This window comes from Rattus rattus, chromosome 14, assembly GCF_011064425.1.
Source record: "Rattus rattus isolate New Zealand chromosome 14, Rrattus_CSIRO_v1, whole genome shotgun sequence".
Taxonomy (NCBI): Eukaryota; Metazoa; Chordata; class Mammalia; order Rodentia; family Muridae; genus Rattus; species Rattus rattus.
Window position 1 is genome coordinate 60,289,909 of NC_046167.1, and position 144,179 is coordinate 60,434,087.

General features: G+C 44.6%; 1 protein-coding gene and 1 long non-coding RNA gene across 3 annotated transcripts; one reads left to right on the forward strand and one right to left on the reverse strand.

The window, feature by feature from the left end:
* Positions 1–3,112: 3,112 nt before the first annotated feature.
* Positions 3,113–118,975, reverse strand: Nedd9 (neural precursor cell expressed, developmentally down-regulated 9). Of its 2 annotated transcripts, none has more exons than XM_032884280.1 (7): positions 118,904–118,975; positions 32,874–33,317; positions 11,773–11,874; positions 11,193–11,294; positions 9,039–10,280; positions 7,626–7,715; positions 3,113–5,385 (listed from the first exon to the last, which is right to left on the reverse strand). In XM_032884280.1, the coding sequence occupies exons 1-7, from the start codon at positions 118,913–118,915 to the stop codon at positions 4,876–4,878; spliced, it is 2,502 nt and encodes an 833-aa protein (XP_032740171.1). In that variant the 5' UTR covers positions 118,916–118,975; the 3' UTR covers positions 3,113–4,875. The 2 variants fall into 2 exon arrangements, with proteins under 2 accessions (XP_032740171.1, XP_032740170.1); XM_032884279.1 differs by lacking the exon at positions 118,904–118,975 and adding an exon at positions 53,072–53,200.
* Positions 93,499–97,136, forward strand: LOC116883286. The gene is made up of 2 exons (XR_004385741.1): positions 93,499–93,575; positions 96,959–97,136. It is a non-coding gene; the product is annotated as an uncharacterized LOC116883286 (long non-coding RNA).
* Positions 118,976–144,179: the final 25,204 nt, after the last annotated feature.

The following is a 144,179-nucleotide window of genomic DNA, read 5'->3' on the forward strand; positions in this document are numbered from 1 at the left end:
TATTTAGGAAGGCTTTGTCTGTTTTAGACATTGACTCTTGCATAGCAACATGTGCCTTTCGGCTCTGTGCTGAATTCTACTTGTTAGAACACAGCTGTCCTGGTCTTTCTTATCTACAACTAGAACGTGCATTGCACACTTCTTCCCATCCCTTAGCTGTTACCTGTGTATTTTCACGTAAATGGGGTGTCTTTTAAAATAACCTTGCTTTAAAAAAAATCTAGTCTAAGATTCTCTCTCTTTTTTTTTTCTTCCAAAGTAAAGGATTGGGAAGAAATACTCACATGCCCAGAAATACCAGAAATATCCAGAACCACCTGCCCAGGGGCGGTATTACCTACCATGTTCTAGACCTTCCTATATCAATCACTAAGTAAGAAAATGGCCCACGGTAATGGCTGCAGGTCAGTCTTAGAGAGGATTTTCTCAATTGCGATTTTTCTCTTCTCAGATAACTCTAGCTTGGGTCATGGTCAGTAAACCCAACAAAAGACAGGCCTGCCTCCCTGCGAGGGTAGATAGGAATAGCTTTGTGCCTTCCCAGAGACGGACCTTTGGGTCGCTGCTCTTATTGCTATACAGGACTGCAAGGGATTATTACACAAGTCTTTGTGTATATGCATTTACTTTCTCTCCGTTAGGCACTTAGAGATTTAGTGGATATTGCAGTAGGCCAGGCTTTGGTTTGGATCACCAGTCTATTTTCCAATGCCTTTCTGCCAGTTCATGTTCTCCCCTGGGGTTATGAGGATGATATGTTCTTCCTTTCCTCACAAGTATTTGCAAAAGTCACTGCATTCGGTGTGGTTTTTTATTTAGTTTATTTATTACCCATTCTTATGTCTTATCTTGCGAAGTTTCTTCTTGGAATTCGTAACTCATGAAAATACTTGTCCTCCCACGCCTGAGCAATCTCCCGAGCTGCTGTCCGTGGCACAAGCCCTTTGACTGCAATGAGGCTTGAATTTTGTTTTTTTTTTTTTTAAATTTCACTTATTATCCTTGTGGGTATGTGATGTGAGTGTGCGTGTGTATATGTGGATGTGAGAAAGTGTAGATTCACGTGTGGAGGTCAGCTTTCTGGATTCAGTCCTCTCTTTTTACTGTGGGTTCTGGGAACAGAACTCCAATCAGGAGGCTTATGGGGCAAGAGCTTTTACCTACTGAACCATGTTGCTGGCCCCAACCAACCAATCAACTAACCAACCAACCAACCAACCAACCAATCAACAACCAATCAACCAAACAACCAACCAAACAACTAGTCAACCTACTAATCAACCGATCAACCAATCAATCAACTGATCAATCTTTCTTTGAAGTGGAATATCATTTATTATTTGATAACAATGTATTTGGATCATACCCAACTCCCCAGTCATATTCCTAACAAGCCTCACCATGCACTTCAATATCCTCTCCTATTTTGCTTGGTTCATCAGGTCCAATTACCATTGCTTCATATGATACCACCTAATCTTCTTGGCTTGATCTTGTATAGACCACCATAGCAGCAGCGAGCTCATAAGAACAAGGTCATGTCATTACAAAATTAATTTTGTCTTCTTAACAGTCTCTTTGGAAAAGTAGACATTAAAAATATGTATTTACTTCTATTTTATGTGTGTGAGTGTTTTTTTTTCCTGCATGGGTGTCTGTGTACCATGAGAGTGCAGTACATAGTACACACAGAGGACAAAGAGGGTGTTGGATCCTCTGGAACTGGAGTTATAGACAGTTGTAAGCCACCATGTGGGTGCTGGGAACTGAACCCCTGTCCTCTGGAATAGCAGTCAGCTCTTAACTGCTGAATTCTTGCTCCAGCCTCAAGAATAAATGTTTTTAAGTTTGATGATGCTTATAATTTATTTTTAACTGTTCATAAAACCAACCTACTTAAGATCTTAAGCTTTTTCCTCCTACATTTTTTCCCTAGAAGTTTCAGTTTTACATCTCTGTTCCATGTAAGTTAAGTTTGGTTCAGGATATAAGGTAAATATTTATTTTTTTCCATAGAGATTTTGTTGACTTAAGACATCCCCGCCCACCCCATTGCCCCAAAGACATTCTATTCTACCCACAGGCATATCTTATTTTTGTCAAAGGTCATTCACCACCTTTATGTCTAGACAAAATGATAAAGATGTTGTGATTTGATTTTGAAATTTCACCCACGGGTGCACTTATTTGAACACTGGATTCTTAGCTATCGGCATTATTTTGGTAGGTTGTGGATACTCTGTAGACACAGATCCTAGAGTGGATGTGGGCCTCAAGAGTATTAGCCCCATTTGCAGCCTGGCTGAGCCCTCTATCTGCTTCTTGATTTAACAAGATGCTCACAAGCCATGTTGCAAGTTCCCACTGCCAGGAACAAAGCCAATATCCAGACCTTCCAGGATAGACAGACTGTCCCCTCTAAAGTGCAACTCAAAAGAAATCTCTCCTCCCTTGCTTCTGTAAGACACATGGTGGCAATCACAAGAAGAGTAATTAATATCTGGATGTATTTAAGTGCTTTCTACATCTCAGAGGGTTCTCTGAGTAAAAGGGAGGGACGCTAAAAGTAGTAATTCTCATGGTTAGGGATCTTTCTTCTAATATAATTTGCTTCGAATCATTTCTTTATGCCTATTCCAGAATGAGTGAAGAAAGTCTACTCTACCTGAGTAGTCATATCCACAGAGTAGAAACAGAAATTATCATGCCCACATTAAATGTGAGGGTGCTGTAGCCAGACGTAGTGGGTCACACCTTTAATACAATCCCCCTAGAGGCAGATGCAGGCCGATCTCTGTGACCTCAAAGGCAGCCTGGTTTACATAGAGAGTTCCAGGCCAGCTATGACTATGCAGTTAACTCCTGTCTGTGGGCATTTGATACTGAAAAAAAAAAGTTTCGGATATATTTAATTTGATGCTATCCTTATGCTCTAGAATTTTCTTTAATACAAAGGTACTGGGGTAACATACACACACTTTTCCTTAAAACAGTCAGATCTATAGCATACGTTAAAAAAAATCATAATTTGACTTTCTATACTCAGATGGGGCAATATTTAATTCTTCCATAAGACAGATACAAGGAAAAGAAACCCAGTAGCTACAAAGAGAAAGATTTAAACATTTAATGACTTGAATATACAAAATGTCAATCATCATTACAAATGGAATAGTTTGGTTTTTTACAATGTGGAATGTCATTACTCAGGTTAGGACAAGGTAGCCATCACTCAACAGATACACGTTGTGTATAGTAAGATCTACAAGGATACCATTCCTGACTTTTTGCAATGGTACTAATGCTGCAGGACCCTCTTCCTCCACATGCCAGACACAGTGAATTGCTGTCCAATAGTCCAGCTGCTCATCTTCTGGCAGTGCAGAACTTTGAGAATTACAGCTATAGTTTGTTTTGAAAAGCACCCTTCCTTTGATATCGTCCACTTACTTAAAACAACAAACAAACAAACAAACAAAACAACTGAGATCACATGTTCTTCTTAAGTCCCTCCTTGTCTTTGTCATTTGGTTGCTTAAAACAAATAACATTAACTCAGTCAAGACATATCCATAACAAATAAAAACACGTTTCTGAATAGGCTGGAATGAAATAGAACAGAGGCTACAAGAAACATATTTCTTGAGTTGGTCATAATGGAAGAGGGAAGTACTTTATCTGTCGGTGATGAATCTGTTCTGAGCTGTATCTACACAGCAGGTGTGAAGGGAAAGACCACAGGATCAATGCTGTGAGTAGCTTACAGGTAATGTGACTTATCCACAAGGTCCATGGCCACAATGGGTTGTGAAGGTCAGATCTCTGCAGCTTTTTTGAGTGTTGGTCTGCTTATGTAAGTTTTTAGAATGGTGTAGAACATTGCTTCATCAAGCAACGAGAGAGGACAGCGCCTGGTGGTTCCATAGTTCAATGACTAAGAAACTGTCCATTTTCATTAGATAATGAGGGTAGAGAGGTCTTTATTTAACTACTGGCTGTTGGAAACATCCCTTTTTTTTGCCCACAATCACAGTTCTGATGTATCTTCATGAATTCTTGTTGCAAATTTTTTTTTAAAATTCAACTCTAAAAACATCCATTAGAAAACCTCATGACTGAATCACTCACAAATGTAGCCCCAGGGAAACAAATGTTCTCTCTTTATTATAGTTTCTCTCAGAACTGAAATAACTCAATAACCACTGTAGACATGGCCTCTTAGTATAGCACACATGTCTTGCCTTTCTCTAGCACCTGAAACACTGGATCTTAGGTTAATGGTTTTTTTTTTAATCTCTCTCTCTCTCTCTCTCTCTCTCTCTCTCTCTCTCTCTCTCTCTCTCTCTCCTCACCCCCTTTCAACTAGAAGTTGGTCAGATTTACCACTGTGTTAAAGACAAGTCAAGTTTAAAAGAGATTTCAGACAAGAAAGTTGGGTGTGCTGGGCTCAGACTACTACTACTACATGTAGAGTAATATTACAACTAAGTAGTATAATTTTTCTACAAAACCCAAACAATGCAGCATTAGAAGGTGCTTACTAAGGTGCTTCTCAATTCATGGTTTTAATGGACTGTATCAGACACACATCTATAAACAAATACGGATACATAGGCATACACAAATGTGGACACATTTTTGTACAACTTATGTCTTAGATACTTATATGTTTATATAAGAACCACACAGGGGAAACAAAATGAATTCCCACTTCAGCTCCCTGAATTGATGAAAATCGACTAACTCACAAAACATTAAAACATTTCAATTTCATATAAAATATCTACAAAAATAGATAACATTTACAAAAACTAGATAGTATTTCCAGTTTTCCTTAGTAATTATTCAACCAGTCCTTTCTACTTCCGTGTCTTCTCAGAAGGTGGCCATCTCCAGCAAGGAACGCTTGAACAGTTGAGCATTTCTGGACAGGTCTGTTACCTGGTGCACCATTTCCTGTAAAGCCGTAGTGCTTGGGTAGTGGAGGGCGGCCATCTTGGTCGCCATCACTATCGTCTTGAGCTGTTCGCAGAGCTGGTTGCTGGAGTTCCTGACTTTGTTGCGAATGTCCTGGGCGGCCACCTGCCTTGTCAGAGTGTCTCCAATGAACACCAGTTTGTGTGCACTGAGAATGACAAACTTGCTGTGCGCCACAAAGATCCGCGGGGGCTGGGCTGAGCTGACGCAGCTGAAGAGGGCGTCAATGGCGTTGAGGAGGGAGATGAAATGGGTCTCGCATTGGTCATAGTAGAAGCAAAGCAATTGCCTATCCTGAGCACCCACACTGTTGTTTGTGGTTGGGAGGCTCTGAGAGGGTTTCCATTTGGAAATGTCATTCTCCACGGGCTTGGTGATTTCTTGTTCTAACAGCTGGAACTGACTCAGCTAGAAGGAAGAGAACAGATCTCATTAAGGGCAAGGCATACATTGTAAAGGGAAAGAAATGTGGGTGTGAGATCAAAAGAAACCAGCTTCATCTTTAGTAGGTGCTAGGTACTTAGTAGCTGTGAGACCTTGTCCAGATTGCCTTGCTTCCTAAATTGTACAATGTAGACTCTGAGAAGAGGATCTCTAGGGGATCGTCCAACATAGATCTTTTGTTATAACACCATTTGTCTTTTCTTGCATTCCAACTGGAAGGCATTGACTTCTATACCATTATGACAAATACTATTATTCACAAAGCAAATATTACTATTAGTCACACAGTGTTTGAAACAGTGTTTGGTGAATTATAGGCTCTATTTAAATGTTTTTTAAATGTTGAGAGGCATCAAGGGAAAACCAGACACAGTGACCTTTCTGTCAAATCAACAATTTGCTACTTCCTGGGCAAGGCCCTTCCTCTCTTCAAGATGGAAAGGTCATGAAGACACTCCTATTTGTCAAGGATTTGTCTCCTGTATTGTCAAGATGTATGATAACATTATGGTCCATTACTGCTGAGAAGTCTTAGAAATGCACACTTACTTAGGGAAAATGACACAAAAAAGACCTCTTGACATTTATTCTTTGCCATTTTGTATAGAATGCATGTGTAGGTCAGAGGACTCTTCATGGGTGCTGGTTCTCTCCTTCTACTGTGTGGTTTCTAAGGCTCAAACTGAGGTCATCAGGGTGACAGAAAGTGCCCTTACACTGTCTCAATGGCCTTAGTGCCAGCTTGCTTGATGCCATCATTAGTACCCCTAACTAGACTGTTATTTAAAATTGAAATGATCATTTCCAGCTCTGTTACTAAGAATCCTGAGTTTGGGGTTTAGTTCATCTCTCATCCTGATTCAGAGCTAACTCAGTTCAGGGACACCCTCATCCTGTTTCCCTGATAAAAAGTGCATAGTCAATTTTCTATTCCTTGGAAACTACTTGCTTCTTAGGAATGACTTTAGTGTCTGCTAGTTTCCCCAAACTCTGCTGTCCTATTGGGCCAACTACCAATGTAAACACAGTAGTTATAGGGTGCTGTTCTGATATTATTTGATACTAATGAATTTGATTTCAAATCATGTGTCCAGAGAGAGGGGGTAGTACTTTTCCACTGTATAGAGAAGGAACTGGCCCATTGCATGATGCTCAAGTCCACACAGCTGTTGGCTAGAAAGCAAGGGTCTGAACTCAGGTTTTCTAGAATCATCTTGTCACTTCATGCTGTGATGGGCTATTTCATTTCATCTTATAGGGTGTATACATCTTCAATCCATCTCTCCTTGTTCTCATGTCCTGGCTTTAACAATATCCTTACTTGCTATACTCACTAAACCTTTGAGTGAACATCCCCTGCTCAGAACTCTTGGTAAATGGACTTGGATATGTCTCACAAACATTGGCTCCTTCCTGTTGACCCTTAGAGTGGACCATGCAAAAGACACAGAGAGAGGGATGGGGTGGAGGAGAGAGTTAGAATCAAACTCTCTTTGGAATTGGTAAGCACAGAAGGGAGTTGACCATTATCTAAGAAATCCCAGATCAAGTGTCATCCACAGAGAAGGTTTTGAAGCTGGACACAATGAACCCAACTGCAAGGGCCAGAACTCAAGAGGTTGAGGCAGGAGAATATCAAGATTGAAAACAGACTGGACTGCATTGTGAGAATTTATTTCATAGCATTACAGAATACCACAAAGCCTTAGAGAAAGGGCTTTAATTGACCATTTATGAGTTTTTTTAAAATTAGATGCGAATCAAGTGAGGTCATTGGAGAAACTGTTAGATGTAGAGAATGAGGCAGATACTAGAAGAGAATATCTATCTAGGAGAATAGACAGCCCTGCTCCCTTTGGTCTTGGCTATGTCTCATTCTTCTGAAATCCCTTACTTCGGTCTCAATGGAAAACCAATTAGCTTGGGCCAGCCTGACTGGGTCTTGTGTCTTGAGACCAAAAGCTTTAATCCAAATAGTTCTAATGGGTGATAGATGAATGGGCACAGTCTGAACGAACCCTGACATTTGGATGCAATCCAGGTATACTCAAGCTGTAGTCAGAGGCCACACACCTTCCCTTTGTTCTCATGTCCTGTTACATGCCCGGGACTTCCTTTCCATGCCAGTGTGCTGGCAGGATCCCAATCTTAGGAAGTTATCCATTCCCTACTAGGCGGAGCCCTTCCTGCTGTGTTGAACCTACCTGATGATGCTCCAGCTGCGCCTTGCTCTGCTTCATGATGTTCTCTTTTTCCAAGAGTTCCTTCTGTTGTCTCTCAAACTCCTCTTTGCCCTGTTGTTTTCAACACAAAAGACCGTGTTACCTCCTTGCTGTGAGTCACTTATGAGAACAGCTTCACTGACAAGTGTACTCAGACCCTCGTTATCCACTGGCTACTTCCCTCATGTCCAGAGAGACATTGGAAACCACAGATTAGGGACTTCTGGAATTACTGTGGAGACTGGCTGAAAAGTGAAGCCTGTTTCTATGTGGGCCACCAGGCTCACTGCTCATTCTGGTTGGAGAGCTTCCCAAGATCGTCTTCACACTCTCTTAGGAAGCATTATTTTTTTCATGGTTTCTTTTGTAATGGATTTTATGTGAACCATGTGCTTCCAAACAAAGGTTACAAAAGAAATGGGTGCACATTTCACTTCTGATGTCTTCGACAGTCCTGTATCTCTCTACTCATGCTTAGTATTCTTCAGTCTACAGCATCAGAAGACCAGCGAGATGACTGTTAAATGCTTTTCTCTAACCTCGGTCATTCCTTGGCCTGAGATGTGGTTCAGTTGATCCTTCCTACTCTCTTATATCTGGAGGCTGCTGGTATTTTAGCCATATTCAGTATAATTTGTGGCTCTCAGTCCAATGGAAAAGAATGACAACATAAAGCACTAGGCCAAATACTAAGTAATGGATTATGGTAGTGTGTTGGAATTCTTCAAAGCAGACAAGGAAACCCTTCATGATTCCAGGTCAATTTGGGAACTAGCAGAGTTTATACTTATAAGAAGCACTTTGTGGATTTTAACATATGTAGGTCAAGCTGTTGGCCAATTGGCAAAGGATCACAGGGTCCTCTGGATCTGATGGAGCTATGTGTCTCTTTGTAAGCAGCTAAACACACAGGTGCACATAGACACACATACACCTATGTACACACTGAAGGCTGAAAGAGTACCTCAGAATCTTTCTATGTGCAGATATTTTCAATAGACTTTTATTAACAGTGATATATTATATATATATATATATATATATATATATATATAAACTTATTTCTATATGATGGGCTTTTCCATGAACCTGTGCCATAAAACACAAGTAGAGGAAGAACTAATATGATGGCTTGTGGACTCACCAGTCAACAACATTGATGAGTCTTTCTTGAGGTGTATCAATGAAACATCATACAATCATTTGAGTTAATTAACTCTCAAAATAAAATATAACTCCATGGAAGTTAAATAAAGTAGCTGTACATTTTTTTTGGTACAACCTCACCCTCAGTTTTCACAACAGTTGGATTACATGTTTTGTTGTTTGTCCAGCCTTACAGCGTCATGGATATCAGCCCCATGGGTGGGTGGTTTATACATCTGGTTTCCTTACCTGCAGGTGGACATAGTCATAATCGTCCATCCAACTCCTCTCGGAACCGTCACTGCTGCTGCAGTCTGGTGGCTGCTCCTTGCTTAGAGTAGGAGGCAATGGCTTATTGTGAACCTGGCCTTTGTAGTCACCGGGGCGCAGTGGCTGCATCTGGGAGCCCGTATGTGTGTACTCGATTGAGTTCATGATACTGTCAGGCCCATTCTTCAGATGGGAATTGCCAGGATCTACTCTAAAGAGGGTCTCTGCGTAGGTGCTGATGGTGGTGGTCAGTTGCTTGGCATCATCGGGCACTGTCTTGGCCACCATCACAAACCGGTCTAGGTCATCACACTTATTTTGGGGCTTATTGATAGCTAAAACATTCAGGGACCAGCTGCATTCATTCAGATCATGGCTGGTTTGGCTTAGAATCTGGTGGGAATCGTCTACTCTTTGGAGTTCCCGCTTCATTTTGTTGTGGAGGACTGGTTCTGGGAGGCAGGAGGCATTGGCTAAAGCGCCCTTGGCAAAATGGAGGTATTCTCGTAAGAACAGCTCCACTTTGTCCACTGCGGTACGGATCTCGTTGATGTGCCTTTCCATGTATCCATAAGACCTCCAGTCTATGGTGACCAGTGACATGAGGCTGCAGATGCCCATCTCCAGGGTCTGCTGGAGCCAATAGAGCTTCCCAATGGCTGTGTCTGGGTCCAGTAGGAGCCTTTTGTCCTGAGACGGAGAAGCTGACAACGAGGACTCCTTTGAGGAGGTGGAAGATGTGGACATGTTACTCCTGGTACTGCCAGTGCTGGAGAAAGACAGTCTGTTGATCCCGTCTATCACGTCCCGAGAGCCTTTAGCATCCGCTGGGTTGTGCAGAGGGACATCATAAACACCGTCTCTCTCCTCCAGGTTTGCCTTTTCACTGGATTCTGTCGGTACCTCCAGAAACTGAACTCCCCGGGGGACATCATATGCATCACTCTGAGTGTCCCCGGACTGTCCCATCTGAGAGGGTGCGTGGTGCAGGGAAAGGCTCTGGTGTCTTCGTGCCATTGGTTCTGCCCCTCCTGGAGCATCACAGGGGAATTTGGTGTGAAGGTCCTTCCCCACTGTCTTGGTGCTGGTTGGAGGGATGTCATAAACCCCCTCAGGTCTGGTGTCCAGTTTTCCGTCTTGTTTCATTGGAGGAGGGAAATCATATTCCTTTTCCCTCAGCCCCGCCTCATCCCGGCAAGCTGATGGTGGAATGGCATAGACCTAAAAAAGAAAGTAAAAAGCCAATTTATTTGTTCAGTTCAGACTTGGATGGAGGCAGAAAATGAATGGTCCACAAAGGCGTGGTCCAGAGTTCATAGCCCTGTTCACTCGATCCTATTCCTCTCCTCTCACCTTACGAGCACATAGCATGCTCCTTAGAGGACGTGAGCCCTCATCCTTACAACCAAGCATCCTTTACCATTCTCAGTGCTAGCTTGGGTGTAGAGCCCTCCTAGTTAAATTGCTCACCACTGGGTTTCAGTCTCGTGTTTCCAACCATTCACTGACTGTCCTATGGAGGCTGATCCATGCCGAGAGACAGGAGACGTTGAGGTGGAGGGACCTGTGTTCCCTTCTTGGTCATCAGACTGTGTGTGTGTGTGTGTGTGTGTGTGTGTGTGTGTGTGTGTGTGTGTGTGTGTGTCTGTGTGTGTCTGTGTCTGTGTCTGTGTCTGTGTGAATCTGCCAGAGGCTTCTCTGTATTCAAAGGCACCATTCCTTATCTGTTCAGCAAAGCTAGCTGCACTTGAAGTGCAAGCATGCCCAGAAGAAGACAGAAAATCAAATGAGCTGCCTCCTAGGTAGAGACCAAGGAAACTGTAGAACCTTCTAGAAATATGTGCTATGTTAGATATTGCCAGACTGAATTCATTGTCTCTCTTTCCAATGGACACTTATTATTGACATTGTGTTTTGGGGGGACTCTCTAAATTTGTAATTATAATGGCTTTCTCCTCTCTCTTGATTTCTTCCCTCTTTCTCTTTCTTCTTTTTCTCCTTCCCTCCAGAAGATGATTTTTTTCCCTTTTAGAATTGCCATTCTTGTTTTATCCCAATAAACTTTGATACACGTTCCAACCCCCTCCACACAGAGGTACCCATCCATATACCGTGGCTTACCAGTTCACTTACCCCTTGGGTGGGGGGAATGTCGTATACCCCTTGAGGTTTTAACTCTCCCACTGGAACGGAAAACACAGGGCCTTTTACTGATGAAGGAGGGATGTCATATACCTGAAGAGAAACACTTGAGTTACCCAGACTGCAATGAAATCTACTGCTCAAGTCCCCTGCTATTGTCTCCTAAAGGATTTATTCAACAGGACATACACAGACTTGGTCATTAGTAGCATTCCATGCCATCAGGGGCTTACAGATGTTTTCTTTTTTGAATCTTGCATTCTTTGATTTAGGCTAAATATGGGAACAGTCTTACGTGAACTCTATGATTTAGATAATCTAAATTACACATTTCCAGAAATAAAATGACAAATTGATAAAGAAATTTAAAGGTAAGAAATTTCTCAGGTAAAAGATGAGACTTTCTGATAAAGCAAACCTAAGAAACACAGTTTAAGTAACACCAACTAAAAGGGCCTCTGGCCAGGCAACCTCCACATGGTAAGGTTGTGGCTGGTGCCCCTCTTCTGTACGTTCCTGAAGAGATGCTTCCCCCCAAAGCCGCTCCCCTGGTGATGTTCCCACTGCCTACCCCTTGAGTGGCGTGGGAAGGAGGGACATCGTAGACATCCTTTTGGTATCTGGATGGGTGCTCGTACACATAGCCATGGCCAACCCTCACTGGCGTGATCACCTGTGGGTGAGAATACACAATGATGTCAGATGATAGCTCAAGTTCTCAGCATACTCATCCGCCTGTGTTGAGGAACACATCCCTAATCAATCCCCCACAGAAAGGAGAGAGAAGGAAGGAAGGGAGGAGGGGGGAAAGGATGAGAGGGCGAGAGAAAAGGAAGGTACAAGGTCAGAATATGAAGGAAGTGGCTGAAATATGTTTCTTTTCTTTCTTAAGAATTTTCCAAAACTCTGATCAAAGTTCTTCAGTAGAGTCTCAATTCCCTATGTTCAAGGAGATATGTTTAATTATGAAAGTCAGGCTGGAGAGAGGGATCAGCACTTAAGGGCATTTGCTACTCTTACAGAGGACCTGGGGTGATTGGGTCCCGGTACCCACATGGCAGCTTACAACCATCTGCATCTCTGGTCCCAGGGCAATGATGGTGTTTTCTGGCCTCCAACAACAGCACCAAGCACATGTGTGGTACACACACACACACACACACACACACACACACACACACACACACACACACACACACACACGAGGCAAAACACTCATCACAAACATATAAATAAAAGTAAATTATGAAAGTCTTAGCTGATCCTTTTGGTGGAGTGGCCAAAATATAACACTGCATTTCTTTTTAAAAACAAGTCTCCAAGGCTTTTGTAAAGAGCATAAAACAAAGTTTTCCCACTTAAAATTCCTCTCATACCTGCCCCAGTAGGCCTCTTTATCTGAAATTATTATTGTGATTATAACTGAAAAATTCCAATGGTCACCCGAATTCTGTTCACAGATTCAGTTCTTATAATTGCCTGGGAATGTTCACTTTGACTTGTGGAGACCCCGTTCCAACATCTTTGGATGCTCAAGACCACGGGGTGCTGTGTTTTGCATGTAACCTCCATATATGAGACACACTTCAAACCCTTTTCCAGTGATTTTTATGGTCTACAATGCTATATTAACACCAAGTCAAAAGAGAGTATGCAGAATTGTTTAGGGAACAATCTCACACATTTACAGGTAGGTATTCATTGAGATGAAATTATTTTCTAAATCATTTTTGTTTGCTGCTGGTTGTCTCCTCTGATGTGGAACCCATGCTGCGAGGATGAACGGTGCTGGTGAGGAAGTCGTCAGACTCTCAGCTGTGACGTGTCCTGACCTCTAGTCTCTCATCATTTTCCCATTTCCACCAGAGAAGCAAATATCGCCACTGTACCTACATCCAGCCACTGTCAGATGTCAAATATCAAATACACTCATCATAGATTCTGGCATCCGGTGCCAAAGTTAGCCAATGGAATCCTACCTAGTAGGCTGGCCTGTTCACTCTTCCTTCCTTCCTCTCTTCCTCCCTCTCCTTCTCCCCTTCTCTCCTTCCCTCCCTCCCTCTTCCTCCCTCTCTCCCCTCTTCTCTCTGTGAGTGTCTATGTGGATGCACTCTCTGGTTTAGGCACACATGGAGAGCACAGTCAACCAACTTCATGTATCTTTTTCTACTTCTCTCCATTTTATTTTATTGAGGCAGGGTCTCCTCACCGACCTAGAGCTCACCACTTGGTTAGGTTAGATTGGATGACCCGGGAAGCCCAGAGAGCTCTGCCTGTCCCCACTGGCCATATCAGCACTGAGGTTACAGGCACATGCTTTTCCATGTGTGTTGGGGATCTGAACTCAGGGCCTTGCGTTTGCACAGCAGGCACTTGACCCACCGTACAATCTTACGTCCATAGCTAGGTACTGACTGGCAGTTTTAAGCAGGGTAGAGACACTCTTCCAACTCAATTCATTTGCTCTTCCCAGGGCTTGAAAATTGGTCCAGTCTTACTTTTGTTTTTTGCTGGAGCACCCCAGTCCCAAACTATTAACAGCTAAACACTGCCCACCATATCGTTGAGTTTAAAAAAAAAATCAAAAATTAGGAGGAGCTGTCTGTTCCCAGGAGGCCTTCATCTTTCACCCTTTAACGTGAAAACTCTGGCATCAGGCTGCCTGTAAAACTGTGAAAAATACTCCACGTCCATCACAAGCTGAACCTAGTGGAACACAGCCAAGCCCACCAGTGTCCGTACCCCAGGGGCTCTCAAACCTCCCTGTCCAATTTTGTTTAGAATGCCTGATGCTTACAACTGATTATTTCTTACATTGGAGGTAAAGGAGATTAGTATGCGGCAAACATTTCCATCCAGTCTCCCCATTGTCTCCTGTTTAGAAAAGGAACTCAGCGCTTTAAGTTCGTTGGCAGGGAGCGACGGAACCATTTTATGAGGCGGCCATTGTATTGTGCACAGTAAATATTCCTTCATAAAGCAGGGGGCCGCTTGCTAAAATCCTTTAATGCTGTTTCTGTTATTTTTTATTTTTTGCACGTACCATTGTGCAGAAGGGATGTGAAGGTCTTGTAGACTTTCCGTTTATCGTTGTGTATTTAGCTTTGTGGTAGAACCTGCTCATGACCCGGCTTTTGTTGGATGTGGAAGCTTCGCGAGAATGGGTGTTGTGCAAACCCGCCAATTTAGGGAGGCTAGTGAACTAATCCTGATTAAGCTGAAGTCCTGCATCCCTCTTCAGCTTGGAGGGCAGGGAGGAAGAGGGGGCCAGTGCTGGAGCCTGAGTGTGGTATCGGGGAATACAACAGGGCATGACCCTTAGAGATGGACGGGGACCGACCTATCCCTTGTTTTTGTGGCACTCACAGGCTTTTTGGTATTTACCATTCCACTTCCTGACAAATGTCACAGAACCCCGACTTGCTCTCTCTTTGTCATTTGGAGGATGCCTGTGGTCATCTGGTGTTTAAAACTTTGCATTCCAAACCAGTCATTTTTCCTTGTTTGTGCAGTTAAAAACACAGATGGTGAAAACCACGGGAGGAAAAAGCCAATAAAATACAGCCTTCCCATCCCAGCATTCCCGAGGCTACGATCCAGCTCACATGGACGCAGCAATGCCATTGAAATGGGGCCAGAGCTTTGCCTCTGGTGGGACATGTCCAGGGCATTTAGTGAGACATGTGACAACTTAGGTAAGATCGGTAGAGCTTTCTTCAGAGCTAGCTCTGCCTCTACCCTTCCTGGGATGCTCTCCCTCCTCAAGGAAAAGTGCATGGCCAGCCTGACCTTCAGGCTCACTCTTCCTGCTTGACAGGAGAGCACAGAAAGCACTCCGTCCCACACTCAATCTCCTAGAAACAGTGACCTTCAGCCCAGGAGGCACTCCAACAGCTGACTAACACCGTGAGTTTGGAAGAATTCTCCTGGGTAGGAATGGAATCACTGTACAAGGGTATTTTCTAATTTCCTAATTTCTCAACAAAAATCAAGTCCCGTTTTTGTCACGTCCCCTTTCTCTCTGTTCTTCTTTTCTGCATTCCTTTTATCCTATGTATTTAGTTACAGTTGCAAAGGCTTAGCCCTAGGAATTACCAAGCTGACCTCTTAGTTCATTACTGCTTCCCAGGGAGCTAAGCTGTGAGGTGGGCTGGGGCCCTGAAGGTCCAGAACCACAGCTGCTTCCCTGATTATGATCTCCCCACAAAGGGTCTGTGTGGTCACATGTGACTTGTCACTGTCCTGATGACGAATCCTATTCTTGTCAACTAACCAGAGAGCCCCCAGAAGAGCTATGAAGCAGAGAACAGACTGTAACCATTTAGGGTTTGTTCCTCTTTTACAGTTTTAAAAAAAAAATCAATTCTGATTAGTTGGTGTGTGAGTGTGTTATGTGTGTGTGAGAGAGTATGTGCATGTGTGTATACTGGGTGGGGTGGTCAGGGGTATGTGTACACAAACATGGATGAGTATGTATGTGTATGTATATGTGCATGTGTGTGTGTGTGTGTGTGTGTGTGTGTGTGTGTGTGTGTGCATGTGTTTGTGAGTATGTGAATGTGTGTGAGGGCCAAAGATTGACGTCAGGTGACTTCTCAACCTCTTTCCACTTTTTTAAAAAATCAATTCAAGAATAGATGCCCATAATATGTTTACATTATATGTTCAGCTACTACTATTACTGGGTGTGGTGGTACACACCTGTAACCCCAGCACTCAAGAGGCTGAGGCAGGAGGATTGTGAGTTTGAAGCTAACCTAACTTCCTAGCTAGTACATAGCAAGACTGCCTCAGAAACAGAACAAAACCCAGAAGAAACCTTTTTCTTCCGATAAATAAAACCCTTCCCTCCTTAAGCATGTGACGGTTTTAAGAGACTGAAGAGCAGGTTAAACTCTTAGCTACAAAGATCGAATCTCTGCTGTTAATTGTTTCACACTCAAATCCCCTATAAAAGATTTTAAAACACTTAGCATTTTTATGTATGCATACCATAGGCATTCAGTAGCCTCAGAGCCTCAGAGCCTTCAGTAGCACGCATACTGAAGAGAATGTCCAATCCCCTGGCTTAGAGTGGTGGACAGTTGTGAGCCACCATGTAGCTGCTAGGAACTGATCCTGGCTCCTCGGCCAGGATAGCCAGTAATCTTAACCGCTGGGTCATCTTTGCAATCCTAATCTTATTCTTTGAGATAGGGTTTCCCACTGAACCCACAGCCCATCAATATGGGGATGCTGGATGGCCAATGAGCTTGAGATCTACCTGTTTCCACCTTCCCAATGCTGGGATTATAGACATACACATACATACACTCATATACTCATACATACATACATACATACATACATACATACATACATACACACATACATACACACATACATATACACACATACACACATACATACATATACACACACACATACATACATATACACACATACATACATACATATACACACATACATACATACATATACACACATACACATATACATACACACACATACACACATACATATAGACACATACACACGTACATACATACATACACACATACATATAGACACATACACACACATACATACATATACACACATACACACATACATACATACACACATACATACATACATACACACATACATACACACATACATACACACATACATATAGACACATACACACATACATACATACACACATACATACATATACACACATGCATACACACATACATACATATACACGCACGCATACACACATGCACATGTACATACACACGTACATACACATATACACACATACATATGTACCTACACACATACATATCTACACACATACATATGTACCTACACACATACACACATACACATACATACATACATACATACATACATACATACATACATACATACCCATACATAGGTGCCAGAGTTCCCAATTTAAGTCCTCATGCTTGCACTGCATGATTTTACATAGAGTCGTCTCAGTAGCTATTCCTTGTGTGCATTAATGGGGTTCAGTTCTTTAGTCTCACACAAGCACATACTATGCATTGCCAATGGTAAGCACTTCCAAGTGAAGAGTCCATTGAATCAATCTCTAGGGCTGGGCCCTGCCAGGAAGAATGAAAGACCAGAGACCTAGGGGATGCTGGCCCTCTAATTAATGTGTTTACAGAAGAACGAGGGAGCAACCTCAGCTGTTCTGTCCTGCACTTGAGTGGCATTTGATTCTCCCAGCATTGAGCCTTAGATCCTGATGCTTTTGAAGATGTTCTGACCCAGCCTGTCCTTTGTAGCTGAAGGTTCCAAACCCACAGATTCAATCAAACTCAGGCGGGGGGGGGGGGTTTGCAGGAAAAAAATTCCCACCCATATCACACATAGGCCGATTTCCGTGTCTTTGGCGTTCTTTCTTAAATAATACTGTCTAACAAGTACATGCACGGTGTTTAATTGGATCAGGTCCTGTAAGTTACCTAGAGATGACTCAACGTCTCCTTGCAGATGTGTGTAGGTTCTACAGGCATTGTGACATTTTCTGTAAGGTCTTTGGAGTTCCTGGAGTGGATTCCCAGAGGAGTAATCTACTTTTGTGATTCCTAATTTAGAGAGCCGGTCACACTGGCGTTAAAAGAAAAGTCCATTTGGATAGCAGAGGGCTAGACACTGTGGACTGGAGGAGAGACTCTTGGGGTTCTTTGTTGATGTTTCCCCAACCAGTTTGCCTGGGTGTGTTCCGTAGCAGAGCAAAGACCCTGCATCGAGTTGCTCGAAAGCCCAGCAACAGGTGCAGAGGAGAAACAGCCATGCGTCTGTGCTTGGGAGCATGCACACATCCCACTGAAAGGGAGGTGGCCATGACTTTGTTCCGCCAACTACTGGTAATTCGTTGTCAGATCTTGTATGTTCTCAGAAGCCAGAAGTATTAAAATTTGGCTTTTAAAATTGGCTCAGAAATTTAAAGCAGTGTGTTGGCCAAATAAAGCCCACCTCTGGCCCTTAGGCTGCCCGGTTTGCTTTCACCTGGATGGTTTTTGTGTCTCTACTCTTGCCCCTTCCTTGTTTGAGACATTGAAACTCTCAAGTTCTGATGAATACCATCTCCTCCAATGCCCTGAACACCCACACATCTGCACCCACTTTGTCTGTTCAATTCTTCTCTCTCCCCTTATCTCCAGGTTTTATTGTGTTGTCAGGGCCACATCGAATGCCTGTCCCGCAGGAAGGAAGCCTTCTCTAGACAGACAAACGACCTCTGTCATTGTGACACTCCAAAGTACCTTATCTTCACGTCCGACAGTGCATGCGACTTATCGTTTGACTCTCTCGGTGAACCTCGGGACTTTTCTTACTATGTCGGAGCTATTTTTCATCCGTCTGTATAGAAGCAGCAAGGCTGTAACTGTGCCTTGGATAAAGCAGGTTTTAAGAAAGATGATGCTAGAAGGAAACCATGTGTGCCTCCATAGAATAAGCTGGGTTTCCAGGTCGGGCAGCTCTGGAGTGAGTGGCATACCCCAGGCTAAAAGGCAGGATTCACACCAGCCATCGTGATAGTGAGCAGATAAGAGATGAGTATTCTGTACGGACGAGGGGTCAGCAACCACTGACAAATGTATCAGCATCTGTCCCCAGAGAAAGAAGAAGGCATCCCCTGCGATCTCCCTTCACCTCAGATAGAAACGTAATGTACAGGCATAAGCATTGGGCGTCAGTTCCTAGGGCATGCAAGAGCCTCTTTTACTTATTACAGCTGTACCAAAGGTAGGAAAGCTCAGTGGCTCTGAGAGGGAAACGGTTGATGGCATCATCTGGGGGTGGGTAGAGCTGGACCCGTGTCTCTGTGTCTACCGCCACTTAGAAGTCATGAAATCACGAGCAAGGCTGTGGCCAGGCTGTAAACCATCAGGTTCGGGACATAGAAAAGCATGACTTTAGATTTACTGGTGCCTATAGGGCTGGCAGATGGGAACAAAATCCTCTCTGGAGGGAGAGAGCATGTTATGGACCCCAAAAAGTATTTTTTTAATTATCTAAATGATAGTGTCCGAGACACCTAGAGAACAAGTACCAGGAGGAGGAAAGCCAGTCCTTATTGGCTTGCTGGTCAGGATGCAGTTAGTCCATGTCTTAGTATAGTGATTTCAAGGCTGTTTGCCTTCAAAGTGTTTCATGATTAAACATGAAGATAAAACAAAAACAATCCCTAACTTGTATGTTTAAGTTAGAAGAAAAGAGAGTCATCTTTACACGTGTGCAAAGCCTTGAAAGGGAGGCCCAGGAGGCACTGGGGACTTCAAAGCAAAGCCACAAATGACAGGGGACTTGGCTTCTTCACAGCCACGAGCAGACTCACTTAGGTTATTACTTTATTGGTGTTGCCAATATTGCGATTATTCCTCAACACAGGTCAAGATACACCAGTGGAAAGCCCCGGGCGGTGGGGGAGGGGAAGAGTGCTTTCACGGGGTTTAGAGATGAAGGCCTTTTCTGAAGAGTGATGAGGTCCTGGGCTCAGGACTCGGGACTAAATTCTCCTCAGTGGAAGACCACAAGCTCATGCTTGTCAGGAGGATCTGATCAAGAAGTAGGGCAAAGGGCCTGCTCTCTGCAATGTGTGTGATAAGCAAAGCATTGCCATAGAGATAACTTCTCTTGGGATGTCACTAGGGCCAAGACCTCAACAAGTCTATTTGGCCCATGTCTTCTTGGGTATCTGCCTAGCCTTCCTAATGTAGAGCCGGAGTTAGGAAGACTTCACCCCGTCAGCTGTCTGCTCGCTGGAGCCCCATGTGAAGAAGGAAGGAAGTAGCCATCTACCATTTTACCATCCACCATAAGACAAGTTCCCCTTACCCCCCAAATCCTCAGGTTCTCCCGTGTTCGTGTCTCTCTCTCCCCTTCCTTCAGTGCAACATCTCACCCCTCCCCTACTTCCTCACACTGCCGGCAGCTATAGGGAACAAAATAGTGTAAGTTGAAAAGTTGCTCTCGCAGAGGCTGACAAGGAATGAAATGACAATTATCTGGGGAACGGGTGGGGATGGGGCGGTGCAGAGAGCATGCAGGATGGATACAGGCATCCAGTTGGATCGAAGAAAAGAAATTCTAAAGTTCTATAGCACAGAAATATAGCTGCAGTTGACAGGTGTTAATTGTGTATTTCTACAGAGAGAAAATGCTAAATGTTGGAGGCGATGAACAGGCCAACTTACCCTTAATCTGATCAAGTACAGAAATATCCTGTGAATAGGTACAATCACTATGTACTATTTTAAAAATAATATAAATTTGATATATAAACATAATAATATATTATATACACATAAACAATAATATAAATTATATATACAATATATAAATTACACACATACACATATACACACACACACACACACACACAGAGGGAGAGAGAGAGAGAGAGAGAGAGAGAGAGAGAGAGAGAGAGAGAGAGAGAGAGAGAGATTAGATATTGCCTAAACTACTACCAAGGGTAGGACAGGGCAGGAAGGTGAGTAACCTTTGCTTTGCTGTTCTAGGCCTTCGTCAGAACTAGGCACATCAGGAAATAGGCTGCCCAGGAAGGACAACAGGCTAATGAGAGGTTAGAACGTGCCACCACGGCAACAGACCCACACACAGCCTTGCCATTAACAAGCCCCGAGATGGTCTAATGAGCAAGTGTGTCACATGACGAGCGTCTATTGCTTTGTCTTGGCTGTGGTGAGAAATATAATTAGACTGCTCCCTGCCCCTCTAATCTCCCCTTGATTTATTTATACTACCTCTCTTTGGGTTTCCTACATTAACAAGACTGTTTTGACTTCTAAAACTGCTTATTAGGAGAAACTATTTCATTCAAATGAAATAAAAAAAAAGCTCTAATAGAGACACCACTGCCTTTATTGGGTTTTATAACAACCCTTTGTCTTAAATGAGCAATTCGCCTTCTTCCGTTTTTCCAAGAAAACCCCAGGAAAAGAAACATCACCACCACCAATGCCTGCCCTCTAGGACTGGGGCTCAGTTTCCAGCAACTGAGAACTACAGCGGGCTGCCTGTTTGAATGCAAGATCGAGGAGAGGAAAAGCCCTATGTTGTCCACCCTGGACTTATTAATTCTCTATAAATTCTCTCCGCCCGACCTGGGTGCAGCAGTGAGCTCATGTGTTTACTTGCATAGCAACAATATAATGAAAACTCAGTCTGGCTTTAAAAACCCTCCCTCCCAAGACATAACCAAGCTTAACCCATCCTGACACTTCTTTTGCGTTCAGTGGAGACATTTTTCACTCTCTTTGGGGGACACAACTGACTTTCCTTCAAGGACATTTGATAGTTGATTTTTTAGGCTGGAACTAAACGTTTTGTAAGCTTTCCAGATCACAGCCCATCTCTCCCTCCACTTGAGGAAAAGGCTCAGAAGTGGAACCGCTCGCTCTCTCGGGTCGCATTCATTTGACACAGCTCTGTATGGCAAACCACTCAATGGAAACAGTACCCCAATTGTTAAGCCCCTAACATGTCTCCCCTGCTGCTTTCAGGAAGCTCTTTGTATGGGGAGCACTAAAGCAATATTTAGCTATGGACTGACCAAGCACCAAAGAGCAGCAAGAAACACAGAAATCAAACCACTATGGGAAATGACATCTGGGTTCCCCAAGTGACCAAGGTCTTTCATGGGACAAAGCTGAATACAGTCTGGGACAATTAGGTATTGAAAGCCAATTTTTATATCCCTCTCAGTTGACTGAAATGTCCCTTTGAATGAAACCATAAAGGATCAGGCCTTTGGACTCTCGATAAGTTCAACAGGCCCATATGCACGCATTCCATGTAATCTAGATTTAGAAAGATGCCCAAGACTGCCCTGCTGAACTGTGGATGGGAGGTGATAGGGAAGTAGTTTGGGACCCGAACGCCTGTGAGTATTGCTTCTCCGTGAATAGGTGATCTCTCACAGCCAGTGGGAGGATGGATATAATGGCTGATGGGACAAATGGCACACTTTGGTGCCAGTTCTGAAGGTGGCTGCCATGCTGAGAGGTAGCATATCAGATCCATCCTCTCTGCCCAGACCATGATGCTTTTGCAGGGAAAGGTGGTAGAAAATAGCAAGGCAGAAGGGCTTTCCCTGTCTTGGTAATGAAGCACAGAGGGGGATTCTCCAATGAGAAACTTCTTGGAAATTTTCTTAGGATCGATATCTGTGTCTTCATCTGCCTTGCCAGCTTCCAGAATTTCTTCTAATGTACAGTAGCTGTGGATGGGAAGGCAAGATGGAGCTCTAAAGAGAGGTAGGGGACAAACTGCCAACGTTTAGGGGTCAAGTTGAGGTTTTTAAGACGATGTTTGAAGGTAGGTCATTTAATGAAATCCTTCAAGTGATTCTGGGAAAGAATCTGATAAGGATATCTGGACCATAAAATTTTGGCAAAGACCATTAGAGAGAATCCAGTTTCAGTGGCCATTTCACAGTTGAGGGAGCTCGAGTGCGGGGAGGTAAGCCAGCCGAGGAGCGAGCGAGAACTCTAGTTGGCACCTACGACTCTTCTCTCAGAGGCCTACTGCCTCTATCAGTGACACGCGTTTTCTAGAAATTGAGAAGGAAATAGTCTCAAAAATTAAGTATCTTATGTTTCTACAAGTAGTCCAGTCTTGGAGAGTACATGAACTTTTGGAGAAGCAATGTCATTTGGGAAGAAGTCCGCGTGGCCATGCGGTCTGTGGTACTGCAGATCTGACATCTCCCGGATGAGTGCTTTGGAAGTATATCTGGGTGGCTGACCCATCTGTGCCTAGGCTCTCTCAGCTCTTTGGGTACAATGTGGATGTGAGGTGAGAACTTTCTGCAGCAGCCTGAATTCTTCCTGGCTAGCACAGGGAACCCTAGCGTCCAGGGTTCTGGTGAATTGGAATCGCTAGCAAAGTAAATGTGCCCTGGTATTTTAGGCCTGGCAATGCCACCTACGAGCTGGGATGTAGAACCCATTAGCCCTGGAGTCAGACAGACACGAGCTGAACAGCAGGCCCGCCTCTTGTGCGAGGCGGTGAGTTAACTCTGGTAGATTAATCTGAGACCTCAACCCTTTCCTTTGTGAGGGGAAGAAAAGCTATGTATGCATGTCTCACGCTGCCGGGAGGGTCAGGTGACACCGATGATATAACATCGTTTTAAGGTCGTTTCTATACTTCAGACTGGAAGCCTCACTGCAGAAGAAGGTGGAGTAACACCATACCATGTTTCAGACTCAGACGTTCTTTTGAAAGAGTGGGCCCCCCTAGATCTTTCCAGAAATTAACAGAGATTGCTGAGGAGTCTACTGTCCCGTGTGTGAACCACCTGGACTTCTCAACAGGTGGGTGAACCCCTAGTACCAGCCATATGCAAACTGCCATCTGCGAGCTGCATGTATCCAAGGATAGTCACAAGTGTCACCCAAGACACTTATCGATGGCACTGACATTTTGCAATGTCAAAGGTCTGGCATGCCTGCTGGCTGTTACCCCGACCCAATCAATGGTTAAGCTATGATGACTGCTTAGACCAGAGTGCTTTTGACCTCTGACGTTTTCTAGTGCTGCGTTTTGTAGAATGCACTCTGGCGGAGTTGGTCTTCTCCTTCAAGATGTACTCAAACAAGACCATCCAAGTTTTATCATTAAATAAAATGAGCAGTTTTCCTTCCTCCTTCAGAAAGCAGTGTCCATCCAGGGAGGCACCCTGTGGCGGGGCTGCCTCTCACTGACTCTGATAAGCAGTCACTTACCATGCAGTCAGTGGGAAGGGAAGGCACTTGGTGTGGATACGTGAGAAGTTACAAATGCCCCCTCAGAAATATGTATTATCTGTGAGCTTTATGACAGAGTGTTGCTGAATCTGAAGACTTTGACATTGACCAAACAAAAAGGACCTTTGTTCGGTTAAGGAGGTGTTAGGGTTTGCTCATTCCTTTGGCGTGGGTGACTGTCTGGGAACAGTGCCTTTCAGGTCAGGGTGAGCTCAACATGTTCCTCCCTTCCCCGCCTGAGGACCTCTGAGGCTGTGAAAGGTATAAAACGCACCTTGATTTTTTTCAGGGTGGGGGGACATTTTAGGTGACATTTCAGTTCCTTGGACATTTTCACAAACTAGACACTTAGGTATATTTATTAGGTTTATTTTCATTTGAAAATCTACAATTCTGGGACACAATTGTACTTTACTGAGTTTACATAAGAAAAAAACTGAGGGGGGGTAGCTACTGCCCTGGAATTAACTTTTTAAGCTGTGTGTATGAGAGAAGGAGGGGGGGGAGAGCGTAGGGAACAGAGAGGCAGAGAAAGACAGACGCACAGACATCAGGGAACAAACAGAAGGAAGGTGAAAAGTCAGAGTTTGTCTGGAAACTGTAGTTTCCTGAAAAATCTATTTTTTTTACTGGTTAGCAGACAAAAATAATTATTGCTTAATATCTATAGCAGTTAGTTTGGCTGGCATCTCAGGTTGCTATGGTCAACTGATTTCAAAATGCTTCGCATGCCAACAAGGGAAGTCCCTGGTTCCCATGGCGGCAGCCATGGGTGTCTGTGTGTATGTGCATGTACATGTGTGCTGGGATGAGTCAGTGTCTGAGAAGGCACAGACACCATAAGTAATGCACTTCAGAATCTTATATTCCCTTTCAGGAACCAGCCTGGAAGACCTGCCAACAGCCTTCGAGTCACTTCCTGTAGCATTAGTCTGTGCCCTATTTTGGAATTGCCCATCTTAGAGATGATGCCATGGGGCTTGGCAGTTTTCTAAGTAGCCAGCACTAAATGTGCTTATCCCAGCCAAGACAACGATGGCAGTCCATCCCATTTCCCATGGACCCATGGGCTCCATGGAATTAGTGGGCAATACACATATTATGGGACGAGAAAACAGGAAGGAAATACTGGGTTTCCAAGTCTTCAGATTGGAGATGAGTTTTAACAGATGGACAGTTTGAAAACACAGTATAAAAGCTTTTCAATTATGAGGTCCCATTTATCGATTGTTGATCTTAAAGGAAATTTCGCCCTGTACCCATGTGTTTGAGGCTCTTCCCCACTTTCTCTTCTATTAGATTCACTATATCTGGTTTTATGTGGCAGTCCTTGACCCACTTGGACTTGAGCTTTGTACAAGGAGATAAGAATGGATTCGTTTGCTTTCTTCTACATGATGACTGACAGTTGAACCAGCACCATTTGTTGAAAATGCTGTCTTTTTTCCACTGGATGATTTTAGCTCCTTTGTCAAAGATCAAGTGACCATAGGTGTGTGGGTTCATTTCTGGGTCTTGAATTCTATTCCATTGATCTACCTGCCTGTCTCTGTACTAATACCATATAGTTGTTTGTTCTTTTTTTTTTTTTTAAATGACGATTGTCTGTAATGTTAGCTGGAGGTCAGGGATGGTGATTCCCCCAGAAGTTCTTTTATTATTGAGAATAGTTTTCACTATCCTGGGTTTTTTGTTATTCCGAATGAATTTGCAAATTTCTCTTTTTAACTGTGAAGAATTGAGTTGGAATTTTGATGGGGATTGCATTGAATCTGTAGATTGCTTTTGGTAAGATGGCCATTTTTACTATATTAATCTTGCCAATCCATGAGCATGGGAGATCTTTCCATCTTCTGAGATCTTCGATCTCTTTCTTCAGAGACTTGAAGTTCTTGTCATACAGGTCTTTGACTGCTTGGTTAGAGTCACATCAAGGTATTTTATATTATTTGTGACTATTGTGAAGGGTATCGTTTTCCTAATTTCTTTCTCAGCCTGTTTATTCTTTGAGTAGAGGCAGGCTACTGATTTGTTTGAGTTAATTTTTTATGTAGCCACTTTGCTGAAGGTGTTTACCAGTAGTTCTCTGGTGGAATTTTGGGGGTCACTTAAGTATCATATCATCTGCAAGTAATGATATTTTGACTTCTTTCTTTCCAATTTGTATCCCTTTGACTTCTTTTTGTTGTCTAATTGCTCTGGCTAGGACTTCAAGTACTATACTGAATAGATAGGGAGAGAAGCCCAGTATAGAAGGGGAGGCACTGTAGGCCTCATAGAGCCCAGAGAGGCTGCTCTGAGAACCACTATACCAAGTATATGTTTTCCCTCTAGGAGACTATGAAAGCGTTTACCAATTTTGCCGTCTATACTAGGCAAAAGAGTCAGGCCTCAGACAAGCCCAACACAACGTTTTCCTGTTTTATTTACTTTTTTTGAGACAGGGTCTCAAGGACTCCAGGCTAAGGACTGCCTTGAACTCCTGATATATACCTCTGCTTCCTGAGTGCTGGGATTCCAAGCATAAGCCACCATGCCTGGCTTAAATGAAATGTAGGGTCTCATGCATGCTAGACAAGTGCTCTTTCACAGAGCTATATTGCCATCCCGGAAGCCTAAATTCCTGTCAATCATTATTTCCTTTGGTATCACATTTAGTATTAAGGATAATTAATAAGTGGTGCCCATGCAGGGCCCTTTTGGCGGGAAACTCTGTTCTCCTCACTGCCGTACCACGTGGCCATGAGCTGTTGGGGAAGGTGTGAGCGGTAGGAGACTGGGTGAGTGAGAGGCTCAGAATCAGCTTTGGTAGTTGGCTCTGAGGTGAACTGAAATTGAACCACTCTTTCCTTGCTCTCACTTCGTTCCTTTGTTCACCATGCTGCTCTGTGTGTGGATACTTAGCTGCATGACTAATCTACAGCAGAAGATGGCTACCGTGTCTCCTGGCCTCCTAGAGTCAGGAGGTAGCTAGCGCCAAATTAATCTTCAGACGGAGCAGGACACATAAAACTCTGTTGGTGAGGGTCAGAGCAGTAAGGCTAAAGAGCAACCATCAAGTGCCGACGGGATGGCTCCGTGGTTGAGGGTGCTTGCTGTCAAGCCTAGTGACCTTAGTTCAATCCCAGGGACCCACATGGCAGGAGAGAACTGACTCCCTTTGAGCTGTTCACGGACATCCACACGTGCCATTGCTATTCCACGCACTCACAGAAAAGAAATATATAGATGTTTTTAAAAACCCAAATTAAGGAAATAGTTGTTTTTAGAAAAGAACAATCAACTGGAAGGAGTGGAAGGGCTGATATTGGGTTGTAAAGTGAATGAATAAATAAATTTTTAAAAGGTAAAAAAATAATCAAAATTATTCCCCGTGCGGCTTGAGTGTGAAACGGGTGTGTCCCTTGGCAGTCTGAGGATCACTGAGGCAGAGAAGTAGTCTGTTTTCAGGCCTTTGTAGGCCTTTGACTTTAGGGCTTTTGGCCTCTCCAACTCAAATCCAACTCTCATATTTTAAGTAGAATTTTCCCTTTTCGAAGACTGAAAACTTTTAAAAAGAAATTCGGCTTTTCAAATTATTTGACTATGAGTAACACGCTTAATTTAGAATTGTCTGTGAGTTCTTGGCGATCCCAACACATATTTACAAGCCTTTGCAGAGTGAGAGAGCTCTAACTCACCAAGTGTTTTCCAAATGGAATGGAATGGTCTTGAGTCCCACATATAATTGATGAGCCCTGCATGGGGCTCTTTCCTAAGCACTTGTCTATCTGTTGATTAATTTCTATCCTGCACTAATGCTTCATATTCTGCAGCTCAAAGTTTTCTCTTCTTTTCTTTTTTTTTTTTTTTTTCAAATTCAGCTTTCAAACTTTTGCACAGGCCCTGGGCACTCTGCCCACAATGCCTGATGCCTGAAACAGCCCTACACATAAAACCCAGTGTGAAGACCAATGAAAGTGAGCAAAGGTGTCCGTGTGTGAGGCTTCCAGATAGCTCTGATTCTTTACCACTCTTTCCAGAATTCTTAAAGAGCCAGGGAGGCTCAAAGGCCTCGGCAGGGCACGTTTGCTGAGAATGAGGTATGGACGTATTCAGCCCATACTGAGAAACACGCAAGGTCCGTGGATCCCACGTGAATTTTGAAAACAGTGCGTGGGCTGAGATGCATGGGGGAGGATCAAGGTCATTATCAGCTACTTAGGGAGTTTGAGGCTCGCTGGGGTCACTTGGGGCCTTGTCTAAAACAAACAAACCCCAAACCCAAACAAGGGAAGAGAGAGGACCATCCCACAATGGAAGGCACGATGCAGGAGCTTCCTGCCTCGGACTCCGTTTAATTTTCCCGGCAGCCCTTTTGGTGAACAGGCTTAGTCCCACTTCCCAAGCGAAGGGGCAGGGTCTGAGAGGACACCTGTACTTCGCTGAGCACACGAAGGCACAAAGCTGTGGTTGGAGCCAGGTTAACTGAAGCCTTGCTCTGTTCACAGGGCTCCTGGTCTCCCTGGTTCTCAGAGGGTGTGTGTGAGCCCCATCTGCATAGCGCAGGCAGCTACTTCTGACTGGTGGTTAATATGGCTGGGGTGCAGGAGGGTGGGTGGGTGGAGGCTGGAGTTTCCCGAAGGCAGAATTCATGCTGTAATTTTTTTCTTTTTAAAGTGATTCATTAGGGCACAGTGGCGGATGAAATGTCTGAAGTCCGTGCTGTAACAACACAGGAGCGTTCGGAACTATGGAAAGTCCCGATCGCAGTCAGACTGGAACACATCCAGGCTGGCCATTGTCCCTCTTTAGTGTCTCTCTAAGTGTAGTCCTGGGCCAACTCCTGCTGGACTGTAAAGAATTTGAGAAAACGTAGGCTTCTGGGCCTCCTCTCTTAGACCCACTGAAGGAAGGGCTGTGGGGTGGGCCTGGGAATCCACAGCTGACATAATGTCCCTCCCTCTCTGGGTGACTCTCATTAGATTCTCCAAGCTCAGAACAAGTTTCCACTTCCTGCTCGTTTTCTTTAGCCACTTTAAAGACCACAGCTAGAACCCCTGGGTATGGTCGCTCAGGCCTTAGTTTGTCACTCTTTACAGACAGGAAGTTAGAAGAGAAAATGGGTTAGTTATTTAGCAAGCTGGAAAAACTACTGACGAGAAACAGTAACTACTGACAAAGCCCACATCTGCTCTCTTGGCCACTGAGATTGAGGTCTGACCTAAGTCATCAGGATCCCTGTCCACTGGGAGTTACTACAGCAGGGGAGGGAGTGGCCGAATTCTTAAAGCAGTCACTGCCGCCTGGGAGGCTGCTATCCCGTAAGAGGTGACCACTGTCGCCACCTCCATCAGGAAAGAAAATTTAACAAGGAAGAAAGGAGGGATTAAAAAAAGGAGGGAGAGAGAGGAGAGGGGAAGAGAGTGAGAAGGAAACGGAGGAAATCGGGAAGGGAAGTGGGAACAGAAGGGAAGACAGTGGGTGAGCAGGAGGGAGAGGAGGGTGAGGGGTGAAGGGAAGGAGAGATGAGGAGAGGAAGGGAGAAGAGGAGAGGACAAAGGAGAAGGAAGAAAAGCAGGGACTGAAGGAGGGAAAGAAAAGGGAGAGGGGACTGGAAGCAGGAAACTTGAAATCTCAAAGGAGCCAAGACTCACTCACTGGGTTTGTTATAGAGGACTCTGGCAGGGAAGGGCTAGGGTCACCTTTCCTGTCATTTCCGTCTTTAGTCTATACCATCCAGACCCGCTAACTGTGCAAGCCTCTCGTGATGTGTGATGTGAGTGTCTTACTTGCTCTGTACTGCATAAGGGCTGGCAGGGGTTGTTAGAGGCCAGCTCACTGCTGCAGGGCTCGCCTGCCCTTCTGCTAAACACAGAGGGCTCTAAGGTGCGGAAGTCACCAAGTGTGGAGGGACCTGAGCCACCTGGGGCCTCAGCCCCTGACATCAATGGAGACCAGGAGAGAGCCAAGGGGAAGGCGGCCATCAGCTACAACACAAGCAAGGGAGACGGGGAGGTCTGAAGCATCGGGCTTCCCAGACATGAAACTGAAAAGGTTGAGCCTGAAAAGGAAAACATGTCACCTTCCTGCCAAAATAAACTATGATGAGAGTTGGGTCCCTCTACCTTTCAGCCAAGCATTTCCTGTTCGGGTCTCCTCTGTCTGCCTCGAACCAGCTCAGACGAAGCAGCGCTATTTTTAAGTTGCTCAAGCAACCGAGACTAAGAATGAGGCTTACTTATTTATAGTTATGCCTTTCAACTGTTCTTTTCCTCTCTGGGGATGGACGCCAGGCTTGGCACTCCCTCTGGAGCTGAAATCACTGGGGCGAGAAGGGCTTTGCAAGGTCATATGCTCTGTTGATGGCCTGCAGCCAGGATCCCTGTCCTGGGGGATGAATTTACGTAGGAAAGCCCTTTACCACTTCTTAGAGAATTTCTCCTATCATACAGAACTTGGATCATGTGCCCTTGAGATGTGTTATGTTAAGACACACATATGTATAAAAGATGATTAGAAAATGAATTCATTCTTGGGGAATCCAAAAGTAAATCTTTCTTCCCTTGGCCCCTTTTAAAAAGAATAGAGGTCCCGGGGGCTGGAGAGATGGCTCATTGGTTAAGAAGTTTTTTTTTTTTTTTTTCTTGTAGGAGACTGGAGGTTTAGTGGTCTGCACCCACATGGGTGGCTTACAACTGTTCTTAACTCCAGTTCCAGGGGACCCGACTCCCTCTTCTGGCTTCCTTGGGTACCAGGCACACATGTGGTATGTGTGTGTGTGTATATATATGTGTGTGTGTGTATATATATATATATACACACACACACACATTTCCTGCATATATATATGCAGGAAATATACTCGTAAACATAAAATAAAAATGATAAATCTTTTAAAAAAGACTTACTTAGAAAAAAGTATCACGTAAGCAAATATTATTTAACTCAACATAGATTTGTAAATCCATCTATATTATGTCTATAGAGTCTCAAGCTCTTTCTGGTACCTACCTTTATCCTACCCTTGTAATCTGGAGATACTTTCCCACTGTATGAAATTAGTCTCTTCTTACTAGCAAGCCTTGAAGGAGCCACTAGAACTTTCCAACAAATGAATTAGGAAAGGGAGGCCTTTTAATGGGCACAAAAATCTATCATTGTAGGCTTGGCCACTGCCCTGTAAGTCAGTGTCACCCACCTGACCTGGTATCGTACTGTTCCCCTCACTGCATTGTAAGTGCTCTGAGAGCTCTGCTTAGTCTTTATTCTACCACTGTATCACAACTATCAAAACCACAAAAGACACTCAGCATTCACCGTTTAATGAATGTGTTTCTATTCATCTCAAACTGTTCTAGGTTGAGACTCTAACATGTGGTGCTCCCTAGTCATTTGGTGCTCCCTAGTCATTTGGTGCTCCCTAGTCATTTGGTGCTCCCTAGTCATTTGGTGCTCCTTAGCCATTTGGTGCTCCTTAGCCATGTGGTGCTCCCTAGCCATGTGGTGCTCCGTAGCCATGTGGTACTCCCTAGCCATGTAGTGCTCCCTAGCCATGTGGTGCTCCCTAGCCATGTAGTGCTCCATGTCATGTAGTGTTCCCTAGCCATGTGGTGCTCCCTAGTCATGTGGTGCTCCCTAGCCATGTGGTGCTCCCTAGCCATGTGGTGCTCCCTAGCCATGTGGTGCTCCCTAGCCATGTGGTGCTCCCTAGCCATGTAGTGCTCCCTAGTCATGTAGTGTTCCCCAGCCATGTGGTGCTCCCTAGTCATGTGGTGCTCCCTAGCCATGTGGTACTCCCTAGCCACGTGCCCTAACCATGTGGTTTGGGGATGGTCTAAGTATTCTCTCCAAGAGTCTTTGCTTTTAAAGACATGGTCTCCAGGGTGGGAGACAGTAGCACCTCTGAGAGATGGGTGCTGATGGCAGGTCTGAGGTGATCAGGAGAGTGCCCCCAGAAGAGATGTTATGAGAGTTGGCCTTTGCTACAACTGAACTAATGCCAGAGGGGCTCTAGAACTACTGGAACTGAGAGATCAACCAATAAATGTTCTCTTTTTATGAAGGTAGCTGTCTCAAGGATTCAGGGATAGTGATGGAATCTGATGAAGACCTCATATGTTTCTTGTATTTTTTTTTTAATACTTGAGATTTTCCTAAATATCGAAGCTCTGCTGTATTTGCTTTCCACTTGGACATTATTACAAGAAATGGATCGATTCTAAACCCACTAGTATCTGTGTATTTTGAATAAATCAATCTTTAAGCCCCAAACTCTAAAGAGTGAGTTGGTAGATAGGATATGTTTTCAACCTTTTGACTTCCTCTGCTTTCCTTTGATTCTTTGTCCAGCCAGACTACTGACTCATGGCTTAGCTCTTGGCCCAGGGAGCCAAATCCATGCTTGAGTAACAACTGGGGCTACACTACTCAAGAAAGAGGTAGATAAGACTGCAAACCATTACACATAGGACCCAGGTCTAGCAGACTCATCACCAACTGAAGAGATTCGGTTGTATGCTCAAGTCTGATCCAGAATACCATTTACACTGGCTGACAGTCAATAGTGTGTTGGCACATGATAATTCAAGAAAGTTTTGTTGCTGGTATGAGAGCACATGCCTGTAATCCTAGCACTCCGGTGACTCTGAGGCAAGAGGGCCTCAAGTTCAAAAACAGCCTGGGATGTACACAGTGAGACTCTGTCTCAAAATAAAAATTGCTGTTGACTGATTAATTGAAATTTGATGCAACAATAATGTCTGGGGTAGGCCATTTAGTATGTTTGCTTTTGGGCAATGTCTAATTATTTGGGGGGGGGTTGATTGCCTCTATTATTCTAAATACAATGAGTTGCATAAAAGAAGGAACAAGATCCTAGTTAATCACTTACCTTTTTGCCTAGATGGGGTCCATTAGTGCTGCCAATGTTCCTCTGAACTGATGGCGGTACTTGATATACATCTTGTTCTGGAGTGCCATGGCCAGTGGGTACTTGGTAAATTCCCTGATTCTGGTAGGAGGGCGGCACTTGGTAGATGGTATCACGAGGTGCTGCCTGGGAATTTGGCACTTGATAGAGTTTCTGTTGGCCAAAGTTCTGATGCATAGGTCCAGGAGTAGGCTGCTCATGACTGGAGGGCTCTTGCACTGGACCAATCAGAAGTTTCACCCGGTTACCTGGGACGATGCCTTGGCGACCATGTAGGGAACACAGCCACCATCCCTCTAGTCCTCCTGTGTTCTGCTCTATGACGGTCAAGATGTCTCCCTTGCGGAAGGCCAGTTCCTCAGCACACTCAGGGACATTGTCGTACAAGGCCCTCGCCATAAGATTCTAGGAAAGGAAGAAGAGAAGAGACAGCATTAGAACGTTAGGTCTGTCTCTTTAGCATTTATACAGCCCGCGCTTTTGGGGACAGGCACAGTTCCTGGAAAAGGAGAAGAAATATGAACAATAGCCCGTAAGAGGGAACACAGATGGTTCAGACAAAAGGCAGACACAGCCACACTGTGTCTTCCACCAGTGACATCAGATGGACTCCTCAGGAAAGCTCAAAAGCCCAGGAGAGATTTCCCTCCAGTGGTGGGTGCTTTGCCAAGGAGCTGGGCTAGCATTGCTAACGAGTTAGGAAGGGGTCACCAGGCAAAGCATTTTTCAAACTTTTCAAAGTCAGCTGGATGGGAAGACTGTTCCAAGCTGATCAGGCACCATAGTGAACTGCCCTCAATGCTAAAAAAGAAAAGAAAAGAAAAGAAAAGAAAAGAAGCTGTTTATACACCACAATGGTTTCATATATTCTAGCCAAAAAAAAAGTCAAAGAAAATTCTAAACGACACACACTACAAACAGAAATTTTATTCAGCATCGCAATGTAAATAGAAGTGCACATGATTGCGTCTTGGCAAAGCTTACCGTATCTTTTATGATTAAGGAAGCCTTGGCTCCAGGAAGAATCTACACACGAAAGCATAGGGATAGGCTATGGTAATCAAGCAGGGATACAGTGCGATAGAAGTCTGTCTCAGCAGATCCGACAGTGGAGAGGAACCAGGCATGCATTCGCCCATAGGCTGGGTCTCTCTCACAGCTCTCTGAGGGCCCTTCTTTTCCCAGCCATGTAGTCACCTACTTCTTAAAAGCCATTCACATCTGAAAGGCTGTGCCTTCCTTTCACGGGCTCAGAACACTCTCTGTCTTTGTATGAAGGCCTGTCTGGCACATCCAGTCCTCAGCAGACAGCTAAAGTAGGCACTGAGCAGAGAGCGGGCAGGCAGTCTGTGCCGACGCTCCTGGAAGGTATTCAAAGGCCCTGAAGATTCCCAGCACACTGGCAGCCAGTCCGCATGCCTGCCCCTTCCCAGAGTGCAGACAAGCGGGGGGAACATAGGGAACCCATCCCAAGCATCGGAAAAACTAAATGTGACCCCTCTCGTATGTCTCTTAAGCGTCTGGATGCACTTAGTGTCATTGTGGTGAGGAATCATTTATGGAGCAAAGGCCTGCCGCTTGGCCAGAGCGCGCTTTTAACTTTATTTCACACCATCACATAGCTGTGGACTTTGGGGCTGCTTTTCTTTGGACTCTGGCCCCCGTTTTCCTCTCCAGAAATGTGGACTTCATCTCCCAGTCTCATGATTTTCATCTCTCTAAGACGGACATGTATTAATCACCCCCCCCATCCCAACCCCCGGACTCTGCCTGAAACCACAGGACTCGAATTGTGTGTCTCCCTCTTCTGTGCAGTGGCTGTGTTTAGGAGGGATCTGCCTCTGGTCAGGAGGTTGGAGGAAGTCCAGTTCCACTGCTTTTCGTTTTTGAAGTGATATAAAATTTATTTTATTTTCATTACGGTTTAAACTATTCTTATTTTTTTCATACAAAATATTTTGGTCATTTTTTTCCCTCCCCCCCTGTTTTTTTATATCTTTCCCATATCACTACTGAATTAACCTCTCTCTCTCTCTCTCTCTCTCTCTCTCTCTCTCTCTCTCTCTCTCTCTCTCTCACTAAAAACCAAACAAAACAAAAACAAAAGGACAAAACCCACTAAACCATAACTGGTACAACAATAATAAAACCTTTCATTTTTGTCTTGGTCAATTACTCCTAAGTCTTCTTTTTCTTTAAACATATGTACTTTAAAGACAGGTACTTTACACACACACACACACACACACACACACACACACACACACACACACACACACACTTGCTCTCCTCCCCAGGCAGGCTGCACATAAGAAATCCTCCTGCCTCAGCCTAAGTGCCAGGACTACATGCGCATACCTCTGCAGAGAGCCAATTTTCTTTTTATCATGAATACATAATTTAAGGAAGAGAGATAGAGCCCCAAGTATCGGTCCCCCAGAGATCGTAGGGTAGAGCTGAAATCACTGGGAGATGCGATGCATTTCAGATCAGCTAGAAGGGAACTCAGAGCTTTTCTCTCAGGTGAAGGTTTTACTTAGCAGCCATCTTCTAGGAAGCATTGGGTTTCTTCTAACGATGAAAAACTCACATAAACAGTGATAAAGTCGGGCCACATGCTTGCTTAGTCTTTAGAGCCATTGAAAAAAGTGCCAGGATGCTAAGATCTTTGTTTCTCCCCATCCTTTGGGGGTGCTAACAGGGTAAAGGGGGGTCATAGGTTTAAAGGAGACGAGACTCTGGTCCTTTGTACCAAATGATCTCAGGGAAGGGACGCCACAGGATTCCGATTTTGGAGCTTGAAGGGAGCTGCTGACTCTGGTCTGGGCCCATTCAAAAACCGGGAGTGGTTGCAAAAGAAGCCCCTCGATGGAATCAGAGGCGATCGAGTCGGGGCAGCCCTGTGGGGGCAGAAGACTGAAAGCCCTGCAATCAAGTTGGCTTGAAAGAAATAAAAAGAGATCTAGAGAAGACAGCAGACAGGCAAAGGGCTGCAGCTCAATCAACTGCAATCAGCTGGAGGCATTCGCCGTTGGGCCTTTTCCAAGTCCTGGAACACCATGGGGTACTGAGTGGAGCGTTGCGCCACGCTTGATTAGCCGCAGATACAAGTCCCTGAGAGAGTCTGCTAGATACGCATTGTCCTCTGTCCCAGTCACCTTCCTGCTGCCTCATAAGCAGCAGGCTCATGCCTGCACATGAGCCTAAGGGAAGTTTCTATGATAACCCCAGTCCTCTCAACCATGCAAAAGTGGGCATGTCTAGTGAATTCTCCTGCCCACTCCCCTTACCCACAACCTCTCTCCAGTCTTCTCACAGCAGACAGAGAATGGGATTTAGAAAGAACTTGACCCAGCTGTTGGTGGGCAAGGACCCCTTGCTGCCCCACCCACACCACCGGGCCAAGCTGACATCCATTCCTACTCTGGTAGATATCAGCCTGGACCAAATAAGACTGAGTTCTTGAACCTCTATGTGAACTAAAGACATCTGATGTATGTAGTCACTTTCCCAAACAGCCTATTGTAGCTACACATCCCTGTGAGCTTGAGAACCTATAACTCCGTTTTGAAGATGAGGACACAGATGTGCTGAGGTCAAGTCATTGTGTCCCCAGGGGCCACATCTAGGTATCAGAGCCGGATGCAGAACTCAGTTTACTGGATTGACTCCCTTCGCCGGGATGCTGCCTTAGCTTGTCCATCAGTGCCCTGGCTGGGCTCCATTCCAGCAAACCAGAAGGTTCTGAGGTAACCTTATCTTCACCCCATTTTATGGAATAAATGCACTCTTTGGGGTTTGAAGTCCCAAATGTGTTCCTACGGCTCTCCCCTTAGACATCCTACTCTCCTCATCCCTAGGGTAAGAACAAGGTTGAGCTTTGGTACAATGGACAGTTTGAACACTAGCAAGCCATTATGGGCTTTTATTTGCTGGGTGGCCCTTGACTTCAGGCTTCCTACTCACCTCCCTTTTCTCGATTTTCAATTAAGAAATGATCCTAGGGCTGGAGAAATGGCTTAGTGGTTAAGAGCCCTTGCTCCTCTTACAGAAGACCTGGGTTCGATTCCCAGCTCCCACATGGCAGCTCACAACCATCTGTAACCCCAGTTTAAGGGGATCCAGTGCCCTCTTTTTGGCTTCTGATGACACTAGGCATGAAGGCAGTGCACAGATATACATGCAGACAAAGCTCCCATTACACATGGAAAATAAAAGTAAATTTCAAAAGTCTTGGATAAGAGGCATGGCTTCTGTGTGTTTACTTGGCGAGAGGTCAATGGTCCAGTAGAAAAGATAAAAGTCAGAACATAGGCCTTATTTTCAAAGGACACTAATTCAGGAGAAGGCCAATCAAGAGTTAATTCCTGCTGCAAAAGTGTGTGTGAGCGTTGGGGGGTGGTCTCTCCTTTATAGGAATGTTGTGATTTTCTGAGGCCCCAAAGTCAGAAGCTCTTATCTGAACATCTAAGAAAACACAGGAGAGGCTAGAAGTTGTCTATTCAAGATCTTCTCTTTCTCAACCCCCAGTCCCCTGGCTATTTATCTCTAGGGGAGGGAAAGCCAACACAGAAACAAATCAAGGGGCGATAAGAGTACTGGGTAATTCTACACCCAGCTGGATACCAAGCTGCCACAGATTGGCAGTTAAAAAGGCAAAGAGTAATGGCTAGGGTAGGGCGCAGAGCTTGAAAAGCCAGAAGGATCTTCAAGAAGTTAAGAGTCAAACTCTGCCACTTGACAAGTCAGAAAGGGGAGGTTCAAAAAGTTAATGATTTGCAAAGTCACCTGGCAAGAAGACCTTAGGACTGGGGCTTGGGGGGGAGCTAGGCCTCCTGTTTCCAGGCTCCTGGGAGGAGGAAAGATATTCCAAGGATACACTTGTGCCCTTCTTTTTGGCTAACAGACTACTGAGATAGTGGACCCTAAGAAATTGGGTTTTCCCCAGGAATCTCATGCTGGGAGAAAGGAAAGGATAACGATTGGTGCCAGTCAGAGGAGGAATTTGTAGAGATTTCACAGTAACCAAGTTGACAGATCGTCTTGCAGGTGAGACTGGGGACAGACCATGGAGCAGCCGATAGACAGGACCCCAACAGAGCAGGCTCTGGTGGCACTTCAGTCCCATGCCAGCACCTTAGAAGAGGGGCTGGGGGCTCACTGGACCCTTTTATTTTTCTTTTCTCCAATGTGGCCATGTTGAATAAATCTCTCTCCACGTTTCACTACTCTGCCTGACTCCTTTTCCATTTCCAAAAATGTGAGCCCAGGGTCTGAAACAAAAACCATACTCATTCTCTATTAGGTTGAAGGGACTTTTGACCTCTGTCTCTGGAGTTCTCTGCAGGGAGAGTGGAATTGTTTTTCTTGTGAATTGAGCAGTTACTTAGTCCTTGAATTGGTGGAGGAAAGACAGGAAGCCAACCCTAGCTTGTTCAGGCTGCCCGGGGTCGGATTATGCACTAAAACTCTAGTAATAATGACTCCAATGGAGACTATATATCAGTGCTTATAGGGCCCTGTTTGTCATTCTCACCTCAAGTTTTCCAGAAATCCACTTCATTTGGCTTCCATGCTTCCTGGTTCTTCTTCTCTCGACCATTCAAACTCTTTCTCCATCAATAGGCCATTTTCCCCCTCGCCTCTTCAGTAGTCATGGTCACAGGGGACCTCTCTTTTTCAACTTGTCCTCTCCCCTATCCCATTGTCCTCTAAGTGAAATGCCACCCAGCTGATGACATGAATGCAGGCACTACCAGGATCTGCAGTACAGAACAGACATTTCTGCACTCTAATTCTTAGCTATGTCTCCGACTAATGAATGGGACATCTTGACCTCAAGCCCACCAGCGAGAGACCCTTTCCTGTTCTTTTAGCTCTTTTGGTCAGCACGGTATGCAGTTGTCTGCCCCAGGGGGGCCAGAAGTTTGTACTCTCTTCACAACCTGGTCAGAATTGTCAAGACTCCATATCCTGCCCCCCAGCCTCTCCAGGTGTAGAGCTTAGCAATAACTGGTTCTTTATTTCGTAGTCCTGGAAAGACATTTCCCAATAAATAAGCCTCTTTGCACCTTAGGACCCACCTTCCATATAAACAGAAAAACTGTCTTTACAAAATCCATTTGATCGCTCCCCCTGGTTGTCTGTCAGGCTGTATCTTTGTGACTGCGATGTGCAGTACTTGTGTGCACATGTATATGGAGGTCAGAGGGTAATTTTCAGGACCATGTGGGTCTCAGGGATCCAACCTGGGTTGGTAGGCTTGGGGACAAACACCTTTAGTTGCTGAGCTGTCTCCCCAGTTAGTTGTTTCTTGATAACAGGGTTTGCATCACCCCATCGAAGGCCGTGAACTTAAGTTCAGAGATGCTGCCTGACTCCTTTCCCATTTCCATGTTAGCCCAGCGTTGGAAACAAAATGCATACTTATCGTCTGGTAAATCAAGGTGGCTTCTGGCTTCTGGATCGCGGGTTCTCCGCAGGGAGAGTGGAATTATTTTTCTTGAGAATTTAGCAAGGTGTTTAGTTAAAACGTAAGTAATTCAGATGAAGACGTGGGCAGAAAGATCATCCAAGGAGAAGGCTAATCACGCGTCCCTGTCACTTAGTCCTGACAGCCTGAGAATAAGGGAGACAGCCTGCAGGAAAGTGCCAGCCCCTCCCTATTTAAACAGGACAATGACGCAGATGGTGGAGTCACCCTCACCCCCAGACTGGTGTGTTCACAACTACTGAGCAAACAGGAAGGCCAAGAGGAACTGACCATCCCTGCAGCGTGGAATACAATGGTCTCTTTAAAGAGCCTCCCTCCCTCCCAGTCTGCTAGGTGACAGGGTGCCATTCACACACTTCACCAGAAAGTTTACTTCTGCTGTTTTGGGTTCTCAAACTGTGACTGTGGCCCGGGACTGGGGAATTAAGAAAGCAAAACAAACCTGGCTGTATAGGAGAGCCACGGTCACATGACAACTTTCACCCATCCTCCCACCCTTCCACCCTATTTCCCCCCCACTGCTATCAAAATGTCAAGAAAGCTTATTACTTGTTCTGCCAGGGAAATTATCTGCTTCTCCCAATATAGAGAGAGGGGTGTGACGTTGAATTTCCATGACCATTCATGCTGTCCTTTGAAATGAGACACAATGGCTGGTGTGTCACTCACTGTGACCGATAGCATCATCACTGGTTTGGCTTCCTCTTATTATTTTTACTTCATTCTATATTTATGCAGGAGAACCTGCCAAAGCCCCAGGGCTGCCTCATTCTTGATGACAAGACCTTCCTGTGCCCAACCCCCACCACGTGTTAGCCCAGGTCTCTGGTGGACTCCAGCACATGCACGCACGCACGCACGCATGCATGCACGCACGGACAGGCACTGAGAGACCAGATCCTGGTGAGAAACAGACACAGTGGAGGAAATGGCAATCATCAAAGAAATTGGTGCTTAAAGGAAGCTGCTGAGAGATGACCGTGGCCAAGGTCAGACTTGGGGCACACTTGGCGAAGAGAAAGAAAGGCTCTTGTGCCTTTGTTTCTGCTGACAAAAGTCAGCTCTGGCGAGCGAGCAGTCCTACCATTTTGGTTACATTTCCCCTCCTGCCTCTCAGAGGCCCCTCTGATGTGGTATGTGTGTATGTGTTGCAAAGGTACTCAGTCTTCTCTAAAACAAGCAGCCATGGTCGGAGAGCACAGATACTTACAATTATCAATAATTTGATTCTTGAAAGCATGGCTCACGCTAACGTTCTTCCGTGTGAAGATATGGAATACTAATTTTTTTCCATTTGAAGCCTCTAGATATTATTAAGTAGCACACACGCTATCTTTGGGTGCAGGAGTTAGAAGACACAGTATCTTATGACACGGACGATTTCTGAGTAATCGTTGTTCACTGCTTTCTGCTCAGCTCCACTAGGTGACTGGGAACAGCTCACCCAAAGGCAGTACCAGGCTCCCATGGCTTGGACTGCTCATCAGGCTTCTGACCACCAGGGAAGCTTGTCCAACAGTCCCCTCTGAAGAATACTATTAGCCAGGGGACCTCGTGTCCACTAACGGTTTTTATTTTCGGGGAAGTGCTTCTATAAACTTGAAAGCCTCTGCAAATAACTTTGACCCTTCGTGAATCTTCACACCGTTCACTTCGCTGCCAGGGTTGTGTAATAATCAGATTCTGTTTTATGCATTGCCTACTGAGAAATGCTTTAACACACATGCTATTAAGTACTAGGTTCCAACAGGTGTTCTTTGACAAGGCCCAGGACAACATTAATATTCCTTGTATGTAGCACCGTGTGAGTGTGCCTGTGTGTGTATGTACGCATGTGCCCACAAAGCTCCCAGGCCTATGAATCTATACATTGCCTGTTCCTGTTTGATGAGTGTCTGTAACCGAGTGTTCTTTTGGTAATTTATATAACAAATCGATGGTTCTCCTTGAAGGTGGTGAGGACATCTAAGACTTTAATGTTCAATATATGGAGCCTAGAAAGAAATTTCAGTCTCGTTAGGTTTATACCACATGATCTATACAGTGTATCTAGGATACTGGAATGTTTCTTACAATGTTGGCTCCACTCCTTTCCCGTACCACAATGGCCATCATAAATTCTCATTTGATATGAGAGTGATGAAGTGCCAGGCAAGATAGCTCAGGGGTCAAAGCATTTGCCAAGCAAGACTGATAACCTCAGTTCAATCCTTAGAAGCTGTAGTGGAAACAAAGAGTCAACTCCCGAAAGTTCTCCTCTGACCTCCACAGACATGCTCCTCACAGGCACGCACACTAAAGAAAACTAGAATAAAGAAGATTAATAAATGACATCGAGGACAGAACCATGTTATGATGAGACCTGTTTTTAAAGCAAGCCTAGAACAGAGCAGATATCTTTTCTCTGCATAAGAAACATTGGAGATGGGTAAGTAGGTAGTGGGGGTAGTGTATATGTAGGACTTCAGAATGTTCCAATTCGTGACAGAAGATAAATTCGGCTGCTGACAACATTCAAGCCAAAGGACTTAGTTAGTTCTTTTCTAAGGGTGATAATATTGTTACCTGTTTATCATCTTACATCATATCATAGCTATCTACCAATCTTAAGAGTTTAATTTTCAACTTGCCCACAGCCTTTGAGCTATACTTAAGTGACACTGAGGACTTGCAGAAGATAAACACACACAGGCTCCTCTACACATTTTCAACCTTGTCATCCATAGCTTGACCAGAACTGACTACAGTAGGTGCCTTTGTTTTACAGCCAGAAGGTCATAGATTAGCTTAACAGCAGAGCCAGGGACCACAGGCTATCACCCGCCCCAACCCTCTAAAGCTCTCCCCCACAGCCAGATACCCCTCTTGAGATTGCTCCATCTAAGAATTTAGAAGTGCTACTGTTAAGCCTTGGGATTCATAAGCATTTGTCCCAAGTTGCCTGGTTTTGATGATTTTCAATATACTGTATTGGCAAAGGATCAAAAAACATGGGGGTAGGCATGAACTCTCTTTAGGGTTCTGTCCCTAGATAAATCTGACAGGGACAGGCGCCATATAATGATGAAGTCTTGACACCCACTCACCGAAAAGATACATTTTATTAACAATAAAACAACCTTTTGGATTTCAGCCAGCATTACAGTGCCGGCACTGGATCATATCTGAGGGCCTGTCTAGACAAATCTGCTAACATGCAGGTACTAAGAGAAGAGAAATAAGAATTTAGTTAAACAGAAGCAGGAGATTCCAAATTCACCCGGTTATAGTGTCTTTCCAAAAATGACATCACATCTCAAAAACCAAAATGCACAAGTTGTCACCTCTAAAAAGTGCTTGAAAGCATGAAAAGATCCTCCTAGTTTTACATTCTCATGTCTTGACCTTCCTATACCAAAGTATGAAGCTAAGGTTAAAAACATTAATTCAAACACCACCACCGCCATCATCGCCACCATCCTCGTCAGAGGCCATTTGGTGAAACTGGGATTTCACCCTTTGCAGGAACTCTTTCAGAAGTTACTTGAAATATGGGTGTAGAGAGATAGCTCAGTTTGTATACTGTTCATCTTGCAAGCATGAGGACTTGAGTTCAAACCCCAGCATGTGTGTGAAGAAGTGCTGGGCATGGTATACTTACTTGTAACTCTGATAGTGAAGAACTAAAGACAGGTAGACCCTTGGAGCTTGCTGACCAATCCGTCTAGCCTGACTGGTGAGCTCTAGGCTAGGAGACTCCTACTTCAAATAAAGTGAGGTTGATGATGCTGAAAGGAACAGGACTCTGATGTCGGACTCTAACCTCCAAACACATCCACGCCCACATGAACATGGAACCCTTCCCGAAGTCACTTGATCTGGGTTTATTGCTTCGCTGTTATTATCTACTTATCCTGTGAGCTCTTCACAAAGTTTGAAAACAGATCCACACCCTTGGCTAAGAGGCATATACACTTGTACACCGTCGGCATTGCCGCTGGGCATCGGTCAGAAAGATTTTCAAAACGATAGCACCTCGGTTTGTTGTTACTGATGACCAACAGCTTGCTTTAACGCAGAAGTCTAGACACATACTCCAACACTCCATACTCAGGGATGGATCGGGACTTGGGGGAAGTGGTTGCCATGGAGATGGCTTGGAGGCGTCACACTTGGCCTGAGGGAGATCTTACGCTTCTATGATTTTGTGGCATTCCCATGAACAATCGAGGTCTAATCTCATAGGAGGAAGTTAGTTTGGGGTTAAGATCTGTTACGTTAAGCTCAACCCCAGTCATGATTAAATTATGGCAAACACTTCCGGGAGGGGAATTCCGTACTTCAAGCAGGAGAGATAGAATGGTAGCTTAGAGTAGAAGATATCTTGCCCAGCCAATGGACTTTCAATGTTCAAGGATATATTTTGGTTGTATTAGTATGTACATAGATGTCTGTTACTGGAATCTACATCTGGGATACTGCTAGGTGCACAGACCAGCTTTCTCCTGGCTAGGTAAATGGTCATTAAACTCCACTGGGAAAGTCTAGGTTCCATCCTTCTACTTAAGACTAACGACAACGGCCTCTGTTTCCCCATCTACACAAGCTCTTCTTGGAAGAATCATGGGAGCTCGTGAAATTGCATACGTGAAGAGCTCTGATTCCTCCAGGAGAAAGGCTCTATGAGGTTCGAGCAGCCACCTGCGCTCTGGGCTGAGCTCAGAGAATCGTGTCTTAACCACATTCCTCCTCCCTGCAACAGAAAAACTCCTCCACTTAATGACTACAAACCAGAAATGATCTCATCCTGATTATACCTGCCACACCAAACGCAGGCACAGTTCAGAGAAGGAAATTCTTTCCCTTCAGCCATGAACTAAGTTGCATCTGTAATTAAGACCTTACTTAATAAGAAGGGTGGGAGGAAGGCTAGAGACGCCGCAGGCTATGAGGCAAGGAGCTACCTGACCAGGTTTAAAGCAAGAACAATTGAAACTCAATCCTCCGCTCAGGTGTGCCAAACAAGCCCGCGTTTCAAAATGAGCTTGCCTTCATTTCCCAAGATGCCTATGCCTGCACGAAGATATTAAGGAGTACCTTATTATTTATGACTAGATGGTACTTAGGACTCTCTGTGAAGAACCCAGTCAAATCCCCCTTTTAAACATGCTCTTATATATGTTCCTGCAGAATGCTGCCATAAGGGGAATGGGACAGGACCTCGATCAGTTAATTGATCTCATGCTGACCATCTGTAGAGTGGCCATGTGCTTCTGAACTTTCCACGACAGTTCTAGTTTCAAATATCCTTCCCACTGTCAGACCATATGTCCCACTCTTTGGTTTGTGAAATGTGGATTTGTATATATATTGCAAGATAGCCTTGAAAATATATTTTTTGCTAAAGGATCTCTATCTTGATTAAACTAAGAATTCAAGAGAAAAATGGGTGGTGGCAAGAGTCTGTGACTGGGCAAACAAATGTTCTCCGGGTAACAATATGGCCTTTAACAAGGGAGTAGGATATGATTCTGGGGCCTCTGTGCCTCTGGGATATTGTCTAGAAATCTGCCTCATAGTGGATGGGACCAGGAGGAAGAAGTTCTTCTTGGTCTTCTCACTGTTTCTATCTTCATGTCCCATTCACAGATCGCGTTGAGCTTGATGTGGAGTGAGCCAGAGAATCTATCCCCAAACTGAAGTTCTAGCCCAAGGAGCTGGGGCCTCTGATTATGTTGTTCATGTTAGTCCCTGGGGCACTTTCCTGTCAGGCTCTATGCAGTGTTAAGGTGACCGGGCACAGAAACAGTATTATTGATCAGCAGGTGACCGACATAAAAGACAATGATCTTCAAGTTGGCCAAGTGTGCACACATCTGCCCATTCCAGTGGGATGGCTTTGCATGTTACTGCTAATTCTAGGAGGTGGTGACCCTTAGCATGTAAAGAAGCCCAGATTCATCTTCACTGGTAAGGAGCAGAGCCATGAGGGCTAAGAAAGCCTAAATGAGTTTCAGCCAAAGGGCCTATGAGATACTAAGCTAAATTAAGCACAACAGACCAATGGCTACTACCAGTGAGCTCACTGTTAAAATACAGGAGTCACCAGAGGACTCCTGTCTGAGGAAAAGAGAGGAGGACAGGTATGCAGGACAGGCCACACTGTTGAAAGGCACAGCACCCGTACAGAAGGGGAGGATACATGGCCCCAACCCGAGCCGTTCATGGGTTTTGATTACTGCAACTTTCCACTGAGCTTCACAGACGAACCCTGTCCCTTCACTGCTCCCCATAAGAGTAAATAAAGAATTAACATTGATTTCAAAAGGAGCCACCAAGCATTTTGTGGTTGGCAGAGCTTGCACTTTTACACATCCCTGGTTGTTCCAGCCTTACGTTTGGTGAGCAGAAGCGTCAGTCAGCACTTCACACAAGAAGCTTCTTTTTTGTAACGTGACATACCAATTACCTTGACACGTTAGAAATATCGGGAGAAATTCAAATTCGCAACACCAAGATCTACCGAGAAACATGACCTCTTCCAACTTACTGGCCCCTGCCTTGAGCATTTACAGAACTGGGTAGGTAAGGTAACACCCAGGCGTATAAGGAAAACACCCCAGCGGCAGTTTTGTGCGTATGCGTGTAGTTGTTCACATGTGCTTGCGTAAATGTGCGGCAGTTAGGTTTTGAGGCGGGGTCTGTCACTGACCCTGGAGCTCAGCTATGCATCTACCTTGCCTCAACAACAAAGCTACAGGGAGTCTCTCTGCCTGTCTCTGTGGCATAGGCTTTGTGGGCGGTGTACGTGGCTGCTAGGGATTGAACTCAGATCTCCATGCTTGCCCAATGAGCACGTTACTGACCATGCCATCTCCCCAGCCCTTCTGACAATTTCAACATCTTCATGATCAGCTGCCCCAAGGGCCCATCCCAGCCATGACAAACCACTGTCACACACTCTCGGTAACCGTACTTTTTGGAGTACTAATTACATTGCCACTACATGATACGCCAACCCTCAAGTTACCCAGATCTCATGGTCTATTAAAAGCACCGTCTGAAAACTTCGGCCTTTCCAGCTCGGAGTGGAAAAAGTCTCCATTAAGACCACTCATCGCACAATGGAAATCCTTCAGGAAGAGTCCTGGCAGCAGACTGCTGCCTCCCTGGCACGCAGAGCCCTCATTAGCCAGTAAGAACTACCGCAGGGAGATGACTGGAATGTTCAAAGTAAACAAGATGGAGGGGGTGTTGTTGACGAAGTCTAAACAGGACTTTGGGGATTTTTGTCTTCTTTCCATGCCCATGCTCTTAGTAATCTGCTGTCGCCTAGGAAACCAGCAGCTCTGGCATTTTAAGTTGGAAATATTGTATTTATTCCCAAAGGCCCTATTGCCTTTGTCTTGGCAGAGAGGCTTGGTAATTAAGTCTATACGTTTCTGAGGATAGGGCCACGGTCCTAGGGGTTAGCATTCCAAATCAATTCGTCCACTGCTTTCTAACCCTAAAATGATCTAGAAATAGGTACTTCTTATATCGACGTCACAGGGTCTGCAGCAAAGCAAGAAAAAGCTGAGCATAAACTTCCCACATAACTCCCACGTTCCATGGCTGTGTGTGTGCATATGTGGTCTATGTGTGTGCATATGTGGTCTGTGTGTGTGCATATGTGATTTGATGCTGGAAGAAGGCACTGGGTGTCCTGCTCTGTCGTTCTCTGACTCATTCCCTGAGAAAGGGTCTCTCTTTGAACTGAGAGCTCACCATTTTTAAAGTTGGTCTACTTGGCAGCAAGAACAAGCAATCTTTGGTAGCCATGCTTCCTCCCCCAATAGCACTGGGGTTATATACATGTGAGTAGCATCAGGGCCTTTTCTATAGTGCTGGAAATCTGAACTCATGTCCTCAGGCGTGCAAAGAGAAAGCTTCTATCCACTGAAACATCTCCCCTATCAAGAGGAAACTATCAAAAGGGATGTTTCCATTTAAAACTTCTACTGTGTAATGTTAACATATCTATGTATCTGCATATCTGTTTAGGTATACAGATTTCTCCATGGCCAGTGGCCCTGATCACACCTTAGTTGTGACAAGCTACTATGTTATTCCATCAGTATTCATGGAGTTGTGTTTGTCTGTCTGTCTGACCATCCATCATCTCCATCATCCATCCATCCATTCATCCATCCATCCATCTATCTACTATCTGTCTATCTAAAATTACATATCATGTAATACATAGCTATTAGTTATCAAATGCCTATCTATGCTAGGAACCAAAAATTATATTGTCAGAAAGAAGCAAACGTAGGGTTTGAAACAAACATACATTTTCTAATGTTCTGTGGACCAGTGGAACCCTTGTAAAAAGCTGTTGGCACAGATATTTTTTATAATTCAGCATTGATTATATCTGCTGAGTACCCTGTAGGGGAAAGGCCCTGTAATCTCAGGAATTTTGAGGTTTGTCAATAACAATGAAGAAACCAAGCGTAGATGACCCTGGCAAGTGGGGGCTGTGTGCTGTAGGCACATTACTGGCTCCTTTAACCTGCGATCCCCACGCCTGCCACGTGCACCATTACCTGTGGTAAACTCCATAATACTCAACTAGCTTAACTTAGTGACTGGGATTTGGACCTAGTCTTGTCATGAGGTCCACTCCAACCTTTCAGTATCCACTGAGTACAGAGTACACATTCCACGAGGAGAGCTGGGGCCAGCGAGGTTTCATTGTGTGCTCCCTCTGTGCTAGGATCCCGGATAAGAACTTTACACATTAGCCCAGACTTTAGAATAATAGTATAAAGCAGTTAATGTTGTCTCAAATTTGCAGGTAAACCCAAGGCTCTGGGAGTTTAATTTGCTCAAGATCACAGGGCCTTAAATCCCAAGAAATGGAAAGGCCTTCCTCCACACTCCATCTTGTCTCTATTACAAGGATATAGAAAGCCAAGTTCCTGCCTGTTCAAGGCTGACAGAGCCTACATTACACTTTCAACAAGGGCTTGACTGCTGATCTGTCTGTACACATCAATGGGCCTCTTGCATTCAATGTGGCTTCCTAAACTGGCTCCACTGCCTGCATCGTTTAGATAGTGGTCTGACTGAAGGGGTTAATAAGTAAGGCAGTGCTAACAGATAAGGCAGGGGTGAAAAATGCAAGGTCTTTTCCAGGGATTGGAGGAGACAAAGCTTTAGGCTTCGATTGCTTTATGGCGTGGATAGACACAGAGACTTTACCAGTGGGATGGGGTAGTCACTCAAGGCACACAGGCTTGAAATCACATGCCCATGAAAGGAGTGGGAACCCCGACAGAAGAGCCCAAGGAGCTGCCAAGGCGAGGGGTAGAGAGAGGATGTGCGTGCTATGGTGTCATGTCCGTGTGGGTAGCAGGGTGCGAGTGAGTCGCACAAGCATCTGGTATTAGAGACACATAGGAGTGCGAATTCGGAAAGGTAAGATGTGGTACTGGTATAACGACACAAAGAAGAGAAAGACTCTGCCAAGGCTCTGAAAGGTGTGGAGACAGGATTGTGTCTGGCTTTGTTTTATTTTGTCTGAGACTGGGGGGTGAGAAGGAGGGAACCGGAAAGCACTTGTAAGGTTCTGGGCACAGAGACAACGTGTGGTCCCACAAGAAGGGGCTGCTGAAGGCTTCGGCGTGTGTCGTACGGAGTGCTAAACTTGCTATTATCAAGACACCTGCATTTTGACAAAGCCTCACCTCTGGACCCGTAAGTCCTTTAGCTCTGAACTGGGTCTCCTAAGTAAATAGAAAACCATAAATAATGAAGCTATGTTTTTCAAAACACCTTCTGGTGCTTTTAAATTCACAGACAATACGAGGCATTTCGGAAGCAGCTGGGGACGTAAGGGGTCCTAAGTTTCCATTGAACACAACAAACAATTTAGTGTGTGTGTGGGGAATTGAAAGCTGAAATATCAAAGCAGAAAGGAGTATAAATGACCTTATTAGCTAAACCAAAGGCCTGCCATAACTTCTCCTTTAAGACAGCTTGGAAAATAAAAATATTTTCTAAGTCCCTTCCCAGAAGATTTTTATTGTAGGTTTCTCTTTTCCTTAAATTTCTTTGCTCCCATTCAAGTGGACTACAAAAATCTGAATTTCAGACTGTAGTGTTCTTTTTCCTTAAAAAAAAAAAACTGTCTTGCCATACACTACCATACTTTGTTTTTAAAGTCAGAACATTGAAGAGTGATCTTTCTTTCTTTATATTGACTAGAAAATAGATTAGACCTTGACTGCAGACATGTAAGGGCTCTGAAACCTGGCAAGGCCACAAAAGTGCCTCAGCTGCAAGAAGTCAGTCATAGGCTGAACACCTTCCAGAAGAAGAAGTAGATTGGGCTTCATTCCAGGCCCACACTATGTGGGCAGGGCCTCAGAGCTTCTGTTAAAGATGAGGGACTGGAACTGGTCCCTCACCTTCATAAGAAAGGGCAACACCCGCCAGTGACCTTCACACCCTCGGATCTTCTATTGGACAAGCAAGCCAAGGCCACAGAGGCATAAGGAGAACAGGCTATACATTCAAGGGATTTTATATAGAACATTTTGTTGTTGTCGTCTCTGAGACAAGGTCTTACGATGTAGCCCTTGGCTGGGCTGGAACTCACTGGGATCCACCTGCCTCTGCCTCCTGAAGAACTATGATTAAAGGCGTGCTCCGCCATGCCTGGCTTCCTTGTATAGAGTCTTAACAAAGGAAGCCATTACAGTTTACTCTCATTCAGACAGACCCTTCTAAGAGCAGTGGAACACTAAACAGCCATGACAGGCCTCCCGTGAACAAACAAAAACAGAAGTAAGATAAAAGCAGACGAGAATGCTTCACCTAAAGCAGTAGCTTGCATTCCGTAGCCTTCTTAGTGGTAAGTAATCGTCGGCCGCCTGGAGCTGTGCATTTTGAGGATAAACTGAGTGGAAGTTGATGGCTCCCTGATTATGAACTCTGAAGGAGCTAAAGAAGACCATGTGGTTAACAACAGGAAAAAGAGAGGAAAAAGAAAAAGAAAGAAAGAAAGAAAAAGAGAGAAAATGAAGCCTTTTAAGCCTGACTTATAGATCTCACAACAATCCATTTTTAAGCCCATGCTAAATTTATAGTTTCTGGCGTAACATAGTGTTTAAGAGATAATTCCAGACTCCCGGGCTTTACAATCTAATAATTATCTGGTTTTACTACTTAAGTAGTTCAAATTAAACAAATAAATGCCAACTCTGTATTTCAGCTTGCAGTTACCACTGAAACAAAATAGGAGACTCTCCTGGGGTGGGGGACACTTGGGAGGAAATAGTTCGGAACTTTCCGAGACCAGAACATACCGGTCAGAGGGATGTATCAGGGAGTTACAGATGATTTCTGCTTTAGGGGTTTCCCCCACCTCTTGGTAGTGTTTAAATCATGAGTATTAGATCAAGATCATTTCTAATCCCATGCTCCTCAGCTCTCGTATCAGAAAAAAAAAAATCACTTACCCTCTGTGTCACAACTGCTGCTTCTGAAAACGAGTGTGCCTTACGCCATGGGGAGAGTTAAATAGGACAGACTTGTGATGCTCTCCACATCATGCTTCTGCTTTAGCGTCTCCTACATAGCATGACTAATTCTCTCCCGAGAGACAGTTATCTCTCGTTAGACTTTATGACCATAGGAAGAGTGGCTTGCTTCTGCTAGGGTCCACTCGGGGTGTCTATGTGTCGGTTGTTTGTTTACCTGGGGAGCGCAGCATTTTTGCTGGAGAAGTTGCCTACAATAATAATGAAATGATGGTGGTGGTGGTGGTGATGATGGTGGTGGTGGTGGTGATGGTGGTAGTGGTGGTGGTGATGGTGGTGGTGGTGCTGCTGATGGTGGTGGTGGTGGTGATGGTGGTGGTGAGTGGTGGTGGTGATGGTGGTGGTGGTGCTGCTGGTGGTGGTGGTGGTGAAGGTGGTGGTGATGGTGGTGATGATGGTGGTGGTGGTGGTGATGATGATGGTGGTGGTGCTGCTGATGGTGGTGGTGATGATATATCACCATGCATTGCTATTGATTGGCAAAGTGTTCAACTCTGCGTAGATCCAGCCAAGCAGAAAGCGTCCCCCAGTTGCAGTCTCTCACCTGCAGTTTTAATCATCAGTCCCCATGATATTTTTCTTTCGGTAAAGAGCAAAGCTAAACATGATGAGGTCACTGAACCAAAGTGACTTTAGACTCCGTCACTTTGTAGACTGCAGTGCTCAGAGTTCACGTCAGCTATTTAATGCCCCAATAATAGACCAGAGTCAATCTTTTATCTGTTCTCTATAACACGGTCTCTATAACACGGTCTCGAGTCAATAACAGGGAGAAAGGGAGAAGAAAAAAATCATTGCAGGCTAGACACCATGTAGCCCCATCAGTTATGAACAAGGAGTCTTAGCAATGGAGAGACTCACTTCCAAAAGATTCGGTTCCTCCCGGGTAGAAAGCTGTCTTTCTGACTGACTCCTGGATCCATCCTTTCTTCCGCCCCTCCCCACTGATGTAGGACGCAGTGGAAAGCTGATAGGGGGTGACAATGGATACCTGGGTCTCGAGACTGCTGGAACTTTCCCCAACAACTATCACTCTTGCTTTGGTTCACAGCCTTTGAACAAGATTTATAGACTCGGAACCAGTGACTTAGCTTTAGCAAATGTTTACAGCTTTCTATCCAAAAGGAAGGGCCAGAGGCTACAAACCACAGTGGGAAACCAAGTTAGCCCCCTAGCTAGGTCAGTTAACTGGGTCTGTTAGGCCACCTTACCAAAACGAAATTTTGTAATAACACTGTCTTTTAAAAGTCGAGGACTCACGCCTATTCACCATTAAAATAAAAAAAGGGATCCTAAGCAAGGCCAAGTCATTGCCATGAACTGCTACTGTGCCAAGTCCCCTGGAAACTGCCTCCTTAGACGGGATGTGCTGAGCAAGTCATAATCATTTTGCCAAGAGTAACCCCAGAAACCGTGGTGCAAAATGCAGTGGAAAATAGCGTTGCCAAATATGAGCAGGACATTCTGTAAGCGTCAGGGAAAATAAGCCAGCCGGAGCCTTCAAACTTTCAGACCCATTCAACCCCAATAAAGTGTTATCCAGAAGTGACTAACACCCTTTATTCACGAAACCAAACTATCTAAGGATGTGGGAATTCTCCATCATCGCCCCTATGATAGCGTCTGTGTTTTTAATTTGCTTCTACCGAAAGGACCTAGAGCAGACAGCTTCCCAGATCAAGTGCTTAAGGTAAATTCTGAAAAGGTGCTTTTAGAGCCTGTTAGAGCCTCAGCAGTTCTGACTTCTCTCTTATTAAGGCTCCCCAGGCCAGCTTTGGTCAGGCAGCGACCTGCGACTTGCCTGCTGCGAGGCGAGTTAGACACCTTCTGATCTCCAGTGGCCGCTGTGGCTGCTAGGTTAACTCTTCTCCACTGCCTTCCGCTACCTACAGCAACTTTCAGAATCGTGTACCAAGAACCGGTGGATCTGAAAGCGCACGTCTGCTTGCAGGTACACCCCAGGGAACCCTAGAAACCGGATCAGACGCAACTCAGCAAAACCAGACACACAAGGGATCCCTGCCCAGTTGTCAAGGTGGAAAAGGAGCCCGCACAGCTGCCTCCAGCCTCTCAGGAGACTGCGTAAAAGGCACTCTTACCTTATACTTCATCTCGGCGGTGGTCAGATGAGCCCTGGTCCTATCTAGTCACACTGCAGTGTCCGCCCCTCCATTGAGCAAAGGGCTGGATGGAAGTGAAAATGTTCGCCTCCCGCGCACTGCGGAGTCTCTGAGCTCACAGCCCAGATCCAGACCGGCAGAGCGCGGACCTAATTTGCATGTTTCACCGCCATTGGTTGGTGAGAGGGGGGAAGGTAACGCCTCCACCCCGCCCACCTCTAACTTCAGAAACCCTCCGACAAAGAGCGTGTAATACGATCATTTCTTTTCACGTTATCAAAAGGGCGGAGGAGAAAACAGAAAGTGGGAAAGCAGCCCAAACCACCCCGCGAAATAAAAATATAAAGAGGAAAGACATAGGAACCAGACAAAGGAGGTACGTTCCTTCCGAGAATAACCTAAGTTTTAAAGAATCCGAATTCACAAAGCAGTCTGAGGATTGCGCTTCCTGTGACCTAGCAACTAGTTCATAAACCCATTTCATTTCAAAGCCATTCACCTTACAATCTCTACATGAAACGAGTTTGAGGAACAAAAGGTTTTCTGTCTCCAATCCCCTCCCCCCCCTTTTTACTAACCACCCCTGCTGATAACTCTCTCTCTCCTTCTGTCTTTTCTCTTTCCCTTCCCTTTTCTGTGACTGCTTTTTTTTCTTCTTCAGTGTTCAAAGTACTTTGCTCAGTCAGCCTGCTAGGAGCTTCAAACATTTCTTCTTCAATGAAAAGGAACAAGCACCAGGTTTTCCCCGCACCATCTTGCTAAGACCTCAGAGAGAGAGAGAAGTGTCAGACACATTAAGAGATCTTGGCAGGCTTTGACGGGGATAAAGGTTAGGTAGAAACCCATGCAGGTTCTATAGAACACACTCTATACATCATTCCTGTCCACCCAGCACTCTCTGCTCTTTGACCGCTGGCCTGGCCAGATTCAGCATTGAACACTGAGGCCTTTTCCTTCTGACCTCTCTCCCCCAAATGACCCATTAGCCCACTCACACTTATTATTCAGGGAGAACACTACTGTTTGATAAGCCTGTTTAAAGGGAACAGCTTCTCTCTGGCAAAGCCCAGGACATGATTTGTACAGCGGTTCCATTTTGAGATTTCTATAGAGAAAGAGAATCACTCAGGAGAAGACAGACATTTCTTTTCCTTGGGCCTCAGCATTTAGAGCATTCAGGACTATCCCCTAGTTGGGATGCATTCCAGCCAGACTGCACGACTCGGGTGGGAGAAAAAAAAAATCAGTTCTTACTTTTTTTTTTCCTGACTAAGCTGGACCGGAATCAATTTTGCTTCCCCATTCCCCCCTCTAAATCCCCAATGGATTAAAACTTTTGAAAATAAATGATTTAAACAAAAAGCACAGGAGAGCAGATACCCCATAAAAGTAGTCTGGGGGTGGGGATAGGGTTTACATTGACAATAGAATCTATGTTTGGCTGCAGCTCTGATTTTGCTCTACAAGGTGGCCTGGCAACCTTTGGGAAGTTGACACATCCCTATTAAGGCCCCTTCCAGGTCATGGCTTTCACTTCTTGACCTCAAAGCAGAACGGAACCTGTGTGATGTGCAAGGTCTTTTGGACACAGATTTGGCTCAAAGCAGATTGTGGTAGAAGGCTCATCCCGGCAAGCCCTGCAGACTCACCCTCGTGAGAGAGTCCAAGGTCTTTCTCTCTAGAAGATGCGTCCCGGCACCCAGGAGATGGAGACAGCGTCTCTTCAGCCGTCAGGCTGAATCATCTTCAGAGGAATAAATGAAAGCAAGGCTAAGTCACCCAATCCGAACATTGCAAGAACAGTTTGCCAAAGCCTGTGCCAGGCGTTTGTGAAACTGCGTTCTCAAGACAGAGAGAGGGCTGGATCCCTCTCAGGTGACTTTCTTGCTTCAGATCGCCACACGTTTCCTAACTCCGCAAGGTTAGTCTTATAAAAGCGAGGGCGTAATGCTGTGCACATCTGCCAGGGGAGAGAGCTAAGGGTTTTCCTTGAGTGTGATAGGAAGCCATTCAAGTACTTAAGGCAGCAAACAATCTATTTTCCTGTTTTCGCCCTTAAAATGTTACGCTGTGATCTCAGCGCAGCTTAAGTAGCACAGGTAACTGTGCTCCGGTTATGTTCCCTTTAAACCCTTCTGAGAAACACAAATTCTCTCCGTAAATAAAGAAACAGCCCTTTCCGTATTGATTGCCTGAGATGCTGAGTAGGAAAAGTATGTAAAGACTGGATTATATAATTAAATTATTCAGGAAACCTGTGGGTCCGTACCTTTCCAGAACTGACAAGGACCCTGGGGCTCAGACCCCGCCCCCACTCAGTAGCATTCTGTGAGTGGCAGCCATTTTGGCGAAAACTATGCCTGGCTAGACCCTACTGCATCCAGGAGTCAGGGGAACGGACCTGATGCCATCTGAAGGATTTTATTAGTAGCCATTGGACATTGGTCAGAATGCAGATGGAAATCAAGCAAATGCTGGGACTGCTCATGGCTCAGGCAGAACCCGGTGGCTATTCTGTCCGAGTGAAAGAACTAGAATCCATAAGCAAGGAAGAGAACTCCCCCACCCCTCCCCGGGGAATCAGTAGTCAAAGTCCTCAAGGAGAGGACAGAGAGAGAGACACTCAGAGACCTTCGGCCCTCTGGGTGTAGTCCTACCAGTCATATGTATGTTAAGCCACAATCTCTATTTAGAGATTTCTTTTTAGTTTACTTCCTTGAAATCTCTGTGTCTCTATCTTCAGCATTACTACCAATTTCCTTCCTAGGGGACAGGGGATAACGTTAAGTTTGAATTTGACAGCCTCTTAGTGACATGTGAATGCCTTAGGAAGCAATCGGGACACCTTGGTGTGGACTACAGTGAGAACTTCACCAATCCCCATTTCTTCCTCCCCACCCCAGGCTTATACCTTGCTGGCTTTGCACAGACGGGTCTTTCTACAGAGAATGCTCTGACTAGTTGTCGGCTGTCAGGCCTAGCTTCACACACTAATGCCTTTGTGTGTGCTGGTCCACAGCCCCCACCCTGCCCACCTCGCCCTTTCACAACAAATCCCTCCTTCCCCTGACTGTGCTCCCATTGTACTTGGAACACAGACCTCGTAAAGTGCTTTTCCGTGTTTGGATGCTGATAGTGTGTTGACGTCTGTTTCTCCGGCTTTGGGTGGGATCCGGAAGCACAAAGTGAGGCTAGTTGATCTCTCTGTCTCCTTGTACCTTGTAGGTGCTTAAGTCACTGCCTGTGGATCAGGAAGGAATTCGGAGAACCCATGTTTACCCCCAAGTTCAGCCTAGCGCCCAGGAAAGAAATAGAGAAAAAGAAAACCAAAAACCCTTAGGTCTGAAACCATCGTCCAGTTCCCATTTGTTAGTATAGATCCAGGATGCACCTTTTCAGAACCATGGCCAGGCTGCTGTCAGTTCTGTGTCTGTGAGCTAAGAATAGCATTTACATTTCTAAGTGGCCTGGGAGGAGGCAAAAGAGTAAGCTTTCGAGAGATGTAAAAATGACGTGTAATTCAAGCGTCTAGGTCTATTCCTGAAAGTTTGGGCACATGACATGCAATTCTCTGAGCTGCAAAGGTAGGGCTGTGAGTGCTTGCCCCTGAGTCGGTAAGCCCCAAAAAGCTAAAGAACATGTTTATTATAAGATAATGCTACAGTCGAGCTTGCTAGCACATGTCTATAGTCCAAGCTCGCCCAGGAACACTTGGTAACTTCACGATCAGTACGGGTGAGCTGAGACGATCTTCTCTCCCCAACAAAACAACAACAAACCCCACAGAAATAAAACAGATGTGACAAATAAAGTAGATTGTCTGCCTCTCCACAGAAGATGTTTGTAAGTCCCATAGAGAGAAGCATGCTAGCCTCACCCCTGTCGCTTGTTTAAAAATCTGTGCGTATTATATCTCAAAAAATAAGGCCCATGCCACTTTCCTGTTCTATGTCAAGTCTATAAAACCCTCCAAAGACAAGCCACTGAGAGTTTTCTCCTTCAGTCCAATGGCTTTTCCCAGAGCTTTCTCAGGTGCTGGGCTCTGAGGTAGCTCGTTATAGACATGGTCTCCCTTAGCATTTGTTTTGTGCACCAAATCTAGGAAGTAGATTATTCTTAGTGTACGTATTACAGCATGGAAACTTCTGGAAAGGTTTGCAGTTCACACAAAGGTACAGGACAGATGAGTGACAGGTTTACAATAGAAACCCAAGTAGTCTCCTTCCTGAGTTGGTGTGGCCCTCACAATAGAGCGATGGTGCCCACCAGGCTTCCTCTCAGTCCATTATCTGAGATTGTTTCTTTAAGTCTACAGCTCAGTGGAGGACTAGGCATATGGTGATGCTGCCAAACAGTGTAAACACACGTGCGCACGCACACACATATACACATGCATACACACATAGACATGCACATATGCACACATACACACATGCACATGCAAACACATACACAAACACATACAAACACATGCATGCACACACACACACATATATACACATGCACACACACATATACATGTACATATGCACACATACACACATGCACATGCAAACACATATACATACAAACACATGCATGTGCACACACACACACACACACACACACACACACACACACACACGGCTCCTTTTATCATTCCTCCTTCTTTTGACCTCTGCTCACCTACATCTCGTCTTGCCCCAGCCTGCTGTCCATCTCTGTCATTTTTCTAGAAAATCCATTGCTGCCCATAATCTCCAAGTCAGGCACCCATCCTTCCCTGCGTCTCCCATTATTTATGACCAAGGCCATGACCTCCCAAGTTCTACTTCCCTTAAGAAACAACCATGACTGTTTGACCTTCTTTTCTCTATATGTTGGACCCAACAGACCCCTGTCACGCCTACCAACCCATTTAATGTATTGTGGCTTAGGATATTCATCATGGGTCCTGGGTTACTCGACCTACCCCACCAATACCCTCTACTAACAAGTGAACTGGGAATACATTACATTTCCTGAAGGGGCCGGTGAGGAGATACTTCTTGAAAATTTGTCTCTGCAGATGAGGATAGCGTATATTAAAAAGGCTTGCTGGTTCATGATCCCTGAGTGACTTTAGACTTGGTTACTCTCTAACTCAATGCCAAGCCACCTGGGGCCAGGTGGGAGTCTGAATTGGAAATGACTCCTCTTCTGGTGTGACATAGTAGAAATGAACTGCCCACTGGAATGACTTCAGGAGGTTTTACATTCAGCCAACCTTTTACCACTGCAGAGTCTTCTAACCCCCCGAGAGCCAACTTCTAGCTGCTGTCCCCAGAATGTAGTGGTGGAGTTGAATGTCTTAGTTCCAGCCAATTGTCCTTAAACCTAGGCACGTGATGGTAAGTGGAGTGATTCGTGGGCAGCATCTAGACTTACAGTGTAAAGCCCTGTAACTGTGCAGTTCTGATGTTTAATGCTGTTAACCTGGGAATACTTAATTACACCCTTTCTCTTCCTGAAGAACTAAGGAAGGCTGACAGCTTAAATTACACACTACGTGAATTCACTCAACTCTGGTGAAACATGACAAGCAGTTGCCGGGCTCCACTCTGAGCTTAGCGTTTCCCTTCTCTGAAACACTGAGAGACTTAACTAATGGGTGAAGTTGTAAGAAAAATATGGAAGCACGCGATAAAGATTTACATTTATTGACTTCCAAAAATATGTAAAGGTTCACCAAGGGGCTTAAGGGCAAAACTGAGAAGGCTTCCTGGCAAGGGTGCATGCCGGTTTTCTCTAGCTTTGAGGTGTTCTGTTCTTGCAAGCTTTACTTTCTCCAACTTGTTATATGAAACTGCCATGAAAATCCCTTGGGAAGGTAGGTAAAAAAAGTTAGATTGTGGATTTTTACAAAGGTCAAGGTGATCTGCCAGTACCAAATAAACCGGGAAGCCCATGACTGGACCGAGCAGTTTTCCCATGTGACAACAATGTTACAGAACGTCTTTCAAGTGAGAAAGACAAATACATTTGTTTCAACCCCTTGGTAACCCTTCACACAGCGTCACACTTGCAAAACACTTCCTTTAAACACACTTTCTCCTATTTTTAATGGAATTTACTTATCTGTCCATGTGTGAGGGTAGAGGCGCCTTGTTTGTGTATGTTCGTGCATGTGTGTATATGTTTATACATGTAGAGGTCAGAGGACAGTCCTCGTGTCATCTCCAAGGCCCATCTACTTTAGCTTTGCAAGATTTATTTTGAATTTTAATGTATGTGTATACGTATATGGTGCATGTGTGGATGCTCACAGAGGACCAAAGAGGGCACTGGATCCTTCCCATGCCCCACAGCCGGAAGCTAGAGTTATAGGTAGTTGTGAGTAACCCAGAACAGCACTTCGAACTACTCTTTGAAAGAGCAATATGGAGTCTTAACTGCTGTGCTCTCTCTCCAGACCCTGATTATCTTATTTGAGACAGATTCTCTTAATAGGACATGAGTCTCGGTGTCCTGGACTAGGCTGATGGGCCAGAGAGCCCCAGAGATTCTTCCGTTTCACCTGTCCAATGTCTGTGTTGCTGGAGTTGCTAAACAAACTATGGACTCAGGGCCCTGGCTTCTCAGGGAGGCTGGGTATTCTGTTTTCAATGTACTTAAGAGCTTTGCCACGTCCAGAGCACAGTGGCTGTTGACAGTCATTTTCAGCATCTAACATCCAGAGTAACTCCAGGCACCGACGGTGGTGGGATAATACTGGGAAAGGAGTGTGTGTGTGTGTGTGTGTGTGTGTGTGTGTGTGTGTGTGTGTGTGTGTGTGTGTGCTGAAATCCCAAATGACCACTTTGCTGGAGTTAGCAATTTCTCCATGGGTTAGAGGTGCATCTCCTGCCCCAACAGTCCCAAAGAAACCTACCTGCTCCAGTTCTCAGAGAAGGCCCTCCCTGTGTCCCCACATGAGCAGCAAACATCCACAGATCCAGGGGCCTCTTTGTCTGACTCAATTCACTGCCAGCTGTTGCCGCTGCGCCAGAGAAAGGAATCCCAGCCACGCAGGGCCTGGTGGAGGGGGCAGCAGGAGGAGAATGTGGGATGGAGGCACAGCCTGCTGTGCCCAGTTAAAGGCTAGCTTTTGAAGGGTTTGATTCATTTCAAGAAGCAGAGTGCTCCAGCTATCGACAACGTTTTATTCCGTCTGAGAGAAAGATGCTGGTCCGGTGTGGGCCCAGGGTATAAGTGGTGGCAGGGACAACAGTGTCCACCCTCTGCTTGCCCAGTGGATGGCACATTCCTTTCTGCCCACAGAGGCAGAGAAATAATGGAGCAGCTCCCTGCTTTATAGGAAAGGCTGAAGGGGGGCTGTGCTAACTAGCAGGCTCTAGCTGCTCAGCCTTACTCATGTGCACCACTGAGGTTTACAGAGTACGAGATCCCTTAATTTGCTGAAGTCTTGGTACTCTGTGGTTTCATCATTGAAGAGGCAGACAAGTGGGCGATACAAGGGCTTCCTCGAACTTTGATGCTTGGCAGTTCCCGTGACTCATGTTCTAAACTTGAGCTTCTGGTCTTAGGCAGGGAAGAAAAAGTAGTGGCTAGAAGCAAGTCCTGGGCCTCTGCTGACCTTTGGTGGCAAAAGCCACAACTCCCAATTCGCCACCCCCAAACCAAACATCACCTTACTTAGTTGTCCCTCCTTCCGGTATCTGTGGGGGGAGGGATTGGTTATAAGACCTCATATGGTTACCAGAACACACAGATGCTCACATTTCTTGTATAAAAAAGAGCATACAGATCTTCCTGTATGCTCTAAGTCTTCTCTAGACAGCTCGTACGTTACACCCGATGCAATGTAAATGCTATATAAATAGGTAATATAGGGGATAATAACAAGGGAAAACATCTGTGTATGTTCAACAGACATGCAACCCCCCCCATCCCCAAAACAATACATTTTCAATCCCACAGTTGATTTTAAGGAGAATGTGGAGCCTACTCTATAAGGAATGACTCTAAAGCCGTCACCTATACATACATCCTGTTGTCAGAATAAGAGTCCTTCTTCCAGACAGCTCTTTAATTCTTTCCTCTCAAGTTCCTTTGTCTTTCAAGCCCTGGATCAATTCAGGTGTCCCCACCCACCAAGAACAGCTCCTTGTTATCCTGAATTACAATGGTTCCTATGGGGTCAGAAGCTGATCCCATGAGCGGATGTATTCATCTTTCAGAGGATTTGTAGAGTTGATGAGGAAGACATAACCTTGGGCTGATCCAATGGGGGTTTGTGGCCAAGTGAGCCATGTAAAAGATCTAGAATTTTGTATATTATAATTGTGGCAGTCTGAATCCAGAGTCTCCTGGGTCTCTCCTAGTCTCCTATGGCAACCAACGCTTCCCCAGTGGCCAGCAATGTCTGTAGCAAGAGTGAAGGGTCTCACATGTTAGTCTCCTAACTCTAGCCCAGTACCTCTGCCAATGTCCCTACCATCTGCAATCTTCCTAAGCAGCAACATTCAGGGCAGTGACAATGTTTACATTACTAGATCAAGGTGATGAGAAAGGTTCCTGAAACACTAGCTTATAACCACAACAGTGGGGATGAATCATTTCAGTCAATATAAAATGGCTCTTGTGGAATGACTCTCAGAGTTTCAGAGAATTAAGAATGAGGACATTTTTAATTTCTGCCCCTAACTCACCATGGTTCAATGTGAGTTTTACATGGCACCCTGGAAGTGCCATGCTCCACTGAGAACTACCAGCGTCTCTGCTGCTGAGGCTGGAGGATCTTCTCTGTTTGCTTTACCTCTCTCTGCACCCGGTACCCACTCACTTCCTCTGGCTTGAACTTGATGCACCTTCCGGCTTCCAGATGGACAGCAGATCCCTTTATCCCCTCCCACCTCTGCCCAGTTCTTTCCAGTTTCTTTTGCAGGCAGACATTCCTCAGCACATTTGCCCTCTGCATCTTCCCCTTTCTCTAGCACATTCTCTCCTGCGATTTATCCTCCTGCTTCTACTCCAATAACAATCAGACTTCACGACAGGTTCTGAGTCACAAACCCATTTCCTACCATGCCCAGAGATTCCAGACATCTTTTAAGAGCTAAGTGTTCATTCCTTGTGATGAGTTCTATATGTCAACCTGGCTGGACCATGTTTCTGGATATTAAAAAAAAAACAAATTAGCATACTTGATGTTAATATGAAGATCATTTTATAGATTCGGTTAACATTAACACCAATAGAGAACGAATAAAGAAGAAGACCCTTCATCACGTGAGTGGGCCTCATCTGAGCAGTCGAAGGCCACCAGACAACAGGTTGAGGTCTTCCAAGGAAGATAAAATTCTGCCTACATTGACCTCAGGTTCAGCTGCTTCATCAGCTTCATAGCCCTTTCTTGAATCTTTAATCTACCAGTCTACCCCGTATATTTTGATCCATGTGCCATTCCTTAAAACACAATTATAATTCCTCCATCTGTCTCTGTCTGTCTGTCCCTGCCTCTATCCATCTCTTCCTCCAAATAATTGTGCTTTAGACCAGAGGTTCTCAACCTATGGGTTGGGACACATATGAGATATCCTGCCGAGAAGACGCTTATATTATGATTCGTAACAGTAGCAACCTTACAGTTACGCTGTAACAATGAAATAATTTTACTGTTGGGAGTCAGCGCAACATAAGGAACTGTATTAAAGAGTCACAGCGTTAGGACGGTTGAGAACCATTGGCCTATTTCGAGGTAGAGGAATCTTTAGAAAGTGAAAATAGCAGAAAGGAGTTGGATCACCGGAAAGGGATTGTGGCATACCACTCAATTCCTTCTAAGTTAGGTACCCAGTTCTGGGGTGAATAGTTGCCTAGACCACATCCTCCCACCATAATATCTACCTTGTCACAGGTTCTAAAGCAATGAGGCTAACTAACAATAGATGGAAAACTTCCAAATGCTGAGCCCCAACCAACATTCGGTTTTAACTTAATCACCTCAGGTGTTGTTGCAATGGAAGCTGACCAACACAGGCAATACCACCACTACCACCACCATAACACAAATCTACAATCCCCTCCAATGAACATTGTTTACTTAGAGCTACTCTTATTTTGACACCACCACTGTCTTAGTCACCTAGAGCCAAACCCTCACCCTGATTGTCCTTCCCGTACGCGGTTAGTGTCCAATTCTCATCCATCCACTAGTACATGTTCCTAATCACCACACAGGCCTGGCCAAGCAGAGACTGTACCCATTTGTCCACAGTGATTTACCTGAGAACTTAGCATGTGTGTCAGAGAAAATCAGTCTGGGGTCTTCGTGATTTTGTATATGCACCATGAAAGGAAGGCCTCTCCATCTTTAGATCTTATACTATCAACTATGCTTAAGGGTAAGTGCCTTTTCCTCTTTGTAACATGTGTCTATAGGGAGAGAGGATCAATCTGCAAGAAAAAGGAAGCAGAAACTAAGAGCAAATGAATGGAGAGCGTTCTGACCTTGTTTGTGTCTCCTGAATCCGCCATGGCTGAAGTCTGCTCTAAGATCGTCTAACTCATAAGGGGACATGCTGGTTGGGCTCTGTCAAACCTAGACATATCTGGGAAGAGGGATTCTTAACTGAGAAAATTCATCCATAAGATTTACCTGTGGGCACATCTCTGGGACATTTTCTTCATTAATGCTTGATGTGAGAGGACCCAACTCATGGAAGGGGGTGCCACCCTGAGTAGAATGTCCCGTTTGTATAAGAAACCAGGCTGAACAAGCTAGAAGGAACAAGCCAGCAAGCAACATTCTTCCATGACCTCTGTGTCAAATCCTGCCTCCAGGTTCCTGCCTTGAGTTCTTGCTTTGACTTCTCCCTGTAATGGACTTGGATGGGGAATTTCAAGCTGAAGTAAATGCTTTCTTCCCTAAGTTGCTTTGGTTCATGGTGTTTTATCACAGCAGTGGAAAACCAACTAAGACAGGCCAAGAGAGTATCCTCCCCTAACCCAGTCTGAATCTGGCTTCTTTCCCTTGCACTAAGATGTCTTCGCTATCCCTCTACCAGAGAGCAATGGCATCTACCCACTCATGTGCACTCTAGGAGTCCTCTCCACAGGAGTCTTACGATCAGAGACACCCAGTCAGTGTGTTGCCCTAGACTCCTGGCTTGGCCTCGAGGTGCAGGATGTATCCTAACACTGTGTAATGAGGAGAAGGGAAAGTGACCTCTGAGGTGGCTGAAACAGAAAGGAAAGTCAGGCGTTAGGAAACAGCAGGGTGACAGCACCTCAGAGCAGGGTGACAGAGATTTGTTCGTTGATTGGGAGGATACTTTAACAATGGAAGGGAAAGCAAGACAGCGTTTCAGCTGGGTTCTGGGGAGCAGGGGTTGTGCACCTGCAAACCCATTTAGACATCAGTCTCACATTTCCTCGCTGATTACTTTGTCCTTGTTAATAGCCGCTGAGATTTCATTTTCCCCTCCACCAGTCCTAATTGCTCGACATAACAGTAGGCATCGTGGGAGCCACAAAGATGAATAATACCCAGACGCGGCCCTCGCTTCTTAAATACCTATTACAGGAGCAGCCAAGGTAACTTCATGAGGATAAACTTGGTGCTGGGGAGAAAAAAAAAACCAAAAAATCCCACCATCGCGTTATGTAAGTTTCTATTTTAAAATCATCTGGTTCTAATTTGCTAACGTTTAATGCTTTCTAGCTAATGCCAAAAGCGCTACGTTTGATTTATGGAAATACTTCAGCACATTTTTCCATCGCGGCCTTGTACAATATAGTTACCACCCCTTTTGTTATGGTTAGAAAGATTACGGGCCTTAAAACAGCCTCCTTTATGAGCTCGCCGATATTTTATCATAAAATTCCGTAAGATGGAGTGAAATAGTGTAGCAGCAGTATTTGGAGACCATTCCACACGGTTCAACTTTATTTTCCTTTTTTTCCTATTTAACAAAATGATCCATCTGGAAAGTGGATGCTCAAAAACTTTCACTATGCGAAACCACTTCTTTTCATGGCAGACAGTATTTTTTTTCTTTCTTTCTTTGGGGAGGGTGGTGGCCGGGGCAGGGGTAGATGTTCAGACACGTGTCACACCAAGCTACACTGTGGTCCAAATAATAGCATCAACACCAAAGGATAAAAGCTCGCACCGGCCCAGACTTCCTATACGCCATAGAGCGAGCCCTCAGAACATTGCAGGTAAATGGAGTGAACATCAGAAAACCTTATAGGTACTGTTGGTGTCTGGGGTTCAGGAGGTCATGGCAGAGTGTGGCTCAGGCTGATGGGACCTCAGGCTGATGTCCGTGCTCCAAGACAGGGACCTATAGGTCCAGAGAGAGGCAAAGGCAGACCTACTCAGGCTCCAGGAATGAAATGTATTGATCTATTTTGTGATGCTAGGGATTGAATCCTGGGCTTTATGTTTGCTAGATAACTCAACCACTAAGCCACATCCTTAGTCCTTCAATAAGTTATATACAGACAGACACACACATATAATATAGACACATAATATACTCACTTGTATTTATAATAATAGACACAAATAAATATGTTATATATACACATATAACAAGTACAACATACATGCATGCGCGTGCATGCACACACATACACACACACACACACACACACACACACACACACACACGTAACACATACTCATTTTCAGGTGCTATAAACTTTGGGCCTCGAGCAGTTCTCTATCCCTGAGCTCTGTTCCCAGCAGGATTGGGCCACCCTTTAGTTCTTCTAGTCTTTAGTTTAGCCATATGACTCAGCATGGTCATTTGTTAACCACCTCAAGACACTGTACAGAACAATCAAGGAATTCGAAGCACTGACAACGTGCAGGGTCCAGTTGAGGAAGCCATTCTTAAAGGTCACTGGACTCAGTGTGCTCTTTCGGTTTCTCTTCTCCACAGGAAGTTAGGGTTTTCACTTCACACCCACAAAAACCAAGATGGCTGCCCAGGAAACTGCCCCCCCTCTGCCTGGCTCATGTAGCCCTTTAAAACGAAGAGGTTTCGTTTCTTCTCAAGCAGAGTTCAGGCAGCTCTTTGCAGTGACAACCTCCAAAAGGCATGGTGAGTAAGGATGCAGCCTTCCCAACAGTCTCTCTGTTTGCTTCAGGTGCTGGGACTCAAGCTGTGTGTGCTTAAGCTTCCTCTGCAGGGAGGCTTTGTGACCAGCTGTGAGGTGGCCCGTGCTGTAGCCTAGTCCCATCAAAGCTCATGTTGAGGCTCTGACCCCAGTGCAAAGGTGATAGGGCCAGTAAGGGGCATCACAAGGTCCTGCCCTCGTTTTCTCTCTCTGGAATGGGCTAGCCTTTGCCGGATTTCCACCCTCTTTCCTCCCTGCTCACACCGCCTCTCCTCTGCCAGAGCTAAGCAGGGCCAGCCACCTGAATTGAACTTTTGGTACCCAACTCAACCTAACGCACACACGCACTGTTGGGTTCCAGACATTCAGCTACAACAACACAGAACAGATTAAGACAGCATTCTTTCCATCTGTCCCTGGAAACAGTGTAAAAAGACATGAAGATTTAAAACAACAATCAAAAGAGAGCACCAGGACCTCTTTTTCCTTCTGGATTCTTCTTTGGAATGCTTGTCTTTTGGTATCAATCGTTGGGGTTTATCTGCCCTCCCTGACTCAGCTCCAGTTCCAGCCCCTTGAAATTCCATGCCGCCTCTGCTGATGAGAGTTCTGATCAGCCCCAACCCACCTACTATGTTACCGCGGCACATCATGGTGTCCCATTTGTAAATGCCATTTGTGCCTTTTGGCCAGCAAGTTCTTTGTATAAGAGTTGACCAAAAGAGTAGTCAATTCTCTGTTTGATGTAGGCAATAGCGAGTTATTTTTTAATCGAGATATGATCTACATGCATAACATCCACCCTTAAATAGTATATATCAGTTATTCTTACAGGGTCCGCAGAGGTGGACCAAAGAATTTCAGGACACTTTCTTTACTTTGGAATGAGACTGCTTACTGGTCTGGGCCACTCCCCATCTATACCCGAAGCCCTTGGCCACTAATCTCATTTCTGTCTAGAGACAACTGCCATTTTGTGTTCAACTCAGTTTCAAGGCCAAACACAAATGGGAGATTGGCTGTTAATTTTTTTTTTCTGTATACTTAAAAATATACTTCAGATGCGTGAGCACAAGTACCCATCTAACACTTGACAAAGAAAATGAAGTGAAACAGCTCAACCAGACCAGTGAAATACAGAGGAGGAAAGCAAACTTTGTGGGCAGTGTGGGCAACGCTTTAAAGGACTTTCAGAAAGAAAAGAGGAATGAGGTTCAGCAGAGACGAGATGATGACTCCTTTGTACGCACCAAGGAGATGCCCCTGAGCCAGATGTAGCTAAGTGGTTACCCAGCTTCCATTAAGACTCATCAGATAGGAGTTAATTATTCTACATCACAAATGCTGAAGGTGGTGATGGCCTAGATCAAGACCACACGGCAAGGACTCCACCGAAGCCTGGCATGGAGTTCAATGCTTAGTAATTTGGCATTGCCCTTGAAACTGTGGATGATCAAACTCGTGTGTGTGTGTGTGTGTGTGTGTGTTAGGGATCAAAGCCAGGACCTTGTGTACTCATGTATACTACCAGAGTCTCCTACCATTAGCTACGTTTCCAGCTTGTCCATACATCTTCAAACTGGTTAAGAAAAATAGTCCATTAAGGAAATTATTATTTTACTGACAGTCACTAGAAAAATAGCAACAGGCACTGTGCTTCCTCCTCTGGCAGAGCGGGCTGGACAAGACAGGAGTTCTGCTCTGCTAGCCTATGATGACCACTGTGGGCCTACGTTCTTCACTGTGGAAGCTACAGGAGCCCTTGGCCTGCCACAGTCCTCAGTCCAGGCTTATCCTGATGGCCAGGCTACAGAGGACCCCGAACTTCCCTGGTGTCTGAATCCCTTTGATCTACCTCCTTTGTTCTGGAAACTTCCTTGCTGGGATGCTGAGGCCTCCCTGTCATCCTGGGAGGCCCAGCTTCTTGTACCTGGATCTCCCGGACATTCTGGTCTCTGAGGACTGGCCCAGTCTCTTGTGCCAAATCCCTGTCTCTCTTCTAGTTGATCTTTAAGCTGTGATGCTCTCCTGAGTTCCACTGGCCTCAGCCCTCCCGTTTAAGCTGTTTCTTCTAATCCAGGAGTCTTCCACAGTCCACTCTCCACAGAGCAGTGACTATGCTCTTGAGTTAATTAATATGTCAGTGTGGCAGGTGTCCAGACATTTGGTTAAATGTTATTCTGGATGTCTGTCTGAAATGCTTTTGGATGAAATAGAGACAAGTCTGCAGACATTTGACATACAGATTATTCTCCATCATGGGCCTTCTCTAAAGCCTTGATGGCATCACTAAAACACTTACTGAGTCCTCTAGATTTCTATTTGACCATGGATGATTCTCTTCACATGTTGTAGAAGTCTCAGATGCCAAGATGTTTATGAAAGACAGGCAAGGCAGCAGGTTGTAGGAACAGGTTGCTAGAGGAGGCATTCTAAATCTTCTTTGGTCTGAAGTACTGCCAGGTTCTAGGATTTTTTTTCCTTTCACAAGTAAACTTTGTTATATTGAAATGGTCTCCAATTTTAACAGGCTATGTGAATAGTTGTCCGTGTGGAAGAGTGTCCAGAAGACAGAGTCAAGCAGGCATTGAGGAGAAGAAGCCACATAAGAAGGCAAAGAGGAAATAGCTGACACTTGAAAAAAAAAAAAAAAGAACCCTGGTTATGCATGGTCAGTCTGTCAGTCAGTCAGTCTGTCTGCCTGCCTGCCTGCCTGTCATGGTCTCTGTGAAGTAAATGTTGTGGTTTGCTGGCTCAGAGGATCCTTAGGACCATGTGACAAGCATAGTAGCCAAAGCCTAATCTAATTTGACACACCATGCAAAAGGGACGCTGGCTTTGCCAGGGTCACCACATGTCACCTCTCTCCCCCATTAGTCTCCTTCCCAGACTGGCTTCCAACATCTCTTCTTCTCATCAGTGTCATATGCATTAAAAGGGGAAAGATCCAGGTCTGTACAGTGTAGCAGGAAGGGTCAAGCTGCTACAGCCAGGAAGGTTTCTGGTTGCCCTCCCTCACATGCCATTCACTCAATGAAGTAGCTGCTCCATAGATTCCAGATATGCCCACTATGTCAAGCCACCATTTCAGCTTTATTAGGACAGGATAAGCACACTGGGGACGGACTGTGACTCCTGTCCTGAGATTGCAGAATGGGGTGTGGATAGCCCATTTCTCTTTCTTCACACACATCATCCCAGAAGGTTTCGGCTCTCTGTCAGTTTAACGAGGCCCCTAAAGTGGTCCTTCTTATTAGAGTTGAAAATAAAACCATACGCCTGCAAATTTCTTCATGCCTTCACCTCTAATCCTAAACTCCGAATCACATGCAACAATTTAATTTCTCTAAGTATGGTGGCTGGACTTCCCATATGTGAAAATATCTCCTGAAGCTTGCAGTTGTAAGTCATCTTAAGGAAACAACAGGGTATGAGGTAAATAGCTGTTTAAGTTGGGTTTTAAAAAATACATAAGCTACAGTGAACAGAGTGAGTCCAATCCTATAAAAGCAAAGCCACATAAAAAGTGGTGGCTTTCCTTATATTCTCTCGATCCTGATTCTCTTCAACAGGACAGACTGATCTAAAACTATGTAATTGTCCCAGGCTGACATTTCAGGAAAAATAGTGGTTTGGGGGACCATAAATATGAGTTTGTTGTGGTAGTCCTTATCATTCATTTAACACCTTTCTCTTGTCCCTTGGCTAATGGGATGCCTACATTGGAGTCCAAGCACTGAGCTTTAAGAGACAGGGGACTTTGCAAACCCTGGTGGGGGGGGAGTTAATAGTGCCAACACAGCCAATCACATTGCAGAAAAAATCACAGTCCTCCTGTGCAACTGCTCTACCCTGCAGCATCTATGGTTTACAGAGTTTATGGATTTGTTTTCTTTTGTCCCCTTTCCCCCTAGAAGGAGAGTAAGGCCCATGACAGAATTCTATTTGGTTAGTGAATGACAGAGGAGTCAGTTCAGATGGGACTGCAGTGTTCCCCAATCAAATCCCATTCCCTTCTGCTCGCTGGACTCCTGCCTGCTGACGCCAGGCACTGATGCGCAGTTATTCTGGGGGGCAATGGTCTGATGGGGTGAACTGGAGGAGAGGCAATGCTGGGCTGACGTATGCTGACCTTTCCCCTTGGTGTCTAGAAGACGACCACCCCGTGAACTCTAGCTGCCCTTGATGGCTTGACACTGGGGACTTCGTACTGATTTATGCCTTGACCCGAGTGTGTGCTTCCCTCTGGCCCTGCTTGCTTTTCACATTAAATGTAGAAGTATAGCGGTGTGTCTGCCCCAGGGTCTCAGCCTGTGTCATTCTTGACTCCTGTCAGACACACATTGTATTTTATTCTTCCTGTGCTGTTTGGAGTTTGCATATCCTAGCCTGAACACTGCAATTCTGTCTATCTCCCCAGTTTGGATCTTTCCCACTGTCATGTGTGGAAGCCAGGGACCAGCTTGCAGTTGGCAGATTTCTCTTTCCTCCATGTGGGACCTGGGGATCAAACTTAGGTCCTGAGGCAGTGGTAAGCCCCTTTTCTATTGAGCCTTCTTACTAATCTTGTCTCAGGACTCGGCCCAGTATCTGGGAGGCTAGGCCAGAGATGATGGGGCTTCTCACTTTCTCCACCCTGAGCGTGTCAGAAACTTTCCAGTTCACTGGCAGCTGAGAATACAAACACAAAAACCCAAAGGGCTTTGGCAGCTCTAAAGGGGCTGCCAATCGAACGAAGGATAGCATGTACCCATGGGACTATTTGAACCCAGAGTTTGTGCCCCCATTTCACACCAACTCATTTCTGATTTCTGCTTACACCGAGCGCCTTTCCACAATCGGCATCCACAACCCTCAGCAGCCCTGGGTGGTCTCTTCTGTGCCATTAGAGAGGAATATAAATTGCTGTACACACAGCTCACTCCCCCGCCTTCGCAGATAGGCACTAAAACATGAATCACCACAAATGGGCGTTAAAGACCCTGGACATTAGAGTTGACCTTTTCCCATGTCCTCTGGATTTACCCCATTCCACGGTCAAAGAAGTGCTGTGGAAATCAGGAAGAAACTGTAAGGAGACAGCCATGCCTGTTCCCATCACTGCTGGCTTGAGGGAAGGGTTGCCATCAACGTGTGAGTTTGAAATTGACGAACTGAAGAAACCACCATCTCAGGAAGTAATACAGAAGGCCCTCATTTTAAAGATAAAGTTTATTTTGTGAGTAACTTGATTCTAGGGTAAAGTCATCCTAAGGAACAACACGTATTGTCCAACTTCCCTGAAAGCTCCCAACTTGTCTCTGTTTCTGATTTCATGTCTTATTTGTCATTATCATTAACAATTACCCCAGACCGATTACTGTGAGCATATGTACATGGTGCCAATATTCCAATAAAATGTAGGCCTAGACAGAAGTGCCAGGGACGTCTCTGTCTCTGTCTCTCTCTGTTTCTCTCTCTCTCTCTCTCTCTCTCTCTCTCTCCCTCCCTCCCTCCCTTCCTCCCTCTCCCTCCCTCTCCCTCCCCCTCTCTCTCTCCCCCCTTCCCTCCCCCCCTCTCTGTTTCTGTCTCTGTCACACTGTCTCTCTCCTTGCTTTTTTTCCTACATTTTCACCAAGGAAAGCCTCCCTTTGGGAAAATAAAACAAGCCTGCTGGGCCAGGTGTTTTCAGTGTTCTCCTGATGGTCGCCTAGGAACCAACCATTATCTTCTAGGGAAGCCGCAGGGACAAGAGAATGTTTAAGCTCATCTTAATGACCCGAGTCTTAGAAGCTTCTCCATTGTGAGGAAGCAGGGTGTGTTCTTTCTAGAGCCTCCAGACCATGCCAGGTTATGGTAAAACATGCAAAGATTTCAGTGTGATGGCTTCTTAACCCATTTGCTCATTCACAGAAGGGAGTAATCCCTGAGCTTACACACATCACTCAAGTCAGGCCAAGCCTTCATGCTTTTTAACCAAAAAAAGGGGGGTGGGGGGGTCAGGGAGGTCCCCTTGCAGGACAGTGAGAGAGGAGATGTTTAGTGATGTCCAACAAGGCATCTCACTTGCAAGATTCTGGCCTCTTTCAGGAGGTGGGATGGGCATGCGTCTTGTAGTGGATGCTTTTTCTGAAAGTCAAACCACATCAAGGTACATGCCTTCCTTTTATTTCCTTCTGCTTGAAACATCCTGTAAGTCCAAGACAACTGCTTCTCTCTCTCTCTCTCTCTCTCTCTCTCTCTCTCTCTCTCTCATTCTCTCTCCCTTTGCACCCCCTCCGTGTGTGTGTGTGTGTGTGTGTGTGTGTGCACGCACGAACATGTGTAAGGCTTTCTTTTAGATCTGCACTCAAGCCTGAATGTTAGAGGCTCAAAACCACTTTCTATTTTAATGTTTTTGCTATTGCTCAAATACAAAACTTCAAGTGTGGAAAACCAGGGAATGGTTTTGGAATGTAATTATTTTTTTCTGTGTGTGCGTGCTAACAGCCTCCAAAGCCCATTCCTTCTTCCTGGAGAGCACATGCAGACACACACATATGCTTTAAGTCCAGCCTTCCATGAATTCTAGAAAAAGACTAAAATAGATTCAGTACCTCCCTCTAAGACGATGACGACGACTCTGGTACCGATAGCAGGAACATATAGTCAAAGGAGTAAATTCCACATAAGAGTTAGTTGTGCACAAGGGTAGAATCAAGGGATTCTGGACGAGTCATTACTTAGATGTTGAGATAGAGTCTCCTTATTGGGCCCAGGCTATCTTTGAACTTGAAGCAATCATCTTTTTCTTATTAATCACATATTTATTTATTCATTGAAATTCATGCATGTATAAATGTATTTTGATCATATGTGCCCCTACTACTCTCAACTCCCTACGGACCTCCTATTCTGTCTTCTTCCTGGCTTCATGCCCTGTCATCACCCCCACCACCTCCATCCCCAAATCCAATTATTGTTGTCTACATGTGCAGGCATGTGGGTTCATCCAGTAGGGCATGGGCAACCTACCAGCAGCCACATTCCCAAACAAAAGTAACTCTCCCTCAACAACCATTTATAATCCTTCTTTGCTAGACTCAGGGTTACTGTCCATGCTGGAATTCTGACTGGCTTGATCCTGTGCACAGCGGCAGTGCTGTGATGTTTATCAGCCATGTCATGTCTAAAGGGCAGCATTATCATAGCTTTCCTCCACATCCTTTGGCTCTTACATTCCCTCTGGGCCTTCTGCTGCTGACCTGTGGATGAGGGACATTGATGTAGATGACCCACCTATGGTTGGACCCTCACGTCTCATCAGATCCTTGGGTGCTAGGATTATAGGTGCACACCACCACATCCTGCTCAGTGATACTTAGTGTTTTGAGATTTGTCATTTGGAACCAATAGTCTTGGCACCATCCAACTTATAACATAAGGCAGGTGGTTAAAGTTTGTGGGAAAAAGTACAGGATAGCCTGTCCCATTTAGATTTCAGGTTAAACTATGACTGGCTCTCAGTATAATTATGTTCCTGAAAATACTTAGGGTTTATTTGTATAGAAAATTTTCCTATCCTTGTCTCGAACTTGGCTTTCACTAGAGTCTTATATTTTGTTTGGTAAATATGGCAACTTTACCTGAGGTAAAGAATAGTAACATCCGTAGCTAACTGAATGAGAGCAGAACCATTCATCCCGAGATGGTAAAAACCTAATGCCGATTGCAAAGTTTTCCCAGCATGCCTGGCTTCTTCCCACCTGTACTCTATATCCTCTAAGAAGCCCAGTCTGTGGAATGTCAGGATGTTGGTATGGCCTTTGAGTTGCTATCCAAGGGCGTATCCTATTAGCTTTCACTGATGGCGTTCCAGTTGCAATGATTCTAAGCACATACAACTTGTTGAAGGTGGATGCTGGGTTGAGTCTCTGTTTGCAAGCATTTCATGAGTTCAGGGAAGGCTTGCGTATCTCCAACTGGTGACAACTTACAGAACCATGAGCGAAAAGAATAAGATGTTACAATATTCCATGAGGATTGGAGATGAACGAAGAGTCAATAGAGGAGGGTCCAAGTATGGAGGGATGAGAGAGGTTCTTATAGATGAAGATATTAGCTCACAGCATCCGATTCTGAGCAGCCAGAACCATCAACAAGAAAGAAATCAGAATGTGTGCCCAAGAAAGTTTCCATTCCAACCTGAGAGGCAATGATCCATTCATTCATTTGTGTATTCAGATACATGTCAAACTTTGAAGCATGAATTAGTGAAAAATTGTAAATGTGTAAAGAGCTATGAAGAAGAGATTCATGGTGCTATGAGGTGTATGAAAAAAATGCAGTGGGAGTGGAGACCACCAATGATTGAGTTACATTGTGAATGGAGAACAGAATTTATCAGATGACAAGGGAGTGGTGAGAGCCTTAGGGGAGGAGAATACAGGGCAGATGAACTTGAATCTGTATCAGGAAGACCCTAGTGCTGACAGGACCAGGAGCATCCAAGACCAGTTGTGACTGAAACATAGGGATTGTGGTGGGACGGTAGATTGGAAGTGTTAAAGCTCTGAACACTTCGACACCTGCTGGGAATTTTATCTTAATTTTCAGGGCATGGTGGAGCCCTGTATTTAAATGGGGAGGTAGAGCATCGTGTGGGCAGGGAAGGTTATGATGTAGGAAGGTTAAAGGGACATAGACAAGAAGAGGGAGAGAAGGCTCTGAGGGTTCCCTGAAATGGTGCCTTCTTGTTCCCAGAACAAGATTGCAAGGAGAAATGCTAGAAAGGCATTGGGGGTAGGCATTTAAACAGGACTAATAAGGGAAAGAGGGGGACCCAGGATGAAACTGTTACTTTCCCCTTCTATGTAGCTTGGTCTTCTTTCCCAGATGTTCAACTCTTTTGTCTTTCCTGGATGTTCTTTGTTCTGCCAAGGTTCACACTCAGTGGTCTTACACTGACCACCAGCATCCCCGTTATGGAAAAGTAGCCAAATATCTGAGAGTCGAGTAGGTAGGGAGCAACAGTAATGACAGTTATTGGGAAAGCAACACACTGTTTGTCATCTCTCCATACAGCAGAAGTAGCTCCATGGGGACTCTGATCAGTATGTAGGTGGACCCTGGGGCTTGGCTTAGCACAGTAAGCAGGATTTCACAAGCTACAGTTCTGGGTTCGGCTGGAGGGCGGTAAGGCATGGAGCAGGGAACAGCCTGAGTCCAGCAGCACCCACAGGGCTATGCCAACCTCAGCAGGCCAGGGGAAAGAAGGCAGGCTGGCTCACGTGCCAGCTGCCCTGTGTCCTTCACAACAGTCCAAGCCCTGGAGACAGAGTCAGAGGGAGAAGATCAGCTTCTGAATCTAGACTGCTCCTGTTGAAATCGTCATCACTGGCCCCCTTTCTGCCAAGTGTATTTGTAATAATGGGCGGCATGGTTCTAGAACTCTTCTCCTACTTGTGGCAATTCTCCTGCCCACACTTACTCCACAGAGGCTCCTCTGCCCTTGCTGGCTGCATTCACAAAAGGATTGCTCAAAAGTGAGGCTTCTGGTGTATGTCGGGGGCAGGTGTTTGTGAGGCGATGCCCAGGTATCTGTGTGCTTATGGCTATAGGGGTCAGAAGGTCAACTTTATTTCTGAAAACTGGGCCTACTATTGGCCTAGAGCTTGCCAATTAGGCTAGGCTGTCAGGCTAGTGAGCCCCAGGGATCTGTCTCTTTCTCCCCAGTGCATGCTGTACCTGGCATTTTTGTGTGGATTCGAGTTATTGAACTCAGGTCATCATGCTCGCTCAGCAAACGCTTTACCAACTGGGCTATCTCTCATGCTCGCTCAGCAAACACGTTACCAACTGGGCTATCTCTCAGCCTATCTTCCACAGCATTTTGGTTTAGTGAGCTTAGATCATGTATTAATACTTAACTATAACTCTGGATTTAACAGGGGCTTTGCCGTGGATTTCTGGTATCAAGAAATAGGAATCTATTTACGTGGCACTGTAGCTTTGGCACAAACTTAGAGAAGTCTCCCGCTCCCGGTGGACAGCATACATCTATGGTGAGGCACAGTACCGATATCCTTTCTCTGTCTTTCTATCTCTGTCTCTCTGTTATTAGTCCCCTGACCCATCTAATAGACTCGTGTCCTTGAGCCCATCTAATATCAGTATGCGATGCCTTTGTGACTGGTATAGAATTTCACTCACGGTGAGCCGTGAAAACCAGCTCACAGTTCCACACAGGAACCATCTGGGGGGGCTAGGCTACTGGGAAAGAGACAGAGCACAGAAGGCAGGGACCCCATGACAGCTATGTGAGTGCATGTCACTGAGACCCTTTTCTAAATGAACCCCACGAACCCAAAGTCCGCAATGAAGACAGACTCCGACATCACACCAGTGTTTTTGAGCATACATAGCCATTTTCTTAATGCTACTAACCTTTCACAGACTTCAGAGCATCAGGCTATGGGATGCTCTGAGGTGGCATCTGCCAGGAAGGGAGGCTTAGAGCCTCACAAGTCACATGTCTTGAACATCAGCATTTTTTTTTTCTTGACAGCCTTTGGGCCGGGTGCCTCAGCTGGCTCTTCTGGAGAAGGTGCGAACGCTCTTCTCTGAACTTTGCTTAGTAAGTCTGACGCTCTTGTGTTCTGTATCAAGAATTGGAAGGGAAGCGGTTTTGTGGTTCCTCTCTTCCTTTCCTTTTGTTTTTTCATCAAAATTTCACGTCACTTGAAGATTTTGTGACCTGTTTCAGAGGGCATTACACCGCCCAAGTTCTCTCGTTAGCAGGACCGAATGTTGCTGGCTGAAGGACCACAGGTCATGAAGGCCATGACACATTGGTGACTGTGCAAGGGACGTCTTTGTTAGTGAAGAGGTTGGGGGAGAAGAACAAGGCAAATAGATGCCACCAGAGGGTGATGGCCCTTGGGTGGCAGGACTCATCAGAGTTGATTATGTCTCAAAGTGAGGCGAAGCTCATCAAAGGCCAGGGTGAGGGGCGTTAGGCTATCATTGCAGTCTCAGATATGGCCTATGTTGATCTTGTTAGAGGAGGAGCTGCTGTAACCTGTGGGCTCTTAGTGATGCTTGTGGCTTTCTGTGGGGTCAAGTAAAATGGCTGTGGGCAGAACTGAAAGGGTCCTAGAGGGACTCATGAGCAACTCGGAGTAATTACTGTTCAGGATCAGAGCTGACTTCAGGGTGAAAAGGGAACCAAGTGAGAAAGTTCTGTTTCTTCTCCCCACTCCAGTCGCCCCAGGCATACAGAGAAGCCTTGCAAAATAGGAGCCTCAGGTAGCCCCAGGGCTTCTTGTGTTGCATCTTATCTCAGAGCTAGGAAGGAAGAGCTGTTTGGCAAGGGCAAGACACCTGAAAGGACAAATGCCTGAAGCGGCTTAGTCAGACACTTGCTGGAGCTCACTGTCTCTAGAAGACCCTGCAATCTCGGAGGCCACCTAGAAGATGGGCAGAAATGGCTACTCCCAAGAGTCTTTAAAGCAAGTAATTTTATAATCTGCAAAAGCAATGGAACCATACAGGACACACACACACACACACACACACACACACACACACACACACACACACACACACGCACTGCTGTGTTTTGTTGGTTTGTGTGTGCGCCTGTGCATGTGCACACACATGCATGGGCACCTGCCTTAACCTCCCAAACATTGGGATTATAGGCGTTTGGTGTCATATAGGGCTTGAGAGCTTGATGTGGTAGAGGACACTTTCAAGGTGAGCTTGGTCTTATCCCCTAACATCAGTCTTACAAAAGAGTTGAGCCCAATTTTTATTGGTATGTTGTGTAATAATTGAGTCTAAGATCTCCAGACACAAATAATTATTTAACGAAGTGGACCATGTATGCAATGAAATGTTGTTGGCCTACTCGGAATTCAAAGTCAAAGACCCCAAATCCCCAGCTGTCTAACACACACACACACACACACACACACACACACACACACACACACACACACACACACACACACACTGGGGCGTGGGGGGGAGAAATCCAGACAGCCAAACCTCTTAGGAATATTTAATTCCTGTCATAAGAGAGATGACTGTTACTGGGAGGGGGAGACTTCTAATAGACACCACCTAGCATAAGGGTGAAGAGAGGAGCGTCAATGATGTCAAAGCTCTGGGGAGAGCTCAGACCGGGTGGCTGCTGGAATGGTATGGGGCTAGGGTGTCACACCCTAGCACGTATGACACCTTACCACATTCCCCGCAGTAACCTCAGCTTGTCCATCTGCCTGCCTCGGTGCTGAGGTTATACCATTAGGGTTTCATAGCATGCAACCTTTTGTTTTTAAATACAGACAACCCCAGAAAGAACTAAATCACCATTAATTACGTTAAATTCTAGAATATATAAAATAGTTCAGCCTGCCTAGTATAATGGGATCACGTATAGGAATGGGTTCAGAAATATGTTAGTAGGTTTACAGTGATCCCCAGAGTACCGAACATGGGTTAAGAAGTTTCCACAAGTCTCTCTGCTCTCCCTCCCGCAGCTGGTTTCTACCCCAGTGCATCCAGAATTCCTGGAATAAAACCACCTGGACAGGCAGCACAGAGAAGCGCTTAGAGGATGGAGTTTAGATTCAGGTGGGTTTGGTTTTGTATCCAGACAGTGCTGTAGGAAACTGTATGCCTTTGGGAAAATGGCTGAATCATTCAAGCCTCCATGTACTGCTCCTTTGTGAGGAAAGGTTGAACTTTAATAGGACATTGTCAAGGCTGAAAGAGACAATGAACGTAAAGACCTAGTAAGTAAACACGGGTGGACAAACATGAGGAAATGATGCTAAAATAAGGGTTTCTTGCCCCACACGTTTGCTAGCACGGCCCTGGGCATTTAATGACCAGGACTGACTTACTGAACAGAAGTTATAGTCATTTGTAGGTGACAAATCCTATATAATGTGCTGGTTTTGGGTACCTTGGTAATCTAGCTGAGGACAATATTGAAGTAGAAGGAGAAGGAGGAGAAGGAGTAGGAAGAAGAGGAAGAGGAGGAGGGAGCAGAGTACAAGACACAGAAAGTTTGCTAATCAAAGAAGAAAGACTATTTCTGCTTTTTAAGGGTGTGTTTTCACACCTAATCATTTTCAGTACTAAAAGAGTGCTTGATGGTGTGTGTGTGTGTGTGTGTGTGTGTGTGTATCTGTATATACATGCATGTACAAGTGTGTATATGTGCATGAATGTGTGCATACCTGAGTGTGTATCTGTGTATACATGCATGTGTGTATACACCAATGTTTCTATGTGTGTGCATGCATGAGTGTGTATCTGTGTACACATGCATGTGTGTTATAAAAGAATTCCCTCTGAGATTAGCACTCCCTAATTTCCAAATTGCAATCATGCCTTTGTTGGCTCATGGTGGTGACAGAATACAAAATGTTATGAATTATTTTATAATCACTATAAAGTGGAGCCCATTTGGAAGAGTAAGTGCAGATGTGGCATGTGACTTGTGGTGGCTTGTGTTAGTTTTCATTTTGGCAGGACTCCGGCGGCTGAGGTCCCAGAGTCCTAGAAGGCTGCTATTAGCAGTACTAATGAGTAGACACAAATGTCCTTTTGTGTAGGTTTCCTCAGTTTACCTGCCACTTTCAGATTCATTGTTGTCTTTGATTTATATAAAAATCTCACAGCACTAGCACTATAAGGGCAGGTATTATCCCCATTTCACAGATGGCAAACACCAAGCCTTTAGGAAATTAAATAACTTTGGCAATGACCCTGCATAGCCAGGATTTGTACCTGGGTGTTTGGCTTTTGAGACAGAGTCTCACTGCCCTAGATTGGCCTCGAACTCACAGAGACCCAGTTGCCTCTGCCTCCCAAATGCTGGGACTGAAGACTGTGGTCACCACACTTGGCTTGAACTCGGGTCTCTGCAGTCTTTAGTGTATGATAAAATCCAATAATGGAAGTAAATTGATAACACCTCATAAGCTAATAGTCACCTTCCCATCTCTCTTTCAAGTCATAATATCTGACTCATTTTTTAGCTTGTTCCCTTGACACACGTTTCAGCCCCTTTCTTCGCCCTGGATCATGTAAGGCATTAGAAATGCAAAGATAAACCTGTATCAAGGAACAGTAAACCTGAACCTTGCTTTTGAAAGCACACCCACTTTTTAGTAGGTGTCACTATTTATGTTTATAGTAGCAATGCTAGTAAGGTATTAATTTTAATTTAATTTTAAATTTAATTAAATTTACTATTTAATTGAGTAGGTAAATTATAAGTTTAATTTTCCTAATTAAAACTTGAGACACGCACCCTGGGCAGTATGATGGCCTTTATGACAACAGGCAGAAATGCCAAGGGCTTGAATCCCAGTGAGTCTAGGTTCTAAGGCTGTCATTAGAACATCCACATCACTTTTACCTCAACATCTGCAGTCTCTGCAGACCTGCAAATCCATTCGGGGAAAGACCACCTTGGCCCAGTGCCAGAGTACGTGGAGGACCCCATGTCATTATTGCAGTGTGAGAACATTCTGTGTCACCTCAAGGTCATCAAATTTGCAATTCGATTTTGGAGACTTGTTCCTTCTGGAAATTTCTACGTTAAGCATCTCTTAACATTATTTGACTTCCAAACATTTAAAAAATAGACAAGATAAAAGCTATAAGCATCGTGGGACATTCTCCAGTGAGACATATTAGACGATATATCTAGATCAGATCTGGAAAGGTCTGTGGTAGTGAAACCCTTCGGTTTGTTGGTCCATGGTCTATTTGCGGATGTGTAAACTTAGCTCTCAAATTGCCTCAGAGACTCAGGGGAAAATTAAGAAATCTCTAAACAGAGCAAAACCAAACAAAACAAAACCAGCACAGGAGAGGGTCTGCTTTAAAGTTTTTTTTTTTTTTTTTTTTTTTTGGCATTTTGGAAATGCTGGCAGCTACTGGGGTGACAGATTGGTGGTCACATTCTACCTGCCTGGCTAACTATTTGATCTCTCATACCAGTCTAGCCTTTTAACTTGTGCAACCCAGAGTTTACGGGTCTCAAGTCCCTCCCTGCCTTGAGGTGCAAACACTCAACTTTTCCTTTCTGGGGAAAACTCAGACTTTGTTCACTTCCCAAATTTTCTGTTGGAAGCAAACCTAGGAATTTATATGTGGCTGGAGAGAGAGAGGGAAAGAGGGAGAAAGGGAGGGAGGAAGAGAGGGAGAGAGGGAGAGAGGGGGGGGGAGAGGGGGCGGGGCATGGTTAGGACTGCTCTGGAATTTAGATAGCAGCCTGGATCCATAGCTTCTATTTGGCCTCAGTTGTCACTCCAGGATAAAGTTCTTGGAGAAAAACATTTCTATCCACACATGTCAGGAAACAAAAGGAGAAAACTTGAGTACCAAGAGAATAAAACCAGAGAAAGCTGGGAATTACTGGACATGGGAGAGAAGAAGCAGATGGATGAACAGAAAGTCACAGTAACTAGGGTTCTGGGTAGGCATGGCTTCATAAATTATCGAGTCTGCTTCGTGAAACCAGATGACATTTAAAATGCAAAATGGTAGCGTTCACATGTAAAGCCCGAGCCAAATTCTCACTCAATAAAATTTGATAGAAATTGTCTTAGAGAAAAACAATTCTTTTGTTTCCACTCATATTCCTGAGGGCTAAAACTTGGGGTGACTGGTGTTTTAATAGAGAATTGAAAGGAAATGAACAATAAGTCCTTGGCTAATTCTTAATTCTTATTTCATGATATGATGGTGAGTGTTGTTTTTTTTTCCTTTAAAGTCCATTTGAAAGTTATTAAAATAGACATTCAGTGTCTGTCACATATTCCCTCTAAACCATCGTTTGAAGTCATTTAACTCAGAGAACCAGGCTGGGTTTTGTAGCTTTGTTTTGGTAAGAGGGATTTTTTTGAATGTAAAACGATTCAAAGAGGTTCGAGAGTCTGGCTTGCATGATTAATAGTCTGCAGGAGATATTAGGAATCCAGACAGACTGAAGTCAAAATTCCTTTGCCTTGTAGACCGTCTGCATTCTGCCCTCCAAGGACTCTGCATACTTAGTCACTCTTTCAATCCAACTGTCTTTACCAGGCCAGGCTTCATTGGATTAGAGAGTAGTGGAAAAATCCCTCCCCGGAGTGTATCAGATTCCCTTAGTGTTTAATCCGTCTGGCACACGCATGTCCCTTTGAGCTGCAGAGGGCTGGCCTTGGGCTGGCTGGCTTATGCTCGGAAAGTGAAAGTAAGCTGTTATTTTCACCCGCACACTAATTCACATTCCTGGCCTTTGACATCATGAGATCACAGCTTGGTTGGATTGGAAGTCTGTTCCAATAGGTGCCATTTTTGTCTGGGACATTGACCCAGGGAACTTGTAACCTCTCTTGATAGACGAAACCCCACCAGTGCCTGGCAGGCAAGCATGTTCAATTCTTATTCGTAACCTGCAATTTAACTCATGTTTCCATAAGCTTGTGTCCCTTCAAAACTTACTCATGATGGAAAGTAGCCCATCTCATACAGTTTGTATCTAGAGCTGAGGTGACAGGCTGGGTCACGACCTCTTGCCCAGACATCTCTCTCTCTCTCTCTCTCTCTCTCTCTCTCTCTCTCTCTCTCTCTCTCTCCCTCTCTCTCTCAAAACAGCAACAGAGCATATCTCTTCTTTCCACACCCAGGGGACTCTGGTGCCCTCTACTCTCTTCTTCCTACTCTTCCCATCAATGGAGAAGACAAAGTACCCCAAATTCCTGCCTTTGTCCTGGGGAGCCACATCTCCCCATTTCTATCTCTACTCTGCCTTAGTGCACTGCAGCTTCTCTCTACCCATGAGAGACCCTGAGGATCCCCATCTATACTAGCGAATGCTTTCTTTATGTTCTTAATATTCTCACTCATTCTAAAAATGCACTTCTAAAATAACTAGGAATTTATTATCTCATGATTGTATTGAACACTTTGCTAAGAGTAGGACCACTTCCTTCCAAGTAGGAACATCTCCACGCTCTTCAAGAAACACCATCCTATGCACCTCATGCACTCTGGTCAGCCTCAGTGTGGACTGCATTCACAGTGCATGAGGAAACCGTATTGCCTAGTAGCTGTCATTGTTTTAGATTATGCCGAACGCGGACCTCAGAGTAACCCTCTATACAAAGACGCATTCTACAACGTTTTAATATAAAGCATGTATCAGGAGCTCTATTAATACATTTTATCTCAGGATGAAAGTCTATTAAAAATATCAAAAGTCAGTGTAAGGTAAAGGCATAAACTTTAATAACACAGTCATAGTGTGGGAGGCGCATTCTAAGAAATACATCCTTGGGCAACGTCACCATCAAAGGAACCATGAGGAGAGTATACACAAAGTAAGGTGGCTATGGTACCACTAGGGTATATATTATGATGGATCTCACTGCTTTGGTCCTGTCAATGGCATTAGTTTTATATGATTTTGTACAATCACATGGTTTGACCCTACGAAGATGGTACCATCTCGTGCCTGTTTTAAGGACACTGAGGCATATTGGAGCAGAAAAAAATGTCTCCACCATTATAAACCTACTGAGTAGCATAGTCTAATTTGGAATCCATGCCCAGAAGGTTCTCTGAGCATCTCTAGACTGAGGTCACTGCTGGAGTGACACCCAGCTACAGTGTGGTAGAACATGGTCCATAAGAGTTTAAAAACAGATATGGTCGCCAGGAATTTGATCTCCTGCTGAGTGGTAAGAAAAGCCTCAGTGGTTATTACCAAAGTTTGACAGCTCATGAAAGAGTTGTCTGTGGGTCTTATTTGCCAATACTGCGTCTTGAAAACCAAGTGAAGTGGGTTAAAACAAAACAAAACAAAACAAAACAAAACAAAAAGAGCCAAAATAAAGAATTCAGGGCTATAGATTCACTGAAACTAGAATTGACACCAAAGGACTCTGGGAAATGTAGCTAAAGAGAAAAGGTGCAAGGGTCTCGTGTAAATCTAGAAAGTTCCTGAACCAGGATGATTTGACTTGAATGATTTGCTTTTCAGCCATGTGAGATCAATACACATTCACTAGAAAACTGTATGTCAAATCGTGAGTTTGAATTTTTTTTCACCTTGCATGGTCTGTTTTGTGAGTCTTAACAGAGGCAACAGCAGCTCTTATTAAAAGGACCCAATGACACTGGATCCTTCATGCCCGTACTCAGGAGGAAGATCTCCAAGAATTTGGGACCAGCCTGGTCTATGTAGTGAGTTCCAGGACAGCTTACATAAAAAATCATCCACATTTTTTTTTAACCAAGAGAGGAAAAGGAATGAGTGACATCCTGTGTGCACTGTGCAGCTCGGCTGTGGTGACCTCTAAGTGAGAGGGGTCAGTACTTATCTCATTTAGGGTGTTTTCAATTTCCAGGGGGTAGATTGGGAAGGAAGAGAGACAACAACTCTATCAAAATTTATAGAATCTCATCAGTAACTAAATTTCATTCTTCCTATCAAGCCAAGAAGAGTTCTAACACTGTGGTAGTTCGAATGAGAATCGCTCATCCCACCCGACCCCATAAGTTCATATATTTGAATGCTAAGTCCCAAGTTGGGAAAGATAAGGAGGTATGTCACTGGGGGTAGACTTTGAGATTTCAAAAGCTTATGACATTCCCAGTTCGTTCCCTGTCTGTCTGTCTTGTCTGTCTGTCTCATGCTTATGGGTCAGATGTAAGCTCTCAGCTAATGCTCCAGATCCATGTCTACCTGCCTGTTACCATGCTCCTCACTGCAATGGTTATGGTCTCGACCACCTTCTAGGACCATGAGCCCCCGATTTAATGCTTTCTTTTATAACTTGCCTTGGTCCCAGTGTCTTATCACAGTAATAGAAAAGTAACCAAGGCAAACACTGATAACTACAGTGACTCACCAGGCTTGGTCATTCATGCTAACCAATCCTAACACTCAAGAGATGAAGGCAGGAGGATTTCTGTGACTGTGATCTCTGCTTAGAATTGATAGTGTATTCTTGGCCAGTCTGAGCTACAGTCCAAGACCTTATTTTATAAAACTAAATATAAAAGAATCAAATAACTGAAAGAGCATGAAGGCACACACCTGTGACCCCAGGACTGGGGCGGAATAAGAATTACATGGTTGAGGTAAGCTTGGGATATACAGGAAGAACCAATTTCAAAGGTTAAATAAATGAAACTTTCAGCACTTTATGTTTTATATAAATATTTTCTCCTTTTGGGGAAGAGTGTGAACAGTTAATATTGTCAGTTGGTTAGATCAGGTAGGTTTTATTTTCATACATCTCTAGGTGTGTCTGTCAACATGTTTCTAAGGAGTATTAATTATGAATGTCTATTTCTTCTGTATCAAAAGTGGCTAGCTCAAGGATCAATATTCCATAAATCTCCCTTATAAAACTCTTCTGTAATATAGTCTTTAAATCTTTCCCAACTTTTGTTTGTATAAAGGCCTGGCTGCCTTCTTTGAACTTTATGGTTCAGAGCAATCTCTTCTTCATCTCCTTTGTGCTGCTTTCCAAATTATCCAATCAGGAGTAGACTGTGAGGTTGAATTTAGCCAATGAAGAGTAGGCAAGCTCTACCTTGAGTTAGGGATAACTGACAGAGGCTACCTTGGCCATGTGTCCTGCTTGCTAGCCTAGTTTGGGTTGTGGCAATTCCTTTATACGAAAATAAATTGTCTGGCCAGGTTATTTCTTTCCTTCTGTTTGTGTGCTTCTTTGTGCCGATGAGAATATTCTGGTGTTTTGTGTGCCAACACTTAGAAGACCAGCTCTGAGTAAGGCCCCTGTATCCAGGAATTCTCTGAAATCGTGAGCCACTTACACCATTTCTTTCTTCCATTGTTCTAGAACAGCGATAAGAAAAGCATCGAGGTAGTGATCACTTAATAACTACTTTCTTGAGCTGTGAGGAGATATCAGTCCTTCAAGTTCAGGCTAGCATGAGACAAAGAACTGAAGTCCACCCTAAAACCTTAAAAAAGAAGCCATTAACACAGATGATTAGTCTATTCATTAGTTTGAGCCTAAAGGAGAGGATCTCATTTTGGATATGAAAGCTCTTTCAGAGTTTGTGTTTTTGTTTTCTTTTGTGTTTTGGCCATTAGGGATGTGTGTGTTTGCTAGTTTGTTTACAGATAGAGCTTTGCTATGTATATCAGTCTAGCCTTGAACTTACTTTGTGACTGGGCTGCACTCAAATTTGTAGCAATCCTCCTACTTTAGTCTTTTGAGTGTCTACCCAAGTTTCTTAGTTAGGGTTTTAGTGCTGTGAACAGATTCCATGACCAAGGCGAATCTTATAAGGACAACATTTAATTGGGGCTGGCTTACAGGTTCAGAGGTTCAGTCCATTATCATCAAGGCAGGGACATGGCAGCATCCAGGCAGCCATGGAGCAGGAGGAGCTGAAGTTCTACATCTTCATCAGAAGGCTGCTAGAGAAGACTGGCTTCCAGGCAGCTAGGATGAGGGTCCTAAGCCCATGCTCACAGTGACACACCTACTTCAACAGGCCACACCTCCTAATAGTGCCACTACCTGAGCCAAGCATAAACAAACCATCACATTCCATTCCCTGGTCCCCATAGGCTTGTTCAAACATATGAGTCAATGGGGGCCATACCTAAACATAGCACAACAAAATATACATTTAGCCCAATTTCCAAAGCCCCCACAGTTGACAGCTTGTCTCATCAGTGTTAAAAGTCCAAAGTTCAAGGTCTCTTCTGAGAGTCATCCAATCACTCAACTGTAATCCCCAAAGCAAGACAGGAAACCAGCTGGGCATACTCCAAACTCTGCGTCTCCATGTCTGATATCAAAGTGGTCTTCAAATCTCCAACTCCTTCTTCATTTTTGTGGACTGTAACAAACTTCTTTCTCCTGGGCTGGTTCCACTTCCTGTTGGTAGCAGTATCCTTAGCAGATAGCACAGCTCTGGCATCTTGAACATCTTGGGGTCTCCAAGGCAACTTCAATATTAGAATTTCTTGTTTCATTGTCTGGGATCCACATGTGATCTACTGGGCTCTGCTCTCCTTAGCACTCTAAGCTCAGGTTGATCTGCTCCATTACTGCTGCTGTCTTGGTGATCACCCCATGGTACTGGCATCTCCATTATGCCTGGGTCTTCTGCTGCAACAAGGCTTCACCAATAGCCTCTCTTCATGGTGTCAAACCTCAACTCCTTTTCATGCCTCTTCAGTCCTGGGCCATCAACTACAACTGAGGCTGTACCTTCACCAATGGCCTTCCATGCCTCTCACAGTGCCAAGCCTCAGCTGTTCTCCATGACACCTTCATGCCTTCAAAGCCAGGATCACCTGAGTGACTCTTACACATTACCAAGTACAACTGCAGCACGAGGTACAACCTTGGCTATCTCTAGAACACAGCTTCTTTGTGCTCTCAGAAAATGCTTGCCAGAGATTTCACCTCAGTGATGTTGGTCTCTTTTTAATCACTGTTAATTTCTTAGGTCCAGCTAACCAGCATCAATTGTCCTAGTAGTTACTTCTATTCTGGACTCTAAAGCCAGAGCTACATGGCTGAAGCTGCTGATTTCTGCTGCTTGCAGGAGCTGGAACATGATCCCCTTGTTCTAGTACATTATTGATAGCTTTCTGTTTCCCAAGTCCTTCACTGCCTAATTGTGGCTGATTGACCTTGAACTCAGAGATCTGCATGCCTGTCTCTGGGGATTAAAGGAGTGTACCACCATGCCTAGATCTAAATTTAGCTGGGTAGGATCTTGCCCCAAAGTCCCACTCCCTTAATTTGTTATCTCCTTGAACACAGGATTCAGCTCCAGTTCACTTCCTAGTGCCCCTTTAATACTCGGACCATATATTTTGTATTTTTCCTTTCTCAGCTTGCTATGCTCGTTTAAAATGCTCTTCAGGAGACTGAACCAGAGAACAAAGTCTCTGCTTAGCATTTCTGAGACTTCCTTTGTCAACGCAGTTAATCTGAGTCTCTTCATTTTAGCCTCAGGCAGACTCTTCAGACAAGAGCAAAAAAAGTAGTCATATTTTCCACCAAAACACCACAAAACCAGTCTGTAGGCCATATATTGAAATTCTCCACTGAAATCTTTTGGGTCAGGCTTCCACAATTAATATTGCCCTCAGCAACAAGGTCTTCCATACTCCTACTAGGATGGCCCACTAAGCCCCACTTAAAGCATTCTACTGCTTTCCAAATCCGAAGTCCCAAAATCCACATATTGCCATACAACAGCATGGTCAGGCCTATCACAGCGATACCGCAGTCCCTGGTACCAACTTCTGTCTTAGTTAGGGTTTTAGTGCTGTGAACAGACACCATGACCAAAGCAATTCTTATAAAGAACAACATTTAATTAGGGATGGCCTACAGGTTCAGAGGTTCAGTCCACTATCAGAAAGGCAGCATCCAGGCAGGCATGGTGCAGGAGGAACTGAGAGTTCTACATCTTCATCTGAAGGCTGCTAGCAGAATACTGACTTCCAGGCAGCTAGGGTGAAGGTCTTAAGCCCACGCCTACAGTGACACACCTACTCCAACTAGGCCACATCCCCTAATAGTGCCACTCTCTGAGCCAAGCAAGTATAAACAGTCACACCAAGCATATTTACTAAGAACACTCTTTAGCATTTTATATTGGCTTTTAGTTAGGCTCTAAACTATGAACCAACTCAGGATTTCAGAAAAGGACAGAGAATGGATTTGTAACCAGCTGTGTAAATCCAACCAAGGGCAGTTGTTTCCAGTGACAACTTGAGTGACCGTGACTGAGGGGGTCTCTGATCTCATTTCCAAGTGGCCAAGGATGCCCAACCATTCTTGGGAAACTGACAGTTCCATTAATGAGTAAGTTAACGCAGCAAGACTGGATCTGCTTGGCATGTGTGCAGAAAATGATCTTTACCTTTCTTCACCTGAGGACCATACAGCACTTTGAGTCAGCAGTGAAACCCCAGATACAAAAGAATGGTTGTACTGGAGAAGAGATCTTGCTGTCAGCCCAAGAAATTTTACAGCATCTGTTCCAAGAGAACCTGTACATGGTGGCATTCCTTGCCTTCAAACTCCGTATGAAAACTCCAGCATTTTCAGGTTCCACCTTCAGCCGCACTTTTGAAAGGTATATCCCTTGATGTGATTGCTATTCAGCTACTGTCATTCCACTCTGTCTCCCTGCAGACAGACTTCTTAAAGAGACCTAAGCCTGGAAATGGCTTGTGACACATTACCTAATCCTATAAAGAACAAGTGTCTCTTGTGCATATTAAATAGTAGATGGATTGAATTCTTGGCTTGACTCTTTGACAAGGTCAAAATCTTTCCAAATATAAGAAGCTATCCCTTCCTTGAGCACATGAATGAAATTCTCAAATAGAACCCAAGAATGTCTTAGGAATTATACTTTGGTTTATTGATATAGTTTAGATAATTTGCATTATTTAAAAATGGCAGTACAGTACACAGTACTACCTGAGTACTGAGGGGGAAAACCGAACTTCTAGGACTATGCTATGCTGATTGCAGCCTTCACGAAGAAATTGGAGAGATCCTGTGCTAGCAATTTAACAGCACACCTGAAAGTGCTAGAACAAAAAGAAGCAAACACACCCAAGAGAGATAGATAGGAGAAACTAGTCAAACTCGGAGCTGAAGTCAATCAATTAGAAATAAAGCAAACAATCTAAAGAATCAACAAAACCAAGAGCTGGTTTTTTTGAAAAAAAAAAAAATCAACAAAAATAGATAAACCCTGGCCAAACTAACTAAAAGGCACAGAGACAGCAAGCAAATTAACAAAATGAGAAATGAGAAGGGAGACAAAACAACAGACACTGAGGAATTTATTAGGTCTTACTTCAAAAACCTGTATTCCACAAAGCTGGAAAAATCTACCTAAAATGGAACATTTCCTAGACAGATACCACTTAACAATGTTAAATCAAGATCAGGTAATATCTAAATGATCCTATAACACCTTAGGAAATAGTAGCAGTCATTAAAAGTCTCCCAACCAAAAAAATAAAATAAAATACCGTGTGTTGATTTCCAGCATTTACTCCAGCAAGATAACCCTTCTTCATACTATCCCAGATTTAGATTCGTTTCGACATCCTCACGACTGGTTTGGCACAGGAGGAAATATTAGTTTAATACACAGGATGCCAAAAGTGATAATATTTGAAACAGATATTTTATAATCTTAACAATGACTTTGGCTATCATTCGTATGTCATTCTTGAACTGCATTCTATTGATGGAAAGGGGTGCCATGCAAAATGCCTCCTGTAATATGGCCCTTGTAGTACAGTGTAGGACACTAAGGAGGAAGGGGGCAGCCATTCTCCCAATGCCTTGCTCAGCACGGCTGTTTGTAATCAGGCAAAACATCTGTCTTTAGATCAGGCTGTACACATTGTCATACTTAAGGGTTTATTGCTGTGAAGAGACACCGTGACCATGACACCTCTCATAAGAAAAGCATTTAATCGGGGCTGTCTTACAGTTTCAGAGATTTAGTTCATTCTTGTCATGGCAGGGAGCACAGCTGCACGCAGGCAGACATGGTGCTGGAGAAGGAGCTTAGAGTTCTACATCTTGATCCAAAGGCAGCAAAAGGAGACTGTGTGCCGCACTGGGTGTAGCTTGAGCAGTCGATCCCTTAAAACCTACCCCCACAGTGACACACTTCCTCCAACAAGGCTACACCTACTCTAAAAAGGCCACACCTCCTAGTAGTGTCACTCCCTGTGAGCCAAGAATTCAAACACAGGAGTGTTTGGGAGCCATTCCTATTCAAACTACCACAGCATCCTAAGGCTTCCCCATGAACATGGGGAGGATGACAGAGGAAGCTTAGGAATTTTGAGGCTAGCCTTAGCTATGTAGGTAAGGAATGGCTTCAGAAGAAGACGGTGATACTACCCCAAACACAGAGATGACCATGTTTCTGGGCTTTCAAAGGAAAGCACCAGCTCCTAGAATATAATTACTTTACAGGAGTAATATGCTGGTTCTGCCCCAACTCTTCCAGCCATTCTCTCTCATTCAGTTTCTATAGCACATCCAGCAATCTTTTATGGATTAATATTTTGTCTAGTGAAATATGATTTACACCACATTGTCTTGGTTGCTTTTTCATTACCTTGAGAAAGCACCATGGCCAAGGCCAAAGGCAAAGGCAAGAAAAAGGCATTTAATGGGCACTGACAGTTTCAGAGGGTGAGTCCCTGACCATCATGGCAGGGAACATGGCAGCCGGGAGGTATGCTGTTGGAGCAGTAACTGAGAGCTTACGTCTGACCAACAAGCATGAGGCAAAGAGAGCTTGCTGGGACTGGCATGGGCTTTTGGAACCTCAACACCCACCCATAATGATATATTTCCTCCAACAAAGTCATACCACCTAATCTTCCTTAACCGGGGAGCTAGCATTCAAATATGTGAGCCTATGGGGGAGGGGGACATTCTCTTTCAAACCACCAAACACAGTTAATTTATAGTGAAGAATTCCCTGATTTTTAATCTGGCAGACATCATAACATTGTACATCTGAAAATCAAAACAAGCAAAAGAATCAGTACACTTTCCCAGCCTTTTCCATTTGTGTGTGTGTGTGTGTGTGTGTGTGTGTGTGTGTGCGTGCGTGCGTGTGTGTGTTTGTGACAGAGACAGAGAGAGGGAGAGAGAGAGAGAGAGCGAGAGAGAGCGAGAGAGAGAGAGAGCGCTAGTATCTCCAGCCAGCTTGTTCTGTGGAACCTCTGTGCTTTCTAAGGCAGATATCACAGGGACTGTCAAGCCACCATGCATTTTATAGTTAACAGGGGTTCTGGGATCCGAACTCTGGACCTATAAACACCAGTCAGAATTACTATACTCATAAGAAGTCATTTATTAATAAAAGCTCAAATAATAGTGAGCTCAAGTTATTGGCTCTTAAAGACAAAAAGGAATTTGCCAGTGCTTGAAGCAAAGCAATAAAGTTATGTTTATTTCGGCTGACTGAAGAGGGAGCATTATAGCTTATCTTGGGCTTTTAATCTGGTTCCAGAGAAAATCTAATCTTCTTGAAACTGGAAGGAGAGACTTTTGTTTATAAGAAATGTAAGTAGAGTAGAAGATTGAAGAATTGGGACATTTGATTTAGAAAGAAAGACTGAAAGCATTTCTCATACAAAAGTGCTCATTCCTTCTAGCTTTGAAATGTGTAGCAACAGGTCAAGCACCTCGATTTTAATGAAATCAGTGGATGTATGGAGAATGTGCTCAAAGTGCAATTGAGAGAGATGGCTTGCAACATAGCCATGAGGTCCTCAGTGTGACATTAAGCACCCACATAAAACTTTGGTGTGGCTGCGCGTGCCAGTAATCCCAGAGCTGGGGAGGCAGAGACAGGAGACTTCCTGGGTCTTGCTGGGCAGCAAGCCTAGCTGAATCAATGAACTCCAGGTTTCAGTGAGAGACCTTGCTTTAATACTAAAAAGGAGAGTAACTGAGGAGCACACACACACATCTCCAGATGTGCTAATATGAATGCACACAGAGGACACAAATTCACACACACAGAAGTTTGGGGCTGGAATGCCTCTGGCAGGGTTAGAGCTGACCTTTGATCTCTGCAAAGGTCCTTCTACAGTTTATACTATCACAACTCTGATCTAGACTCTGGTCAGGCAGTCAATAGGTCTTTCTTACTGCTACCAGCAATGTAAACAGCTCTATTCTACCCTTGAAGCTGCAGGCTCTCCGGAGAGCTGCTGGGAATTTGGGGGAGAAAAGCGAGAGAGACTCATAGTTGCCCTTAGTTTATTCTGCGTTCTGTCCTACTCTCAGAGAGAAACCCAATTTGTGATGGTAACACGGCTTCCTTTCTGATCGGTTTGTGCCAGTTTATGTTTTGAGAGGGCGCTAACTCACAGTGACTCGCCTTTGCCCCCAGGGACTTTCTAAGAATAACCTCTTAACTTCCCCTGCAGAATAAGGCCTAAGAAATAAATATCCCTTATTGATAAACAAAAGAGGAAGCCAAACCCGACCGAAAAAAGAAAGGCTTTGCCTAGAGCCCTTCTAGCAACTTGCCAACTTCTACTGAGAAACCAAGCCGACTGCAGTGTTCATTATTCTTTGAGTACAAAATAGTAGTGACTAACTGACCTATAGAAGCTAGAACCACCCTATCTCCAAGGTCCCCCTCCTCTCTTCAGTGTGTTGGGGATTCTCAGGTACCGCCATGCTGTTCTGAATTTTCGAAGAGCCTCTAGTGATCTGACCTCCCAGCATTTCTTCCCTTCCCAGGAATGATAGCCACACTTAACTACCTAAAAGTGGACACGACCAGCACAGCCGAGATCTTGAAGGAACCTACTCATCTTATAGGCCTCCGATGACGTAGCTCTGAGGTAAGGAAACAGTGGGGTATTTAACTTCAGCAGGGGTAGACTACGAGAGACACTTTTCCCGTGTCATGTCTGTGTGCAGCAGGACTCTAGGGAACAGGCCTTCAAAGTTGCCAATCATCTTCATGATCGTGTAATCAACAAGGCACTGGGATGGAGACCATTCACCCTTCAGGTTGCTGACCTCACTATGATTTACGTCACTAGAGATGCTTCAGAACCCGAAGGAGGAAGGCAATACTTTAAGCAGGAGGCAGAGAAATTAGAAGACCAGAGAAGGGAATGGGTGAGAATCAGGGTGGGAGGTTGGGTGTTCTAAACAAAGATGGCAACACAAAGGCTAGCTGTGGATAAATGGCACCAGAGCATTGCTTCAATGGGCACAAGATCTCAGATTCCTTTACTCAGGTGTTTTCCCTGCTTCAGATGGGTGGGGAAACCCACTCAGCTCGAGTAAGTCCATCTCTGCTACAGAAGGCTTTGGGACCACGGTTGGGGATGGTCTTAGCAGTGACCAGCTTTAGGCAGAGCCTGTTTACTTCTTGGAGGGCAATGCATGAAGAGAGGAGGAGAAGGTGCATGCTCAGAGTTCCACAGTTGAATCTACAGAAGGGGGAGGCATTCTAAGAGCGAATCAATCAATGTAAGTCTTGAAAGAGTGAAGGTGAAAAGGCCTTAGCCTTGTTAGGCATGGTGATTCATGGACCTAATCACGGTGCATAGCACACTAAGGCAGGAGGAGGTGAATTGTATGATAACTGACTTGTTAGTGAGTCCACCCCTCCTGTCTCTGTGGAAAGCAGAGTCATTGTTCTGCCGCAATAGTTACAGGTGGCCGGGGCTGAAGCCCAGCTCATCAAGGACACTTTAGTCTTTATCCTAGAGTCTGGCCTCCCTGACTTCCACCGCTCTCGCCTCCCCCGTGTCACCCAGCCATTTCTGCAGCTGTTGTTGGTAAGGGGGATGATAAACACACGCATAGTTGAAGAATGACTAGATCACGCAGTTCTGCGTTCGTGCCGCTGCTCTGTAAACTGGGCTGGAGTATTGAGAAACAGCCACGAGCCGCAGGACACATCTTTGCCCTTGGTTCGTATATATTGATATATTTTCCCAAGCTCCTCCTTGGTGGTCCCACGACAGTAGTCCTTTCACAGGGCTGCCCATGGCTGAGCTAGCCTGCCAAGCCAATGACTCCTCCCTCTCTGCTTTCTCCCTTGGATTCCCACCCCAGGGGTAGGGGTGGGGGTGAGGGTGGGGGAGTTTGCCTTTCTTTTGTCTAAGTTGAAAAGTCAGGGTTTCCACATCTCAAAGGAGAACTTATTACGTGGTGAAAACAAGTTAATCCTGCTCTTCGCCTCCATTGATAAATCTTTTTACTTTTAAAAGATGGCGTCTCATAGATACCAGGCTAACCTCAGACATGCTGTGTTTAGTATTGATCCTCCGGCCTTCCTAATCTCCGCTGGTCTGTGCCACCAAGCCGTTCTTTAATCTCACGATTCTTTCGCCTGTCAGTGTTTCTTCTAGGAAAAGACAGACTGAGTGGAAGACGCAACGCCATAGGCTCCATGCTCTCAAAACCTCCAGATGCGACAAAACAACTGTTTCCTCCTCTTGCTTTGCTTGGGCTGCGTCATGTCTCTTACTATGTGCACATCTGCATTGGTCCTGGTTTGCGATGAGGGTTTCTTCTCTCATTGGACTAGGCAAGCTGTGCCCGATGAATTTACTTCAAGGTCATTAACTAGAGAAAGACAGAGTCCCATTTTTCACGAATAGCAGTGGGCACGTCTTTCTTTCCTCCCTAACATCAGGTTGATTGGTTTCTTGCGGCCTTCTCCACTGTCCTTGGCTTCCACAGCCCCTAGAAATATGTGACCAAGGTTCAGAGCCAAAAAAGTGAGACTACAGAGGATTCTCTGTGTTCAAGAAAGAATAGCTGGGAGCTGCCCTGGGAGGTCCTCTTCCTGTTACTGGCTTCATTCTGGTCATACTTCAATGCACACTCCCTCAAGGGGGCAAAGAACACTGTTCATCCCATACACACATTGGATTGGTTTAACTCCTTCTAGTCCCTTGTAACTGCCTGCTCTCTTTTCCCTTCTCTCCAGGTTCAACTAATTGCTTCTCTCTGGACCCTGAAACCATGGGCCTGTGCATGCCTGAGCCTGCCTCCTCCAGCAGCAGCAAGGTCTGGGGAGTGTTGGTCACTAGGCTCTATTTCTTTTTATAGATTATTAGCAGATCTTCAAAGCAACCATGGGTTTTGTGTTAACCGGTGGGAAGAAGAAGAGTGTATCTTTTTAACTATTGCCTCGTTAACCTGGTTCCTTGAAGATAATAAGGATAAGGTAGAGATATGTTGGGAGGCTTGTAATATTGAGAATCACATAGGTATATGATTACCTACCTCCATATTTTTGCATATTTAAACCTAATAGATGTATTTTTGTTGTTCGATCTGATTTTTTTTTTTTTTGATTTTTTGAGATAGTCCTTAGGCTAACATCAAAATTGCTAGGTAGTTGAGGATTGTTTCAAATTTCTGATGCTGGTATTCTACGTGAGAGCCACCATGCCCAGCCCTAACAGATACATTCTTGAAAATTATATATATATATATATATATATATTATATGAATAATATATATATGCACACACATATATGTATATGTATACACACACACACACACACACACACACACACACATTGAAAAACAGGGTTGTAAATAAGTAGTGCCTCTCTCTACTTAGCTTTTACCAAAACAAGTCCATACCAAGGGATCGAGTTTGCTTATGGAGAGGGCAGTCTAGATCGTGACAAATGCCACACACACACACGCACGCACAGTGAGTGCCTCGGAGGCCAAGGCTTGTGACCGTATCTCTGCCGACTCCCTCATCATGTTCATTACACGGTCCCACCCTGGGCTGAACTCCGTGCTCCCTTTCCAGCTGGCAGAGTTCATCCTGTTAGTAGTGACTCAGTATGACTTCATTTATTTCAAGGCTTTGAGTCAATAGCAAGACCCACATTCCCCAAGGCATTATTTGCACAACTGGAGGCAGAAATGAACACCCAGGAACACGGAGGGCACCTGTATCCTTAGAGAATCACCTGGTCTGGGCTTGCTCTTTGGGTAACACCTCTATCCACCCAAACAGCCTCCTTTCCACACGGGCCAGGATGAGCAAACAAGAATCTAAAGTGCTCTGTGTTCTTGTGTGTGTGACTGGGTCTTTCCTCTCTAGAACTTCCCGAGTTGCCCGCGCAAAGGGCCCTTCCCTATCCAGAGTTGCTATACCCCCTTCTCACAGTGCTCCTCAACCAAATGCTATGATGAGAAAACTGTGGGCTCTTTTGTCTGTGTTCTTTGTTTCAGAGCAAAACCAAACTGTTGTCTTGAGAGCCAGTTGCAAGAGTCCCTCTCAGCATGAAGCCCAGGAACCAGCTTAGAACTGAAGTCGCTGTTTGATCTGAGCGTCACTGAAACACTTCAAGTTTGCACGTATTCTCATCTCAAAGTTTTACAGGAGTAATAAAGGTGGTTTATTACCACAGATATGCTTTCAGACTGATAATCTGGCCCCTGATCCATCTGACCCTGTGGACGGGGAGTGTCCCTACATTTGTTCTGTAGGGTCACCCACCCAGGCTGTGCCCTTAGATTCTTACTCAGACTTGGAAATGATGCCCCAGTCACGAGTCAGACATCAGCCCTTGGTACAAGGTTAATGCAGCGGGGATCACATACTCTGGGTCCTTCCAACAGGCAAGGGTGTGACATTATGGCTAAACCTCACTTTATTGCAGCCGTCTACAGTGTTTCCTGCTCCATGCCTCAGTCCACCTGCCCCTTGAGCCCACTGTGTTTAAAGAACCATCCTCCAAGTAGGTAGCGCTGAGCTGAGCACAGCCCATTGCACCACAGGGAGAACCACAGCACATCTGTCCAGACGGCCAGACCCCATGCTTCCCGAACATCAAATGCCAGCGAGAATGTAGAAGACAAAGGGGTCTTTGTGCATGGTTGGATAGAAGGAAACTGGTGTCGCCATTATGAAAAAAATGGTATGCAGATGCTTCAAAAAATTGAAAACAGAGTTAGCATATGATAGAGTAGTCCTACTACTGGATATCTGTCCAAAGGAAATGAACTTAGCATGTCAAAAGTTATCTGTATCCTCATTGTCCCTGCTACACTGTTGGCAACAGAAAAGATCTGGGAACAACTGGTATATCTGCTGATAAATGACGTGACGAGGAAGATGTGAGAACACACACATACACACAGCGCATACTCACCCAGACTATTACTCAGCCTTAACTAGTTCCTCAGTCACCTGCGACAACATAGGCAAAACCAGGGAGTGTTACACTGGGTCATATAAGCCAGTGGCAATAAAACAAAGAGCCCCACAATGCCATTTTAAGTGTAGCACCTAAAAACATGGAGTAGATGGGGCTTGTAAGGGAGGAGGGGATTAAGTCTCAAAGGACACAAAGCTGTAGACAAGATGAATAAGTTCAAGGGATCTCTTTTGTATATCATGGTGGCTATGGTTAGCAGTAAAGGAATATAGTCCTAAAAGCCGCTGAGAGAGTCGATGTTGAGAGTCCTATGGACAAAAGGATCAGTATACTAGCTCAAGGTAATGGGTACAGTATTTGATTGAACTAGTAACTTGATTGAGCTGTTCTTTCAAAGCACCATATGCTATACCGCGAACATACACTACATACTCCTTTCTCACTGGGAAGATAGGTGAGACAGTTGGCTGCAAGCCCAGCAACCAACACCAGCAGCTGGGACAGATGTGAGGAGGGAGTAATAGTAACAGGTGTTATTATGACCAGTTAATGGTTTGCTTGTATTTGTGTTCGTCTCTATGAACCGGGAGCTGAGACATTCTTTGGAGTCAGGCAAGGTTGCTCAAAACTAAGCCTTGTTTGTCCTAATCTAGTGATGCAAGAGGCCCATGGGGAAGGTGCTGACTTTGCTGATGTACCACATCGAAGAAAAATGGGAACTAGAGGCCAGAAGTACAAACCCCACCTCCACCTGTGTCAACAGGAAGGTCCCACAATTCCTACTTTATAATGTTTTAACCCTAAGACATACCAACATATATATTCTGTATTCATGCAATACTGTCATGAATTCAAAATGTCAACCAACACACGAGATGTGAAAGCGGAAGACGCATCTTAGCCACCTAAATTCTGCATATGTAAATAGAGATGAGGAAATCCATCAAGAAGTCCAAGAAAGAAATGGGTCTTCCCCATGCCTCCAGCTGCATATGTAGCAGAGGATGGCCTTGTTGGACACCAATGGGAGAAGAAGCCCTTGGTCCTGCCGAGGCTCGACCCCACAGTGTAGGGGAATGTCAGGGTGGGGAGGCGGGAAGGGGTGGTTGGGTGGGGGAACACTCTCATACAAGAAAGGGGAGGGGAGATGGGATAGGGAGTTTATGGACTGGAAACTGGGAAAGGGGATAACATTTGAAATGTAAATAAAAATATCCAATTAAAAATAAAAACACCAGTGCAAAGCATTGGTTACCTATATGTTAACTGTTAAAAAAGAAAGAAAGGGGTCTTCATTCATGAAAATGCTAATGTCACAGATACTTCTTTTTCTTAAAGCATGATGCAATTTTGTTATCATTGATGTTCTACTTAAGCAGCATTCATCCTGTGCTAGCCCAAGTTATCACACACTGTCTTCTTGTAACCAGCATACAAACACTTATGCTGTGGCCACAAACCCCAATGAAGAATTGAGACTTTAAGGTGGTCTTTATTCAGAGAACTTTGATCTGAGACCTCGGTGGATTAACACCCCATTCGAAGTCTATCACAACCTCATCTCCAACTCTCCAGACAGCTGATTATTCAGGGAAGGGTAAATGAAGACAGTCATTTGGGAGTTCGGTCTTGCTCCTCTGACTAGGTGGTCAAGCATTCCTGAGGTGGGTGTTATCTGTTGCTCTCATCCTCCTTTAACCTGGGTGTCTTGGCTTGGAAACTTCTAGGAAGTACGATCTGTCCTGTGGCTGGAAAGTAACTCAGAACGACTAACCTGTTAACTGTGATGTGCTGAGGTTTCGGTAACATGTGCATGCATGTTCCTCTTACAACATGGAAAATAAATGGTCCTTATAATATGTGATATAAAAGCTCCCTCCTCCCGCCCCCATCAACCTTTCCTAATTTAAAACAAGTCTTTGAGAACAAGGATCGATTGAATGCTTAGGTTACAGGGTCTGATTGGCTAACTTGTTAAAATCTTGCCAAATGCCAGCTCGCCAGGCCTCATTGAACGTGAAGATCTTGCCTTGTCTGGAGGTCTCTCATGCTGCACAGACACTAAGTACATGGTACTGGGAGGCGCCAAGAGTGGGCTCCTATTTTTTCCCTTGGGAAAACATAGTCATAACCATCACTAGACGTGCAAGGGGAACCGGTCAGGGTAACGGCCATTGGCAGAGCACAATGAGTGTGTACCGGAAGGAGGGATGAAGGACTTAGAGAGAAGCTCAATAAAATGCAAAGATGAATAGTTTAATTAAGTCTGAATATATGGCTGTAGGACCTGGGAAACCCTTAATGTCAGAACGGAAGATAGACTCACTGCAGAGGCTCTGACTTAAACAAGCGCACGCATCACCACAGAACAAGGAAGCTCTGAGACTCTGGCAGGAACCTAAATGTGGATCATTTGGGTCTGCAGACTAGGGCAGTGGCAAAGCCCAGAGGGAGCTAGTGGAGGGCAGGGATACTTCCTGCCACCTCTGGCCCTGACACCTACAACGGAAGCTGCCAGAAGAGCCTGTGCCTCTGCTGACACCACTCAGACCTTGGCAGTGGCTGAAACACCTCAGAAGGTTTTGTGGAACTAATGTGAGCTGAGCTAAGAATGGCTACTTGTGTAGAGAATGAGAGGGTGGATGACTAGAGTCTCCATTGTACTAAAGGTCAACATTCATGAGTGAGAAAAAGAAAGGAAAGAGGAGGCATTTGGGGACAGGGAAGTGGTAAGGGAAGACATTACCGAGGATGCTGCCAGCTAGGCTGCAGAAAGCAGGATTCCTGAGGCGGTGAGGAGAAGGGGCATCTGTATTTAGATCTTCAGAGGGGGGGTGGAAAAGGAGCACAGGAAGAAGATACAGAGAGGGGCAGGGACTAGTCCACAGGGGCGACAGCATATGCTTGGGGTCCTCAATACCAGCACTTGTGGCATTGATAAACACAATTGAACTTTCCCCACCACAGTGTTGGCCCATCTTCGTTTTGGGAATTAGAACAGATGAGGGGAGAGTCTATCTTGGGTGTCAAAGCTGATGCTATGTAACCTTGCTGGTTCCTGATGAACTTCTCAGGTCCAGGGGGAGAAGGATGCAGCTCGCTGTGCCGTGATCCCATCTGCCTTTCCGTCCACCTGCTTCATCCTCTGTCCTCTGCTTGTGGCTTCCATGTTCTCTTTGGCTTCTGTGGGTAGCCAGCCAGTGCAAGCCTCCAGCAGGAGCAGAGAGAGACCGGAAGGAAAGAAGCTAGGGATTTCCTCTCTGCCTTGTGCCCTCTTCTCTCTTTCCAATTAGACTGTGTGTGTGTTCTGTCTGTGTTTTTGTGTGTTTTCTCTGTATGTGTGTGTGTTGTGTGTGTGTGTGTGTGTGTGTGTGTGGTATGTGTGTGTGTGTGTGGTGTAATGTGTATGTGATATGTGTGTGTGTATGTGGTATATATGGTATGCGGTATATGTGTGTGTGATGTGGAATGTGTGTGTATGTGGTGTGTGTGTGTGGTGTGTGTGTGTGTGTGTGGTGTGTGTGTGTGTGTGGTGTGTGTGTGGTGTGTGTGTGTGTGTGTGGTGTGTGTGTGGTGTGTGTGGTATGTGTGTATTTGTGTGTGTATGTGTGTGTGTGTGGTGTGTATGTGTGTGTGTGTGGTGTGTGTGTGTGTGTGTGGTGTGTGTGTGTGTGTGTGGTGTGTGTGTGTGTGTGTGTGTGTGTGTGTGTGTGTGTGTGTGTGTGTGTGTGTGTGTGTGTGTGTGTGTGTGTATGTGTGTGTGTGTGTGTGTGTGTGTGTGTGTGTGTGTGTGTGTGTGTGTGTGTGTGTGTGTGTGTGTGTGTGTATGTGTGTGTGTGTGTGTGTGTGTGTGTGTGTGTGTGTGGTATGTATGTGTGTGTGTTATGTATGTGTGTGTGTTATGTATGTATGTATGTGTGTGTGTGTTATGTATGTATGTGTGTGTGTGTGTGTGTGTGTGTGTGTGTGTGTGTGTGTGACAGAGGGGACGCTGGTTGGAGACTACACTCAGCACCCTGCATACAGTGAGCAACATCTCCTTCTCCCTTCACCATTTTTGAGACAATGCCTTTACACAGTGCAGGCTGGACTTAGAATCGCCATCCTCTTGCTTCTGCCTCCTGAGGGCTGGGATGGCAGGTTTGTGTCTGGCTGGATCTCACCTGAGTCAGTCGCTATAACTGCCCAGCCCTCACTTGTCGTAAGTACTGACAATCCTCTTCCCATTCTTGCCTAGGTTAGGAGCAGCTTCCAGTAGTTGCTAAGCCCTGGGTGCCATAACACCTCTGTCTCTCCACCTTAACTGTCTACAGAAAATCCGATTCCCTGCAGGGTCTGTGTAGGTGATATCATTATGCAGGTGAAGGTAGGTACAGGATAGAACAAGGCCTGTCATTGGATGAGAAGGAAGGATGGGCAGGGGAAAAGTTTCAGAAAGGCAGAGGAGGCTGGAGCAAGGAGGAGGAATCAGGGAGAACATGGCAGCGGATGTTAAGATTCCTCTCTGCACATACTCCAGGTTGTTACGCCTATTCTTAAGGGACGGATGTGCCCAGGATTTTGTGTTGGCTAGATGGACAAATTATATCTTCTCAATTGGATCAGAGGATCAGAGGTGGTTGTATGCACCAGGCCCGCCACAGAATTGGGATGTGTATGCATGGTGTGGTGGAAACCAGCCAAGAGAGCTGTGAATGAAGGTGGGCGGCCTGACAGGGTGCCATGTTGGAATGGCTCGCAGACCACGGGTCAGCGTGGAGCCGCTGAGATAAATTAGCGCTAGTTCCAGTGGCTCGCTGGAGCCAGAACTTGCGAGAGAGCATGACTGCCAGGGTACGAGCTGAACTGGTCTGCCGTTTTTTATTTCTACCCCAGCAGGTCTAGAGTACTAACAGTTTGCCACATGCTACTCTGCACAGGCTCATTGGATCCTTCTCACACTTTATACTTTTCTGATAAGACTGAGGCACGGAAAAGTTAAGATGCTCATCCAGAGTCACACAGGAAATGCCAGAATTGAGACTCAGAGCTAGACAGAGCATCTAACTACTGGTTCAACCTGTCCCTCTCTAACCTGAGGTCATGCTCCTGAAGCAACAGGAAGAAGAATACAAGACCCGAGATCTCTAAACTCACACCAGGTTAATATGCTAAGCTTATTTGTAGGAGAGACTCGGATCAGGCTAACCTAATGTTATGCACATTATTATGCACAGGTTATCATTTTCATATTTCCAGTGGTCCCCAGACTGGACTTCTCAACAGAAACAACTAAGGAGGTTTATGGTATATGAGTGTCCAGGCAGTAACTCCATAATGGTAGAGCCACAGCTTGGGGGATGTGATCCAGGTACACATAATCCCTAGGGGATTTTAATCTTACTGCCACAATTGCGAACCACTGTTCTAGGTTCACAGTGGCAATTGCTAGAAGGTAGAGATGACAGACAGATATGTCTGGGTCTATAAGCAGAGTCCTGGCCACATACAAGGAGGATAAAGAGAGAAGCTTGCAGAGTTTATATAAGATCTGAAAATGACATTAAATAAAGTAGCCATGATCAGGGATCATTTAATGCTTGGGCAAACCACTGCTAGGTCTGTGGACGCCTTACCATTAATTATTATACTATAGCCATTGTCCTGAGTCACTAAAATAAATAGAATGATTGTCCATGTGCTTTACTGAAGTAAAGGAAACATATGTCCTTTACAAAGTTTGTTTTTCCTGGAAGATTACATCATTCAAGTTATTCCCCCACACCCACCTTTTAAAAAAACAGTGTCTTACCGTGGAACCCAGGCTGGCCTTGAACTTCCCACTACTCCTACCTCTGTTCTCTCGGTACTAGATACAATGATGGATTTTCAGATGACAGCAAATATTTGTAAAACACTTGCACCTGGCAACCTTCTGCAGAACTGAAGTTTCTTCACCCCTGATTCATGGACTCAGATGACATTTTCATCCTTTCCAGACAGATGGGAGCTTCTCAGGTCATGACAGTGGGAGAGGATAAGCCAGTGGCTTGTCGTCTTGGGAGAGCTCCCCAGCACCGTTAAGGAAGGCGTCTCGGATGTGAGTGTGGGCCGTGAACTCCCTGTTGTTATTGCTGGGTTTTCCTTTTGGCCTGGGATGGACTGCTCCAGACAGCAGACCAAACAACGTTTCTTTCCCTCTTGTGTTTCTCTAGCCCAGTCTTCTTGTTTATATGCTTGCTGAGCAAGCTGATGGTGTGAGGTGAAAATGGCTGACAAACCGCCACGGAGGGCTGCTCACCACTCCAGCTACTATGAGCTCAGAACAGAGGGCACCACACAACGGGAAATTGAAGCCATTCCTGATACCAATAAAGATGTCCCTTTATCCTCGTCCCCAAGAACTTCTACTCCTGCAAATGCCTTTTCTCCTGTACTCCTGCAGACTCCTTACCTTTGAGAACAAAGATATTGGCTGGGTCTGCAATGGGGTCAGGGGTGGGTGTTAAGGAGGAATCGGGAGTCTGTGCTTTGTGGAAGACTTCAGTAAGTTCTGAGTGACAGACCAGCTGAGCCTGGTTTTGAACCTTGTTTTTTTGTGAGTATCTGGGACCAGATCATACAAGAAAAGTTCTCAGACACCAGAGGTAGCCAGTCTTGGAGTCCTCTGGCTCCTCCTGCTTGATGTAGTAGTGAGGCCTCTGGAAACAATCTTTAGGGTCAAGTCATCATCTAAGAGAATCAGGCTTTTAGATTTCAGGAGTAGTAAGTGGGAAATAATTAGAGCAGCCTTCTTCAGACCTCCAGACCTCATGATGCAGCGAGTAAATAAAGGAACCAGTTGTAAAGCTAAACACAGTGATTTGTCCTTCATGGTGGGATCCCTCAGTGGCTACCCCCACAGAATCCAAAGAACAGCATTTCCTTCTGGAAAATAATGGCCAAGGGATGAGAGACATACCTGAAGCTTTTAACTGAGTGGCCCAGTCTGCTTAGTTAGCCAAAATATGTCTACTATCTTGCCTAAGGTGCTATTGATAAAAAATCAGCTGCTCTTGCTAATATTTATTACAGTTGCTATTACATACGTAACTGGAATTGTTCTGAGTGCCTCTTGAGTTTATCTTCACAGAGGCCTTTCAGGGGCTGCCAGGATGCTCTGCTGACCAGAAAACTTGAATATTAGAGAGACTGCATCTTCTAAGTATGAGATGCATCAGCGTTGGGATTGGACCAAGGTGCCTGACCTCATGACCTTGATCTTTCTCTTTGCAGTCAGAACTCTGGGGAAACAGGCACACTGTCCCCTCCTTCCTGTCTCCATAGTGCGCTGCTGAAGGAAGACCAAGGGTCTGGGCCTTTAGCTCCTTTAGAGGAGGATTCTCCCCACCCTCTCTTCCCATGCTCAAGTCTCTCAAGATTTCTCTGGGAGATTCACCAACCTCTGCCTCCCAAGTGCCCAGATTAAAGGCCTGTACCACCACTGTTCCTCAAGAGTTCTCTAGTCACAGAAAACGATACAATGTCAGAGAAAAAAAAAAAAAAAAAAAAAAAAAAAGAGAAGGAAATGGTGACACACAATGCATTCAAGACCCAGAAGACTCAATACTGGTAAAGTCAACAACCTTTCTCCCAAGCAAAATCCTAATACAACCTTTTGGTAGAAATTGAAAGTCGTTTTTACTTCACGTGCAAATGTAAACAAACCCAGACTAAAAAACCAAACACAACAAGCTAAAAGCAAGACACTTTACAGAAAAGCTCAGAGGAATACTATGACTTAGTGTCAGGACTCACAAAGCCATACTCTTCACAAGAGTAGACCCTTATAGACAAGGGGGTCAATACAACAGGGTTGTCACCCACATATACATGAATAACTCACTTGACAAGGGAGTGAAGAAAACCAAGTGGAGGGACAGTCCTTTCAACCAATGCTGTCAGAACAACAGACTACCCACATAGGAAGGGATGGACCTCAGTCCATGTCTTCCATCAAATAAATAGCAAGCGATAAGTGTAAAGTTTAAACTATAATCTATGGGAGAAAACATCTGTGACTTTGTGTTAGACAAAGGGTATTTGCTTTCCATCAAATAAATAGCAAGCGAGAAGTATAAGGTTTAAACTATAATCTATGGGAGAAAACATCTGTGACTTTGTGTTAGACAAAGGGTATTTGCATCAAATATGCAACCCATAAAATAATGAATAGATTTTCATCCACAATAAACGCTTGTTACTTTGAACACATTGTTAACAAAATTAAAAAGCAAGGTAGGTTTTGGAAGAAATGGAGCATAGCACATCGGTTTGACCAAGTGAGGATGGATAAGAAACTCAATCTTAGAAATAAGAAAGCAATCCTGTTCAAATGGGGAAATACTTGAACAGACACTTTATGAGAGAACACAAGGTGTGGGTGTCTAGGGGGATGGCTCAGTTGGGAAAGTGCTTGCTGTACAAGCGTACGGACCTGAGTTCGAATCCCTTAGTACCCAAGTACAAAATCTGGGCACAGCGTCATGGACAGACATGTAATCTAGACCTGGAGAGGCACAGTCATGAAGATTACTGGGGCATGCTGTCCAGTCAGCCCAGCCTGCTGGGTCAGTGAACCCCAGGGCAGTGAGGGATACTATCTCACAAACAAAGATAGTCACTGAGGAACACACACAGTATTGACCTTTGGCCTTCACAGTCATGTGCACACCTTGCCCCCCAAAGAGAATTGGGGTGACCAAAACTCACATGAAAAGATGTTTTAATATCTGTAGTCACAAATAAAATTCCGAAAATGTCACTCCACCCCTCTATGAGAATGGCTAAAGTTAAAGGAAAATTCTGACTATACCAAGTGTTGACAAAGATGTAGAGAAACCAGAACATTTACATATTACTGATGGGGGTGCTGTTTGGCAGTTTCTTAGAAAGTCAGAAGTGGACCACATGCATAGCCTATTCCCATGCCACGTATTACTTGAGAGAAAAGGAGGCGTATTTCCCTACAAATGTTTTAACATAAATATTTAAAGGATTTTATTTCTAACTGCCCCAAGCTGAGAACAAGTCAAGTTTTCTTCAAATATAAGCAGGTGAATTGTGGTCCACTCAGAAGGAATACTATGCAGCAACAGTAAGAAGGAATGGATGACTGATAAAACATGCTTAAACATGCTAAAACATGCTTAAACATGGATAGAAATCAAGTGATGTTGAGTGAAAGAAGCCAGCATGTATATAGGTATATACCTGCATGAACATGTATATACACCAAGTATATGCATACACACACACACACACACACATACACATAAACACACACAAATATGCACACATAAACACACACATACAAAAGCCAGCATATCTTTGATTTTTTTCACACATTTCTAGAAAATCCTAAAAATTAAAGAAATAGGTGGTCCATGGAAGGTGGGAGGAGTCAGGAGGTAGGGCTAAAAAAAATATGTGTAAGGAAACTTGAGGAATTGATGGAGTTGTTCATTGTCCAGGGAGAAGGGCCAGTTTCATCACTGTTGACATATGTTACCACTATGAAAGTGGAACCTTTTGTCCACTTATTTTGTACACACCCTTTATGCTTCAATAGATCTCTTTAAAGAGACCAAGCAATTCGTGTTGGTACACAGGTTTGTATGTCACAATCTGGTATAACTAGGGCTCAGAATCCTAGACACATAACTAAAGCTATTTTTCTTAATTCATGGATGATAATTTTTGAGACTTTCATGCACGATTATACTGCATATACATGATTTCCACCCTCCCTTTCCCTACTATAACACCTCCCATCCCGCTACCATATCTTTGTTGTTATGGTTGTTGTTGTGAGCCTGGCCTTTAATAGCTGAGCCATCTCTCCATCCCAATGGTCTATGTTTTAACTGATATCTATTTGTTCCTATTTATGGGGGTAGTGTGAGGTTTCAGGACAAGTATGCAAATGGGTCACAGTCCAATCAGCATAATGGGCTTGCTCATGTCAAACACTTAGCAATGTGCTTGGCCCATCCAAAGATGGTCTCTATCAGGTCTGCTTTTTCTTTGATTAGTGATAAGATACAGTTCCCTACTGTGCGGTAGACCCTTATGCTATCCTTCCTTTCCCAACCCATCAACCATCCTTGCTCCACATCTCTCCTCTCTAGCCTTTCCAAGCCTCTACAGACCCGTGTTCTACTTTACATCTATGAGATCAGCGTCTTTGGCTCACTCCTGAGTGTGAAAGGTGCAGCTGGTGTCTCCAGGCCTGCCTCGTTTCACCCCACGCCTGGCTTGTTTCGCTTTATACGTTATCTTGTTCTATTCCTATGGTTACCATTGATAGTATTTTATGCATTTCTGTGGTACAGCAGTATTCCTCTGTGTGTGTCAGGGCATAGCATTCCCCATTCCCCATCCACTAATTTTTATCCACTGTCTTATGTATTCCTATCTGAGATTCTATAGTAATCCATATAACTTATTTTTTTTCCTTGCTTTTACAGGTTTTGTGTAAATTCTGACATCTCATGCCCAAGATTCCAGACAGAGTTGGGGTTGGTGGCAGAGTGGAGAAGGAACAAGGGTAAGACTTACCACACCTATTGCCTAATGGGAGAGAAGGACCATGTAACTCATTTGGAAACTGGATTTTGCAATGAGTTATCACTGTATTTCACATTTAACAGCCACTCCAAGGGAAGGAGATAAACCTAGAAACCTGGAAACCATTACTTTGTCAAGGGTGTTGCTGCTATTGAAGAAGCTGTCTATGGCCAAGTCACAGATAGAGCAGCCTGATGAAATGGTCTTGACTATTTCCATCCCTTTAGCCCACAGCCTGTCTCTGGCTCGCTCTACAGCAACTGTCTTGTCCAGACACTGAAGTCAGCTGTAGCATTAGAACAACCTTTGAATGTGATGATGTCACAATGACCCAAGTCTCATTCAGAGGAAGGGCTGATGTGTTGCTAAGCAACGTTCTGTCTACTTAGGTGAATCCATCACTTACTGTGCTGTTGACCTTGAGGCGTACACAATGGCCTGAGATCTGTTAGGCTCATAAGAGACTTGGTTGGCATGGTTACAAAGGAAGCAGGATCTAGCATTACAAGAATGATATTAATGTAAGGTAATAAATGCAGTTGGTGAGTAGACCAAGGCTTTGCAGCTCTGGTGACACTTGGGATATCTGTAGAGTCAGAAGAGAGATCTTAAAATCTGACTGTTGGTGATGTAAGGCAGTCTAGGCCATAGGGTAGAGAGATATCCAGCATATTAATGAACCACAGCAACAAAATGATATCTTTCCTAGGTACATGTATAGGGGCTCTGCATTGGGGGCCTCTGTAACTCTCTGATTCTCTTAGTGCTTTTGTGGTGAATCAACTCCTGTTCAATCAGCTAACTGACTTTTTGCTCATGAAATGGCAACCGTACGCAGGTTTTCCCTACTACACTCCATAATTCAAGTTTGAGGCACCTCTCACGCCATCTCTCTCTCTTGACGGGGTCTCACTGTGTAGCTGAGGCTAGCCCGGATGTCAGAATTCTTCTGCCTCAGCATGTTGAGCACCAGAGTTACAGATGTCTGCCACCAAGCCTGGCCGTGCAGTCTTCTCATTTTACATAGAGATGAGTGGCTTCTTGGCTTGCTTCCATAACTGGTTAAGTTGGTCTCTCTAGCTCCTTTAAATTTTGTGCAAATATTTTATGAGATTAATTCTGTAACTTCATTGTTTCTAGAGTGCACTTTATCCCTGTCATTTGGGGGAAACAGGGTACCTATTTTTTTTAGCAGTCATTTTGGAACCAACAAGATTAATGAGTTTTTCTGAGCATGGGTTGGGTATGGCAAAGTCTGAGCTTGAGTCTTGGTTTTGAGGGTGGGAGGCGGGTGGCTTGGATATCCTGAAAGAACTTGGAGGTGTGTGCACATGCATGTGTGTCACAGTTAGCATGGAAAGAAGGCAAAGAGATGGAAACCCAAAGAGTGAGGTTGACTGGCCTTGAGACTCAGAGGTTTGCTGTGTCTATTACTAGATCTGTCATCTAGGAAATAGAATTATGACGAAATGGAAAGATAAAATTGGGAAAGACAATAAAGTAACTGGTTACTACTATAAACTTATTTTCCACTATTACTATTATTCACCTTATTACTATTATTTCACCTTTGTACATTTGTCTTGAGAAGGAGTTCACTTGGTAGCCCGGGTCCATCTCAAACTCATGTCAATCCTCCTGCCTCAGACTCCTAAGTAATGAAATCACAGGCATGTGATACCATAACTGGTTCGTCATTTAATTTAATGTTAAGAAATGTACAGGTTGAATTAACATTTTCAGACAAGCGACAGATGATATTTTTAATTTATTTTTTCCTCTCTGTTATGGGAGATGTCAGAATGTTAAATAATTTCTTCAAGAGCCTTAAAAATATGGACAATATAATCAGGTCCTTTCCTGCGTGTGCTCCCAATCCCAGAATTTGGGAAATAAATACAGGGAGATTGTGTGAGACTAGCCTGCAGCATATATTATGATTCTGTTACACACCCAAGTACACACACACACACACACACACACACACACACACACACACACACACACACACACACACACACAACACACACAACACACAACACACATACAAGTGAGTATCAGATAGGTTTTTACTAGCCAGGCTAAAGAACCTATAGACATAGCCAGTGAGATGGTTCAGTAGGCACGGGCTCTTACCCCCAAGCCTCATAACTTGGGTTCAAGCCAAGGGACTCACATAGCTCTGACTCCTGGAAGGCGTCCTCTGACCTCACATTCTGTGCTGTAACACACCCCCACCTTGCCAAATAAATAAGTATTAAAAAAAACAAAGACAAAACAGTGGTTCTGTAGATGTACAAACTCTCTGATGGTACGTGAGGACTTAGAATTTTCTTTACCACAGCCATGTGACTAACTGCCTAGGTCTCACGGATGTAGAGAAGGAGCGGCAGATATATGGGTTTTCATCACACATGAGGCCTCTCGGCCGACAAGATATCACTCTCCCAGGCCATTCTCAGATCCTACCAGGAGACCCTGGAGGCTCACACCCATTTCCTTGCTTTTATCTTGCTTTTCGGAAGCCTCTGTTTCTTTTCACCTTTTATCTGACTTGAGGACAACCCTTCCAGACACATTTTCCCCAAACCACATGATGGCTGCAAGCCAAGCTCCCCTTCAGAACATCTTTCCCATAAGCCCTATCTCCACCCTTTAAACTTATCTCGAAAGAATCAAGTCCAAAACACAGGCCTTCGGAGGCAGCATCACATGTATTCTCTTTCTGTTTTGCTCAGCTTTCCTGAGAGTAATTGTACCTCCCCTAGGAACCAAGGGTGCATTTCCCATTAGAGTTTGCTACTGGGACTTGCCTTTTTTTTTTTTTTTTTTTTTTTTTTTTGGCTTAAAAATCTCATTTTAATGAATGTTACATTCATTGTTAACAATACAATGTTACAACCACTATACTGCTACCCAAACATTATTAGTATTAGAACGTCTCCCAATATTATACAGGCCTTCACATTTGTCCTGGGAAGTCAGTACACTAACTGTAAGCATTCAAGAGTTGGTTTGAGTTGTAATGGGCTTGGGCTAGAGCTCAGGGGCAGAGGTCATACTGAGCGCCCAAGCCCTGGATTCAATCACTGCACAGAAAGAAGCAAAAGTACCCGTAGGAGAGGAAGTGCTTTCAGAATTACAAAGCAGTGGTCCAGGGGGTATCAATATGGTGCATGTCTGTAGGCAGAAGCTCACTGTGCTTCATAGCTCCCTTGCCTCGTCCTTCTCAGCGGGGAGACAGGTGTGGCACTTGCCTCTTAAAGCTTGCATCTGTCCAGCTCTCAGACCCACAGACGCTGCCTGGGAACTATGGCTTTGGGGTTGAGTACTCCTAGGCTTTCTCAATCTGGAGCCCTAGAGATAAAGATCTAGACTGAAGGGACAACCATATTTGGCTCTTTCTGGGCACTTATGGATAAGAATTGGTGCCCGCAGGTGAGAAGTCCTCTGGAAAATACCAGGTTGAGTCATCTCGTCACCTGCATGCCTGGCCATTTCTCTATCTTCTTTGAGCTGAGTTTCGATCCTTCACTCCTTATATGTCCTTACCTGCTATTTCCTCAACACTGCTAGAAGTGAGGGACCCAGAGAAGCCAGAGCCACATGGTGGAAAAAGCGCAGTCTTTCTGGGTATAGCTGACCACGAGAGTCAGGTGCTGTTCCACAAGGAAGAACTCATTTGCATTATGTGGAGCCTCTGGAATTGTTGGGCTTCCTTGTTACCGCAACTTGCTATAGCATTATCCTGACTAATGCACCTTCCAGCTGTGCTTAGTTATGGAATGGCACAGTGTAAGGCAAAGGCAGAAGTTAGAATGGGGGTAAACAGCACTGTGGATAAACTAGGTGCTTTCTCTGCGTGAACCAGTGAAAACCTGAGAGTTCTGAGGGTGACGCTGGGAGAGAGTATCACACTCCCTTTTAATGTAACAATGATTCTATGTGTGTCACAGGAGTTAAATTGGAAGACAGTTTTAAAAGAGAATAGAGACATACCGAAAATGTCTTTTACCAATCCACAGAGGTACAGAGTCAATCTTGTTATCAGAAATATAAACCAGAGGAGTCACCATCCCCCAGTTTGCAATGTGCATATAGGGCTGGTGAGCATGAGGCTGTTGTAGAGTCTCAGTGAGTGTAAGTGTAAGATAGTGCTTCTATGATATTTTAAAGATATTCTCTCTCTCTCTCTCTCTCTCTCTCTCTCTCTCTCTCTCTGTGTGTGTGTGTGTGTGTGTCTCTGTGTGTCTCTGTGTGGGTCTGTGTGTGTCTGAGTGTGTGTCTGTGTGTCTCTGTGTGTGTGTCAGTGTATGTCTGTGTGTCTGTGTGTCTGTGTGTCTGTGTGTCTCTGTGTCTGTGTTTTACATGCACATATGTCTGCACACTACATGGTTTGAAGTACTCTCAGAGGTCAGAAGAAGGCACTGGATCCACTGGATCAAGCATTTCAAGAGCATCATGAGCTTGCACATGGCTTCGGGGAACTGAACCGTGGTCCTTTGGAAGAGCATCCAGTGCCCTTAACTGCTGAGCCCTTCTGGGATTTCTCATCATGTGGAAAGTGACTTAGGTCTGGGTGGCTACTGATAGGTCAGGGGAAGTAGTCTACTTAAGTTTGTTCTACACAGTATCTTTCTTGCCTTACATCGACTGAGTAAAAGTGCCATTTTCAAGAAATTCCTCATGCTTCATGCTTTAGAATAAATGAGGCTCGTTTGTGGGGAAAGGGAACCATAGAAAACACTGTAAGCCCTCATGAGCTGGGGTTACGTCAGGAGAGTGTTCAGAAGAAAGGGAAAGTTCACTGGCATTTCGGGGTCCCACAGACTCTGTTGCCTTCTCCGGGCCTTGGTCCGTCTTGCTGATGGGAAATTTCCACAGCCGGACTTTGTGAGCCGTCATGAGACCTAGAAACCCTTCAGCAATGGCATCTGAGAAGAGAATGAAGCCTCGATCCAGATGTGCCTCTTTACAGGCTACCTTCACACCTGCAAGGCACCCCATTCTTAAATGTGCTTCTCATTCCCCAGACAAGCCCAAGGGGACCCACATCCTTAAATAAAACACCTGTCTGTGCTAAATTGCTTTTCATGGCTGACTTACACCTCAGTAAAACTAGAGGACCAGAAAAAGAATTAGTTTCACTCTGTAACTAACGTGCATGGAAGTGGTCAGTTTTGGAAGACAGGATATTTGTGCAAGAGGAAGAAGTCTGTGCTGTGATGCACACCTCCCTGGACTCACAGAATCCATGACAACAAGAGCAGCAGGATCATCTACAGGCATCTTCTCAGCGTGGAACTAACAGAGCTTAGATATATAGTACCATGACCTCAATCAGAAAGCCTTCAGATTTTCTGCATATCAGCAAATGACACCAGATTTGCCAAAATGCTCCATTCCTGGACCCCACCCAGGATGCTATGGATGAGAGTCACTGAGAATGGGTAGTGTTTGGAGATCTGTGTTGTGTTTCAACAATCTTTCCTGGTGATTCTGAGTGCCTAAGATTTGTGAAACATCCGTTCTCCCACAAGTTAGAAGACAAAAGCTTCCAATTCTGCCTCAACTGCAGTCAATGGCTGCCAGGGAGCTCTTTGAGACAGAGGGAAGAGCATGGGCGAATACTTCTCAGATGCCTTTTTGGGTCAAGTACCCTTTTTGGTTTAAACTTGTAAAGGTCTAATAAAATTAGGATGATTTTCATTTGCCCAGGAGAAACCGGAAGGTTAAAGGGTGCAGGATAGTAATTCTCAGTAGCGAGCATCTCTGCATCCCTCTAAGGATGTCAGAATAGTTATATTTTAAAGGATGACTAAAGAGCGTGTGTACAGTCACCCGTGCATTGTATGCAGGGGTGGGGGTCAACAGGGTTAAACATTGGTGGTCATACTTTTTCATTTTTAAGAGTCATTAGCAAAACCAAGAGGAGTATGGGCTAAGCAGCAGAAATCCCAATGGGGCATGGATTACTATGGTATTTTAAAGTACATAGTTTGGGGGTTTGTTTATTTGTTGTTTTTGTTTTTCTGGAGCAGAGGAGCTATTCTGTTTTATCCTCCTCCTCTCTGTCAGAGTCAGGTGGGCAGCCCGACCCAGGATAGAGATTTTGGAGACAACTTTAAAACAAGTATGCGTGGGTCTAGAGAGGAAAGGTCAAAAGACAGCTTTATATAGGGCAGAACAGCATGTGACATTTCAACGTTATCCACACCCAGAAAACCCTTTGGTCAGAGTGAATGGAGACCGAGGAAGCCTTGGATTTGTGAGACTGTCAAGAGAGGGGAGCAGAGAAAGTTTAGAGAGAAACGTTTTTTTAGATCATTCGCTTGTGTGGTGGTAGAAGTTGTTACGATCTGCAAGAATTTGGGGATCAAGTGTGCCATATTTTGGCCATTGAGCTATATATACTGGGGCCAAGGCATTTGCAGTAAACCAGTGAGGCTTTAATGTAGTCTCTGAGATTAGAGAAGGCAGGTGAGCCAAGCTCTGGGATCTGAGAGACCGGTAGAGAGGGAGCCAGGAACAGAGCAAGGAGAGATTTAGGGAATAAGGTTGAAAACAGAAAACTTGCCAGACGGAAGATTCCAATACAGGGAGAGGGGTCAGGGTCTTACCCAAGAGATGCCCCAATCGCAGTGGAAGCACACAGCAACTTGCTGTCAGGCGACGAGAGGTGTAGCCATTCCACATGGCAGGTACCCAGGAGGATTTAGCAGGTCCCAGGAGCCAGAGAGACCAAGAGTACACTTACCCAGTGGCCGAGGAGAGATGGATGATTAAAGCAGGTGGAAGAGAAGCAGCTGAAGAATCACACTCAGATATTTGGAGTTGAATGTGGTGGGCGACTGAAGGCAGAGGAAACAAATGCTCTATATCTTGTACGAGTCAAGTCAGCAACTTGGTTTGGTTATGAGAGGCTGGGCCCTTGAAAGGGGATTCATGTGTACCTCTCCTGGGCTTTGGCAACAAATATATATATATATACATATATATATATATACATATATATGTGTGTGTGTGTGTGTGTGTGTGTGTGTGTATGAGGGGGTGTAGTAAAGAAACTGGCAAAATGACTGCTCCGTATGGTTAAGATTTGTATTGGAAATGTGAAAGCGAGAACTACCAGAGGTCTCTGGAAGAGTCCAGAGCAAACAAAGAAGTAGATGGAATGAAAGAGGACAGGAGAGAATAGTTGAGATAGTGAGGTAGCGGGGGGGGGGCAAGAGATGAGAGAGAGGGAGTGGGAGCAAGATAGATGAGATAGATAGAAAGGTAGATTAGACAGATAGATAGATAGATAGATAGATAGATAGATAGATAGATAGATAGATGATGGATGGATAGATGATAGATGATAGATTGACAGATGGATGGATGGATGGATGGATAGATAGATAGATAGATAGATAGATAGATAGATAGATAGATAGATAGATGATGGATGGATAGATGATAGATGATAGATTGACAGATGGATGGATGGATAGATAGATAGATAGATAGATAGATAGATAGATAGATGATGGATGGATAGATGATAGATGATAGATTGACAGATGGATGGATGGATAGATAGATAGATAGATAGATAGATAGATAGATAGATGATGGATGGATAGATGATAGATGATAGATTGACAGATGGATGGATGGATAGATAGATAGATAGATAGATAATAGATTGACAGATAGATGAATAGATAAATAGATTGATAGATGATGGGTGGATAGATGATAGATTGACAGATAGATAGATGAATAGAAAGATATAGATAGATAGATAGATAGATAGATAGATAGATAGATAGATAGATTTGAGAATGGCTGGGTTATAAGAAGAATGAGTCGCTGTGGAGAAGGAAGCCCATAAGCTGGAGGGAGTTTAAGGTAAGGAGGTGAGAAGGACCAGGATATTAGCATGGACATGTGCAAAGGTAAGCACTTGTGATACTGAGCAGGCTGCAGGCCGGCCCAGGTCTTGATATGCGTACAGGTGCCGTATATTTCTTCTGCCAGAGCTAAGTACACGTGACTCTCTGGCTGATGGGAACTGATTCCCAAGTTGTGGAGAAACAGTGGCTTTCCTCTAACTTCCAGAAATCCTATAGTCCATTTTGAGCTCACTTCTGGATATATGGGCTGCCCTTTGGAGTTTGGGGAGCTCGAGTTTCCTTTGAACACCACATACATCACATCCTCCTCTTAATCAGACATAAGTATACAAAGAAAATGTTGACCTTGGCTCTGCACTGATCTTGTATCTACTAGGGAAGAAGGGACAGTGTCCGTGGATGGTTTTTGTCCCTGTGAAGTGTGATCTAGCTTTGTCTCCGGATTAACCACAACTCGCCTTTCCAATGGTCGGCTTCCTGCCTTCCTTTGAGGCAGCAGAGTATGAGTGCCAATGCTATTTTGCCGTTTACACACTTCTGAGCCAGCCTCCTTGTCTTTGCCAGGTGTGCCTGGGTAAATGTTTAACTACCAGTTCTCTGAAAACAAATCAAAATCAAACAACTCTGCAAAGGGTGCCTAGCCCTTCTGCAGCCCTCAGATGGCCCTGCAGGTGCGGTGTGACCTCCCCACTGCTTGTTGACGTCATAGTGGAATGGTGACCTCCGGGTCTGCTTTCCTTTACTGGGTTTTTGATGGAAGCTTAAATTTGAGAGTGTTTATGACTTCAGCAGAGCTTTTCCCAAAAGACGGTCCTGGCTAAATGTGTCCCTGAGCTGTTCCCAACTCCTGTCCATTCTCAACTCCGGTATGACGACTTGAAGCTAAGACAGTTTTGTGTCTGGGAATCTTCACTGTTGTTGCTGGAAGTCATTACTTTGTCTTAAAGCACCAAGGTGGTGTGAAAATTCAAGTGGTTGTTAATGACTTCTGGGGCAGTCCTTTTATTTACTGTCATAGCTACCTCACAGCCTCTTCTCCTGCAAGCCAAAGAGGTCTGTCTGCTTGCTGTGGCTGCTCAGAGATTTTTCTATTGGTCTGCAGTTGATGCTTCTCGGTGTGACACAGAAAGCAACTGTCTGGTGTCAAAGAAGAACTAACTTTTCCTTTAAAGCACAACACTTTAAGCATTTTTTTAAGCCTCCTATAGCCATTTTTAAGGTCTGAGGCAGGGGACCAAAGAGCCCAAGCAGCTGGCTCTTGGCTGACACTACTAAATAAAGAATGAGATCAAATACAGATTCCTCACCCCTACACCACAGCACCATGCCACGACTCCTGCCCTCTTCAGGAGTCAGTCCATAGGTACATTACACGGAAGCCCTTCTCTTTATTTTGAAGAGTCTTTAGGATTCCATAATGAGATAGATGAACTGATTTTCATGTATGCATGTATGTGGTAGTAGTGGTGATGTGTGTGTGTGTGTGTGTGTGTGTATGTTGTGTGCGTGGTGTGGTATATGATGTTTGTGTTGTATGTATGTGTGTGTGGTGTGATATATATGGTGTGTGTGTGTGTGAGTGGTGTATGTGGTGATGATGTATGTGTGTATATGTGTATGTATACCTCTGTGTGTGGTGTGTTGTGTCTGTGGTATGGTATGTAATGTGTGTGTGTATGTGTATGTGTGTGTAGTGTAGTGTGTGTGTTGTGTATGTATGTGGTAGTAGTAGTGGTGTGTAGTGTGTGATGTGTATGTGGTGGTGTGTGTGCATGTTATGTGTGTATGTGGGTATGTTTCTCTGTATGTCTGGTATATTCAGTGTAGTGTGTATGTGGTGGTGGTGGTGGTGTGTGTGTGTGTGTGTGTGTGTGTGTGTGTGTGTGTGTGTCTATGTCTGTGTTATATTGCCTGGGACTGAATCAAGGCCTTTCCTCATGCACAGCAAGCACTCTACCACAGCCCTCTTTTTACTTTTAAGCAGTCTTGAACACATTCTGTGGCCCAGGTAGGTCTTGAACTTCTGTTTCAGCCTCCCAAGTAGTATCATAAGCCTGAGACATTAGGAACAGCTGGTCATTTTCATCTGAACTCCCCTAGAGAAAGTTCATTTTCTTGTGGAGTGCTTTAATATGAATGGAGTTATTCAACTTGATCAGTGCAGAAAAGATCACACACACACACACACACACACACACACACACACACACACACACACACACAGGCTGCCTCTTTGCTAGGCTTTGAATAGTTCTGGAGGGTTCCAGGTTTACTCAAGCACCTTCTCTCCTAAGTCCCACTTGTATCCAGGTGACAGCAATAGAGATGGAAGATGAGTCCCTGTGCATAGCAGCATATCTATGTGGAAAATCACCAAACAGAGCACTATCTGATGTCCTATAATTAATGTTTTCTCTTCAGATATCAATTCCAGGCTTGGCACATCGTTTGTCACATGGTCTGAGAGGAATAGATCGCCGTGACACAAGAGAAAAGAGAATCACAGAATCGTGTTTTCTGTCAGTACTCACCCTCGCCCACATTTTCCCTTAAGGAGCGTTGGCACTTTGGATCTCCAGGATAGTTCCAGGGCTGCAGTCTGTTGGCCTGTTTCCTCCTTGTCATAGCTCCCCGTCAACAAGGCTGGTGCTGGAGACTCACAGTTCACTAGCCTTGAAGACAAAAGTTAGAGATGCATGTAAAACTCTGGAATGGGTCAAGACATTTCTGTCATTGAAGGGTCACATCACAGATGGTGGGGGAAGTCAAATGCACAGCCTCATGAACGGAATCCACCAATCATTTATCCGTGTATGCATGAAGCCATAGAAAGTTCTTGCTACATCTACTCAAATGTCAAAGATACATAAAACACGGCCCTGCCCTTACGCCGCTCACACTCAGGTTGTGAAAAGTGAGTCCTACAGTGACGGGTACCTTGGCCACATATGCAGTGTGCCAAGAGAGAACACCGAGAAGAGAGAAAATGGGCATTTGGTGTGTCTGGAGCAGTAGGCGTGTTATAGGTTTTCTCATGAGGGTCAGAGGTCAAGGGCTCTTTGCTGTCTGTAATCCATGGTCTTTGCTTGTTTTCTGCTCTCCCACACCTTCTGCCTCGTCTTGCGATTCCCCTTTAAACCAATTTACCGTGTTTCTGCGTTTATCTGTTTGAAGCCTCCATGTTCCTGCTTTTACTGTTCCCAGTAGCTTGAGAGGATCACTCAGGCCATGTGTTCTTCCTATCTCCCTCACAAAGAGGGAGAAGTAATAGTTTGGAAACATGGTCTTTAAATTGCTGAGATGCAAAGCTTAAATTTTGATTCTTTTTTTTATTCAGAAGAAAAATGAACTGGGCTTTCAGAGGGCTGCGGCTGGCCAGTACTTCACTTCACTTTCTTCTCTCACCTCCTCATAGCTGTAGGCATCAGTTTTATGTGGTGTGTGTGTGTGTGTGTGTGTGTGCGCGCGCATGCAAGCGCACGCCTGTTTGTCTCTCTGTCTCTGTCTGTCTATTTCTCTTTGCCTGTCTGTCTCTTTCTCTCTGTGTATCTCACTCTGTCTCTCTCTGTGTGTATGTCTCTCTCTGTGTATCTGTCTGTCCATATCTCTGTGTGTCTGTCTATTTGACTGTTTCTCTGTGTAAGTGTGTCTATCTCTGTTTCTGTGGGTTTGTGTGTGTGGGTCTGTGTATGTCTGTCTGTGTGTGTATGTCTCTCTGTATCTGTCTATCTGTCTCTGTCTTTGTTTCTCTCTCTGTGTGTCTGTCTTTCTGCCTGTCTGTGTGTGTGTGCATCTCTCTCTCTCTCTCTCTCTCTCTCTCTCTCTGTGTGTGTGTGTGTGTGTGTGTGTTTGTGTGTATTCATGGATAATATTAAAAATATATTCTTAGAAAAAGCCCGATAGTCAAGACCCGCATGCTATATGTAGAAGTCTTTTTGAGAATTGGCAATCTGAATCTTTGCAGGAGGAAAGAGTTTCCCCTGTCAAGAACACAATCAAAGTAGGTGTTGGAGCAGAAAAGTGAGGAACGGGTCTGGCACACAATAGTTGGTAAGCTAACTGTCTCCCAACCCCACATAGCTTCCCTCACGAGGAAGAGAACTCTCCATTCTAAGCAGAGAGCAATGGGAGTTGGCCCCTCTGCTTCCCCACGGATGGGCACAGCCTCCTGTAGTTTTCGTTTCATTAACACAGTATTTTCTCATCTTGGTGAGGAGCAGAAAGGGAGTTTTCCTCAGAGACACTTGCAGTGGCACGCAAGGGACAAGAGCCTAGGACTCCTTTGTTCTGCGGAACCCATGCGTGGTTAACCAAGCTTCTCCACCCGAGGGAGTTGAGCCCCAGCAGGGAGTCGCAGGTATGGTTCCCAGCATCCTGTTCATTTCCCTGTAGGTCCTCACACCTGCATGGGTTCCAACTGCCAAACTGCCGAGTGTTTACAAGGCAATCACTTAGGGTTGAGCTCTGTTTAGGGGAAATCATAATGCACAGTGCTAGGAATTCTATAATTATATTTGTATGTGTAGGTGTGTGTGTGTGTGTGTGTGTGTGTGTGTGTAAGAAACACACCTGACACCCAAACGAGGGTGTGCAGCAATGCTGGCACAATGGAACCCCTACATGTACTCTTAAAGTTTTCCTTCTAGTACTGGAGATTAAGCCTTGGGCTTCGTGCATGCTAGGGAACGGTTTTACAAATAAGCTCTATTTCCAGTCGTCTTTCCTTCTTTCTGAATCAGTCCCCACTAAGTTCCCAGGGCTGGCCTGGAGCTTGTGGTCTGTCTCCCTCCACCCCTGGCCTAGCTGGGACTGTAGACAAGTATGATGTGTGAGTAGGTTCTCCACTGTCTTTTCTTTACACTTACAATGCTGTGCTGCCCTTAACTCCAGCAAGGATAACTCTGTATAGGGCCTTGGGCTTTGGATTCTGAATTTCTTCCAGTCATGCACCTTCTGAACGAGTCTGTGGCGAAGAGGTCGTATAATGTGGAGATCATGCTTGCTTTTAAAGACTATGTGCTGAGCAATAGAACATTAGTAATTCAAGCCCCGAGATCCTAGCCTACTTCCAGGTCTTTACCTCTGGCTTAGCTTCCTGGGGTGGGGGTGGGGCTCTAAGGTAAAAGTAGACTTGAGGGCTGGGAGATGCGTGCCCAGGGTACCAAAGCTCTTGAAATACCAGATGGAAAGTTCAGGTGGGTGGCTGGGCCTGGGGACCATTGGTGTTGCATATTCCAATGTGATGCTGTAAATTCCTCAATAATCCTAAAGCTAGATAGAAGTTTTCTTTGCTAGCTTTTTGGTATAAGCTATAATTCTTAAGAATATAGGACCATAATGTATATACTCTTATCTTAAACACCCTGTTTTTGGGGGGGGGTAAAGGGATGTTCCAGATTTATTATTAGAATAAATAATAAATTATTTATTATTAAATAAATGCACTATCTGGTGTGATATAAATATTTTATTTTATAGTCCCCAATAATGTCTATCAGAAATGCACACACAACACATACATTCTAATGCACACATGCACAGTGAAAGTGGAAAGGAAAATTAATTACATATAATAACGTTCACAAATCTTGTATTTATAAACAAACAAAATAGTATCAAAAAATATACCAGTGGGTCCCCAGTTGGTGATTGTAGCAATTTTCTGTTTGATTTTTTTTTCTTTCGGCAGCAGACCCGCTAAAAGCTATCTCTTCCTGCTTTCAGTCTCTTCCCTGCCTTCCTCTTTTTGTAGTTGGCAGAAACAGACCAGACATCACATGGACTGAGTTGAGGAGATTTGTCGATGCTATTTCTGAAGGCTCTGGTTGTATGGTGATCCTAGCATGTGAGCACAGCAGCCATGTCTGTCCACATTATTGCTGATACACAGGGAAAATTTCTCTACTGCTACAGTTTGCATTGCGCTGCTCTAGGAGGCCTATTTGTATTGTGCAAACACCGAGAAATGGCTGCACTAGCTATGTAATGCATGCATATATTTTAAACGTCAATGGGTATGGTTTCCAGAGCAGTACATTTTCCCATCAGCATGGTACAGTATTTATATTGGCATATATTTTTCCTTTTTAGCTTTAATCACTTTGTACTAGGAATAACTACAGTATGTCATCATTTCTTTTTTTGAAATGTTTCTAGGCTCTTTGTCCCCAGACACACTCTATACATGAGAGGATCAATGTGATTAGAGTAACTAGGAGACACAGAGTTACTGTTTATAGTATCAGTGTGGTAAGAAACAGCAATGACCGTATTTATGCTAATAGCCACGGCTATTTGAGGAATGGCGCCCAAGGGAAGATGTATACTCTCTTGGAAGATCCAGGGGAGAGAGACTGAGCTCCAGGCAGATTCAGCTGGTACTGTGTTTTTTTAAGGTGCCACAGGACATAGCATATGGATATAGGGGACAAGCCACTGTAGATATTCAGAGGACTGGTACAGGCTGGAATGTTAAATGTTCCTCGAAGGTTCCCATAGAAGGGCTTGGTTCCCAAGGATGTGCTACTGGGAGTGAGGAGAACCTCTGGGAGGTGAGGGGGAAGCTCGCAGGAGGTACTTGGATTGTTGGGGGTGTTCTTGAGGGGGATTGTGGGACCCTTCCTTGCTGCTTGCTGGCTAGAGATGTGAGCACTTACTCCAACCCAATTCTTGTTGCGATGCTCAACAAGTCATTGGGGCTCCTGATCTTAGACTCAGTACTCTAAAACTGTGAGGTAAATAGGCCCTCTTGTCTTTATAAGCACCCTGCCTGATGTACCTCACTGTAGAAGCGTGAACCTGACACTCTCTGTAGCTATGTGCATATCCCAAAGCATCATGATGATTGAGGACTGGGAAGGAGAAAGACAAAAGGAATTGTTATGCATTGCTGATGGAACATAAACTAGTCTAGCCACTATGGAAATCAGTATGGAGGTGTCTATTGCTTTGATAAAATACCCAAATAAAGCAGCATGAGGAGAGAAGGGTTTATTTAGTTTATATCTCCATGTCACAGTCTGTCACTGAGGGAAATCAGGGCAGAAACTTAAGGCAGGAACCTGGAGGTAAGGACTGAAGCAGAAACCATGGGGAATACGTGGTTCTCCATGGCTTGCTCAGTTTGTTTTCTGATATAGCCCAGGACCAACTTGACACCACCCACAGTGGACTCGGCTCCCACATCTCTCACTTGTGCTTTCTAGATTTCATATAAACACATAAAAACATGCATGTCCATATGTCCTAACACTAGAAGCAAACTGTTTAAAGGAACAAGAGAAGTAATTGAGAGAGGAGATGCAAAAGGGCAGAGTGGGGAGTGTGGATGAATATGAATAAAATACAATTACCTGCTTGCACACCAATAGCTCATGTAACCCAGTATAATAGATTTTAAAAATTAAGGAAAGAAAAGGAGAACCATGGGTGCCATCAGAAACAACTTCCCTTCTCCACATGGATTAACTTTGCATCCAAACTCATTGCTCCCTGACCTGTAAAGAGGCTGTCCCCACCACCCACCCCTGGACCAAGCTACTCTCCCACCGGTTCCTCAGTGCCATTCTCTCCGATCCCATGGCTTAAGGATACCATAGGCTCAGATTGCCTTCCGGAGTCTGGGATTACTTGGTTGCCTGAATCCTTCTCACACAGCCTCCACGGAAACAGGGGACAAGGCAGTGCTGAGGACTGAATTCTTCATTCCTATGTGGTCCATTCCTACATGGGTACCTTAACCCCTGGGGATATCCATGAATTTTTGGAAACTGTCCTTGTAGATATACTAGGTAAGAAGAGGTTATACTGTTAGAATGGAGAATTAGAATGCACACATATAAAGGAAATTTCAGATGAATAAACATGGAGGTGGGTGGTAGAGGAGGGTACCATCTATCTGCCTGCCCAGGATGGAAGTCTGAAACAGCTTTTCCCTCCCAGCCCTCAAAGGAAACCAACCCTAGCAGGCTTTGACTGCCAACTTCCAGCCTCCCATGCCGAGAGGAGAGATAATGAATTTTTGTGGCTTATCCCCCCGCCCCCGCCCCGTTTCTTTTGATCCCCAGGAAGCTGTGTTAGGGTTTTACTCACTGATCATGGCCATTTAGTAGCTTCCATCTCTTACTAGTGAGTTTGTTGACCCCTCTAAGCCTTAATCTCCTCCTATATAAAAGGATGATAGAAACATTTGCCTCCTGAGAGCTTTGTGGGGAGTAAATAAAAAAGCAGGTAACATGTTGCCTGTAAAGTCTGGCTATATTAGCTTGCTGGGGCCATCGAAATAAGATAGCAAGACTTGTATTCGCCTGTAAATGGCTATTTTCATGAATTAATAGCAAGATTGAAGAAGGCTGTTCTCATGGCCCTCCCTCAGCACTTTCTGTCTAAACTCCTGGATTTTTGTTGCCTGTATTTTCCTACTCCATTTTTCGCAGATATCAAGTATACATTTTCCCTATTTTCCCCAGCATGTCTTATCTGCCTGAGAAGCTGATCCTTATATAAGGTCCTTGGTCATATGGACCGAAGATGGCTGTTAAGTAGGCCATGTCCTTCAGCCTTCTACGATCCCTTTCTGCCCCTGGCAAATGTGTAAGGATAGTCACAGCAGGGGGAGACTGAGGTACAATTCTGGAGGCCCTGGATCTAGTCCAAGTGTGGGGCTTGGGCAATGCAACCATTTCTGGGCCTCAATTTTTGTCATACAATAAAATGAAGGAGCCTAATAAAAATTCGTTCCTGGGCGGTGGTGGTGGACACTTAATCCCAGCATGTGGGAGGCAGAGGAAGGCAGATCTCTGAGCTAGAGGCAGCCTGGTCTAGTTCCAGGGAAGCCAGGGATACATAGAGAAAGCCTGTCTTGGAAAGTTAGGGCAGAAAGACAGACAGAGAGAGAGAGAGAGAAAGAGAGAGAGAGAGAGAGAGAGAGAGAGAGAGAGAGAGAGAGAGAGAGAGAGAGGAAAATCTGTTTTCAATCTTGTATCTTGATATATAATTGTTGAAACACTAGCAAAAGCGTCATTAGCCAAGAGTCCTTCTCTTTCTCTCTCTCTTTCCAATCCTGTTGTATCATGGGACATTCCCAGTTGAACATCATAAATCAAATGCAGCCCTCCGCTTGACTTGCCTTTAACGACTTGGTACTGCGGGGACATAAAGACTGACCTGTGCCACATTGACATCAAAGATGTCAGGAAAGACCATCCTCTGGGAATCAGTAGCGCTCCCCTAGGAAAGGAGGAAGAACACACTCCCAGAGCTCCTCACTGTACCTAACACAGGCCCTTTGACCCATAGACTGACGGACTTCTCTTCCTTCGTAATTTCATGCCCGGGGCTGTGGAGCCCTGCTACGGTTTTGTCTGCCGGCTGATGATGGAGTCTTTCTACTATGTTGGAATTTGCACAGTTTATTTTGGTAGGTAACTAAGAGAGAAAGACAGAGATAATGATCCCCGTCATAAAACAGTCCATCAACCACCTGCGTTCAGAGCAGAAAGTCAAATCTTTTGTTGCTTTTTGGCAGGGCAGATCCCATTCAGCACTCTCTTGGGTCCCATTCAGCCCTCTAACCTAGTTACCTGTGGAAGTTTCCTGGTTCTGGTATAATTTTTTCCATTTATATAAAAATAATAAATAAATACCAGTGATCTTGTCAGGTCACGTCAAAGGAGAGTTCGTGGAGGATTTAGTATTCTAATGCATTGGACATACTTGAATTTGGCTAAAACAGTCAAAATGGGTGGTTTGGCTCAATTTAACTGAGCTTAGATCTTGTTGGTGTCCAGTTCTTCAAATGACCTTAGCTCTTAGAGATGGGTCCTTGGAGATGCTTGGCTTTCCAGTGAGCTGGAAATCCTCAGGTATGTTTTAAATGTCTACAGAACAAGGCTTTCCTTTGTTTTCACTGGGGAAGCCTTAATAAAGAAAGGAAAGCGAAGGGGGCTCTGCTGGGCCATTGGAATCTGCACCCTGGAGGCATAGCAAGAAAACACTTCACCCTTTAACATTCTCTACAAATAGCAAAATAGTCTATGCTGGGGCAAAAGCCCAGGCAAGGGGAAAGTCACGGGGATTGTGAAAATAGGGGTGAGTGAAGGTCACAGTTCGCTGTTAATGTTGCGAGGTGGTGTCCTGCTGAGTGCTGGTCTTGGGCTCTTTTCCTGGTCTTCTTAGGAATCTTGTAGAAGAGGAGACATGATGGCACCTTGCAGTCCACTATAGTTCTTGGATGGCGACCATCACCTCCCTTATCCATCTGCTATTAATTTTTATTTTTTCTTGACTAGGCCTCTGACTCATCTTTGCCTAGACCTTCAGGTTTCCCGAAGCCCCAGCTGCTCCAGATGTGTGCCTCATTCAGAACTCAACTCCTGGAGCGGAGGCTGAGAGATAGCTATTACAGAGTCAGGCGAGCCCAGTTGTCCTCCTTTACCCACGGTGTCAATTAAAGTGATAAAATGTTAAGTGGAAAATTCCAGAAATAGACAGTTCATGTGTCCTAGGCAAGTCCCATCACTGCATAGTCATGCTATTTTTAGATGCTGCTGTTCATCTCCTACTGTGTCCGGCTTGTGAATTGAGCGTTAGCATGGGTATGTGTGTGTATGTAAGAACAAACATGGTATGTAAAAGTCTTGGTACCATCCGTGTTGTCAGGCATCCGCTAGGAGTCTTGAAAGATCTTCCCCATGGGGACAGCTTTCATCAGACGAGAAAGGAAGAAGGTATTAACGAGTAGAAGAGAAAAACCGAGAGTCTGAGGATGATTAGAAAGAAGGGGAAGGGCTCGCAGGAGGAGGCTCGGGAGACTATGTGAAGTCTGGTGTCGATGTTAAAAGGGAAACTAAGAAACAAGCCTAGGAAACAGTGGTGGACTTAATGGGACACGTGACTCTTGTTTCTTGCGGGGAGAGTCTGAGCAGCTATGCACATGCATCTGGGATGTAGAGAGGAGACCAATGCAGAGGTAGACTTTGGAGTCGTGGAGTTTAGTGATCATAATTCTGAAAGAAGAGTGGTTATGATGCTGGCCAGAAGAGCTTGTAAAGTAACCAAGGGAGCTTAACCATTATAGGGCTTTCTCAGAGGGTCCTGCCATCTCCTGTGCCCTGGGTGATAAAAAGAACAAGAGTTAAAATACCAGGTGTCCCTTCCGCCATTTTATCCACATTGGCCTTGGGCCCTAAGCCTTGTTTGGTGAAGCCCCAGCAGAACTTTCTTACTATTTTAAAGAGAAAGTAGGGGATTTGGGGGGTAATGTTGGGATAAAGCTTAGAAAAATAGTTTTGGGGTTTGTTGTTATTTATCTGGTTGGCTATGTTTATGAAAATTCAATTTCCCAAGGAGGTAAAAGCTTGATAAACTTAGCCGAAGTCTGAATCAGTTCCAGGAAGCCACAGAAAGGGTCAGAGGAGCAGGAAGAAGTTCAGTGTCATGACATTTTATAAACCACAAGAAGGGAGAGTCCTATACTTAGGTTATGGGTGTTCTTAGGGAGGTCCTTTCAATGGGATGGTGGGGACAGACACAGGATGCCTCTGGGTTAACAGTGAGAGAGATAAAGGAAATATGGACTCCTTTGCCAAGTGTGGCATAGGGCAGAAAGTTTAAAAAATAAAGCTCATCAAAGAAGAAAGAAATGGTAAAAGGAGGGAGTGTGGGAGAGAGGCCAGGAGCTTACTGGCTTTGGGAAGCAGGGGGAAGGTAGGTTACTGCTCAACTGTCTATGACCTGATGACATGGGGACTCCTACCTCTTATATAATCAGTATTGTCTTCCAGGGTTATAGAAGTTGAGTTCCTGGCTTGCCTTACTTCCTTGTTACCCAGGAGCAGTTGCTAGCATAAGGTTGCACTTAGAAACCAAACCCACAGTAAGGTTACTCAGGGACTTGGAAGCTGCTTCCCTGACAATGCTGTCTTTAAGTTTTGAAAAGAAGAATCCACTCTTCTAAAATGTCATTACCCATCCCTTTGAACTATGTCCCCTAGATGAGCCCTGAAATCTGTCTTTCCGGATACTACAAATGAGATTTATTTTTAAATATAAAAAATTCTATCATGATGGCTCACGCTCGCCATCTTAGCAATCAGCATACTTAGGCAGGGGGATTCCTGTGACTTTGAAGACAGCCAGGTTTATATATCGAGTCCCATCCTGGGCTACCAAGTGAGACTTCGCTCAAAAAACATAAGCAACAGTATCAAGTCATTGTTCTGTACTAGAGAGCTTTTTTTGATGACTCAGTTTATATGAAAGGACTTGGAAAAAAAAAAACAAAACCAACAGCAGAGGTAAGGATCTGTCCAGTTTAGATCTAATTTCTTTCTGCCATGATACTATGATAATATGAAAATCACCAGAGTAGTTTAAACAATGGTGCAGTGGTTTGAAGAAGAATGGTTCCCATAGGCTCATAGATTTGAAGACTTGGTCAAGAGGGAGTAGCACTATTTGAAAGGATTAAAAGGCATGGTTTTGTTGGAGAAAGTATGTCACTTGGGGTGGGTTCTGAGGTTTTAAACAGTCCATTCCGAGCCCAGAGTCTCTCTCTCCCTGCTGCCTTCATACGCTAAGCTAATTCTGCCTGCATACTACCATCCTCCCTTCCACTATGATAATGAACTAAACCTCTGAAATTGTAAGCCAGCCCCAGTGAAATGTTTTCCTCTATAAGAGTTGCCATGGTGATAGCGTCTCTTCACAGCAGTAGAGGACTGACTAACAGACGGGTTTTTTGGGCAGTTAGGCTGCATTTTGTTTCTGTGCTGTTTTTATTATCTCTTTTGTCATCGTATCAAAGTAGCAAAGATAAACAACCTCATTTACCCGCACAGGCGTCATTTGGAAGATCTACCCACGTTACAAAGATTCCCCTGCTTTACATAGAGCTGAGGGGTTTCTCATCTCAACCAGAAAATTTTTACTAAACTCTACTCTTCCAAGTCCTCTGGCCAGAGATAGGCATTACCTCTACAGTGTCTGAGACTCTAGTTCTGGATCTAGGAGAGCTGACTCCCTCTCTGTCCTCAGTGGGCACCAGGCAAGCACATGGTCGGTACACAGACTTGAAATAGATTTCCTTAGCATGAATTTCCCTCCTTCGTCATCAAATATGAACTTGAAGGGGGGAAAAAGGTCACATTTACTTTCGACTGCCCAGAGAGTGTTGGCAGGTAAAACACGAGGCACCCAGTAAAATGTGAATTTCAGAGAAGCAGCAAATATTTTTTTATGTTAAGTACATTTAAGAAACATTATTCATATTTTGCTAAATCCAGTCACTCTGGCTCTAGGGTCTGACTTCACGGAGTGTAAGCTCTGACTACAAAGGGTTGAAGTCCCTACTGGGAGGTTCTTTTGTTCCTGTCATTCCAAAGAAACAATAGTCCAGCATCTTCTTCTCCAAAGGTCAGACTAGCACACGTAGTGGCCAGCTACCATGATGCCTTTGGTCACCATCCAAGGAGACCACCATTCCAGGTTCCATTTCAGGCTGGGACCGGTGTCGAGAAACATATTGTGTGCTTCTTTTGTTGTTGTTATTGTTGTTTCATTGTTTTTAAGACAGGGTCTTGCTATAGTCCAGGGAAGTCTCAAATTCTCAGCAACCTCTTTGCCTCAGCCATGCAAATGCTAGGGTTATAGATGTGAACTGCTGTATACAACTTTCAAAATAAAACACAAATGCTTATGTCATTTACTGCTTTGCGATCATAGGACATCGGTTTGTTTTTAAGAAAGAATATGTAGTTGTCACACTAGATTTTATCACCCAGTCTTTCTGTTCTTATGGCTCACAAACATGGAACGATAATACATTCCATCGAGTCAGGAAATCCTCTAATAAGCAGAGCATAGCTTATGCTGTCCCTCCCAGATATAAGGATATTTGGAAGGCTGTTAAGATGGCCATCTGGTGAGTGAGGAAAGGAGTCTGATATAGCCATCTTCTTGGTTACAAAGTGATCTGCACAAGTGGCCTATGACTTGGCAAAAAATAAAAAAGGGCAGGGGAGTAAGCCAGGCCATGTAGACAAGTCAGCTCTTTGCCTGTTCTACATAGATTTAAGACACACATCATGGCTCTACAGTGTCTCAGGCTTCCTTCTTCATTAAAGAAGAAAACTATGCCTGTGTAGCATGTGAGAGGCTCTAGGTTTGCTCTGCAGTACAGGAGGAGAAGGGGGAGAAGACAAAAGAGAAGCCAGAAACTGAGGATGGGAAATCTCAACCAAGCAAAGACTTCTTGGGAACGTTTAACCTAGAGCTAGGTGGAGTCCTCATTGTATACACAGCAAGCTCTGATTATAATTCAACAACCAGTGGCATAATGGCAAAGAACTTAGTTCCCAGCTCCCTACCTCCCAGAGACAGGAGGGGTTGTTCCTTTAGAACCTCAATCTCTAGGGCTCTAGCCCTGAGTGAGTCAACAGTCTGTCTTCCATCTGACCTTCCTGGCTGGGTTAGTAGCATGGTCTTGAACAGGATTTGGTTCTCTGGAAATGAACCCATGGAAGAGCAATTAAGTACAACAGCTGTGCTCCAATCTGGGTCACAGGAGTGGCCACCACCCTATCCTGGAAGTTGCAACTCATCAAATGAGAGACAAAGTCACCAGCAGCAGGGGCTGGGCTGGAGAAAGAAGAAAGATGCAATCACAAGTCAGAGACACCGAACTCCCAGCAAGCTGGGTGGGTGAAAGGCTGGGTGTGTCACATTACAGATGCTTATTGAAAAGTGCCACGACCCTGGGGAGGGCTGCAGGGCAGACATACAATTGCTTGCAAACAAGTAATGGGCACAACGAGCAAAGGATTTTTATCTGTAGGTTTTATTTTATGCCCCTTGAGGGACTTGGTAGGGCTAGAGTTTGAAACACAAGCCTGTTTAGGACATTCTTTTCCCTTTGGCTAGTTCTAAACCTTGAGAGAGTCCCTAGATGATCTATTGAATTTTAATGGACTCTGAGCTTCAAGCATTGCTCTTGGGTTCTAATACTCTTCATTGGAAGGCACATTGCTGCAGGGTATCTCTCAGTCCTGGCTTTGCCTTACTACTTAAAAGCTAAAGAGACCAGACCAGACATCCAACTTTGGGGCTCATCTTGGGTTCTTGGAGTCCAAACAGAAGTCATGATTCCAGGGAAAGGCTCTACGGAAGGCCAAGGATTTCTTAAAGCATCTTTGAATAAATGCACTGCTATGGGGCTGTGTCCGGTAACGAAAGTAAGTCCAAGAAAGTGCCTTAGGAATAACTGTCAGGGAGCTGACAGAAGCCTGAGTTCTTGCTGGAGAACCAGCCAGCAGACCACATGTGCTCCACAAGAGTAGGAAAAAGCAAGGGGCATCTCCCTGCCAGTAGCACTTTTGGTGAAGTATTGCCACTGTCAGACATTTGACAATGACTGCCAGAATGAAGCAGAAAGAAGAGTATCAACTAACTCTGAATTGCCAAAGTGCGCTTGGCTTCTCCAATCTCCTCCCCTTTCCCCCAATCCTTTCTTTGCCAGTGGCTCTCCAAAAAGTTGCCGTATTATGTAGGAAAATGGATTTCAGGGCTCCTAATATAATCTCTACAGACCAGCAGTGCCATAGTCAAGGGTAGGTGTGTTGATGTCTTGGTTTTTAGGTGTTGTTCTACCCCTGGTGACCAAGTATGTGGGAATGAGACCTGAGACTGTGCATTACATCCAAAATGCACCCTTAGATGCCTCTTACATGCACTCAACTTCAGAAGTGTCCATAGAAGTGAAAGGGTCTTAGATTAGCAGCTAAAAAGTTCAAGTTCAAGGGGCTGGAGAAGTGGGTTAGCAGTTAAGTCTACTGGCCATTTTCTCAGAGGATCCAGGTTAAAGCCTCAGGTCACAACTCTCTATAACTCCAATTCAAGTACTCAATGCCTTCCTCTTCCCCAATGGGTACCAGGCATGCACCTGGTACAAAGACATACTTGCTGAAAAAAATACCCATGCACATAAAATAAAACTGGGAAAAATAAAAATTCAAGTTCAAATTCATTTCTACGATGGGGATCTTGGAGAAGTTACTTAATAATTCTCGGCTTCTTTTCCCATCTGTAAAAATGAACATATTACTTTACTGAAATTATTTTTTTCTCCTTGAGAATTAAATGATACAAGACATGTGACAAGGTTGATTAATATCAAGCTATTGCCAAATATTAAAATACACTACTCTAAAGAGTTAGAAAAGGGATAGTGGGTTAACAAAAACTTTCATAGGCTTCAAGCAGGGTGTGTGTGTGTGTGTGTGTGTGTGTGTGTGTGTGTGTGTGTGTATTTGAATAAGAATGGTAAGAGTGGCCCCCATAGGCACATATATTTGAATGCTTAGTCAACAGAGAGCAGCACTATTTGAAAGGATTAGAAGGATCAGGAGGTGTGGCCTTGTTGGAAAAAATTGTCACTTTGAGGTTTCAAAAGCCCATGGTAAGTCCAGTGTCTGCCTATCTGTCTGTACATTGATCTCCCTCTCTCCACCCCAATCAGATATAGTTCTCAGCCACTGCTCCAGTGCTATGATGATAATGGCTGAATCTCTGAAACTGTAAAGAACTCCCCAATTTAATGCTTTCTTTTAAAAGAGTTGCCTTGGTCATGATGTTCCTTCACAACAATAGAGCAATTACTAGAACAGTGTATGTGTGTGTGTGTGTGTGTGTGTGTGTGTGTGTGTGTGTGTGTGTGTGTTGTGTACTTTAGATGCTGATATAACTCTTTTTGTGTGGGCTCAGTGCAAGGAGACTTGCCACTCAGTAGTAGCTGGGGGCTAGAGGTAATAAAAAGATGCTTTCAGAAAGCTGACACTGGCTACTGTAAGAAGCATTGCTGTCCTCAGCTATGTTCCTGAGCAGCATAGACACTTGTCTGTGGGTTTTACACAGGGTGACATCTGGCAATATTCAGTGACATGATTATCGTCCAGTGGACTAAAGCTTACTATTGGTATCTGTTGGGTAGATACTGTTCTAGTTTGCTTTCTATTGCAGTGATAAAGACCATGACCAAAACCAATGTAAAGAAAAGGAGACCTTAGTTGTCTTATACTGATGATAATCTATTATCAAGGGACGTCAGGACAGGAACTCAAGCAGGACAGGAACTTAGAGGCAGGCACTGAAGAAGGGTTGTTGCTCACTGGTTTGCTTTTCATGACTTGATGAGCTTGCTTTTTGATATTACCCACAACTTCTATCTAGGGGTAGTACCTCCCACTGTGGGTGGGACCCCAATAATCAAGAAATGCACCACAAGCTTGCCTACTGGGGGCCCCAAGCTCCTGGAATAATGGGGACTCTGAGACTCAGTTATATTTACGAACACTTTGGCCACAAGCTTTCACTGTTCCCTGACTAGTCCATAAGTTAATCACACCATTATTCTAAGTTCTGCCACATGTCTGGTCAGCTCTGTTCTCCTTCATGTTCTGGAGTAGCAAATCCTTTCACATCTGGCTCTACTCCATGTCCCACCTTCTATTCTACCCCTTCCTATAGGCCATAAGTTTTTTATTGACAAGTGACGTACCATACAGTATATAAGAGATTCTGTCTACAATGATTAAAACATTTTTTAGATTGAGATTCTCCTTTCCCAAATGACTCTACCTTGTGTCAAGTTGAAAACAAACAAACAAACAAGCAAAAACATCCAAGCAGCACAGAGACCGAGGGTGCTGTGTAAACTTCCTGTAGTTCATATGGTGGTGTGTCTCAATAGTTATCTCACCCGAAATAGCAGGGCTGAGGCTAAGAAAGTCTGTCCTAAGTTAACACAAAGTTCTTGCGCATGTGGCAATGACAGACAGAGTCACACAGTTGTGAAACATTTCCCGGGACAGCCTAGAGTTACTATATTGCCAAACATGGTAGGTGTTGGTGTCTGGTGGTAGGTTGATGGCCCTCTATCAGCCACTGTCTAGATAACCTGTTTCCAGCCTGTTTCTATAAGGAAAACTCTTAGAAAGCAGAGGTAGGATTCTCTCCAAGCAAAGAAGGCTGATGTATTATTGGCATTGTTTTAGTTTCCTACCAAGGATAGAATAGGGAAAGGTATATTGGGGGCAGAATTGTCCCACAGGATTGACATTTTGAAGAGCCACGTCTGTACCAGCAGACCTCGAGTTTTGGAGGTGGCACAGAGAATCCTCAGTGTCTGAAAACATACCTGAATAGCCATGGACTACTGAGAACCACTGGCCAGTCCAGGAGGAGCAGCTCCCATTTGAACCCAAAACCCTGAATCTAGAGACTTCTGAGGGGCTAAAAGATCCCATGCTGTATGTTTTTGTCTAGCGTTTCATGAAATTATCAAAACCGTTGTATAAAGCTATCCTCAGGCTATGAGTTTAAAGAGTATAAAAAACACAAATGAATTCGTTGTTTGGACTTGGATCCTATGTCCCAAGAGACACTGCACTACATAAATATGTACAAATAGATGGAAAAGTACGAAACAATGAAACACTTCGGGTTTCAAGCATTTTGGGTTCAGAGATTTTTCAACCCAACCAGCATCTTTCTTTCCCCTGATCCTATCTCTATGTAATCATTTTCCCCTGGAATTAACAGAACAGAGCCTTAATTAAGCCACATCTCTACCTCTTTTTTCGATCTTGCCTCTGCATGTGTCCTTTCTACTGGCATGGCCGATACTGGGGGAGCAATTCCTCTTGTAATCAATGAAACTGGCTACCCAGATCCTTCCTGTTCCTCTATGTGAAAGGTGGCTGGCTGCTAGTGTTGCTTCCAAGTGAATATTGTACATTCCATGATCCATTTCCTATTTCCATGCACGCTTCCTTCCTGTGGGCAGAGCCAACCGCAAAGTAGGCCACCTGTGCTGCTGCATAAGGGCCCTTTAGCAGGCTTGAGGATTTTCTGCCTTCATAATAAAAGTCTTATTTTGGGAGCTAGAGAGAAGTCTCAGCAGTTAAGAGCACTGTCTGTTCTTCCAGAGAACCGAGGTTTGATATCCTAGCTCATAACCATGTATAATTGCAGTTCCAGGGTCATCCTCCTCTGGCCTCTATGGCCATATGCTGATGACTGGGAAGTTCAGTGGTGTGGCTAGGGTGCTTTGATGTTCACACAGCCCTTTTGCTGGGCACAAAGGAAAGCTTTCTATACATTTTGAGCTGACTTATCCACATTAAATATTGGCTGTAAGGCTATGCATGGAATCAGGTATATATATATATATATGTGTGTGTGTGTGTGTGTGTGTGTGTGTGTAGACATGCATGCAGCAACATACACAAGTTTTTGAAAAAACTAGAAAAAAAGCACTACTCTCCTATTTGAGCTTGTATGTAATAAGTGGTTTCGGAACAAGGCAATATGTGCAGAAACAGGGAACATATGGATGTACGGAAATGCATGCCTGTGCTTCCCTGCTACCTCATTTACAGAGAGCATTCACTGCGAGCACCGGATTCTGTGCATTCACCGCATGGGGAAATCCATGACTTTCAGGAGAAGTCAAGAGAAGTATGTTTTGTCTACATCACAATTGGCTGTGGAGAGAGAGGGAGGCTGATTGATTGCCCCAGGAGGCCATACTTTCATTCAGGGATGAAAACCGACCTCCAATATGGAAGCCAGTGGTTTTCTAAGAATCAGGGAGCCCTATCTCCTTCTTATGCGTGTTACTGCCTGCCCTTGTCAAGAGATAGCTCTGGAAACGAAGACACAAAGGGTAGCTTCAGCCCTGTTGCTTCTCATTCTTCCTTGCTCATTTTGAGAAGCCAGTGGCAGAGGTGCTGGGTAGCACTTGTTTAGATCAAGAAGAAATATTTTATTGACCTGTGTGTTTTCTAGAGGGAGGGACATGGAGCTGGATGAGTGGGGAGGCAGAAAGGATCCCGGAGGAGATGGGGGAGGGGAAATCGTGATTGGAATAGAGTGTACGAATTTTCAATTAAAAACAACAGAAGTGAAGCAAAGGCAGTTGGATTGGTTCTGAGCAGTTTCCATTGTTCCAGTTAGAATGGAATATGCAAATCATGGATTTTTTTTGGCCATTTAGCATATGGGTTCAATGCTTCTTTGTTTGCATGTGAACCGATACTGTAGACATGAAAGGGAAAGTTCACTCACGCTAACGTTTTTGAATTATCTTTTACTTAGAGTGGCATTAATTGGATCACAAATAATTAAAAAGAATAGCAAGTCAGGAGACTGTGGGCAAAAGGAGGAAACTTTTATACTAATGCCTTTGGAACACATTTTTTTTTTGTACCTTTGGCAAAAGGCATTCTGCTTTCATTTTGTGTTGGCCCCATCTGTGTGGTTATCTTCTAGTGACAAACCCCGAGAGAACCTGTGTGGCTTTGCTGGCAGACTCTGAGCCGCCTACTCCAGGGCCCTGGGAGGTACCTGATGGTCCTGGGAACATCAACCAATGGGAAGCAGATGGAGGTGTAAGTCCTCCAGCACCTGTGTCTCTCATCAGGACAGTCTTGGGTGCCACCACCTTGGCTTCCAGTTTCCTTATGAATTGACCTCAAACCACTTCTGTAACTGCTTGCCGTGCATCCTCTCCAGCTCCTTCCCTGCCTGGTCTCAATTCCTCGCTCTTCACCGGTGTTTCCTGAACAACCAGACTCATTCACCCTAAAAGTGTCCAGAGGTCCGGGGACCTCAGCTCATGGACTGATGTTAGGGATGCTCTGATCAAACTCATCATCCTCTCGAGTTCTGTGACCCAAGACGCTTGTTTTACACAAGAAGTCAATGTAAATAAAGATCGACTTGTGGGGCAGAAACCTCGACATGAAGCGATTGTGACGTGAAATCTGGGTTTCACCTAAGCTTAGTGCTTAGTGTAAGAGCCTGAGGCAGGAAGAGCATAAGTCAGAGGCCAGCAAGTTCCATGGTGTCACCCTGCGTAACTTAGTGAGACCTCGTATCAAAAACATAAAGTACTAAAAGGGCCAAGTTATAGGTCAGTGGTAGAACTCTTACTGAGCATGTCCAATGCTCTGGGTTCAATTCCCAGCACACACACACACACACACACACACACACACACACACACACAGAGAGAGAGAGAGAGAGAGAGAGAGAGAGAGAGAGAGAGAGAGAGAGAGAAACAGACAGACATATAGACAGACAGACACACACACACACACACACACACACACACACAATACACGATGAGGGTCATTACAGTGTGTACTGAAACTTCTAATCTTCCCACTCAGATAAGCAGAAACTCTGAGAGAAGCCTGAAGAGAGGCTTCTCCAACGTGGGCATGGGCAATGTTCTAGGTAGATCGTGACCACCAATGACCAGATGAGCACAGATCATGTTCTTGGGCCTCAGGAAATCATGCTTCCCAATTCCACGGGGTCCCCAGCTCTGTAGGGGACTGGAAGAGAAAGCAAAGCCACAGCCAGTTTTATTTACCCTCTTAGAGTGAGCGACAATGTGTTCAGGAGTGAGCCAGAGCCAAGCTGTTGACCGCCTTTTCCACCTGCTTACGTAAACGCCCCTCGATAGCACAGATCTTAGAATGATCTTCCTCTGTGTGTGGGCAACCTTTATGTATGCTTCTTTCAAAAGTTAACACAGATAGCAATAGCTAGGAAACATCGATGTCATCTCTAAACACTGTCACGTGTCCCCAACTGCCTGCAGTTATTGGAGTTACAGGAGAGCGGCGGAGAGATGTTGCCCGTGGACAAAGCCAGAGCAGTTCGTGAAAGGCTTCAATCCTGGGTCCAGTCTGTATTCTCATTTTAAACTCTAAAACCCAAGGTGGGGAGGCCAAGCAGGTGACATTTTTACACAAGTGGACATGGCAGTCAGCAGATTAAGGGCGATGACCCATGGTCTCAGCTGTTTCTCCAGGTCATTCTGGTTCAGATAGCAAGTGACATCATGCTTGGCAGATAGGCAGTGCTTTAAGTAAATCAGTAAATCAATCAATCAATAAGCATCTAACAATTGATCGTTTCTACCTTATTCTACTTTAGAATCCCCATATAAATATCCACGTGTGTATCAACCACTGCCCCTGGGCTACAAGATCCTCCAGACAAACCTTCGGACTCACTCATTTGTGAGGCCCCATTCATTGTCTTGTGTAATACTTGGCACTTGGTCTCCGAAGGTATGGTTGTTTAAATAATAATAGTGTTGTGCACAAGCTAGACTCTGTGCTTAGCAATATATATATATATAAACAGTATATATATATAAATAAACAGTTTATATATATATATAAACATATATATACTGTTTATTCCTTTCCCCTTTCCAACAACAATAGTATCTATTGGTGGGGACCAATGTCTTTATTGTGCAGTTGGAAACTACTAACGAAGCTAACAGGGGTTTAGAGGTTTACTCAAGATCTCACCACCTCCCTGTCAGTAGAAGCCGGTCAAACCCAGGTTTGCTGGCAGCAAAGATTGTGTTGTTGAGCCTGGATTAAATAATGTTTGCTGCGTAATTATTTCCAAGTCTGTTGGGAAGTGTGCTCATTAGGAAGAGACTCATCTGTTCATCGCCCTTTTAATTAAGCAGCATTTCCAAGACCCTTAGGCTGTAAAGAATTCATTTTTATCTTCCAATTTGATATAGAGTGGCTTTTCGTTTTAACAAGTTGCTCCCGTGTCCCATAGACCTTGGTTCTCAGAAGGTCTGCTTCATAGGCGCTAGAACTGGTGCGAGCTAAGTGCCCAGCTGTGGGCATTCCCAGCTCACAGCTGGCTCCTCCTGGCTCGTTAGTATAGAAACTCTGCCAAGTTACATTGCATGTAGGGCATTCATTAGGGTGCATTAATTCATAGATTCAGGACACTGGTGTCTTCCACTCCATTGGGCAGATGAGAAAGGATCTTTTTTTACCCCCTTTCTTTTTATCTTTCTTTTCCTTGTGTATATGTGAAACCCTTCCTTTCTCATGCTTGGCTTTTATTGTTCTCAGAGGATTTCAAAGTATTACTAGCCTATGAGTTTCATGTTGAGTCATTGGACATATGGGACTTTCAGAGCCTAATGGGTGGGATTTTACATTGAGTTTCTTTTCAACCCTGTGTGCATTTCATTAAAAACAAAACAAAATAAAAACCATATAAAGATCACTATTTTCTCTACCATCTATCCACCCCAGCCTTTGTCACCAAGCACCTAGGAGCACTGGGAGGGTTGTCTAAGGTTGTCAAGGCTGTGGATTTGCTGGGTGCTGGATCCCACCCCTGTGGTTATCTTGTTTCTTCATCCTCTCAGGAACAAAGGGACCCATGGTTTAGAAAGTCTGGACTCAGAGAGTCACTTAAGCCACCCAAGCTTTGACAATGACTAATTTGCAAAAGCATGACACATGGTTTCAGACAGGAGGGGACATTTTGAGAACCACAAAAAAAGAAAGAAGAAACCGAGTTGTGTAACGGGAGAAGTGACGAATCCATGGTTAGAAGGCGTTGCAACTTTGACAGAGTGACATCAAACTTTTTCTCCAAACTAGAACTCCTTCTAGAATAACAAAGATTCATATTGATAATTAAGCCAAGACAACAGGGTCCAGTGGGGACTGTCCTGGTCATGGCATGGTCACAGAAGTCACATGACACTGCTTGTATGACCTCCAACAGCCAGTCAGTTCTGCTGGGTCTCAACTTCTTTTGAAGAAAAAGGCAGGTTTCTCCAGCTTCTCTGTCATCATTGTAAGGTCTTCACACAATTCTCTGTGCTTCAGAACAATCACATCATGTAAGGCTGGATGACTTAGAACAATTAGAAGTTGTGTTGATCAGAACCTTGCTTAGCATGAAGGGATCACCACTGCCCAATGCTGACGTAGTTTTAGGTAAAACAGACCAATCCAAACCAAACCAACACAGAAACTTGACCCTTTAATATACATGGTCTCTTCTATTAAAGTAAATGCAGTAGCTCTACCATCTTTCTGGAAGGTGTATGCAGTTTTGAGATTCTTCCCAGTATATTTTCAATCAATAGATCTCTTGGTCTTGAGGTCGAAAACCACATTAATGGCTATCACTCTTTTCATCCAAACCCAGTTCTAATGTCTATGATCCGCTGACAACTCTAGGGCCCTTCCCGCCTCTGTGACATATAGATATAGAAAGATGCTAAAAATGGAAGCAAGGAGGCAGAAGCACCTGGACACGGTGACTGCAGGGGCAGGGGGAGGCTTTGCCTTGGGGGCAATTTTCCTCCTATGTAAGGTTTCTTGCCCTACCCCTGGGGGAAATTTTTAGGGTGTGTTCACATCAGGATATGATCAGGGAGCAAGAATGGAAATATCTGTTCAATTGCTCATTCTTGCCTCCTCTTTTCCACCCATATGATCTCACTATGGGGCAAGGAATGAGCAGCCCGGAGGGGCATCTCCACAAATTCAAAATAGTGGGAATCAGAGAGCAGAAAAAGAAAGGGACACGCCTCTTGCTAAATGCCCCATACTTGCCCTGAGATTCTAGTTTCTAGGGCAATAAAGTTTGTGATGTGCTGTCTACCCAATGTGTTGGGAAGTGTGGGTGGGTGTGGGGGTGTGTGACAAGGACAGCACTTAGCAAATTCTGCTCAGTATGTAGGGATGCTAAATGACACCCTTATAACGAAGACTTATCCATTCAAAATGTCAAATGCTCCATCTATGGGGAAAAAGTAAATCAAAGAATTGCCTTTAGTTGTTCCATAGAAGGAACTATTTGGCCACTCTAACCTTGTATACTGGACAAGTTCATACGATGCTGGACCCTTTGGCAGTGGAGCATGTTGGTTCCCATAACTCTTTGAAAGAGGGCTAAGAGGAAGTCTCCACAGAAGGCATCAGCATCTCACCCTACCGCAGACTGAAGTACACACAGTCTGTTGTGGGATGGCTTCTCTTTTATCCCAGTACCATCACAATTGTTGAATCACTGTCTTTATTTTCTTGTGAGATCATTGCCATTGCCCTCAAATTTAAAAGAACATGAATTCAGCAAATACATAGGCGAATGCCATCATTAAACCACTGAACTGAGAACGGGACCCTCGTTGAAGGAATCAGAGAAAGAACTGGAAGAGCTTGAAGGGGCTCAAGACCCCATATGTACAACAATGCCAAGCAACCAGAGCTTCCAGGGACTAAGCCACTACCTAAAGACTATACATGGACTGACCCTGGGCTCTGACCTCATAGGTAGCAATGAATAGCCTAGTAAGATCACCAGGAAGGGGAAGCCTTGGTCCTGCCAAGACTGAACCCCCAGTGAACGTGATTTGTGGGGGGAGGGTGGTAATGGGGGTAGGATGGGGAGGGGAACACCCAGAGAGAAGGGGAGGGGGAAGGGTTGGGGGGATGTTGGTCCGGAAACCAGGAAGGGGAATAACAATTGAAATGTAAATAATAAATACTCAAGTTAATAAAGATAAAAAAAAATAAAGAAGAACATGAATTAAAGCTATGACGCAGGCACGCTGCTGCTCGGGTGGGCCTTCAGCCTTTTTGAGCCTTGGCCCATTCTGGCTTCAGTTCCCTTCATTTCAGCTAGGGGTGTTTAGCAAATAAGCTTTCCTGTGCTCTTCCACGGGATGCTTGGCTCAGCTCTGCTGTGAGTTAGTGGTCCCATGAGGATCCGACGGAGGTTTCTCCTTCCCTACAAGATGGCTCCTGAAAGGAGAGGTCAGGAAGGAACCATGAAGGGGTCTCTGACCATAAATATTTCAGAACCCAATTTCCTTAAAATCTTAAATAATGAAAACCATTTGCTCGTTGGAGACTAAGTCTTCCCTACGCCTTGCTTCAGCATCCCATGGCGAGGTACATGCATGACGTCACGACGGAAAGGAATGTGCAGCACATAAACTCTTGCCCGGGTCAGAGAGAAGTGCTAAGCTCTCAAGCCGGCCAAGGGACAAATACACAGACGTGGTCCAGCACATGTCAAAGACCTATGTGAGGGCAAACATTTTTGTAACCCTGGTCCTGGGAAGAGAGACTATCTTGGGATTGGAATTTATAGTCCTCATGTTGCAGATGAGGCAGTAATAACCATTTAGTACGCACATGGCCGTTTGGGGACATGAGAGTTTAACAGCAGTGGGAAGCTTAGAGTGAGACTGAGGGCAGGGCCCTTCACCTTCTCTGGAATAAGTTGACTCACCCTGCAATCTGCCCGTTGGGCCACCTTCTTTGCTGCCTTTCTTTGTATTTGCAATTTTTCCTGCCTTTTCTTAGGGCTTTGGCATACATGATCTTTTGGCATCGAGAAAAATCCCAAAGTCCAGGGAAGAATATCTTCCTGGCTCTAACTATCACTCTGAAACTTGTCTCCTCTGTTCCATTCTAAGAGCGTCCATAATGAGCCTGACCTCTCCCTCAAGTCCCGCTCCGTGTCTCTATCTCTTAGTGTTCACACACCTGGACGCTCGCTCATAAGCATGTTTGTACAGTTTGGCCATTTTTAGCAGAGCTTTTCAGCTGGGTTCAGTGTTTCCCTCCAGGAGATAGGTTTGCCCTCTAGGGGATATGAAGACATTTTTCAATAGCTGCAACTGGGAGAGCTATGCAAGCCGCGATGGGATAGACGCCATGCATGACTCTGAATGTCCTGCATTGCACATGGTAGCTTCCTATAGCAAAGAAAGATCTAGTTCAAACTGCCTATTCAGCCAAAATTGAGCCCCCTTATACTATGGCTAAGAGATGTGGCTGGCTTCTGCCTAGACCAAGAAAGTCATTGTCTCCATATACACTTCCTAGCAGAACTCTCTCTGACATAATAAATGTTCATTAACTCTGCTTATTAGAATGGTATACCCTAGATATAAGGCTACCAACTTTTTCCAATATGGTAAGTATGACTGAAGAGCTGGGTTTTAAACTGATGTGATTTGAGTTCATGAAATCTTAATCCTGGCACACTACTAGTAGCTTCCCTGTTAAGCAGTGAAAGTCTGTATGAGAGACAGTCATACAGAGAAAACACAGAGATAGATAACCTACCTCTGAGGGTCAGCTATTCTTCTCATTTAGAGTCGAAATCCTGTAATTATGTACTACGTCTACAGGGAAGACTTTTGTCCATGTTGTTGTGACTTTAACTTTGGGAGAGAGAAGGCCTTTGACTCATGCACAGACGTTGCTAAATCAATAGAGTTTATGGATCAGAAAGCGATTTGACCAGAGCAGAGAGTTCTGGGAACTTGGCAATGAATGAAGAGGTCTTATAAGATTGAGCCAGAGGCAGGCTTAAGGATGAGAACGTTTCCTATTGCTCTGTCAAAATACCCAACAAAAGCAGCTTAAGGGAGGAAGGTAGATTTGAGCTCACAGTTTGAGGATACGGACCTTCTAGGGGGAAAGGACTGTCTATAGCCTGTGTATAGAGATGAACTTTGGCACTCATGTGTCCCCTCTTACATCTGTTCCAGGACCCTAGCCCATGGGGGAGTGACATTCACATTTAGGGTGCTTCCCTCCCCAACTAAACCTCTTTGGAAACACCCTCATAAACACTCGAAAATGTGTGTCTCCTAGGTGATTCGAATCCAGTGAAATTGACACCACAGGTGAGCTACCACGAAGGCACGGCGTGAGCACCTAGAAGAGACTGGAGGGCTGCAGCTGTACTTCAGAGTCAAGAGACAACCTGAGCTTGCTTTGATTGGACAAACGCTTCTGAGAACAGAAGCTGAAATCCCGACACTATTATTCAGAGGCATGTCCATGGAAGCCAAAGCCAAAAAGGAGCAGACACAAAGGAGACCTGTTTCCTATTCTCGGTCTTATCTGCCTGTAGCTCTCAGGCCAGATCCTCAAA

Excerpts from the sequence above, each read along its gene's own strand:
- Nedd9 (XM_032884280.1), bottom strand. Across the intron at positions 10,281-11,192 it reads ACATTCCCCCCACCCAAGGG|GTCTATGCCATTCCACCATC; the intron begins GTAAGTGAACTG and ends TTTCTTTTTTAG. Across the intron at positions 5,386-7,625 it reads CGCAGCTGGAGCATCATCAG|CTGAGTCAGTTCCAGCTGTT; the intron begins GTAGGTTCAACA and ends TCTTCCTTCTAG.